The sequence below is a fragment of the Emys orbicularis genome, chromosome 23, assembly GCF_028017835.1.
Source record: "Emys orbicularis isolate rEmyOrb1 chromosome 23, rEmyOrb1.hap1, whole genome shotgun sequence".
Taxonomy (NCBI): Eukaryota; Metazoa; Chordata; order Testudines; family Emydidae; genus Emys; species Emys orbicularis.
Genome location: NC_088705.1, coordinates 9,605,540 through 9,717,513, shown reverse-complemented (window position 1 = coordinate 9,717,513; position 111,974 = coordinate 9,605,540). Strand labels below are relative to the sequence as shown.

Here is a 111,974-nt window from a genome sequence, read left to right as displayed (position 1 = left end):
CGCGTCCGAGCCCGGCTGCAGCGATCACCCCCCCGGGCGGTAGTGCTGGGGGGCTCTGGGGCAGGGTCCCGGGGTGCGGAGGGGCTGGGGGGGCTATAGGAGAAGGGCTGGGGGTTGAGGGGGCTAGAGGCTTTAGGGGAAGGGTTGGGGGGCTAGAGGGGGCTGGGGCCTTTAGGGGAAGGGCTGGGGGCTTTAGGGGAAGGGTTGGGCACTAGGGTGCACAGAGACCAGGCCAAAGGCAAATGGTGAAGGGGCTGGGAGGGCTAGAGGGGGCTTTAGGGGAAGGGCTGGGGGTTGAGGGGGCTGGAGGCTTTAGGGGAAGGGTTGGGGGTTGAGGGGGCTGGGGGCTTCAGGGGAAGGGTTGGGGGGCTAGAGGGGGCTGGGGGCTTCAGGGGAAGGGTTGGGCACTGGGGTGCACAGAGACAAGGCCAAAGGCAACAGCTAAATGGGGAAGGGGAGCGAAGCAAGTCGCTGGAAGATCACCTTGTTTTGGGTACTTGATGCAAACTAGCCAGAGAATAACACAACACAGGGCAGCTATAGCTTCTCCATAGCACCACCCTGTATCCAGGGACCAGCCATGTTCCCTCCAGCCTTCCCCTCTCCCCAGCTAGTCTCCTTGCTGCTGCAACTCTTTGGGCCTTCTTCCCTCTGTGACTGTTTCGCCCCTAGGGTTGCCAGTTTTGGTTGGAGGTATTCTTGGAAGTTTCATCACATGACACAACCCTTAATTAAAGATTAATCTTTAATGCCTGGAGACTCCAGGACAATCCTGGCAACCCTGAGGGGGCTGTCTCTGGGATATGACTATTAACCCCAAGGAAGACAAATCCAAGACACACAGGTTTTGTAAGCAAACATACACACACAAAACAGTGCAAAAAGGGGGAAAGAGATTGGATTTGTAGAACTCTTTCCATTTTAATATGCTGAGGTATTACCTGCACAGCTAAAATAGGAGTTTGGGTTTCTAGAGTTTGTTAAATTTCAATAGCAAATACTTACACAGCAGCAATTTACAAATTTAAACCACCATAGGTGCCTTATTCAAAAGAAATAAAAATTTTAAAAAAGCAGGAGCTATAAACAGTTCTGCCTCTAGGGGTTTCCATGTGGTCAAGATCCTGTCACTGTTGTTTTTTTTAAAAGAATCAACCTTGCCCTTCCCAGTAGAAACAGCCAGGTCCAACTCCTCAAAGGGATTCAGGTGTCTAACTCTCATTGGGAGTTAAGTGCCTAAATAGCTTTGAAGTTCTGGACCTCAGACTTCATCCTGCAAAGACTTCTGCAGATGATTAACATTAAACAGATGATTAGTCCTATTGAGCTAAATGGGACTACTTAAAGTCAGGGCCTGATTCTAATGATCATGACTAGATGACAACTATTAACATAAGAATGGCCATATTGGGTCAGACCAATGGTCCATCTAGCCCAGTATCCTGTCTTTCAACAGTGGCCAGATGCTTCAGAGGGAATGAACAGAACAGGGCAATTATCAAGGGATCCATTCCCTGTGGTCCAGTCCTAGCTTCTGGCAATCAGAGGTTTAGACACAACTGAAGGATGGGGTTGTGTCCCCCTGACCATCTTGGTTAATAGCCACTGCTGGACCTATCCTCCCAGGACCTTATCTAATTCTCTTTTGAACCCACTTTTGGCCTTTACAACATCCCATGGCAACAAGTTCCACAGGCTGACTGTGCGTTGTGTGAAGAAGTAATTCCTTACATTTGTTTTAAACCTGCTGCTTATTAATTTCATTGGGTGATCCTTGGTTCTTGCATTGTGTGAAGTGGTCAATAACACTTCTCTATTCATTGTGTCCATCCTATTCATGATTTTATAGACCTCTATCATATCCCCCCTTAGTCATCTCTTTTCTAAATTCAACAGTCCCACTCTTTCATCAGTCCTCATATAGCAGCTGTTTCATCCCCCTAATCATTGTTGGTGGTCTTCTCTGTACCTTTTCCAATTCTATTATGTTTGTTTTTGAGATGAGATGACCAGAAATGCACTCAGTATTCAAGGTGTGGGTGTACAATGGATTTATATAGTGGCACTATGATATTTTCTGTTTTATTACCTATCCCTTTCCTAATGGTTCCTAACATTGTTAGCTTTTTTGACTGCTGCTGCTCATTGACTGGATGTTTTCAGAGAACTAGCCCTGATAACTCCAAGATATCTCTCTCGAGTGGTAAGAGCTCATTTTGATCCCATTTTGTATGTATAGTTGGGATTATTTTTTCCAATGTGCATTACTTTCCACTTATCAACACTGAATTTCATCTGCCATTTTGGTGCCCAGGGCACCCAGTTTAATGAGATCCTTTTGTAACTCTTCAGTCAGCTGTGGACTTAACTATCTTGAGTAATTTTGTATCATCTGCAAAATTTGCCACCTCATTAGTCACCTCCTTTTCCAGGTCACTTTTGAATATGTTGAACAGCACTGGTCCCAGTACAGATCCCTGGGGGACCCCGCTATTTACCACTTTCGATTGTGAAAACTGACCATTTATTCCGACCCTTTGTTTCCTATTTTTAACCAGTTACTGATGAGAGGACTTTCCCTCTTGTCCCATTTCTGCTTAGTTTGCTTAAGAGACTTTGGTGAGGGATCTCGCCAAAGGCTTTCTGAATGTCTAAGTGCACTATATCGACTGGACCACCCTCATCCTCATGCTTTATTGACCCCATTAAACAATTCCAATAAATGAGTGAGGCATGTTTTCCCCTTACAAAAACCATGTTGACTTTTCCCTAATATATTATCTGTGTTTCTGAGAATTCTGTTCTTTACTATAGTTTCAACCAATTTGCCTGGTTCTGAAGTTAGGCTTACCGACCTGTAATTGCCAGGATCACTCCTGGAGGCTTTTTTCCCCCTTAAATCAGTGTTACATTAGGTATCCTCCAGTCATCTGGTACAGAGGTGATTTAAGCGATAGATTACATACAGCACAGTTAGCAGTTCTGCAATTTCACATCTGAGTTCCTTCAGAATGTTTGGGTGAATCCCATCTGGTCCTGGTGACTTATTGCTGTTTAATTTATCAGTTTGTTCCAAAACCACCTCTACTGACACCTCAAGCTGACACAGATTTGTCACCTACAACAAATGGCTCAGGTTTGGGAATCTCCTCCACCCCATCCTCTGCAGTGAAGACTGATTAAAAGGATTCATTTACCTTCTCCGCAATTGCCTTGTCTTCATTGGCAAATGCATAATGGCCATTACATTTAGCAACAGAATCACTGCAATACCACTTTCTAGCTTATTGTTAATGCTTTGGGACACTTCTAGCATGACAGATGCTATTGTAAAGCTAAATTCTATTCTAATGCAAAGCTAAACGGGTGTGAAAACTGATTAAGAAAGAAGGGATTGATGAGAAAATAAACAGGATTACTAACAACTAGAGGCTCTCCCCCTGTCTTTTTCCACTTTGCATTTTGATGAATATAAAATTTCTGCATCTGTTCATTATAGAAATGAATATTTAAGTTATATTCCCTGGGAGTTAAATATACAGAACCCTGAGCAAAATACAGATCTGAATTAAATGTATTTTCCACCATAAATCACATTTTAACTATTATATATCTAAGCACAATAGGATTATACTGAAGACATCCAGTGTGGCTCAGTGAAAATTTTTGTGTGAATGCATATTTGCACACACAGAGAATCCACTTACTATTAGTCAATTAAATTTGAAACACCTGATTGAAATTCTTAATAGCTAAGGTTTCCCAGCCTCATCATTGGATAATAAATCAAACATCATAATCTTAAGTGTTCTGAATGTCATTTTGGGTCAGTTGGTGAAAAATAATAGTGTACTAATTTCCTTGAAGAATTGATCTCAAGCTTCTCAGTCCCATTTTATTTGCTGATTTAGTCTTTACTGCTGCTGCAAGGGTCTGGATTTAAAACAAAGATAGATGAGAAAATTGCCCCTCTTCCCTTCATTTCCTCTTCACTCTCCAAGAGGAAATAGTTTGAAAACACACCCATTAATGATTACGTTTGTTTGGCCTCAATTTAGAATAATTTAAGACTATCTGATACAGGAATTTTCCAGAGCAAATTCATCACCATCATTTGTAGCTTGAGGATATGCAGTCACAGACTTTTTCTCCTTCATTTTCAACTGAAAAGAACTGTGCATATCAGCCGCTGTGCAGGTATGTGCAACGTGACTGGCTGCTGCCGTGATCCGACTCAGTCTTAAGTCTGGGGTTCATTCAGGAGACAGTGTTGCCTTATGCTGTAGGGTGTGCCTGTCCTGTAGTGCCCCCTGCTGAGTTAGCGTGACACTGCATGTAGTCCCTGACTCAGTTTCCATTCTCACAAAGCCAGTAACTTCATTTCAGGCACTCTTACGTGACTCAATAATACCCTCCTTAGGGCTCATTACAAAACTTCATCCAAAAAGGAGACATAACACTATATCCCAAATAAACAAAAGGGGCTTCTGGCTTTCAGGGTTCCTCTGGTGTTGGCCCACTAAGCTCTGCTCCCAGTCCCCTCAGGATTATCTTTCAATCTCTAGGTCTCTCCTTATAGCAGGAGTCCCTGGCTTCCTTCTGGAGCTTGGGTAGCTTACGCAATTATTGTTGCTGTCCTCACCAGGATCCCCAGCTCTCCTCCTGGAGCTGGGTTGAAATTCATCTCCCTCAGCGGCCCCACTTAGTCCTCAGACGCAGAGAGCTGGCAGCCGTCTCAGGCTGGGTGTCTGCTCTTGGCTAATTCAGGGCCACCCCCAGAACCTTCTTACTCCCTAGTCATCTACCCTGATGGCTGCTGTGAAGGAGATGGCAGCATTTATACTGGCCCCTTCTCCCAGCTCCTTTCTTATTGGCTGAGTGAGAGGGGTCCCTGCCCCATTCTCTCTGCCAGCCTCCAGTCCTGGGCCCTTAAAGGTACAGTAACAGGATTCCTTCTAAATCTGAGGACCCCTTGCCTCATTTCTCATATCGCCTCAGGCTTTGTGTATGAGACCACGCAAACTCATAAAAGGGCCATGCCATGTATCAGGGAGGACTGACCAGAAGGCAGGACTGCCCTTAAATGGCAAGACACCTCCCCTCACATCTTAGCCAGAAAGGATCCATTTTTCCATGACACTGTTTGGATTGCAATCTGTCCCCTGGCTCAGACGTGTCGTACGGGAGGGTATCACATCTGTACCTGGTCTCAGCTTTCCTAAATTCCATTGATGACTGAACGGAGCGCAGGGCTAAGGAGTGTGGATGACTATGAGCCTGATCAATGGTGCAGAGTCAGGCCCTAGAGCACTGCTGTCATAGAGCCAGATTCCAGAAGCTTTACTGAAGCTGGGTGGGATCTTACCCCATCACTAGTCCCAACTTTAGCCAATCACTGAGTGAGGTACTATGCAATGTGAGTCAGGGTGGCAGAATCTGGCCCTGTAATTGCAGAGATATAGGACAAAACTGTGGTAAACAAATGAAATACAGCAGAATTGTTTAACGTTTAGAGTGCGCTGGTGCCCAGAGACCTGAGCTGAGCTCAGAGTCCCATTGTGCTGTACATACACATAGTCAGAGACTCCAAAGAGCTTACAGGGTAAATAGACAGGCAGAGTGGCTGCGGAAACCGAGGCCCAGAGCGGTGAAACAACTTGCCTTGGTCACACAGCAGGTCAATGGTACAGCCAGGAGTAGAACCCAGCTCTTTTCAGCCCCACACCAGTCCCTATCTATTGACTGCTCAGAACATAATTAACTGCCCTCTGGTGTTATTCACTGTATTTACTATTATAGTCTTCACTTCAGTGAAACACTTACGCATGTGCTTAAATCTATCCATAATCTGCAGCGCACCTAAGCCCACCCTGAACTGTAAGCAAGTGCCTAGTAGTAGTATTGTTTGCATTGTGGTAGCACCAAAGACCCCATTGTGCTAGGCGCTGTATACACACAGAACACAGAGATGGTCCCTGCCCTAGAGAGACAACAGGTGAATACAAACAGACCATGCGGGAGCACAAGGAAATGAGGAGACTGCTGGCCAGCATGATAGGCAGTGGTCTTAGCATACTAACTGCTGCCTGTTAATTTTTTTGCAGGCATTATGGCTTCAATGTCATAGAGTTGAAGGCCAGAAGGGCCCACCAGATCATCTAGTCTGATCGCCTGTACGTCACAGGCCACCAACCCCACCCAGCAGCTGCACACTAAACCCACCAAGCGAAATTAGACTGAAGTATTACAGCCCTCAGCAGACTAGACTATCATGCAGGCAATGCCTCCTGTGGGATTTAAGCGCTCTGTTGAATTCGGGGCCATAGTTCACAGACTCTGAAATTAGAGATGGGAACAATTAGTAAATCACCTAGTCCATTCATCTTTCCAGCCAGTACAGTACAGCTCAAGGATTGTACACCATCCCCACAGCACGGGGACCTCCCTTGGGAGATTATCCCAGTCACAGCTGAAATGTTCCTTTGCAGATATTCAGCCTGCCTTTTCCTTTGATTAATTTCATCCCATTACTCCTAACCCCTCCGTACCAGCCTCAGAAATCCTCCTCCCTCCTTGGTCTTTATACCTTCAGGTCCTTACCTGGTTATCACATCCCTCCTTAGCAGTGCTTTGGCCAAGTGCTCCATACTTACCCTCTTTTAATCTTTCTTCATAAATCACTGTCTTCAGACTCTTGCTACGCACAATCCTGCACAGCCTCTGGATTTCCCCAACTGCTCAGGAAGATTTAGTACCATTTTCTTCTGCTTCAGGGCTAATCGCACAGCATGTTTGATCTCTCTAAGGGTGTCAGGAAGCGTTAGAATGGAAAGCTTTGAAGTTTTGCCATTTCCTAAGCCTGCTTAATTGTTTTGTTTTAAGGAGCATTTTTTGTCTGAGACAAGGAGAACATAACCGCTGGCTAATAACTTAACTTCTGTAGCCCAGATCAAGGAAACAGGAGGGAGCTCTGCCTTCTGAGAGCTAGGGCAAAGGATGGCAAAATACAGGGGCCAAACAGCCTGCAGGGTGACGGGGAATTCCCAGCAATTACAGTGCATGTGGGAACAACTGACACCAGAAAAGGAAGATTTTATACCATCCAGAAAATTCAGGGAAATGAAGAAAACTGGAAAGAAGGTAGAGTTCCTTCAAATGCCAAACAGGAGTGGGAGAGGGAGTATGGTCTTGTGGTCAATGGGACTAAAGAGATATGGACTCTATTCCCATCGCTGCCATTGATTTCCTGTGACACCGTGGACATTTTTTCTCTATGCCTCAGTTTCCCCATCTGTAAAATGGGAATAATAATTTGTTCTCTACCTCTAGAGCCCATTCAATTTACGTATACATGGGAGGTACTCAGATACTAGAGTACCTAGCTATATGGAAGAAAGAACTGGTGATCAACAAATGTCTGCCCCGATGGGGAGGGGAGGGGAGGAACTGGATTCAAAAAGCATTGAAATAATGTCTGTGATGAGAGATTACTGGTTGGATTAGATGGTTTCGATAATGTGGTTTAAAACTTCCAGGGCTCATTTTGGCTTGGAAGTGGGACGAGGGGAGCTTTCACTTAACTCAAACAGTGCGGTGAGTACTTGTAGAGTACAGAATAACACAGGATGGAACAGTTCTGAAACGAGTACATGTACTCAAGTGTTTGGGTGACCAGCAAGACTAGAAGTGATATTAAATGATAAAGCCTGCAATCTAGTGCGCATTAACAAGGCCTGATGAGATAGGCCTCAGATCTGGAATGCCACAGATGGTACATATTATACAAGAGGTAGAGAGGCATCATACATTAGAAGCATTAGAAAGGCCATTAACTCCTGTTCAGCAATGAAGAGCATGGCGGTGAATTCTTTGGAGAAGCAGCCAAGGAATGAAAGACAAAAGGAGAAACCGAGGGCATCTGCTAGAGACCAATTCCCCTTAAAAGGAGAGTGGGGAAAAAAATTCCTGGATCTAAAACTCCTAGTTCTTGAAATGACAGATTACACCACTTGGGAGGAATTTTAAATATCCAGACATCTGCTGGGTAACAGAGCCAAAATTGAAGCAAGCTGAGTCTCAAGATAGAGGACATCTAAGATCTTTAAGAAGAAAATTCAATCAGAGGCCACGACCTCCTGGATCTAACATTTATTTACTGGAATATACCCATTGAAAATGTGAGAATAGGGAAGGAATTGGTGCCACTGATGACAAGCTACTAAACTTCACCATGAGTTACTGTCATAAATATAAAGGGAAGGGTAACAACCTTCCTGTATACAGTACTATAAAATCCCTCCTGGCCAGAGGCACAAAATCCTTTTACCTGTAAAGGGTTAAGAAGCTCAGGTAACCTAGCTGGCACCTGACCAAAAAGACCAATAAGGGGACAAGATACTTTCAAATCTGGGCAGGGGGAAAAGGCTTTGTTTTGTCTGTTCTGTCTGTCTGTCTGTTCTGGGTGCTTGCCAGAGACAGATCAAGAAAGCAAGCAATCCAGCACCATTAGAATTAGTAAGTACTAGCAAGGGAATGCGTTAGCTTACTTTTATTTTGGCTTGTGATTTTCTCTGTGCTGAGAGGGAGGTGTATTCCTGGTTTTTCTTTTTGTAACTTGAAAGTTTTGCCCAGAGGGAAATCCTCTGTGTTTTGAATCTGATTGCCCCGTGCGATTATCTTCCATTCTAATTTTACGGAGGTGCTTCTTTTACCTTTTTTCTTTCTAATAAAGTTCTGTTTTGTTAAGAATCTGATTAAGGTTGGTCTGTGCTCATCTTGTTTATTCTCAAGCCTCCCCAGGAAAGGGTGTGTAGGGCTTGGAGGGATATTAGGGGGGAGTACGAACTCCAAGTAGTCCTTTCCCTGAGTTTTGTCTAATCACTTGGTGGTGGCAGCGTTACCTAATCCAAGGTACAAGGGAGAATTTGTGCCTTGGGGAGTTTTTAACCTAATCTGGTAGAAATAAGCTTAGGGGGTCTTTCATGTGGGTCCCCACGTATGTACCCTAGAGTTCAGAGTGGGGAGGGATCCCTGACAGTTACAAAATGCAGGAGAACAAAGGTATTGGATTCCAGAAAAGCACATTTTTGGGAATTAAGACATCTGAGTGGCCACATTTCCCATTGACTTAAATGGGGCAGGATTTCACCCTTAGGGAGCAAAATGTAATGGAAAGTTGTATTAAAATCTCATGTACATACACTAAAGAGTGGAAGTGACTGAAATGTCCCAACTAATGTAGGGAAGTTCTAAATGAGACACAGGGACAACACACTGGTCCTCTGGACAATGTAAAGAACAAGAAATGGTTCACATGGGGAAACCCTCAACACATTGTCCTGGGAATGGAAAAGAAATAGGCGACAAAGAGCCCAGAGTCAGTAAAGATTTGACTGAAAAAAAGGGCAGCTGGACACAGTCCGAGTTAACAGCCAAAGGGACTAACATAAATGAACAGGATGTTGATAAATATATTGGGGGTGGGGGTGAGTATTTATCAGGTAGCAGCATTAATAAATGAAGAGGGAGATGAAATTAAGCACAGCTCAAAAATGACAAGAGTGAATTTAGAAACTAATCGGTCTCAAGAAAAATACAAATAAATGTATAAAGACCTTGGAAAAATGGTACCAATAAAGGCAAGGGCATACTTGGAAGACATGAACATACCAGATTCACAAAGATATTTAGGTGCCCAATTCCCACAGATGTCAATGGGAGTTCGACAACTAAGTACCTTGTATGCAGTGTTGTTGTAGCCGTGACGGTCCCAGTATATGAGAGAGACGAGGTGGGTGAGGTAGTATCTTTTATTGGGCCAACTTCTGTTGGTGAGAGAGACAAGCTTTGGAGCTCCACAGAGCTCTTCCTAAGGTCTGGGAAACTAAGTACCTTTGTGATGCTGTGATTCACAGATTCCAAGGCCAGAAGGGACCATCGTGATCATCTAGTCCAGTGGTTCTCAAACTTTTGTACTGGTGACCCCTTTCACAGAGCAAGCCTCTGAGTGCCCCCCCCCCTTATAAATTAAAAACACTTAAAAATATATTTAACACCATTATAAATGCAGGAGGCAAAGCAGGGTTTGAGGTGGAGGCTGACAGCTCGCGACCCCCCACCCCCCGAGTGATCCCAACCCCCAGTTTGAGAACCCCTGATCTAGTCTGACCTCCTGTATAACACAGGCCATACAGCTTCCCCAAAATAATTCCTAGAGTTTGTCTTTTAGAAAAACATCCAAGATAACTCCACCTGATGGCAAAGACCCTAGACTGTGGTTCCAATCTTCGTAAAAAGATGCTAAACTCTTCAAAGCAGGGACTGTCTACGATTCTGTTTGTACAGCGTCTAACGCAGTGGACCCCTGATCTTGGCTAGGCAGTAGCATAATAAACACGATTAATTAACAACCAAAGAGGGCTCTTGGTTCTGGAATTCTGGGCTCAAGTTCTGAGCATGTCATTACAAGAAAGATCTGAACACATCAAAGGGAGTTCAGAGAAATGCAACTAAAACAATTAAGTGGGTTGGAAGGATTGATTTACAAGAAAGATTAAGGGCCCAATTCAGCAAGGTGTTTAAGCAAGTGCTTAACTATAAGCATGTGAGTAATCCCATTGGCTTCAAAGCACTGTTTATGCACTTTCCTGGATTGAGTCCTAAAGGAATTACTGTATGTAGTTCAGATAATCAAAAGTGAAAGGGCAAACACACTCTCCAAATATTTGAAGACTATTCTCCAGTACGATAAGGAGAAGACAATTAGGGTAGAATGTTGTAGGACATAGAACTAATAGTATTGCATGAAATTCAGAAAGGAATAATTTACAGTGAATATTAGCAAACTCCCCGAAAGTGAGATTGGTTAGGCTGTGTCCCAGGAGAAGTGGTGAATGCCTCATTGCTTGGGACATTGAAAATTAGATCAACCATAAGGCTAGGTATCCTACTGAATTTCAATGGAATTTGGTTGCCTAACTTCCCTAGGTTCCTTTGAAACTCTCAGATACACCTCTACCCCGATATAATGCGACCCGATATAACACAAATTCTGATATAACGCGGTAAAGCAGCGCTCCGGGGGGCCGGGGCTGCGCACTCCGGCGGATCAAAGCAAGTTCGATATAACGCGGTTTCACCTATAACGCAGTAAGATTTTTTGGCTCCCGAGGACAGCATTATATCGAGGTAGAGGTGTATAACATACAGCAGGGAGTAATTCTGCCCTGGCAGTGGGATGGAGTAGGAAACTGTGGGGCCTTTTCCATCTCTACTTCCTAGGATTTAAATAACAAGACATTTTTACAGCCTGTGCGAAGGAAGCATTTTATTTAAAGAAAAAAAATCCCAATTGCAGCGCAGCACATTTTGACCGGAAAAGGGCAAATCTAGTGTCCATCTATAAAAAGGGAAATAAGGACAACCCGGGGAATTACAGACCAGTCAGCTTAACTTCAGTACCTGGAAAGATAATGGAGCAAATAATTAATCAATCAATTTGCAGACACATAGATGATAATAAGGTGATAAGTAACAGACAGCATGGATTTGTCAAGAACAAATCATGTCAAACCAACCTAATAGCTTTCTTTGACTGGGTAACAAGCCTTGTGGATGGGGGGAAGCGGTAGATGTGGTATATTTTGACTTTAGTAAGGCTTTTGATACTGTCTCGAATGACCTTCTCATAAACAAACTAGGGAAATACAACCTACACAGAGCTATTATAAGGTGGGTGCAGAACTGGTTGGAAAATTGTTCTCAGAGAGTAGTTATTAGTGGTTTACAGTCAAGTTGGAAGGGCATATTGAGTGGGGTCCCGCAGGGATCGGTTCTGGGCCCAGTTCTGTTCAATATCTTCATCAATGATTTAGATAATGGCATAGAGAATACACTTATAAAATTTGCAGACAGTACCAAGCTGGGAGGGGTTGCAAGTGCTTTGGAGGATAGGATTAAAATTCAAAATGATCTGGACAAACTGGAGGAATGGTCTGAAGTAAATAGGATGAAATTCAATAAGGACAAATGCAAAGTGCTCCACTTAGGAAGGAACAATCAGTTGCACACATACAAAATAAGAAATGACTGCCTAGGAAGGAGTACTGCAGAACGGGATCTGGGGGTCACAGTGGACCATAAGCTAAATATGAGTCAACAGTGTAACACTGTTGCAAAAAAAGCAAACATAATTCTGGGATGTATTAGCAGGAGTGTTGTAAGCAAGACACAAGAAGTAATTCTTTCGCTCTACTCCATGCTGATTAGGCCTCAACTGGAGTATTGTGTCCAGTTCTGGGTGCTACATTTCAGGAAAGATGTGGACAAATTGGAGAAAGTCCAGAGAAGAGCAACAAAAATGATTAAAGGTCTAGAAAACATGACCTATGAGGGAAAATTGAAAACACTGGGGTTGTTTAGCCTGGAGAAGAGAAGACTGGGTGGGGGTGGGGGGGAATGGGACGACACGATAGTTTTCAAGTACATAAATGGTTGTTACAAGGAGGAGGGAGAAAAATTGTTCTCCTTAATCTCTGAGGATGGAACAAGAAGCAATGGGCTTAAATTTTAGGTTGGACATTAGGAAGAACTTCCTAACTGTTAGGGTGCTTGAGCACTGGAATAAATTGCCTAGGAAGGCTGTGGAATCTCCACCATTGGAGATTTTTAGGAGCGGTTAGACTAACACCTGTCAGGGATGGTCTAGATAATACTTAGTCCTGCCTTAAGTGCAGGGGACTGGACTAGATGACCTCTCAAGGGCCCTTCCAGTCTTATGATTCTATGATTTTTCAGTGTTCTCTGGTGAATTAATACAGCAATCCAATACCCACCATCTGTAACATCTGAAGCTTTAAAACAGTGGAGGCAAAAACTCAATCTATCAAACCTGAAAAAAATCAACAAATAGATTATATAGGAAAAATAAAAGACTGCCAGGATTTGGAATTCAATAACCAATTCTGCTGAAAGCCTTCCAAGGAAATGTAATAACGCTTGAAAAATGAAATGTGGGTTACAAGAAGCTACATTTGTTTTTTGAATAGCTTTTTCTTATCTCTTTCTGTGGTTTATGTAAAAGTCAGGCAACAGTCGACAGCCATTCTGCAAGCACTCATTTCTCAATAGTAAAGTTAATTTATACTGGGGCAGTACAGCTTACAGTTATTGGAGTCTCATTTGTCTGAAACTTCCTACTATATAAAATAGGGTCACATCTTCCAGCGGTGAAAATTAGTGTGATCATCACAAATCTTGATTATGTGAGTTTATTCAGTGGTCCCCACTGCATTCAGAAACCAAGGTTGTACCATATTTCTTAATCAAATATGTACAAAATCAGAAACCCCAAATGGGTGACATTCTGGCCCCACTGAAGTCTATAGCAAAACTCCCATTGACACCAGTCGGTCCAGGATTCAGAGATTACAAGACCAAACAGGATCACTGTGATTGTCTGGTCTAACCTCCTTTATAACAAAAGCCATAGGACTTCCCTGAATTAATTCCTGTTTGAGCTAGAACATCAAACTTTTAGAAAAACATCCAATCTTGGTTTAAAAATTTCCAGCGATAAAGAATTCACTCCCCCCGTTAGTAAGTTGTTCCAATGGTTAATTACCCTCATTGTTAAAAACGTGTGTCTTATTTTATTCCATGCCTGCGAGTGAAGTAGGTGAGCAAGACAAAAGCATAACCTCTTCCCCAACGCGTTTCCTGGCATGTTTAGAACTGACAACAATTCAAATGAATCATTATTGCTTTTTTTGCTTAAAGGTATGTAAACAAAAGGGTTCCTTTTCTACATCAAACACAAACAGGATACAAATCCTACAAACAAAATACATTAAAAATAAATTCTCTTCTCAAAGTGGAAATAGATTTGCTAGGCACAGCATCTGAAACCCAAAGGGGAAAATTCTCCTTCCTCGAGCAAAACGACCGCTGAAGTCAGAGTTCTGCCTGAATAAAGCCTGCCAAATGAGATCCAAAGGGTACTGAGAAAAGTGAACCAAGAGACATCTAAGTCCTCAGTCCTTCAGAGATCACTGTATTGTGGTAGTGTCGAGAAACCCCACTCATGGACCACGACCCCACTGTGCTAGGTGCTGTACAAACAGAACAGAAAGACGGTCTCTGCCCCAAAGAACTTAGGATCTTAATGCACGTTCTTAACATTGTTCATGGGAGTCGTCCCATTGACTTCCAAGAGACCGTTCACTTGCCTAAAGTTAAGCAGAAGCACAAGTGTTTGCAGGACTGTGGGCTAATCATTAGAAGGTTTTAGAGACAGACATTTGCACTGAATACTTTTCTTTGGGACTGGTGTTGAGCAGCAGTCAGAGCACCTTGTTAAGGAAACATCAATAAACTTTACATTTCCAGGCATGTAACAGAAAGATCATTATTTTTGATGCAGCTGTTGAATTTCAGGAGGGAAAAATCTTTTATCCAGAAATCTTTTTGACCTCAGAAGTACCATTTGTTTTTACTGCAACATCTAAACACTTGTGCAGAAAGGAAATGCGGTTTGTGCTTTGGGAAAGAAAAATAACAAGAACAAAAACAAACTAGACAATCTGAATGAAATGCCAGGAATCCGTGTTAACGGGAGTTGGAAGTATGCTTTTTAAGACCTTGCTAGGCAGAGTTTTGGTTACTCATGACATTTCTTAATCCACTGCAAAAATTCTCTTGGGTTAAGCTTACTTCCCAGTATCAAAATCCCTCAGATAAAATGACTCACTCCCAAGACTCTTATTTACAATAATCATCCCTCTGGGCCAAGCTTACCATCCAGTATCTATATCCCTGGGATAAAGGTTAAGTCCTCATATGACAATCTTCTTCCCCTTTGGGACTTCGACAGGCATAGATTTAAAAGCACATTTTTCTTTTCCAACTTGCGTTTCCTTTCCCGAGTTGCTGAAGAAACTAATCAGCATTTCACAATATGAGAGAGGAACGTGTCTAATGCAAAGCACCAGGCAGCTTCTGAATGATCCAGAGCTGCAGGGGAAAGGTTGTCGATGAAACAAATAAATCTGAAGAGGGACAACTGAAGGGGAGGATGCACAGCTAGGACCAGCTACTAGAGAGGAACAAACAATCAAGGATGTGAGTGAGCACAAGGTCCAATTCTGCAAAGTGCTGATCATGCTGAGTTCTCGATCAATGGAATTTGAGGGCACTCAGCCTCTTCCAGGATGAGGCCCATAACAGAGCCCAGAACTGTTCTGAAGCAGAGGATTGTGATTCTCAGAGCCGGATTCTGGTACCCTTAATCATGTTGAAGAACTTTGCATGGCTGTCCTACTGAAAGTCAATGGGACAACCTACAAAGTAAGGTACTTCTCAGTGCCAGAAACAGTATGAGAATCTGGCTCCATTTTCTCCCCTCCTTTTTCTCTCCTGTAACTTCATCCCAGAGATAATTACAATATAATGAAGAAGAAACTTGGATGGGGATTTTTTTTTTATTAGGAAATAAGACATTTAATTGAGTTCTTGCTACCTCACAGTTGAACAATGAATAAGCAATTTAGGAGAGTTGAAGCAGGTTGGAATTATTGACTATATACTTGCTAGATTATTCTTGAAATAAACATTTATTGTAAATTATTCTCAAAATCAACCGTTATTGTCAGCTATTCATTCCAAGGATAATATAGCAAGTCTTTGACAGTTCTGGATGGATAGCTGTTAATGTCGGATCAACCCAATTATGCAAGTTATTTTACAAGACCTTTTATTCTATTTCACAGATCTGACTAATACAGCAGTGCAATTTATTACAAGTGACTCATAACATTTAGTTCCAAATAAAAGTAGAAAAACACAAACATTATAAAGGAAAGTTACATGTGATGCAATGTACTGGAAATGTGTTTTTAAGAGCACAGGAAAAATATATAAAAATACATTTGGGTCAAGAATTTTGCAGACATTTGTTGTTTTAGTTACAATGTTGACACCACGTAGAAAGCACAGTATATTGAAAACTGTAATTAGAAATATGATAAAATCCAACTGTATATAAAAGGCAAAAATCAAAAAGAAAAATGAAAGGAAGAACAAGGGGGGAAAAGTCTATTGTATGGCAAACTTCCAATCCTTTGGCCACTAGAAAACGAAGTCAGTGGATTTCATATAAATTCTCTGTATAAAGGAATGTCCACGATCTGTTTACAATATGGCCCAGAATCAACATCTTGTGACCAGGCTAATAGATCTCCTCATAGAGGAAAACAAGGTGCTTATGTCACAGTTTATTCTCCCCAGTATAATACTGTCCGGAATTGGACTAGCGCCCCAAAATACCATTTTAGGAACATTGCTAATTCCTTTAATGGAAAGGAAATGCAGTAACCCGCTATAGAGTGCCGCCGAAGTAGGGAGCTTGAGTAACAGCATCATTATTGCATGCTTGCTTTAGCTTTAAAGTTTGTGTGGTTCACTGGCAGTGGGTGGGCTTCCGTGTTGAATACCCAGTCTTCCAGAGACAGCACGTCATCATCACAGAACAGAAGATAGAGGTACCTGCAGCCACATGGCAGGAAGAGAGAAAAGAAAAACTGGTAAGTTGGATTACAGAAAGACTCTAATGGGATTCCAAGTGTACATATAAGACCGGATCCTCAGGGCAGTAAGTGGCATAGCTCGATAGCCGTAGAGCTAAGTTGATTTAAACGGATTTAGCTGAGAATTTGGCCGAAACTCCTGTTAAATACAGTGCATAGGCTGAAAATGACAGAGCACTCGGGAACTTGCTGAAATTGATCCCAAAACAGGTTCACCTCGCTTTACGTAATTGTTCTGCAAAAGAGACACAAAAAGCCTGCAGTATCCCATCATCTTCCACAGTTTGCTCTGCAGGGAACCCAACGCTTTCTAAGATGAAGCTATTGTATATTTTGCATGAAGACGACCCACATCATAAAGACTTTTGTGCCCCGAGAGGAGATTTATTCTGAAAGCTTTCTCATGATGCTACACTTACTTTAATGTCTCTGCCAGAAAAAAACTCTGTTGCATGTTGTCATGGTTTGGGGTGGTGGTATAAACATCTCGGATCCCGGAGAAGCCTGCTTCTACTCTACAATATTTTTCCAGTGCCTGAGAAAAGAAAATAAATCTCAGCGACACACCGCTACATGGAGTAATCCGTTAATCAGCATCAGCTGTGTTACAAGTCAGGTTTACAAATCAGATTCAGGTTTTATAGCAGCTTCACTCTCACTGAAGAGTTTGATCATTAGCCAACAGTCCAGGAAAGATGCTAGTTCTAATGAAACAGCTGGAAAAAGGTAAACAATGTAAAGCTTATTGATTGCTTGGCGTTGATGCTCCCCCCATATAAACAGGTGTCAAATAGTAACTCTTTGCTTTTACACAGCACCTTTCCAAGACACTTTATGAATGCCTGAATGCTGCCACTGAAATGCAACCACCTCTGGAGCACAGAGGAGGAGCATCCCTGTGCACATCACACTAGAAAACAGTGTTGGGAGTGAGAAGACATTCTAGCCGGGAAGTCTCTATGGGATCTTTTACGTCCTCATAGCCAGGGCCGGCTCCAGGCACCAGCAAAGGAAGCAGGTGCTTGGGGTGGCCAATGGAAAGGGGCGGCACGTCCGGGTCTTTGGCGATAATTCGGCGGCGGGTCCCTCAGTCCCTCTCGGAGCCAAGGACCCGCCGCCAAAGAATGAAGCGGCGCGCTGGAGCTGCCGCCAAAGTGCCGCTGATCGCAGTTTTATCTTTTTTTTTTTTTTCTTTTTTCCCTCCCGCTTCGCCGCTTGGGGCGGCAAAAAAGCTGGAGCCGGCCCTGCTCAGAGCACAGAGAAGATCTGGTCTTTTACAGTCTCATTCTGAAGATCCAAACATAATATTTGATGCTCATATCTCTACCTTGCTGAGTCAACCCTGCAAAAATATGAAACTATGGCTTCACGGAGTCTAGATAATTCCAAACGTGCGGCTCAATCCACTCCATCTGACATTACTACATTCATAGCCAGTACATTGTCTGAGGTCTGCGGCTCTTTTCCTCCAAACCCTGTAAGGTTTATTATTATTTTTTTAAACAAAGCCCAAACATTTTCAATGATCAGCAAAGAGACAAAAGCAAATTAGGTTTCTCTTTATATTACTGTGCGGTAGCTAACACATGACATTGGCTAATACAATTAAAACTCCCCTTATCCTTTTCCTATCCTAGAAAAAGATGCCTGTAAGAATCCAGGGTTCTGTAATGGTTAATGCTGTGTAATTGACGCTCATACCTTTACAACTTCCCAACCCCACTGTCTGTATTTCGGATCATGGGTCAGCCTCCACATGTACATGTAGCTTTCTACCACTTCAGGGCGCAGTATGTAATAGCGCTCGCTGAGTCTGGTGGCCATGGCTTCCGTTCCAGAATCAAAGCGAAAAGCTTCGGGGCCAAGCTTGGTATCTAAGCAAGAAAGAAAAACCCACACACATAATAATCACCTTTAAAAATTCATAACCGACGCTAACGGGTTTTATAGGGGTTTTTATGCTGCATTAATACAGCCGAGGCTTGCTATGGGGCGCAACAAACAATCCATCATGTCAACGCATCAGTATCAGTTCAGACACGGTGTCAAACAAGTGTAACTCTGCTGACTCAAAGAATGCGCTTACTTAGCCCAGCTCTGAATCTGGCCCAGTAAAATATTTGGAGAAATACGAAAAGTAAATTGAAAGGGCTTCTGAAAATAGCAGCCTGGCCCATGGCAACAAGATCAAAGGGTCACATTCAACCCTGGTGTAAGCGTGTGCACGAAGTCACTGGATTTTTGCCTGGGATGAATTGGGTCCTAAGACTCCTGATGGAAGCTCTCAGAGATATCTCTCTCACCCCGGATTAGGGCCAGGAACCCCCACCTCTTCCACTGCAGTCAACAGGAGTTGCGAGGCTCTGAGCAGCGTTCTCCGGATCAGGCCCTAGTGAGAAACATCAGCTAAAAAGCTCCTACAGCAGAGCCCTGGAAAAGGAAACTATTCAGAGACAATCTAGCCATGCTGTTGATACTCCAGTGCTTCTCATGTTTATATGTTGTCTCAGGTAGGGGTTTCTTGACTTCATGGTCATTGGCCCCTCCAGACGGAACAATCATTAAAGGACAAATGCAAAATACTCCACTCAGGAAGGAACAATCAACTGCATATGTACAAACTGGGAAATGACTGCCTCGGAAGGAGTACTGTGGAAAGGGATCTGGGGGTCATAGTGGATCATAAGCTAAATATGAGTCAACAGTGTAACACTGTCGCAAAAAAAGCAAACATCATTTTGGGATGTATTAGCAGGAGTGTTGTAAGCAAGACACAAGAAGTAATTCTTCCACCCTGCTCTGATAAGGCCTCAACTGAAGTATTGTGTCCAGTTCTGGGTGCCACATTTCAGGAAGGATGTGGACAAACTGGAGAAAGTCCAGAGGAGAGCAACAAAAATGATTAAAGGTCTAGAAAACATGACCTATCAGGGAAGATTGAAAAAATTGGATCTGTTTGGTCTGGAGAAGAGAAGACTGAGAGGGGACATGATAACGGTTTTCAAGTACATAAAAAGTTGTTATAAGAAGGACAAAAAATTGTTCTCATTAACCTCTAAGGATAGGACAAGAAGCAATGGGCTTAAACTGGAGCAAGAGACATGTTTAGTTTGGACATTAGGAAAAACTTCCTGTCAGGGTGGTTAGGCACTGGGAGGTTGTGGAATCTCCATCACTGGAGGTTTTTAAGAACAGGTTAGATGTCAGGGATGGTCTAGTTATTACTTAGTCCTGTCTTGAGTGCAGGGGACTGGACTAGATGACTTCTCAAGGTCTCTCCCAGTCCTACGATTCTATATGATTCTATGATCATTACTGTACAGTCATGAGGGATGTTTTTCAAAAGGACGATCAGAAGTTAGCTGGAACTGTGTCTGCCACCCTTTCCCCTCCTTTAGCTTCTGGTATGTTAACTTTTCTTTTGAAATGGAGATCGCTATGAAATAGGATGGAGTTACTTTCGATTGTATTTTCTGATTACAAAATAATAAACTACTACTGCTTTGTCCTTCTCAAGTGCCTTCCATGTGAGGATCTCAGAATAAACACACACTCTCAGAATCCCTATTAGAAAATTATCACCCCTATTTTACAGATGGGGAAATTGAGGCACAGAGATTGCCCGAGATCAAGCCGAACCAATGACAGAGTTGGAAACAGAATCCAGATATCTTGGCCCCATGGCTGGTGCTGTAGCCAAAAGACTATCTTTCACATACACACTTGGTTTCTTTACACACCTTATTTGCCCTACCTGGGCCATGTTATAAGAGTGAGAGAACGGGGAAATTACAGCACAAACAACTCGCATTGTTTCCTGAGAACCAGGGAAAAGGTTACGTGCACAGCCGCTGTCTGAAACACTGCGAGCTGGCTGATACAACAGCAGGGTAGCTGCTAATGGCAGGCTTAGTGCTGTGTTTTCGATGGTGACGGATACAGTTGAAGGTGAAAAATGGCTCCAGGCAGTTGCAGCCTGCGGGTTGTTAGCTCAGACGGCCTAGCTGCAGTTCTGCAAGTCCTGTGAAAAGAGTTTGAAAATACAATTCCAGCTTGGCTTGAAGTTTGTTAGAGCTGCTTTAGGCAAATGAGCTAGACGCAGCTCATAAATATGTGCTTGTTGATGCAGTTAAGACGTGAAACAATCAAAAGGAACAGTTATCAAAGAGAGGCACATTGCAGGCGAGCCTCCTGGACAGCAGACTGCAACTACATATACTCAGATGTGCTAGACAAATGCTCATAAAGAAAGGAACAAAGTCCAAATAATTACAAGCATGTTGAAGCTGGGTGTGTGTAGAGCTAACCACAGCCCTCGAGTCATCATCAGCATCTTTTTGGTTATATGATCTTGCCAAATTACACACTATAATAATACCAATACCTGGCACTTTTATAAATGCTTTTCATCTGTGGATCTCAAAGTGCTTTATAAAGGAGATGAGTGTCATTATCCACATTTAAGACAAGCACTTCTAGCTTGAACTGTGACTTGCCAAGGGATCGCCACATTTGTCCTGTTGTTAGCATGGTTAGTCTTTATATGCCTGCATTGAATGCCTTACGTGAAAACAAATATTCAACACATGTTGTTTGTGAAGAACACTATGTGAATGAGAAAGATTTTACTGAATGTGGGGAAATATGGAGAGACTTATGCAATCTTCTCTTAGGAAGGCTGCAGTAGGGATTTATGGTTTGGGTTCGTTTTAAGAAGGAATAACAGAACTCAATTCCCTGTTTCTAACACCCTACACAATGCTCAACTGCCCATTTAGCTTGTTTCAGTTGCATATGGTGGGAGGAATTAAAGGCAGATCAGTGCTTTACTCCATTTTTTATGGCAATACCTCAAAGTGCTGATATATAGGAACACAGATTACTCCTTTTATAGGCAGAAAGTGTGGCTTTGTGATTAGAGCACAGGACCGGGGTTCAGTAGGTCTTGGTCAGTTACCAGCTCTGCCGCTGGTTTCTTGTATGACTTTGCGTAAGTCACTCAGCCTCTCTATGCCTCAGTTTCCCTATCTAGAAGGGGGATACCAATATTGACTTTTCTCACAGGGGTGCGGCAAGGACAGATGAATGTTAAAAGCCCTCTTATTTTGATGGAAGATGCTGCAGAAGTGCCAAAGAATTACTGCAATCCTTTCGCATGCGAGATTCATTTTTTTAGCGGCTGTAAATCCTTACCTACCACAGTAATTTATCAGCAGTACTTTAATCCACAATGTTTACCTGAGCGTGCATAAGATTCATGACACGTGTGGGTAATCTCTGCAGCTAGATCCAGATAATGTTGCTTTTTCTCTTCCGCTGCTTGTTCTGCTCCAAGGGCGATCATGCCACCAGAGAAGCAAGCCAAATGGCCCATTTTGTGATCCAAGATGCCACCTCTCCATTCTGCAATGTAGGTCAATCCTCCGGCAGATTTTTTAACCAAATGTTTTTCTATAGCCTAAAATGTATTAAAAATCAATATCTGAACACATCTTGCAGGAAGGAAAAACAAACTGCTTTGACTAACATTCTGTTGGACAAAATATTCCTTATAAGAAATACAGCTGCAGAAGCAATCGAACTTACCTCTAGTGCATCATTATACATCTTTTTAGCGTCAGTGTCTCTCTTGTCTGACATCAGCCAGGATTTGATCAGATATTCATAAAAGCTGTCCCCCAGACCTCCAACGGAGACGTGGTCTGCAATGGTGGAAGCCAACAAGAGATTGCTGCATAACTACTTGTGCACACGATTTACGATGCACGGTCGCTTTACCAGTCAGAACAATTCATAGATTCATAGATTCTAGGACTGGAAGGGACCTCGAGAGGTCATCGAGTCCAGTCCCCTGCCCGCATGGCAGGACCAAATACTGTCTAGACCATCCCTGATAGACATTTATCTAACCTACTCTTAAATATCTCCAGAGATGGAGATTCCACAACCTCCCTAGGCAATTTATTCCAGTGTTTAACCACCCTGACAGTTAGGAACTTTTTCCTAATGTCCAACCTAGACCTCCCTTGCTGCAGTTTAAGCCCATTGCTTCTTGTTCTATCCTTAGAGGCTAAGGTGAACAAGTTTTCTCCCTCCTCCTTATGACACCCTTTTAGATACCTGAAAACTGCTATCATGTCCCCTCTCAGTCTTCTCTTTTCCAAACTAAACAAACCCAATTCTTTCAGCCTTCCTTCATAGGTCATGCTCTCAAGACCTTTAATCATTCTTGTTGCTCTTCTCTGGACCCTCTCCAATTTCTCCACATCCTTCTTGAAATGCGGTGCCCAGAACTGGACACAATACTCCAGCTGAGGCCTAACCAGAGCAGCGTAGAGCGGAAGAATGACTTCTCGTGTCTTGCTCACAACACACCTGTTAATACATCCCAGAATCATGTTTGCTTTTTTTGCAACAGCATCACACTGTTGACCCATATTTAGCTTGTGGTCCACTATAACCCCTAGATCCCTTTCTGCCGTACTCCTTCCTAGACAGTCTCTTCCCATTCTGTATGTGTGAAACTGATTTTTTCTTCCTAAGTGGAGCACTTTGCATTTGTCTTTGTTAAACTTCATCCTGTTTAACTCAGACCATTTCTCCAATTTGTCCAGATCATTTTGAATTATGACCCTGTCCTCCAAAGCAGTTGCAATCCCTCCCAGTTTGGTATCATCCGCAAACTTAATAAGCGTACTTTCTATGCCAATATCTAAGTCGTTAATGAAGATATTGAACAGAGCCGGTCCCAAAACAGACCTCTGCGGAACCCCACTCGTTATGCCTTTCCAGCAGGATTGGGAACCATTAATAACAACTCTCTGAGTACGGTTATCCAGCCAGTTATGCACCCACCTTATAGTAGCCCCATCTAAATTGTATTTGCCTAGTTTATCGATAAGAATATCATGCGAGACCGTATCAAATGCCTTACTAAAGTCTAGGTATACCACATCCACAGCTTCTCCCTTATCCACAAGACTCGTTATCCTATCGAAGAAAGCTATCAGATTGGTTTGACACGATTTGTTCTTTATAAATCCATGCTGGCTGTTCCCTATCACCTTACCACCTTCCAAGTGTTTGCAGATGATTTCCTTAATTACTTGCTCCATTATCTTCCCTGGCACAGAAGTTAAACTAACTGGTCTGTAGTTTCCTGGGTTGTTTTTATTTCCCTTTTTATAGATGGGCACTATATTTGCCCTTTTCCAGTCTTCTGGAATCTCTCCTGTCTCCCATGATTTTCCAAAGATAATAGCTCAGATACCTCCTCTATTAGCTCAGAGGCTCAGATACCTCCTCTATTAGCTCCTTGAGTATTCTAGGATGCATTTCATCAGGCCCTTGTGAGTTGCAGGCATCTAACTTTTCTAAGTGATTTTTAACTTGTTCTTTTTTTATTTTATCTGCTAAACCTACCCCCTTCCCATTACCATTCACTATGTTAGGCATTCCTTCAGACTTCTCGGTGAAGACCGAAACAAAGAAGTCATTAAGCATCTCTGCCATTTCCAAGTTTCCTGTTACTGTTTCTCCCTCTTCACTAAGCAGTGGGCCTACCCTGTCTTTGGTCTTCCTCTTGCTTCTAATGTATTGATAAAAAGTCTTCTTGTTTCCCGTTATTCCTGTAGCTAGTTTGAGTTCATTTTGTGCCTTTGCCTTTCTAATCTTGCCCCTGCATTCCTGTGTTGTTTGCCTATATTCATCATATATTCCGCCCTTATTAAATAGCTTAACTCATTTCTGCCCCCTTTTCGGTTTTCTTTTGGAAGCTAGCATTAAATTGTTTAGAAAATTAAGAAGGAAAGTGTAACCATAAGGAAAACATTTGGTCTTTTACCACGTGCCAGTTAAAATGGTCTTTTACCACGTACCCTTAATAAAACTACTCAAAGCTTTTACTTGCCAGGGTTATTTACATGATAAATTGAAGACGCTTCCTGTTTATGAGATAAAAACCATATCCTGGGCTAACAAACTGAGATCGGACACATACATGGATGAATCTGCAACTATGCATGTCCACTGGACATCACGGGCCACATCCTCAAAATATTTAGGTGCCTAACGCTCATTGAAAATAATGGGAGTTAGACACCTAACTACCTTTGAGGATGTGGCCCTACCTCTCACTCGTCCCCTCCTGGAGAGGGGGTGTAACAAACGGAAGAAGGGGAGAATACGAATTGGATATCGGCATTGCAGCAGAAAAAGGATGATTGGACAGAACTGCCAGCAGAGGGCACCCTGGCTGCTAAAGGGGACTAGCGGTTTCTAGTCCCTACCTGGAGTGTGATACAGCCCGCATGCGGAAGTCCTAGGTTTCAGTTATATTAAAATAAAGCCAGGTGGGGAGATGTGCACTGAATATTTACTTGTGGGGAAATCAGATTTCCAAGGCTGCCTGCTCAGATTATATAGTGGTATGACCTTACTGAAGAGGAGAATGCTAAACAATCACTATGGGAAGCAGGTCTGACAGCGCAGCTGCAGGTTTCTGCCTGGGGAATCAGCATGGGAAACAGCAGGACAGATTTACATCTTTAAAATGCAATAGGGGGAAAACCCAACCCTACTTCTTTGGAGCAGCCAAGTTCACCCTTCAAATGAGCAAGAAAAAATACTTCTCCTAGCCATTTAAATATGGAACGGACTAGACCTATTAGCCAGGGTTACCCACCTACATGTCTGCATGATTTCATTTTAAACATTAAGTAGATACAGTAAGTTTTTCGGATTAGCTATTCTGTTTTTCCACTTTTCTGTGTGTGCATATCAAGTCCTGAGGTTGATTTTGAATTCTAAATCCTATCTAGAAGAGAGATCAACAGCCACGCATTTGACTGACCTGAAGAGCAACATCTCTGATAAAGTATGTGGCCAATGAACCACAGAATAATCCATGGCAAAACAATGAGATTCGAAACGCAGATTCGGGAAAGAGGATAGAATATTTTACAAATACAGGCTTCAGATTGTCTTTAAATGGAAGGTGTATGAGCCTAGGCGTGTCAGAACAATCACCAAAGGAAGAGCACTAGGGCAGAATTGTTTTCCACATGTTAAAAGCAAGGCCAGAATTTGCCTCCCAGGCTGTGTGTGTAAACAAGCCATTAATTTCAGCAGGGGGCTGTGCTTTAACTTTCAAAAGCTAACTACTGCAGCTAGCAGAGCGCCAGCGTTCCTTCTCATTGGGGTGGTCTGATCATTTGCTCTGGTTTTAGGGAAAACATGACAATTCTAAGAAAAAGGGCTTACTGCAAACAGCTTTAACAAAGAGAAAGAAAATGAAAGACTGGCACCTATGACAGTCCCTGTGGCAGGCAACAGCTACAGTCTCTCTCTACCTTGGCATCTGCCACCAGCTGACTCTTAGGTCCATCAGCGAGTTCCTAGGCTGAGCAGTCTCTCGGCTCCCTGGATATCAGATTCAGATCACGAGGCCAGCTTACGTGCTACTGCCAGAAGCAGTTTGAGGTGCCATCAAGCCAGCTCCTGGCTTAGCCAACTGGTGAATTTTTCTCTAGTCCTGTGGCGCCAACTATGCCTCCAGCTCACTCCAAACCATCTAAACAGGGGCAGTTATTAACCAGCGTGGTGCCCCAGCAAACCTCTGGGGATCCCTACAAGCATCACAAAAAATGGGAGCAGGATGCCTAAAATGGATTAAATTAGTGGCTTTAAATGGAACCGAATTGGTGGCCAAAATGGATTAACACTGAATACATGGAAGGTATTCTACACACTTAAATCTAGTCACTTACACTTAGAAGAATATGGACGCAGCTCTTTGGGAAGTGATGCATTAGCAACCAGTTATCAGAATAAAGAACAGGAGTACTTGTGGCACCTTAGAGACTAACAAATTTATTAGAGCATAAGCTTTCGTGGACTACAGCCCACTTCTTCGGATGCATTCGAAGAAGTGGGCTGTAGCCCACGAAAGCTTATGCTCTAATAAATTTGTTAGTCTCTAAGGTGCCACAAGTACTCCTGTTCTTTTTGCGGATACAGACTAACACGGCTGCTACTCTGAAAGTTATCAGAATGAAACACTGACAAATGTGAGTCACATTATTCTCCCCCTCTGTGCTGCAAAGCAGGCAGGACTAGCACTTTTGTCTGGGGAAACGTACCATGCTGATGCAAACGGTAATGACCTAAAGAAAATATCATCACAAGGATGTAGCACTAGGAGGCAAGATTAATTTTTGAAGTGGAAACGTTGCAATAACTCTGCAAACACAAATGTGAAGGGACAGGTGAAGCCACTTACAAGGGGATGTGGATGATTCAGAAAGTCAATTAATGGGACGAACCGGGGAACTGACTTTTTTCTCACTGAAGGTCTGGTTTACTGGGACAATTGTAATTGTTCAAGGTGTTTTGCTGGGACTATTTTCAACACAAGCCTTGTCAATTACTGTGAAGAGGTGTTGCTAGGGCAGTTAAAGGTCAGGGATTGATCACAGCTAGTGCTCTCTCAGCCGTCTCATACAATGGCAACTGTGCAACTGCCCTGTCAATTACAATTAGCGCTACTAATATAGTGCTTAGAAAGGTCACACGTGATCCAGGGGACCGAACAGAGTTGCAGAGACATGAGGCAAAAACTGTTTCACTGAACTTTGCTTAATTGGGACCATTTTGAATCCACTGAGGAGGCCAAATTAAAAGCAGCCTCTACTTTACTTCCTGGTTTATTGTAAATAGCAATGCCTTGAGTAAAATTCTGCTGTCAGACCAGTAATGCAACGGGGTGGGAAGGGCAGAGGAAGGGGTTCTGCACAAATGGGGAGAAGTGGAACAGAGGCGTCAGGATTGACGTACAAACTGGAGAGCAAGATTTTGCCTTTGAACAACAGAACAGACGTTGCCGGCCTTTTCTCTGGGTATTGGAAGGGTGAAGTGGCTTAGGAAGAGGCAGGATCAGAATAAAGACACTGTTCTACTGTGCTCATGATCCCGCATGTTCCTCCCTCTTGCACACCTGTATTTTCCCCCTGGACCAGTCTTGCATTCCTCATAGTGATGTAAGAGACAGACAGACACACACACGCATCCCACTCATTGCATCAATAGGAAAATCCAACAGCAAGTACCATAGTAATGGGTGCGTTAGTGCTTGTATGAGACTGGCTAGAGGGATAGCAGAGCAGGCTTCCTTCAGTCCTTATATTCCCCACGTTGTTTTCTGGGGAGGATCTCAAACTCCACTCTCTTACTGCTTCTCCAGGTGATTTCTTACTTGCTGCATTAAATATAGTAACTAACCAAATCTCTTTGGTCTCATCCTGTAGCTTTCATGTGTAACTCCCAGGGAGGACAATGGGATCACTGAAGAGAGGATGGGGGCCTTAAAGAGACATGCCAACTTTTAATGAATCATGTAGCATAATCCTACCATGTGTAGTACTATGGGTCCTAACCCTCACTTTGGAGGTAAGATACTCAGCTGGGAATAAGATTCCTGTGAAAGATGATTATACTGCATCTTCTCAATAAGGTTACCTTTATCTAATCACCATGGATAATGAGTTCCTTGCCCAGCATTAGTGAGGGCTTTTATCAGGCAGATGAGAAATTTCCTTGGCTCGCTGTTCTTGCAGTTACAAATCACCTTCTAAAGAACAGCGTAAATTCTGAAATGCATCAGTAGCATTTCCTGAGCACAGCTCGGAATGAGAGAGCGATACTTACGCTGTACCCAGTTCCCAGTGACTGGGCTGAGAAAGTTAGGATACAGGCCCTGCGGTTTCTCAATTCTGTTCAGGACTTTGCGGATGTTCATCACCTACAAAGAGGAAACGGACAAGACACTTTCTATTTTTCCATTAAGAAATCCAACATTTCTGCACTATAAGTGAAACTAGCGAAACTTTGCAATTAGAATCATAGGACTGGAAGGGACCTCAAGACGTCATCTAGTCCTGTTCCCTGCACCCAAGGCAGGACTAAGTAATAACTAGACCATTCCTAACCGGCATTTGTCTAACCTGCTCTTAAAAACCTCCAACGATGGAGATTCCACAACCGCCCTAGGCAATTTATTCCAGTGCTTAACCACCCTGACAGTAAGGAAGTTTTTCCTAATCTCCAACCTAAACCTCTCTTGCTGCAATTTAAGCCCATTGCTTCTTGTCTATCCTCAGAGTTTAATGAGAACCATTTTTTCCCTATTGGTTTTAACATCCAGTTGGACAAGCAATGGTCCAAGGACAGTGTCATTTATTGTAAATGCTGCTATTGTTTCAGGATTGGGAAATGAAAACTATCATACCCCTTAGGGAAGGGTCCTCAAGAGAGTGACCTTTCTATAGGAATTCTGAGGCCCAGGGGATAATAGTCGTTATTAAATTCTATAGCTTTTTAGAATAATTTCTAGAGTCTCACCTACGTCCCAATTCCACAAGGTACATAAGCACTTGCTTAACTTTGAATTCAATGGGACTGCTCCCATGCTTAAATGTAGGCATGTGCTTAAATACCTTGCTGAATCAGAGCCTTTAATTCCTAGAACAGCCCCACTTAATTCCTACAGAGCCTCTGTTGGTTTCAACCCTACTAAACACTACAGGACTTTTACGTAACGGATGAAAATAAATTGTATGCAGTATATATATTCCATTGTAACCTACACAGCAGCTTATATACTCTAAACCTTTTAGACGATTAGACAATTTATATGCCAAAAGCTGGCCACACAGATTTAAGTCAGTGTTTCCAAGGAAGTGATCATGCTGCCCGACGTTTACTGAAGTTTAGTAGCATGGCACATTAATGACCTGTTTGAACAAAGACACAGATGGACATTATTCCCATTAAAAATCACACGGGTCCCAAGCTGCATGCTAATGAGTTGATTTGCTCCTCTGAAGTCATTTCCCTCTGGATGGCTGGCTGAGCCCATATCCTCCTGTGCTTCCTCTCTCGCATGGTGTTATCTTTAACCCCATACATTTGCAGTGGAATATAATGAGCATGTTCAGGGTGGGAGAAGCCACTACAGAAAAGGTTCTCACCCTAATTCGTTTGCTGGGTTTGCAGCCAGAAAAGGGGAACTTGATTGACTTCCAGGGAGATGGGGGGGACAGACTATCCCAATACAGCACAATTTAACAACAAGGAATTTGGGATTAATCCTAGATTTAAACACTGCCCGCTCCCCCCTTTGCCCACCCCTTGTGTTTTTGGCACACATCTGCCCTTCAGTCCCTCACTCAGTTCTCCTTCCCACCCCACCCACTTTCCTTTCTTGTATCTCTCTCTTCTTTCATTCCCTCTCTCTTTTTTCTCTCCTTTCTGCAATTTATCGTTATCATTTTCCTCTTGTATTATTAGCCTCCCTTCTTCGTTCCACATTTCCATTTTTTCCTTATCTTTCCCATTCAGTTTCCTCTTTTCCTTCATTTTCTGCTTCTCTCTCCTATTTGACATTGTATCTCTCATTATTTTTTCATGGTCTCTGTTAACTTTTCTCTACCACGCTCCCGCATCCCCTTTCCATTCTGCGTCTCTCTCCCTGACCCCAAAATCACTGAGCAAGCAGGGTGGCAGGCTAGCACTGTGAAACATCCTGCGAACAATCTGTTCTCAAGCTATTTACCTGGAAATACAGGGAGAACAATCTAAGTATTTTCACCACACACTGGTACTCTGGGTGTGATCCATTTTCATCAGACTCACAGGGGAGGTTCTGATTCTAATTGGAGTGATTTGTCTCCCTCAGAGTGAGTTCCTCAGGGAACATGTGGGGAAAGCTAATGATAGCTAGTATCCTACAGTATATTAAGTTGCTCTCACATGCACTATAAGATCATGTGAAAAAAAACCTCAAGGTAACATGTAATATTCATAGATTTTAAATTTAGAAGTTACAAAAGGAATCCTATGTGTCAGCTGTCAGACCTTTCCCACATAGGAGACCTTTGCGAAAATCCTGATGGCTGGAGCATTGCATTTAAAGTCAGTTTAGAGTAGCAATTCTCCACGGCTGCAGTGCGGTAATATTAACATACCAGAGTTATTAACCATTATTGTTGTGGGATGCACCACACAGGTTAATATAGCCTGTGCCTCTGTATTTAGGACTAGCTTTTTGCCTCAACTTACTAAGACCAAGGCACACAAAAACGAAGGCATCTGCCAGTCATCACCACTGCAGGAAGCAGGAATGTGGAAGGGCCAAAAAAAATGTAACTAGAAAAAAAAAAATCTTAGGAGTCTTCCAACCCCAAGTGGAGCACCAGAACCTCCGACAGGTAAGAGTGTGGTCAATGCACAAGACTGGTGCATAGATATGAAACTCAGTCCTTAAAAAATATAACCAGTGCTCCAGACTCCATCACAGAAGGAGTCATTAGGCTCATCGGCGTGGTGCGTACACGAGTTATTCAGTAAATTCTCTCACATGATACACTGACTTGATGTAAAGAAATAAGGACCCTACAGTGGGACAGTCAGCACGGCATCTGGAATTCTGCCACTGGAGGCTGGGATCAGCTGAAGTGCTTGTGCTGACAGGCTGGAGGCCAGGCATTTGCAGGGGAGAGTCCCTGGCTGCCAGATCCCGTTAGTGACCTCCCCAGCCCGCAAGGCACATATTTATGGTCACGTGTCTGTCTCTGGATCGTCACCAGAAAGGTTTCTCTTATGGTGAGCTGGGGTGGTAGAGCAAGGATGGCTAGCTGCACTGTCTGCTCTGGGCGGCTGCATGTAACATGCTACTTTATGTCATAAGCCCAGATGCCAGGGTGACGGGTACATAAGAATCATTTCAGTAAAGAATGAGTAGTTAAGTACTTGCCTTTTCTGTAAACACTGGGTTTCCGGAGAGCTCCGTGAGGTGCAGGAATTCTAAATGCAGGGTGCCAAATTCTGCCAAGATACTGCTTCCTGCAGAGGCCCAGCCCCAACTCCAGCTCATGCCACTGTGAGGACAAAATAGGGAGCCTTCATTACCAAGCAAACACAGCAGGTTTCTCTACAAGCCCAGGGCAAAGCTTGCCCTCCGTATCCCCTGGGCAGATCCTGCATTCGCTCTGCGGTGTGAAACCCCTACTAGATGCCAATGGTGTGGAGAATTTTGCTTTTAACCAATATGGCTCAAGGACATTCGCAAGTTTACAGGGACCTTGTGTATCGAACAATTAGTGACACCAAAGAGTTCTTAGCTTTATAGGGGTGGTTTGGCCCAAAGCAAATAAGCCGGCTGAGCAGGTCCACTGGACAAGGCAATCTCAAATAACCACAATCTCCTACACAGAGATGGGCTTGAACCAGCCCCTTGATGCAAACTCACACAAGTGCTGCATTGGCAGGAAGGCACAGAGGGAGGACGGAATCTGAACCCAGGTTTCCCAGATGGCTCATCCCTACAATGGGCTAATCCAAAGCCCCGGATTCCTGGAAGTTCGGGAGGCTTGAAAGCCTAGTTTTGAGGTGCAGCACTACCTCTAATCTGCACTTATACAGCACCTTGCCCCAAAAGCATCCTCACATGCTTTGTATGCCTCTACATTTAATACCATAGAATCATAGAATCTCAGGGTTGGAAGGGACCTCAGGAGGTATCTAGTCCAACCCCCTGCTCAAAGAAGGACCAATCCCCAACTAAATCATCCTAGCCAGGGCTTTGTCAAGCCTGACCTTAAAAACCTCTAAGGAAGGAGATTCCACCATCTCCCTAGGTAACCCATTCCAGTGCTTCACCACCCTCCTAGTGAAAAAGTTTGTCCTAATATCCAACCTAAGCCTTCCCCACTGCAACTAGAGACCATTGTTTCTTGTTCTGTCATCTGCTACCACTGAGAACAGTCTAGATCCATCCTCTTTGGAAACCCCTTTCAGGTAGCTGAAAGCCGCTTTCAAATCCCACCTCATTCTTCTCTTCTGCAGACTAAACAATCCCAGTTTCCTCAGCCTCTCCTCATAAGTCATGTGCTCCAGCCCCCTAATCATTTTTGTTGCTCTCCGCTGGATTCTTTCCAATTTTTCCACATCCTTCTTGTAGTGTGGGGCCCAAAACTGGACACAGTACTCCAGATGAGGCCTCACCAATGTCGAATAGAGGGGAATGATCGCGTCCCTTGATCTGCTGGCAATGCCCCTACTCATACAGCCCAAAATGCTGTTAGCCCACTGGGTGGGTGCGTGGGTGGGCGGGGCAGCAACCAAATCAGCACACAGCGCTGCACAACGCATGGGAAGGGGAAACGCCCACAGGTACTGGGATAGACGTGACACGTACAAAAAACATCCTGGGTTCTAATATCAAGGCAGCCCAATGTTCTACTCTGAGACACCGTGACTTCCTGGGCCTCATCTTACAGACCTTGCAAAGAACGGAGGGCCAGATACACCCACGGAAAGCTAGCAGACACTGTATAAAGCTGATTGTTACACACTTGTTTGGTTGTTTGTTTGGATCTACTCTCACCAGACCCTTCCCCTCTCCCTCCTCCCACAAGCCACTATTCTTTATGCTAATCTCCAGTTCTGCCAACTCCGGGCAGAAAGGAAAAAATCCCCATCTCTGTTACTGCATCAGCACGGTGTGAGTAAATGGGGAGTGTGTTCTAATGGTAAAACAGCAGTGCATACACATGGGGGTCCTGTGGTGATAAGGCCTCGCACTGGGTGGAAATGGATTGCCAAAGGGGGAGCTTTCTGATCACTAACGTTCTCACTCACTCTTTACTCGACCCTTTCCCTGCCCCAACCCACTGCTATAAATTACAGCTCTCTGCACCGATTATGTCTCTCACAAATCTACACAGACAGGAAAAGTGACCTATATCTTGAGGGACTGATCCCAAAATAGCCTCTGCAGCTGCTGGGCCAGGGAAGCTCAGCGGTTCTCTTTCCAGCAGTGATGCAGGCTTGAGCTCTCAATTACCATGATTCTTGGTAGATATTGACAATATTACGTATTTCCAATCATGGACCTTCCTTTTTTAGGGTAGCCAGAACCATCGCTGAAACTGAGGGAAAACACTAGATGGCGCCTGAACGCTTCTATATCAGAAGATAAGGATTTCTGCTCTCGATCGAAGGCTAAAACTAATGACCTTTCACCAGAAAAATGTTACTCTTGTCTGAGAAATGCAGAAAACATTTTTAGGAGCTGAATTATTCTCTATGCCTCCAGAGAAAAGCAGTAAACCTTTCAGCAGACAGCCTATTCCTCCTGTAATTTAAACTGATAGAGTATTCTTCTCTTTCTGTCCAAAACTGGCTGCAAACTTTGCTGTGTGCAGTTAGAACAGCTGTTCCAAAAGTGATTGTATTTCAGCAGCAGGAATCCCACTGTCCATATTTGGAGGAAGGGTACAGTAAATGCCAGCTCATTTTGAGTGAGGTTAAATGCAGTATTAGTTTAATATCGGTTATATCTACCATACAAGACTATATCCTGGTGTTGGACGGATGCACTACTAAATGATCTCATGGGTGTTCCTTTATCTGTCCACTAGGACCCTAATCATCATATTTTCTTTAACTGCTGCATTGAAAAAATAGGAAAATACGATCTCACAAACAGAAATCACCTAATAAGCCGCTGTGACAGAGAGGGCAACTTCCTGCACAAACCTTACCGAATGAAGTTTAAGTTCCTCATTGTATTCAAAATGCAGATATTTATGTATTATTTTGGGATTGTAGGTAATGTCTCCAGGGGGGAGATAGCTAGTGTAAGCCTGGGATGTGCTGTGAGCTTCAAAGGACTCTTTTAAACAATGTGCACTACAAGAATGAACCTTTGGTTAAATGGGTTTGCTAGGAAATCTCTTGAGGGAGGTGAACGCAAATGTAGCCCCCCCATCTCCAGTTCTGCAAAGCCCCAGCCTTTTGAAGCTACGCCCTGGGGAAAGGTCCATTGTCTGCTGACCAGCGGCTCCCGGAATCTCAAGAGCAAAGACCCCCGCTATATAAAAGACAGGCCAACTTGTTCATGGGGGTTCTTGTTCTGAGCAAAAGGTGTTATGAACTCGTCACCACAAGAAAATCTCTGTGTGTGGCTGAACGACTGACTCCAACCAGAGACCTTGTTGGGGATGGAAATTATCTCTGGTCAGCTTATTAGCACATGTTTAGATTCTTTTATTGTTTTAATATGTTTTCTCTGGAATGCTTTTCACCTTAAGAATAAACGTGCTTGCTTAGGAAAAGCTGCGTGGTACCTTACAACTGTGGGCAATTACACTGTTCATAGACTTGGAGGAGAACGCAAAGTTTGGCCGCTGGCCATTTTGGCTGTCAGGCTTAGTGGAGAAATAACAGTGTAGGCAGGGGGTCGTGCAGCCTAGAAATACCCTGGTTCGGAGGGAGTGAGATGCATGTCTCCACCTAAGACAGGTGACAGCTGAGAAAGGTTGAGAGTGGGTGTCTTTGGTGGACCAGTAAGAGGAACACAGGTGCAGTTGACCTAATAATAATAATTAATGGAGATATCCCATCTCCTAGAACTGAAAGGGACCTTGAAAGGTCATCGAGTCCAGCCCCCTGACTTCACTAGCAGGACCAAGTACTGATTTTGCCCCAGATCCCCAAGTGGCCCCCTCAAGGACTGAACTCACAACCCTAGGTTTAGCAGGCCAATGCTCAAACCACTGAGCTATGGGACAGCTGCTTCAAATTAGATATGTTCTGAATCAACTGGACAAGGCTAAAGACTGTGCTGGTTATGACAGAAGTACTCCTAGCTGACAGGAGTTGAAACAAATAGCCCTGAAAATCTCCATCCCAAATGCTTTGTGTAGACCGTTGGCTGAAAGGCTGCTAAGGGTTGTCCACCAAGGACTCGAAGTAGGACCTAGGGAGAGGTTTGTTGATCAAACAAAGAAGCACCATCATATAGAAACAGACTCCACCTTCGCCAGCCCTCTGGATTGAAGACAAGCAGGAAGTGGCACTCTGCAGAAAGCATGTTCTAGCACTGGAGCTCAAATGGACTTGGTCTTCCTCGTTAGCTTCTCTCCTAACAGCCGAGAAACATTCCTTCCAAAGACTTGATGATGACGCTAGCCTTTAAGGTAAGGGAAGACATGCAGCTCTAATAGTAACCTTATTCCAAAAAACACATACTGGTATTTAATAATGATCAAAAGTCTTTTAGCATCGAGCTGGGCATTTCCACAGAGCTTTGCAAACAGAGACTAAGACACAGCCCTTGCCCCGAAATGCCAAAGTAGGAAAGAAACAAACACACAAGTCAAGATACAGGCTAATCACTTAGAAAGATTATTGCTTAGAGGGAAGGATGGGGTTTTGGAAGCAGTGGGTTTGAGGACAGAGGTGAAGGGGGGATTGGCATCTGGCAGGCAGGAAACAGGAAAAGCCCAGAAGGCAGCAGAAGACAAAGCAGGAAGCCTGGAGTGCAAAAAAAGAGACCAAGGGATCAATAAGGAAAGGGGACTGGAGGGAGTGTGGGGACTCACTTGAGGGGGGAGAAGGGAAGGATGGAGGGCCAGAAAGGAGAATATTCCAGTAATCGAGACGATCAAGGCATGGGCCTGGGTTTCAATGGTGGGAATAGTGATGAAAGGATGGATTTTGGTGCTATTGAAGAGGTAGGAGTTGCAGGATTTAGGAAGGGTCTGATCATGGGGGGGAAAGGAAAGAGAAGAACTGAAGACTGCTCTGAGGTGACAAACCTGGGACATGGGAAAGATGGTGGAAGTTGTTAATAACAGAGAAGGGGGAGCGTAGGAGAGGGATCTGGAAGTTCAGTATCAGAAAGAGTGAGCTTGACATTGTGGAGGAACATCCAGGGGGAGACATTAGAGACAGAAAGGGAGAGGTTGGCGCTAGAGAGCAAGTTATGGGAATGGTCTATGTAGAGAAACCCGTGGAAATGGATGAGATCTCTAAGAGAGAAATGGCGCTAGAAGGAGGGGGGGAGGGATAATGAGCACAGAACCTGAGGGATCTCAACAGACAAAGGAAGAGTGATCAGCACCCAAAGGAGATGCTGAAGGAGCATCCAGCAAGGCAGGAGGAGAATAAGGAGAACAGAGTTATGAAGGCAAAGAAAGGAGAAAAAGCTAAAGAAAGGGTGATCAACTGTGACAAAAGCAGAGCTATCAAGAAGAACCACCACTCCTTGACCTTAGAGAGGAGAAGGCCATTAGTAACTCTGGACAATAATTTCTCTGGAACAGAGTGTGGAGGCAGACTGCATTAGATCAAAGAGGGTGAAGGAGAAGAGGACGTGTAGACCGCTGGAATGAACAGCATGTTCTAGGACCTTGGACAGAGCATTCTTGATGGCACAAGGAATGGGCAGACCCACTGCAGAATTCAAGAGTGCAAGGGCAGGAGGTGGCACTGAAGTGAGTGGAGGAGAAAAGGCAGTAGCGCCCATCGGAACAGAAGCAGCATGATCTCTCTCTTCACTTCATTAGAACCTCTACATAGACCTGGCCTTATGCCAGGTCTTATGTTTGTTGTGCTCAAAACTTCAGTAAAGAACATTCCAAAAAAGAGTTTGTGAAACTTCATCGGGCCTGGACCCTGTTGGGTTTCTGTGAGTTATCAGATCCTGGTTGCAAAAGTAGAAATAAAAGGGTTGAGAGACTGGGCTTTAGTTAGGAAAAACCTTCCGTTGGTTTTGGCATCTGACTGGTAGGAAGTCTGTCCCGATATTCAGACTAAATAGCCCCTCTTTCAAGGTCATCCCACTGCTCCTTCTTACACCTCCATGTACTGTATCCCACTGAACAACTCCTCTCATTCTGGGGAGCTTTCACCCTTCAAGTGCAGGCTGTTCGTTACGTTCCCACCATAGCCATGCTACATACATTTAGCTTTTTTCATCTTTGCTCCTACATCGTTACTGCTGGCCCCCTAACCAGTTTCAATGCTCTTCTCAGAGCTCTAGCCAGTAATGCAGATTCTTGGTTTTAGGAAGCCTACGGCTATTTTGATTTTCTTCAGTATTAGCCAAGGTCATCGGCAAGATATTTCAGGATATCTGGGCAGATGCACTCTGTCATCTTGATTGTCTTTACAAAGGGTAGCGAGAGGTATGGCGTTTCTGCAAAAGGTTATCCTGTGCTTGTGCTTGTATTGAGAAAGAGGCACCACATGAGACTTTATCATCAAGCCACGATGCAGAATGTCATTCCTAGAAGGATACAATGAAGGTGGTGGAGACGTTCAAAGTTTTCATTGCGTGTAGAGTTAAGCAGAGGGTGACAGTGACATTTGAGCAATGGATCACCCCGTGTTCCACGTTCAACGAAATCTCGCACTTTACAGGGAAAGGAACCCAATGGCCGATGTGGGGTAAAACTTCCCAGGCTGCTGCTCTGAGTGTTGTAGAGGGGAGGATGAACGGTTTTTTGTTAACTCATGTTTCCTATTCTCTGTGCTTCAGCCTGGGTGCAGTTTTTAAAATCCCAGGGACTTCAGCTAGTTGGCATCAAAATGAACCAACGAGTCCTGTTGGGCAGGAAGTGCTATACAGTACTGAACTGGGGACGGGGAATCAATACTCTTGGGTTCTACTCTTGTCTCTTCCACTAAGTGACCGGGGGCAAGTTATTTAACCTACCTGCCTCAGCGCCCCGCTTTATGTCACATACCTCACAGGCAGTGTTGTAGCACTAAGGTCGGGTCTACACTGAAAACTTGCATCGGCACAGCTGTGTCTCTCAGGGGTGTGAAAAATCCCTTCCCCTCCACCCCCAAGACATGGGCTATGCCAATCTCCCCCAGTGTAGACAGTGCTAGTGCAATGGAAGAATTCTTCTCTCGACCTAGCTACTGTCCCTTGGGGAGGTGGATTAGCTACAGCCACGGGAGAGCCCCTCCTGTCGTTGTGGTGAGTTTCTACACTGAAGCACTGCAGCTGGGCCACTGAAGCAGTTTAAGTGTAGATGTTGCCTAAGTGAATGACATGCATGTTGTGGAGTCTAGGCAGGCAGAAAACTACATGGACTACGGCTATTTATACACATTTGGATACAAAACTGTCATTTGCCACAGTCTATTTCTCAGCTCCCAGGCCTGGAGCTTGTACAGATCCAAAAAAGTAGCATCATTCATCTAGCCTGGCACACTGCAAAAATGTGCAGAGCAAGCGGAGTTCTAAATGCAAGCCCACCAATAAAATTCAAAGGCAAATGTGAGTGGGAACATCCTATTCCCATGGGGCAGCTCTGCCAGGAAGTGAAGGAAGAAAATGTGGACTGCTTAAAAATTAATAAAACACAGCTGGATTTAATGTGAGTCACCCTTGATGACTGCCAAGATGCCTCCTGAAGTTTGAGTTGCCAAAACGAATATCCTCCAAGAGTCAGGAGGGGAGATGCTACAGAAAGATGCTAAAAGAATAACTGGGTTAAATAAAAATGAATAAGTTCATGGAGAACGGGTCCATCAACGGCATTAGCCAAGATGGTCAGGGGCACAACCCCATGTTCAGGGAAACCCTAAATCTCTAATTACTAGAAGTTGGATGTGGAAGAAAAGGATGGATCACTCCATAATCGCCCTGTTCTGTACAGTTCTCCTGAAGCTCTGGCCACACTGCTGGAGACAGGATCCTGGGCAAAATGGACCATGGTCTGACCCAGTACAGCAGCTCTTATGTTTTTAGAGGCAAAATGCCCCTTAGGAACAGTTGTTACTCCTTTACAAGTATTCAGCACATAAATAAGACCCACTGCTAATGATGGGAAAGTAATGAGGTGTGTCTTGCCTGCCCAGATTTATGACGCCCCGGGGGATACCAGTCGGGGTGTTAAAGGCTGGTAGAAGTTTCTCTCCAAGTTCTAGAGCTTTGTTCTTGAATACCTGTTAGACAAATAAAAAAGGAAAAGAGTTAAAATGTACAATGTATTGCTTGATAGTATCAGTCATGTTGGTTTTCTTACACTTCACTTTTCCATACACACCCAGACAGACACAGTTATAAAGCGCGTAAGAATAATGGGACATTACAGGGCTTTCATTTCCAATTAGTGGGGTAGCCCTACACCTACATATTGGGATGGGCCTGAACCAAACCCCATGAGGAAGTTTTGATCTGGACCAGAATTTATGGATGGCCCCTGGAGATCCACAACAGACCAGTCTAAAATCCTGGATCCCAACAGGCCTCAAACTTTGAATCTGGATGTGAGCTTTGCGGCGTTGGCTCATGTTACAGTAGAGGAGATCTCCCTTTCTAACCAAGTTCAAGGATCAGTTCCGTTAACTTCTGACGCAGAGTCCTGGGTTAATGAGTTTTAAAGTTCCCAGTTGGAATAGAACTGGCATTAGGACATTTGGCAGTTTCAGGGCACTGGGGTTTGCGTGAACCCTTTTCCCTTGGTTCTGGTTCTGATGGACACACTCCTTGTGAGTTTTACTTTGAACCCAGAAATTCAAAGTTAAACAGCCAAAACTGCCAAGTTTTGCCCTTTTACGGGACAAACCCACCATGTTTTCCATGGCTTCCTCATCAAACCAGAGATCATCCCAGGCTCATTAAGTGAGCTCGGCTTGGGCTTGGGGTTTCATTGTCCTAGTTCTGCACAGTTCTAACCACTCTCAAAGCTGTATGCTTCCCATTGCCTAGAGATCTTCGTGTCTGTATATGTACAGCCACCCATTGCTGAATCTCTGAAACCTTCTAAGTACTTTCCCTTGGAACTTGAAGTCAAGTTCTGCATTAGCTAGGGGAATAGTAGATAAACTGGATTATGCATCTGTATCTTTCTGTGCTAAAACGTGAGATCTGCCCACGTGGCACAGATCTCCATTCCCTAAACTCCTGGAACTGCTCCTTTAACCTACTGAGCAAAGACCAGTTTCTTGGGACAAAGGTCTCCACTTCTAATGCTGCTGGCTGCTCTAACACCAATGATGGGCAGCTGGCTGGTAGCTTTGCTCAGAGTATTGTTACAAGAATATGCCTTCCTGGGCTGATTTGAGTTGATCCTGCAAAGCATGCCTTTGGGGAGAAAGGGTCCCCTTTTAAGAACTTGTTATGGGGCAGTGGGGGAAACAGAAATGAAGACATCAAAATTAAAGGAGATTTCTAAGGATGAAGCATGCCATGGTTTACAAAGCAGGTTGTTGATAGCTCACATGACTTCTAATTTCAAGTACACATATTTTATACACACATACATACACACACAGACACTCCTTTACGCACCACTAAATTTCCAGAGAGGATCCGTGGCCTGTCATGGCTAAGTTATCACCCTTTCAATTCCTAATTTCTGAGTTATATTATTCTAATCAAATAATAGTTTATGGGGGCTTGCCGCACAAAGCCACCAGGCACATTTATTTTGGGACAAACTGATACAAGCAATAATCTGCGCTCAAGAGATTAGTCTTGAGCAAGAGAAGCCTGTAAGTGACAAGAGATCAAGCACAAGCCTTTTACCTCTAACCTCCCCATTTCAGTCCAAGCTGTCATAACAGTTTTAAGAAAGCAGGAAATGATTGCTCTGAGAAATACAGCACTGAGGAAACCCGAGCTTGTCATGGGCTCTGAGGCCTTTGTCACAGCAGAGGAAGGTAGAGGGATCTGGTTCAGAAGGGAAAGCCATGAGAAAGTGACTAGATTATCGAGGGGGGAGGCACTGAACCGATACAGGACAGACACTGACCTGTTTGCTAAGATCACTCTCTAGCCTGCTGCCCAGGCTTTATGGTTTTGGGGGCTCACTTCCTTCTCTGTCAAGTTGAAGTCAATGGAAGCTGTGAGCATGAAGGGCTGCAGCATGGGGCACTAGATCTTTGAGAGCTTTCCCAGCTGGGAAATCCCAGGAGGAACAAATTCCTGTATCTCATCCAAAATGCAGCCTTAATTATGGAGCTTCTCCCAGGCCTCCACAAATCGATGGCATCACAATGCAAAGACTAGTCATTTCCTTCTATCATGGGCAGCTCCCTCCAGCAGAAGCCGGCCTGTAGCAATATGGGAGTTTCTTGAAAAGGTTATTTACTCGTTGCTTAAGGCCCAATCCTGCAGCCGTCTGCCAGCAGAACTCCCGTTGAGATCAGTGGGATCAGGCCTTCTGTTTGCCGAAGATATTCAGGGTAGAGGAGTAATCTCTTGATCGCCTCACATCTGGTTTTAAAATTCCAGCACAGCTATATTATGAGACAGATTATGTGTTCAGCTATGGCCTGCATTTGGGAGGGGCAGGGGGGAGAAGGAGGGAGCAGTGTTTTCAGGGGGAACCTTCTGATTTAGCCAGAATTCGTTGCGGGCCTAGTGCTCATTGGAACGTTGCTCCACCCCCCTCTGCTGGCTGAGTGGGGAAACCAGGGGTTGGGGCAGTTCTACCAGCTGTACTTGCTTGGATCAGTCCTTGTGTAACCCTGTGGTGAGCGTGTGTTACAAATCGCCCTCTGTGCTGATCCACATAGGATATGAGTTGTTACCACCCCCCCTACAAAGCCACAGCTCTTCAGCTCAAGCTGTTGCAACTCAGGCAGATCTCTGGCTCGATCCCCAGTGTGCTGGCCATGGGGGTGGTTGTCACATCAGTCACTTCCTCTTCTCAAAGGAAGCGGGTGGCTCAAATCCCGGATGAATCCCCACGTATGGGTTCACAGATGGGGATTGAATCGGGAACCTCCGGAGCTAAAAGCGTGAGTTGTGACAGTCTGAGTTAAAGAGCCATGGCCTGGTAGCTGGGGGTTGTAACAGACTCGTATCCACTGCAGACTGGCACAGAGGGGGGCTTGTAACACACACTCACCAGTGCGTGATATTTGCACACTAAAGAAAGGCTCCTTGCACATGGATGACATTAGCCACAACCTGGCCCCCTGCTTTATCAGTGCAAATTTTTGCTACACAAAAAAATATAACAACAATTTGGGGTTTTCACAAATAGCTGCCACTAATAAGCTAACATTTAGCCTGCAGGGCTACTTGGAGTGACCCCAAAGCTTGCGCTATTGCCTATATTTAGGCTACAAAGTAACAAGAACTGAGGGAAAGGCAAAGATCACTGCAAATGCATTTCAGTGGGGACCAATGTACCAAGCTGAAAAACGATCTTGCTAAAATTGTCCGTTGGAGAAAAGATCTTTATAGATGAGCCAGGCATGGCAAGCATAAGGTAATTGTGTGAGACTTAATTAAAAGACTGTTAGTGGGAGTTCAATATTCATAAAAAACAGGTTTAGCCTCTTCTTACAGGGGGATTATTTGATGTTCAGTGGAGCGCTGCTGGGAGCCACCCTATCCAGAAATACACCTGCACATTCATTATTTGAGACCGCGAGGGATACACAGGATGTGTAGAAACAAACCTCTTCACCGGTTAGATAGTACGTCGTCAACAGCCCTCCGACATAACGAATGTTCACTTCGAACAAGGAAGCTTCTCCATTCTGAAAAGATCATCATCAGATAGTCACTGGAAGGTACAAGTGAAGCCTTATAGCACCCATGCAGATATAGGGACAATGAGAGTGCCTTGGAATAATTCTCGGTACATTCACAAAACTCTGCAATCCTTATTCACAGTTTAATAACACTTTGCCTTTTATAGCATCTTTCATCTAGGATCTCAAAGAGCTTTATACATGAAGCTTCACAACCCTCTAGGAGGTAGGTTAAGTGAGCTACAGGGATCACTTTGCCACCACTGAAATGGTTTCTGGGTAGAACGCAGCACCTGTTCAATAGCAGTGAAACACTACACAACAGGTTACGAAAGAAAGTGTGAGAAATTATACTTTCTCCAGTTGAAAATGCAAAGGCAATGTAGGTAGGCAGAAAATAGATACCTAAGTTGAAAGCTCAACAGGACGCTGGAGTTAACATCTCTATTCTTAAAAGAAGGGCAGAGGGATTTTGAGAGACCACAAGAAGTCAGGACTGTTTTTAATAGCCAAAAGATGGCACCCTCCTGTACTGAGCTTTCTTGCTCCATACGGGAGCATTCCTTCAGCACTGATTCAGTGGGGAGAGTGCCACCTTGTGCATCACCACAACAACTTCTTGGAGTGTCCAGATGTTCTCTGGAGGTCTCCCATTCAAGGACTTACCATGCTCAACCCTACTTAGTTTGTAAGAGCTGACAGGACCACAGCCCAGGGTGGCACAGCTGCTGCCACACTGAGTGGGAGACAAACAAACCAGTGCCCACGTGCCCTACTGGGAGATGGTGAACAGGCAGTGATGTGGTTCACTGAACCTCTCAGGAAGCCACTCACCTGGAACTAGTTAAGATCTATTTTATTCCAACTCCCGATCAGCAAATGTCAAAGCAATTGCCTTCAAACTGTGCTTTTTAAACTGTGCTCCTGGACTGTGAACCTGCCAGGCAAATTATTCCTTCCCCTCAAATAAACACATAAAACTACCAACAGGAGGCTCTCGCAAGAGTGCAGCAATTTCAGCGAATGGGATAGAGAGGCAGGAATTCTTTACCCACTGCATTCACCTGTCCCTTCCAACAATCCCACTGGATTACACATGAAAACAGATGTCTTCTCCCAGGGAAGGCTGGAAGGATTTGAGACACAATTTGCCATCTAGAGAGGGAGGCAAAAGCCAGAGGAAGCAGCTCAAGATCACGTAGGAAGTGACACTATTATAAAGGGGGAGAGAGAGGGAGAACCTGGAAAAGGCTGGACTGGAAGGAGGAGAGAAAGCAAAAGATCCAGGTTGGGAAATAAAATCAGTGGACCTAACATAGCAGCAATTAGCAACTAATGATTTGTATGCTGGGCACTAGTTCTTAAGCTATAAATTAATCAGGATCATGGAGCACTGCTGTACACACAGACAGATGCTGGTTAACACAGTCATCCGTGCTGCATTCCCTTTAGAGTCGGGTGATTAGTTTTGTCCCTCAGCCTCACTGGGTACGTCTACACTTACCTCCGGGTCCGACGGCAGGCAATCGATGTTCTGGGATCGATTTATCGCGTCTTGTCTAGACGCGATAAATCGATCCCGGATCGATCCCGGAAGTGCTCGCCGTCGACGCCGGTACTCCAGCTCGGCGAGAGGAGTATGCGGCATCGACGGGGGAGCCTGCCTGCAGCGTCTGGACCCGCGGTAAGTTCGGACTAAGGTACTTCGAATTCAGCTACGTTATTAACGTAGCTGAATTTGCATACCTTAGTCCGAAGTGGGGGGGGTAGTGTGGACCAGGCCACTGTCTCACACTTCTCTAAGCTAACTTGCACTTCTCACATAGTCAATGGCCTGTCTAGGTATCTACACCACACTTGCCATTAGTCAGTAAATCCAAACAGCTGCTCTGCCACAGACCTGAACTGTCTCTTTTTCCCCATTGCCTGAGTCAGGCCCCACCCCTCCCCTCAATCTAGTTGCTGAGAGTTCCACCATCCCTAAAGACAGCAGCTCTCCTGGGGGGACCTTGGTTGCAGAGGGAGGGGCCGCCTGTCAGAGAGTTTGGGTCCAGCCCGATTTAAAAGGCAAGACCAGTCCCTCCAGCGTTAATGTGTTTAATGGGCAGCCAGTGGAACGAACAGCCCTGGAGTGACATGTTGCTGACAGCTGATAATAGACCTTCCTCTGTTGAGACTGTTTGCTCTGTAGCTCTGAAACTGTTTTTACTCCCCATGCTGGCAAATTATCTCAGCAGCAAATGTGGCTGCTTTTGAAATGACACCCTCTCCTTCCTAATCATTTCTCTCTTCAGCCTCGCACTGGATTCCCATCTCCAGTCAAGGCCACCGTCCCACCCCTGCCTGACTAGGTCAGCTTCTTGTCTCAAAGCCAATTTTTAATTAATTTCAACCCTTCTCTCTCTGCACTGCACGTCTGACACCAGTGATCAATCTATAACATTCATTTTAGTCTTTGCCGATCAATATATTGTGTGGGCCAGGAGTAAAAGCTTTTGTCAAATCCAGATAAATTATCTCCCCATTGATTTTGTCCCTTGTTTATCGATTCAGTAACATACTTAAAAGCATTCAACCTAATTTATCAGATGTGATCTTCCTATTATGAATCCGCGACGGCCATCCATTCCCAAATGATACTTTTCTAAAAAGGCAACTGCATTCATTTTTCACATTGGAAGAACCATTTTTCCCCATGTACTAACTAGGACAGACAGAAGGAAATTAAAATTTTAATGGCATTTTGAGTTTAATGGCCTCCACAGACCACCACGTCAGGCTGTGGTCCCATCTCGCAAGCGAAGAACGACTCTGTATGTAGATGGGAGCCCTTCAAGGAACATACAGGAAGGAGTGCTGGCCATTCTGTAGCCGGAGCTCTTCATTTTTCATACTTATCCAGTGTCCCAGCACTGTGGTTGGAGTCAGGCCCGTCGAGAGAAATTTGGGGCCCCACCCCTTTCCCTTTATTTACACAGATGTTACAGACATTTGGGGGTCCCCCGGAACTTAGGGCCCTGGCACAATTGTCCCTCCCCCCCCCCCTTCTCGTTGGCTTTGGGGTCCTGTTCTGCCTTTGCATAACACACAGATGTACTGATCAATAATGTGTAAGGAGGGGTGTCAAAAATTCCCTCCATACGAGCAGGGTGATCAGTCTATAATATACAGAAAGAAAAACTGATATCATGGGGAAGTTCAATCTGGGGGACATATGCTGGAGGGCTCCTGTTTACACTGATCAAACTTCCTTGGAGTTTCTAAAAATGGTAATTTTCTAACAGAAAGAGCATGACACCCTGTTCAGGCTAATTCTACTGAAGCCCTCAGGAATTAAGGATGAATGCAGGACTCACTGGGTGGAATTCTGTGCTCTGTGCTATGCAGAGGGTTAGTTAGATCACAACGTTCCCTTCTGGCCTTGCAATCTATGAATCTGACTCATTGGCCCTTGCAAACTATATTTTTTCCCCTTCACAGACTGTCCTAGCAGAATACCCCTGGATCCAAATGCTGTTACTATGACACACCAAGGGATGTACCAGGCATTTTTGCAGCACAGACTGACGTTTTCAATTACTGACTCACCACATTCAAGTCAAAGCTCTTCTCCACCCAGCTTTTCGCTTCTTGGAATTCCTCCCCAAGCTCCATGATGTACAGAGTATCTAAGGCATCCACTATGGTAGCCCCTCGAAGGCCCCCTGTATTGGCAAACAAAGAACAACTTGTTTAAATCTTATACACCTTTCGTTTTTGGATATCAACTGATCAGGTTCATTTTCATTTCACCCTTTAACACAAAAGGCGACTGTGCACACTGGGGAAGGTGTCAACTTTTTAAGACGCTCCCTCCGTTTCCATCTTTAACAATGGGGTAAAACAATAGCATGTTAGGATAGGATGAGAGCAATTGCTGAGATTAGGTAAAGAACTGCAACAGTACATGGCTGTATACTAGACACAGCCCAGACCAGAACTTCAGGTGGGGAACTCTGCTGAACTTTGGGAATGTTCCGCTTGGCATCTGGACCTGAATTAAATGGACAGAGGCTGTGAAAGGAGCTTGGCCCAAAGATTTTCAAACAGGACTAGTGAGTTTGGGATCTTTAAAAGGGGCCTGATTTTCAGAGGGCGGATGCTCAGCACTTTCTGAAAAATGGGCCCCAAGTTGGGCACCCAAAATCACTAGTCACGTCTGCAAATCTTGGCCTTATTTTCCAGTTCTGGAACGTGCCTGAAATCAGAACAGCTTGTGATATTTCAGCCCATCAGATGCAAAGCCTTGCCCTGACTTGGCTACATACCCAAACTGCAGTCTCTGTCTAATCTGGTTCCGAAACAGGGTTGCCCAGCTCCCCAGTGAGTTCATCATCAAACATGCACAGTCTACTAGGGACCATTGTGCTAGCCAGAGTGACCACGGTTGATGACGTTGCAACAGATGTCATGTGGTGATGTTCCTAGATCTGGATCAATCCTGCAAATCCACCAGGTAGGGCCAGGGCATGCACCCCTTCTTGTGAGTTTGAGAGCACAGTGTGCAGGGGTGTTTTTGTCCATCCTGGCAACACGGCTGAAGAGCATGCAACGCAATAAAATGAATGACTGAAGGGAGGCCAGGTGGCATCATAGTGTCCCTGTACAATGGCAGAGGATCTTGCACTGTGTGTGGCAACTACAGGCCAATCTCATTGTTTTCGGTCCCTGAAAGGTCTTTGTTCATGTTCTGCTTGGTAGGATTCAGCTGCTCCTTCACAGACATTGTCGTCCGCAGCAGTCAGGTTTCACGGCAGGACGGTCAACAATGGACGCTGGACTTACCCTTTGGATTTTGGCTGACATAGCACGTGCTTAGCACCCACCGGCAGCCAAGCTCCCCTCCCTTTTCCCCCCAGTGCCTCCTTCCCATCGCAGATCAGCTGTTCCGCGGCATGCAGGAGGCACTGGGAGGGAGGGAGGAGGAGAGGGGATGGGGCACACTCGGGGGATGGGGCAGAACTGGGCTGGAAGAGGTGGGTCTGGGGCGGAGCAGGAAGAGGTGGGCTTGGGGGAAGAGGTGAAGTGGTGGCAGGGCCTGGGCTGGAGTGGGGGCGGGAAGAGGTGGGGCGGGGGCTTAGTGGGGGTTGTTGGAAGCCGGCCCCTGTGTTGGCTGAAGTGCACAGAGGATTTAACCAGTCTGCTTCATGAGGCACATGTAATCAACCTCAAAGTGGCTTTTGGCTCAGTCGACCGGTCAGCACTTTGGCTCGCACTAAAAGGAGTTGGTGTTCCAAATGTTCTGCTAAATCTAGTATATGATCTTCACACTGATACTGGTGCGCAAGTGTGCCTTGGTTCGTGACTTTTGCCACATTTCTACATAACCTCTGGTGTGGAGCAGGGATGCATTCTCCCCCCGGCACTATTCTGTCGAGCTACTGACGGGATGTTAGGACTTGCCGTTCCTCTCATCGAAATCAAGGTTGGTCAAGAAGTGTTTACCAACCAAGACTATGCCAATGACACTGCCTTGCTTGTGGAGAAGTCATAAAATTTCAGCCCCGCTCACCGCGGTCTCCAAGACGCCACCCCCACTGTGAGATTGAACATCTCATGACAGAAGACCAAGGTCCAGAACTTTGGAGCTGGGCCACCAGAACCCCTGGTGCAGGTGGGGTTGAGTACCATGGAGAACTGCTTGGTGACGGCCAAGAACAATACTTTAATTTGTGAAAGATGACACTCAAGATAACGTAATATTAATATATTGTTTGCTCTGTGGAACACTGAGCCTACATTTGTGGCATGCGATGACTCGTGGTTTCCCACTACAAATATATGGTATATGGCATTAGGTGGCAGCAGCATGATTAAAAATGAAGCCCTTGGATGCTTAACAGAGACCTGGTGAGCTCAAGGGACAGCTCCACTCACTTAACTAACAGAATGGTCATCCATGAGTGTGCCCATTTTTCTCCAGCAGAGGGCAATTAAGCGTACGTAGACTAAGCGCAGTCCCTCACAAGTACTTGGATCTGCCATGTCAACCATGTAAAAATCCATGTCAGACTTTCCGTATAAAGTAATCGGGACTACACAGGAAGACTTTCAACAAAAGACAGTGACATTGTATCCTGTGCTGAGATGTGGAATGGTAATACATGGAATTGTAGCCTATGTAAGCGGATATCTGTGTGATTTAAATAGTTTAGTACTGTGAACAGCAGCAGAGACATGTTCTCAAAGGATCTCAGTGACACAGTTTCATTTCTGGTGGCTAAGAGTCCCTAAAAGTCCTTCTAGTCATCGGAACGCAATGCAGCAGGGGAGGTAAAAGAGAACACAGGTCACTGCCCTATGTGCCTGGACTTTGAGATTGGAGGCCATCATTTTCCTTCGTAACCCAATATACATAGCTCTTCACTTGGAAGCTACCCATCACCCAGCCCCCAAAAAGGCAAATTAAAGCTTCTCCATCATTTCCTGCATTTTCCTGAACACCCACTGGAGTAGGACTTCTGTGTGAAGTTATTGCTTTGCCCTTACATTAAGATTAGAGACACTCAAGCATTGCTCCATTGCTCACAGCTCTGTCCTCAATCCTGACACCTACTCTCCTAAGAGAATCGGACAGCAGGGGTGGGTGGGCCAGATTCAGCGTTAATTTCTGCAGAAGGTGATGCTGCTGGTGACAACTCTCTTGAATACTGCGTGCAGATGTGGTCACCCCATCTCAAGAAAGATATATTGGAATTGGAAAAGGTTCAGAAAGGGGCAACAAAAATGATGAGGGGTATGGAGCGGCTTCCGTATGGGGAGAGATTAATAAGATTGGGACTTTTCAGATTGGAAAAGAGACAATTAAGGGGGGATATGATAGAGGTCTATAAAATCATGACTGGGGTGGAGAAAGTAGATAAGGAAGTGTTATTTACTGCTTCTCATAACACAAGAACTAGGGGTCACCAAATGAAATTAATAGGCAGTAGGTTTAAAACAAACAAAAGGAAGTATTTCTTCACACAACGCACAGTCAACCTGTGGAACTCTTTGTCAGAGGATGTTGTGAAGGACAAGACTATTCCAGGGTTCAAAAAAAGAACTAGATAAATTCATGGAGGACAGGTCCATCAATGGCTATTAGCCAGGATGGGCAGGGATGGTGTCCCTAGCATCTGTTTGACAGAAGCTGGGAATGGGCGACAGGGGATGGATCACTTGATGATTACCTGTTCTGAAATGGTCTTCCGACAGTGGCCAATACCAGGTGCTCTGAAGCACCTGGTATTGGCCACTGTTGGAAGACAGGATACTGGGCTAGATGGACCTTTGGTCTGACCCAGTATGGCCGTTCTTATGTACCACCATTCCCCTTTCCCTCCCAACCACAAAGCCTCAAATACTCGACTTGTATCCAGGAGCTTTCATGAGGGATGCTGCTGCTTTGGCTCAACTACTTCCTCTCACATTTTAAATCAATTATATTAAACTAAAAATGGGTCTCAGCCACAAACGCCAGGTCCAGGTCAGAACTTTTCTATAAAGCATTCATATTGGGACAGAACATTTTGAGTGCCCTCTAGTGGTGGTTCTAATTATAGTACTACTTAGTACAAGAAACGTCTGTTGGATTACACCCAGAAACCTTCACAGGACGTGGGGTATGTCTGTAAGTTGGAGAGCAGGGGAAAAAGTGAAATACGGGGAATAGTTAGCAACAAACCTTGAGATCTCAGTCTTCCTTTATTTAAAAAATAATCCCCTGGGCAGACAATATACCGTATTTCCCAAAAGGCAGGTGATTGGATCTAGATGTTTAGTTTGGACCGATTCTATTTTAAACATTCTTGTTTCCCTTTAAGAAAGGCACCCTGACTTACTTTGGTGATGTTACGAGATTGTAGTTTTGACACTTTTCAACCAGTCAGCACATGACTGACTTTATGAAACCCAAGCCAAGACTTGATTGCGCATCTACAGATTGCCGGCTTCCGAGTGCCGTCTGCAACAAAAACTGGGGGGAGACGCACTGGAGCCAATCACTGGAAATGCATTCGCTCTGACAGACTTGGAAAATGATCATCTAACTGGCACTATCTATAGAAGAGCTGTAGATGGAGTCAAACAGCCACCAGATCTACAAGATTGGTCTTAAAAAAAAAAAAAGCTAATGGTTATGTAGCTTGTTTACAAAATGCAGTGACCATGAAAAACAACATCGCCTCAGTCAGAGCTGTTTTTATCAACCCTAATGATTCTGCAATATTAATGATTATGCGATTTTTATGCGCTTTCCTATTAGCAGGGAGAAACGTACCAGCGCTGAGCGACATGGACACAGGCAAAACACTTTAAGAAGAAAAACAGTGAAGCATTGCCTGAGGCGCAGCCCATTACTGTGATCTTCTGAGAGTAACACACTAATAGGCTCGATTCAATATGATGATATAATCCACCAAACCTTTCATAATCTGCAAAGAGACAATAATAAAAAGTTGGATTTGCTGAAACTAAATAGGGACAAAGAGACAAAGTCACCGTTTTCTGGGATGATTAATTGAAATGAAAAATAAAATAGTGTTTGCATTTACAGAGCCTTTTATGTTTGCCTTCAACTACATGAAACCCTCTGAGGGTTTAGAAATATGCTCTGCTCTTCGTTCCAGTATGATTCGGAGTTGTTTGGCTTTCTGCCCCTGTATTTTATAAAAGAGGGCGTGCTTCACTGATCATTTGTCCCTTGCCTCGTATTAAACTATTGATTTAAATATTTCTTGAACACAGGGATATTGGAGGAACTGCAGGCTGTGTGTTTTGTACAAGGGTCTTTTAGATGTTTCCTGTCTTCTGTGCCACGTCCAAAGTGATCTGCAGCATCTGTATGTGACTTTTTCCCTAAACCCAACAAACTCTACTGTAATAATAAATGAGAGGCACCATGTAAATGGAAATCCTCTCAGAGCAAAAACAAAATTTGTAACAATTCTATGGCTGTCCAGGACTTCACAGTTGCATCTCGGCTGTACACCAGGGTCTCGTGGCCAGCTCATGGGCAGCCCAGACCCAGTAGTCGGAGCCGGAGCCAGAGTCTGCAGTCACAAGACAGGGGTCAAGAATATGCTGGGTTGGGATCCTGGGAGGTCAGAAGCAGGAGACAAATGGGGTTTGGGAATCCCAACTCAGATGCCAGGAGTCAAGTCGGGTTGGAATGCCAGGAAATCAAGCCAGGGAAGCAGGAGCGGGTAGTGATAGCAGGAGGCACAACGCACACAATCCAGTGCTGGGTGCAGCGCAGTAGTTTGGGGCAGCTTTCTGTTCCTGCTGCTGGCATAGGGCCAGTGGGACAATCAGCTGCTCTGGGACTCCACCATTCGGACCTCAGTAGCAGAGTCTGACACTGGGGTTGGGCTTTGTGAGTCTCAGGTAAGCTATTGCCAGCAGGCTGTCAGGTGGAGGTTTGGAGCATGGCGGGGGGGCCCAGGTTTGAGATCCGTGGGCCATGACACAGGGCCATTCAGAACTTCTGAGAGAGACCAACATCTTCTAGTTCCAAACACACAGGCCACCATCACCTTGCCCTACAAGAGGGAAATTTCAGAATGGGGGGCAGACGTTCTTGGGGGCACAGAATGTATTCTGGGAGGGCGTGAGAAGCTGGGGGAGAGGGGGACTTACTGTGCACATTTTACCCACAGCAATGAGTAACTAGCAAAGCTGATTCCTCCAGACACATCAGGTCCTCAAATGGCGCTGTGTAGAGGCTCCGTCTTTCTAAGTTGCTGGGGGGAGGAGGGGGCGTGGGCTTGACCCTCTCTCCGCCCCTGGCCCCGCCCTCACTCCACCCCTTCCCTGAAGCCCCCTTCCTACCTCTTCCCGTCCCCGCCCCACTCCATTCCGAGCGTGCCCTGCCTTCGCTCCTCCCCCTCCCTCTCAGTGCCTCCTGCATGCTGCTGAACAGCTGATTCACGATGGGCGGGAGGTGCTGGGGAGAGAGGGAGGAGCTGATGGGGGGGGCTGCCGATATAGTGGGTGCTCAGCACCTTTTTTTTTCCATGGGTGCTCCAGCCCCGGAGCACCCAGAGTCGGCACCTATGGCGCTGTGCATTTGACTCTACATGCTGCTGTGAATTTTGACGGATTCCTGTTAAGCTTGCCTAGCATTATACAAAGTCGTTGCCATCTGTACGCTAATCCGTTTGCTATGATGTGGCGTGCACATTTAAGCATCGATCACAATCGTAGTTTTGCTTTTGCTCTTATTACACTGGATCATCGGCTCATTCGTGCAACAGAAAAAAAAAACCCCAACTCAAACGAAAAACAAGCTGAAACTGATTCAAATGAAGCATCCGTATCTGTAATGTGTTTGGGGAGGGGGCGTAAATTACTACAGACACAAAGAAGGGGGGGTACGATCTAATAGATTTGAGAACCACTGCCCTATAGGAGAACATTCATTAGCAGTCAGTTGTATAGAACTTATGACACACAGGCCTTGGCTACACTTGCGAGTTGCAGCGCTGTAAAGCCGCCCCCAGCGCTGTAACTCACTCCCCGTCCACACTGGCAAGGCATTTGCAGCGCTGTATCTCCGTGGTTGCAGCGCTGCATGTACTCCACCTCTCCGAGAGGAATAGCGAGTGCAGCGCTGCCGCTGCAGCGCTGCGGCGCCAGTGTGGCCGCCCAATGCGCTGTGAATGGCCTCCAGAATTATTCGGCAGTATCCCACAATGCCTGTTCTAGCCACTCTGGTCATCAGTTCAAACTCTACTGCCCTGGCCTCAGGTAACCAACCATGTGACCGACCCTTTACATTCCCCGGGAATTTTAAAAATCCCCTTCCTGTTTGCTCAGCCCGGCGTGGCGTGGAGTGCTATCAGCGAATCTTTCCAGGTGACCATGCCTCCACGCGCCAAGCGAGCCCCAGCATGGAGCAATGGCGAGTTGCTGGACCTCATCAGTGTTTGGGGGGAGGAAGCTGTCCAGTCCCAGCTGCGCTCCAGCCGTAGGAATTACGATACCTTCGGGAAGGTATCAAAGGACATGATGGAAAGGGGCCATGACCGGGACCCCCTGCAGTGCAGGATTAAAGTGAAGGAGCTGCGGAGTGCCTACCGCAAAGCCCGCGATGCAAACGGCCGCTCGGGTGCTCCCCCCGCGACCTGCCGATTCTACAAAGAGCTGGATGCGATACTTGGGGTTAACCCCACCTCCACTCCGAGCACCACCATGGACACTTCAGAGCCGGTGGGGGGGGGGGGAGGAGGAAGAGGAGGAGGAGGAGGAAAACGGGAGTGATGGTGGTGGGCCTGATGGAGACACCCCGGAATCCCTGCAGCCATGCAGCCAGGAGCTCTTCTCGAGCCAGGAGGAAGGTAGCCAGTCGCAGCGGCCGGTACTTGGTGGAGGACAAACAGAAGAGCAGGATCCCGGTAAGCAGTTTTTTTTTTCGGGAAGGGATGTTTTCGGTGCGGGCTCTTTGGGAGAGGAGGGTTAGGCATGCATGCCTAGATGCGGAATAGTGCATTGATGTGGTTTATCACATCGCGGTAATCGGCCTCGGTAATCTCCTCGAATGTCTCATCCAGAACGTGTGCAATGCGTTTGCGCAGGTTTATCGGGAGAGCCGCCGTGGTCCTTGTCCCAGCCAGGCTAACGTGTCCGCGCCACTGTGCCGCGAGGGGAGGGGGGACCATTGCTGCACACAGGCAAGCTGCATATGGGTCAGGGCGGAAGCCGCATTGCAGTAGAATACCCTCCCTTGCTTCCCAGGTCACCCTCAGCAGCGAGATATCATCCAGGACGAACTCCTGTGGAAAATGTTGGGACAGTGTTCAGTGTAGGTGCCCCCTGAAGCTGTTGGCTCTCCCCAAGGCACAGAAACCCAGAGGACAGTGCAGCCCTGAAACAATCAGTCCCCCTTACTCACCATTGTGAGGCTCCCGTGGGATATGTGTGCTCTGTTTCGGACGGGAAAATTATGCTATTGTGTAGACCCTGTGTGTTTTCTACTCCTTAAGTGTGGGGGGGATCATTACTCTGTCTGGTATGAACAATGCTGCCTCTGTTAAATGTTGCATTTTGCCTATACAGCTGCATCAACCTTGAGACCTCAGCTGTCCCTCTTATCGCCTGCTCAGAGACTGCAAAGACTCAGGAAGAGACTGCGAAAAAGCAAAGGAGACATGCTGCAAGAAGTGATGCGGCAATCTATTAAAGAGAATGAGAAAGCACAGGACTGGAGGGACAGAGAAAGCAGGATCCGCCAGGAAAACGCAGCGCACCGGAGGCAAAGCACCGCGCACCGGCAGCAAAGCACTGATAGGCTCATAAGCATCCTGGAGCGCCAAGCAGATGCTATCCAGGAGCTGGTAGCCATGCAGAAAGAGGAGCAGTACCGCAAACGCCACCCCCCCCCTACAGCCCTTGTCCCAAAACTCTTTCCGTTGTGCCCCACTGTCACCTCCAATCCACTTTCCCCAACTTCCGTGTTCTTCACGCCACCCGCTGCCTCCAACACCAGTATCTTCACCACCCAGCCCTGAAAACCACGACCCTTACCCTCTGCACTCAACCCCCATCACCATGCAGTATAGCTATCCTGAAGTGCAGCACTCACTGCACAGCACACCAGACAGGACATATGCGAATCTGTGATTGTACCGTTCCCCACTCCACCCCCTTGTTTCTTTTCAATAAATAATTTTTTTTTCTTTTCAATAAATAATTTTTTTTTCTTTTCAATAAATGGATTCTTTGGCTTTGAAAACATTCTTTATTATTGCATAAAGTAAAAGACTCCTTAGCCCAGGAAATAAACAGGCACTGCAAGTCTGCTTGTCTGCTAAGCAGACACTGATTCCTAAAGATTGGAACTACTGCACTTCATTCCTGTGCAGGGCACCAGATATCACTGCTGGTTTTCAGCCTCAAATTGCTCCCTCAAGGCATCCCTAATCCTTGCAGCCCCGCGCTGGCCCCCTGTAATAGCCCTGCTCTCTGGCTGTGCAAATTCAGCCTCCAGGTGTTGAACCTCGGAGGTCCATGCCTGAGTGAAGCTTTCACCCTTCCCTTCACAAATATTATGGAGGGCACAGCACGCAGATATAACCGCGGGAATGCTGTTTTCAGCCAAGTCCAGCTTCCCATACAGAGATCGCCAGCGGCCCTTTAAACGGCCAAAGGCACACTCCACAGTCATTCGGCACCGGCTCAGCCTGTAGTTGAACCGTTCCTTGCTGCTGTCAAGTCTCCCTGTGTAGGGTTTCATGAGCCACGGCATTAACGGGTAAGCGGGATCTCCAAGGATCACAATGGGCATTTCAACTTCCCCTACCATGATCTTCCGCTCTGGGAAAAAAGTCCCGGCCTGCATCTTCCTGAACAGCCAAGTGTTCCGAAAGATGCATGCGTCATGCACCTTTCCGGGCCAGCCTGTGTTAATGTCAATGAAACGCCCACGGTGATCCACAAGCGCCTGGAGAACCATAGAGAAATACCCCTTCCGATTAACGTACTCGGATCCTAGGTGGGGTGGTGCCAGAATAGGAATGTGCGTCCCATCTATCGCCCCTCCACAGTTAGGGAACCCCATTTGTGCAAAGCCATCCACTATTTCCTGCACGTTACCCAGAGTCACGGTTCTTCTGAGTAGGATGTGATTAATGGCCTTGCAAACTTGCATCAACACGATTCCAACGGTCGACTTTCCCACTCCAAACTGGTTTGCGACCGACCGGTAGCTGTCTGGAGTTGCCAGCTTCCAGATTGCAATAGCCACCTGCTTCTCCACTGGCAGGGCAGCTCTCAATCCCGTGTCCTTGCGCCGCAGGGTGGGGGCGAGCTCCTCACACAGTCCCATGAAAGTGGCTTTTCTCATCCGAAAGTTCTGCAGCCACTGCTCGTCATCCCAGACTTCCATGACGATGTGATCCCACCACTCAGTGCTTGTTTCCCGAGCCCAAAAGCGGCGTTCCACGGTGCTGAGCATGTCCGTGAATGCCACAAGCAATTTCGAGTCGTACGCGTTACGCGGCTCGATAGCATCGTCGGACTCCTCACCCTCACTCTCACTGTCACTTTGGATCTTAAGGAATAGTTCGACAGCCAAACGTGACGTGCTGGCGAGACTCGTCAGCATACGCCTCGGACTCCATTTCCCGCAGACAGATCGCGCTGCACTCTGAAACCGTTGAAAGATGGCGCCAAAGGTGGACAGAAACAAAGGGATTTCTGGGATGCGAAGCGATGCATCACGGGGCATTGGGACAGGACCCAGAATGCCCCGCACCCACACCCCCTTCACACACCCACGGCGCCAGAATGGGAAAAGGTGCTCTGTGGGATAGCTGCCCATAATGCACCGCTCCCAACAGCGCTGCAATTGCCGCAAATGTGGCCACGACAGTGCGCTGGGCAGCTGTCAGTGTGGACAGAGTGCAGCGCTTTCCCTACTCAGCTGCACGAAGTCAGGTTTAACTCACAGCGCTGTACATCGGCAAGTGTAGCCAAGGCCACAGTCCAGTGGTTGTGATTCCGTCCAATATACAGAAGACAGTGTTACATAGATGCTAGCCAGTTTGTTATAATACACACAGACACACTTCCAAAGGTGATATCTTGGCTGACTCTGCGAGACATTTTCAAAAAATATTTCACCTTTCCAGAGCTATAGAATCAAAACCCTAAGCACAACTCCTGCTGAAATTGGACAGGCCAGATTCAACTCTGCTGTAAAACCTTTGCAACTCCCATTGATTTCTCTCCTGCACCTCCGGGGCAACTTATCAGACCCCAGCCAGGGCTCTGCTTTGCTCATTCGTGGAAGGTCATCTTTAATCAGTGAGAATACTTCTCAGCTCACTACCCACTCTAGAGAGATAAAGTATCTGATTACTCAAACACCGGCTGGCTCCAGGGTAATCACAGGAAGATTACATTCAGACAAAAGACAGCTCCGGAGATTGGGGTATCCTGCCCCAAAGCTGAAGGCTGAGAGCAATATGAAAGAAAGGGCCTATTCTTACCCTGGGGAGATGTTTTAATGTTACTGCCCTTGGGAGTCAGATGGTGACTAATCCTTTGGGATTCCCCAGCACAGAGGCGTAGCGAGCGCCCTCCGTACCCTCCAACCGGAGGGGGCCCCGCAAGGAAGGGGGCCCCTAAAAGTGGCAAAATAAATACCGCATTCCAGTTTCTGCATTGTAAGGGGCCCCGCCCGGACATATGTTTGGAGGGGGCCACCGTTCGGAGGGGGCCACGTTCTTTGTTGCTACGGCCCTGCCCCAGCACCACCACCACTCTGAGACCCTCCCAATCACCAGACAGAAGCCACCACTTCTTTGGGGAAGGGGGGGAGACACTGAGGCACTCCCTCTCCTGTTAGAGGGAGGAGGGGAAAAGACGTTAGTGGACTCTCTCTCTGCCCTCTGACCCAGAAATCCTCTTGAGAATGGCTAGATCCAGCTCCAAGCAGGACAGTGAAAGGGAAGATGTTTGGGGCCAGCTGGCTTCTCTCTCCAGCAAGAGGAATTTGGCTGTCTCCAGAGATAGGTGTGGACTATAGATTGAACTAGTCGGTAGCCAATGGGCTAAATGTCCAGCATTTTTGTTGTCCTGAGGCAGATTCCTTCTGCTACCTGCAGCAGTCTCTTTCCCCCACAGCCATCATCAGTGTCCAGTCACTGTGCACTACTATTGCTTGTGAAAGTAATGGCCACTTATTAACCAAACAGTTAATATTTAATTTAATATTGAATGAAAATTTAATTATAACTATTTGACATCTCTCTGCCCCCCCCCCCAGACACAGAGAAATGCAGCCACCTGGGGGGTGAAATGTGACAACTACTTAATACTGCTAATAGCATGCAACAGAGTTTAGGTGCAGGACTGGCGTGAAAAAGTACAACACTTCCAACTAAAATGATGGGCAGAATTTTTAGGTAGGTAGAATGCAAGCGAATTCAGCTATAATAATTGAGTTGATGCTTTTCTCACCGAAGAGGCCATGGCCGTTTTCATGACTACAAGAGCCTCTGTTTGAAGCTTTCATCTGAGAGAAGACAAACAGCAATCCAGAAGCAGTACTGTACAGTCGTAATACAAAGCTTCAACTCTCCAGCTCATCACTTCCAGGGAGAGCCTGTACCACCCCGTTCTAAGCCTCAAGTGTGTTTAATCTTTTAAGAGAGAAGAATGGAGACATCCAGGAAGGCAACAAGGCAGCTCTGTTTCTATTTTTACCCACCCAGAGAGCAAATCATTCATCTAAGCTCGCTAATTCAGTTGCAAAAATCACCAAAAAATATTAAGTTAATGCAACGATCGTGACAGGTGCTGAATGGACAGCTCTGGAAACAGGCAGTAATAGTACAAAAGTCACTGCAACATCCAAAGCTAACATGCCTCAGAACTAGCCTGGAGGGAACCAAATCCAGGGACAAGAGGAGGGTGGAATCTCCATGGCTAGTCAATCATGGAAGAGTCTTCATGGGATTTGCTTTAAAAACATTTAAAATTACACTAGACGAGGCACTGGTAAGCAATACCATAAGGAACAGTCCTGCCCCAGCAGGGGTATGAACTGGACGAGTTAATGGGTCTTCTTCACCCTCAGTTTCACTGTTTTTAACTGGTGGCCTCTCTTGAGGCTGTCGAGAAAGGTGTCAGTGCCAGCAGTGGTGATGGTTTGAATACGCTGCCAAGGGCTCATTAGGAGGTTTAGCACGTAACCTTTGGGCCATATGGGGAATGCTGTGGAAGACATATGTCAAACAGCACACTCAAAGACACTAACAAGTTTAAATGTCTGTCATGTAACTACAGCATTAAACTTCTAAGGGATTGTCTACACTTAAAACGCTCCAGCGGCACCACGGCAGCACCTCAGGGTAGACACTACCTACCCTGACGGGAAGGATTCTCCCATTGGCATAGGTAATCCACCTCCCCGAGAGGTGGTAGCTAGGCTGATGGAAGACTTCTTCTTTACCTAGCACTGTGTATACGGGGATTTAAGTTGGCTTAACTACACTGCTTGGGGTGTTGATTTTTTATAAATCAACCTCATTTTCTACTGCAGACCAGGCCTAAGTAACCACTGACCAGGGTGCTCTGGGGTACAGGCAACAGTATCTGAACTCAATCAATATTTTTTCTCTTACTGACATTGCTTAACAGTGAAGCCTAATGTTTACTTTTATGCTAAGACAGAGATTTGCATTGATTATATTCAAGATGAGCCCATGGACTTAGGCCAATACGCAACAGATGAATGATAATAATCAAAGCAGAAAAGAAAAGAACAGGCTCCATTCACCCAAGTGAAATAGAAAGAGAACAGAAATAGCAGCTGGGATTGCCTGGTACAGACACGCCTCAACTGTTGGGACATGGGCTGCTAACATGCTCTTCTTTGGGGTCCCAGCAAATAAATGCTAAGAAGAGAAGTGAACAGTGCAGCTTTATTTGCAATGTACAGTATAAAAACAGGCAGCTGGAATGAGCTTGGGCCTGGGAACCAGGCTAATCCTGGCGCTGCCAGACTCAGACACGCATGTTATCAACTTCATCGCTAGTGTAACTCTACTGGTGTTAAAGCAGCAACACCAGCAATTAAACTGGCCTGCTGAGGTTAAGTGTCTTGCCCAAGGTCACAGCTTCCCCATGTATGCCAGCCACCTGCCAGCAATGTTAGAACTAATTAAGGCTTGAAAAGCACTTTGAACTAAGATAACTATAGCAACAATCACACCCTATACTGCATTGTGAGTCTCCTTTCCGCTACCTATCATGAGCAAACAAAACCAAAAAACCCACCACTTTAACAAACACGGGCAGGCCAAGACCATCAGCTCCAGGCGCATACACCATGCAGCCTCTAGTTTGAATATAATGTCGAGTACTAGGGGTTTACTTCTCAGTCACAGCAGCTTTGATAACCACAAAGTTCAGGGCTGATATTCAACCGTTGCAAACTCAAACTGCTCTGCACCTGCTTAGGTTTATAATCACGACCTCGCTAGGAATTACAAGGTGCTATCACAAGAGCCTATTGTGCTAGAACATCCATTCTCACGGTGTTCCCACGAATTGGTTGATTGCCCCGGTTATAAAGAGCCCCGTGGGCAAAGTGAAACTGTCCTAGTTTTAAAAATGTATCAAAGAAAAGAAGAAAATCTTCCCCCAAAGCATCTCCCTTTTCCCAGACATTTTGCCAATACCTTTGGCTTAGCACTTCTGCCATCTCTCTGGGAGCTGACACGTAGCGAGGCAGACACAACACGAAGACAGCCTCAAGCCTTCAGAACACTGTGGTTTTATCTTCTGGAGCAAGGCTCAGCATCCTTCGGCACAAGTGTCAGAGGTGCCCATGCAAAGCACCTCTGCTTCTTACTTCCAATGCCCCACATGCAGACAGATCAGCAAGATGTAATTTACAGTAACGGGTGGATTTCCCTTTGCTGCTTTACTTGCAGGTATGTGGCTGGGAAGTGAGCAGGAGTGGAAGGAGGGGACAAAACTAGGAAAGAAGGGAAGGAGAGAGAACATGAAGGGAAAAAGGGGACAAACACAGAGAACCTTTTGTGCTCGTGAGATCATTAAGTATATTGTGAACACATTCCCCTGGCCCCACAAGGCGTCCAGAAAATGTATTATGTATTTGTTGCACCCAAAGGGCTGCCGTCTCCTGCTCTGGAGCTGTCTTATCAGATCCAACTGTTAAAAGGCAAAGCCCGTAACTCAGGCAAACCACCTTTGGTTTTTCCTAAGCAGTGCCTTTCAGTGCAGCCAGATGCAGAATTTCCAACCCCTTTGTTGCACTCGAAACAAACAGTAGGAAGAGGTTGGCTTGTGCTCTACAGCAAGTCAATTCCCTGGGCCTTGCTGGCTGTTCTAACACGGTGAGCGCCTTACTGGGAAAAGAAAGAGCACAAGATGTTGGCTAGCCAAGAAGAGAGCCCACAGAGTAGATCGTATGTTCACAACACAGCTTGAATTTCGCTTTCCCCTTTGTCACAGAAGGTTTGAATTAAGTGGGCATGCAAAGTAACAGCCCACCAAGAAAGGACCCCTCATTTTATCAGTTCTGCTTTCAGGGACCCTTTACAGAGGGAAATACCTCATATCCTCCACACAATCTGAACCATTTATCTTTCCTGGAAACCTGCCTCTTTTTCATATGCAATCCTCACAGGTGTTAACCAACTGATCTGTCCTCCACTAGCTCCTTATAGCAAATGACAACAAAGACCAGACTTGAGAGACTCTCAACTATGAGTCTGTCCCTCAAGATTCATTAGGGGAGATCTACAAGTGAGGCTTTCAGCAAACATGTAGCTGAAAAGGAACCGCTTATTAGCCAAAGAAGGAGAAGCTGCCATTTCCAAAGACTCCAGCTGGCTCCCGCACTTGATGCTGATGCCAGGAATTAGATCACCATGATGAACAGGTTTACGACCCCAAGAATTGCCACCATGGTGCAACTCCAAAGGCTGCTACACTTAGTTTCGGCAAGGTGTTCTCTGTCTTATGCTACTTAATGTGAGCTTGTGTCTGGGTACAGAAAAACAGAGCATTTCACATTTAAATAGAGGTCTGCTGTAGTTGCAAATACATGGTCAGATCTGCTCTGGGTCACCACTCCTGCTCCATGGAAGTTTTCAGAACATGGACTACAGAATCATTTGCCTCAAGCATGTTGGCGAGGCACTGAGAGTATCAATTTGATCTAGTGACTAATGAAGGTGCCTTAATACCCTGCTAAATTGGGGCCACTGCAGACAGTTAAAGAGCACAAGGACATTCCAAAAGGAACACCATACTCTGCTTAGCAGGCTGCTGTTCCTTAGGACATGAAGAATGTGCTCATGCACTTGTATATGCAAAATGAGACTCTTCTTCCCCTCCACTAGCTCTCTTCAGCCTTGCATGATTTTGCCATGAGCTTCCTACAATTAATCTTGCATTTTGCCTTCGGCACTAATAGACTTGGGCTGAGCCTGATTTCTTCTGGTCAGATGTTTCACCGTCTAGAACCTTCCTCCAAACATGCCCTCCCTCCAGTTCTCAACAGCCTCACCCTTGTACTTCGTAGTCGCATCATCTCCTTCAACATAGAGAAAGTGATTACATGGTATTACAGTTGTCAGATCTTCATCCGACAGGAGTGGGCATGGACTGTTTCTCCTAGCATTGCTATCTGTGTGGAAGGGGCAGTGCTGAGACTATGTACTGCCTTTGTAATGTGGAGAAGGGGGCACGCTTGCCCTCAGTGCCAGGCACGGGACGGCATCTTAGCCAGCTCTTGGAAGTGCTTCCCTTGATCAATTAGCTCTACCTCTGTCTTGTCTGAGTTTAGCTGCAGCCACGTGTGCTTCATCCATCCGTTTATCTCTTGCAGGCATTGTGACATCTAGCTGCCACATCTAGCAGGTTTTTATAGCACCTTGCCGCATCTGCTAAGAGAGATGCATAACACTGAAATCATCGGCATACTGATGACTTGAATCTGCAGCTTCTTATGATGGGTAAAGCCGTTAATTAAGATTCACAGCACCCCTTGGAGACAGGTAAGTACTGCTTCCTTTCTAAAAGAGAGGAAGCAGAGAGTTTGAGAGACTTGTACCAATTTCATACACAGAATGAGCAGCAGAGCTGGGAATAAAACCCAGAAGTCCTGACTCAGTTGCCTAGTCAACATTCTCTTGTGAAGTTTCTCACTGAATAGAAACTGAATCTTTTGTTTTCAGCAAGGCTCTTTAAAAAAACAACAACCCTCCCCCCCCCCCCCCCACAGTAATCCATTGTGTCAATGCTCAAAGCGAACAGCACAAGTCATTAAAAAGCTATCATACTTAGTCTTGCATATAGCAGGGCTGTTTAAATGCTACAGAGCAAGGAGTTTTCAAATGGCTTCTTGCTAACTTTAATAACCAAGCTTACAACTGAAAGGAACAAGAGAGAGGGAGAGGAATTCAGATCATAGCAATGTAAACCTAGATCAAAAATGAAAGGCCCTGACTCCCACTATTCTTATGTCAAATCATATTTGTCAAAACAAAAATTAGTACCGAAACCTTGTTTGGAATAAAAATTAGGATGCTGTTTCCATGGAACATGATGAGCTTGTTAACTGCTCAGTCACAGAAGAATTCACTCATGATACATTATTTAGCTTTACCTCTTGGGGTGCCTCAGCACCACAAAGGGCAGAAACCAAGGACTGATACACCAACGTCCTTTCTTCTGGTAATTGTAGCTTCTGGAGGCTTCAAAAGATTGAGTTGGTTTTGATTAAAATCAATGCCTTGATAGAATAAAATCTAGAAAAGAAGCCATTACATTGGTTTTGCTTATTAATATTGCTCTGAGACCACACTGAACTTCTGACCTTTTTGCCCAGTGACTCAGGAAAATGCTTTGGTAGCTGCCTGAGATCATGTCATGAGATGGCCTACAGGTGGTAGCAGCACATTACAGAACTCAGAAGAGGAGGGTCTCCACAGATGGTTTTACTCCGTTCAAGATTATTTTGGCAACAAATCAAACTGTGAAGATTGTTAGGCCTTGAGCAATTCTGCAAAAGCTCACTGCACAATAACAGAATCATAGAATCGTAGGACTGGACGGGACCTTGAGAGGTCATCTAGTCCAGTCCCCTGCTCTCGTGGCAGGACTAAGTATTATTGTAATCTAGACCATCCCTGACAGGTGTTTGTCTAACCTGCTCTTATAAATCTCCAATGATGGAGATTCCACAACTTCCCTAGGCAATTTATACCAGTGCTTAATCACCCTGAGAGTTAGGACGTTTTTCCTAATGTCCAACCTAAACCTCCCTTGCTGCAATTTAAGCCCATTGTTTCTTGTCCTATCCTCACAGGTTAAGGAGAATAATTTTTCTCCCTCCTCCTTGTAACAACCTTTTATGTTCTTGAAAACTGTTATGTCCCCTCTCAGTCTTCTCTTCTCCAATCTTCCCTCACAGGTCATGTTTTCTAGATCTTTAATCGTTTTTGTTGCTCTTCTCTGGAATTTCTCCAATTTGTCCACATCTTTCCTGAAATGTGGCACCCAGAACTGGACACAACATTTCAGTTGAGGCCTCATCAGAGCAGAGTACAGCAGAAGAATTACTTCTTGTGTCTTGCTTACAACACTTCTGCTAATACATCCCAGAATGATGTATGTTTTTTGTTTGTTTGTTTTTTGCAACAGTGTGACACTGTTCACTCATATTTAGCTTGTGATTCACTATGACCCCCAGATCCCTTTCTGCAGTACTCCTTCCTAGGCAGTCATTTCCCAGTTTGTATGTGTACAACTGATTGTTCCTTCCTAATGAATTTCATCCTATTTACTTCAGACCATTTCTCCAGATTGTCCAGATCATTTTGAATTTTAATCCGATCCTCCTAAGCATCTGCAACCCCTCCCAGCTTGGTATCATCCGCAAACTTTATAAGTGTACTCTCTATGCTATTCTCTAAATCATTGATGAAGGTATTACTCGGAACCATGGGGACTCTGTCAACTCAGGTCAAAGAGGCCTTGGAAGAGCCTGTAGCTCTCTGATAATTATAATTACGGTACTAAAACTCAGTTTCGGCTACAAAAACACAACAAATAAGGCTCAACAGTACATGGGAGTCACAGAACAATACCAGCCATGACCCTCACTAAACAACTCTTCTTGTATTGGCTTGCTACCAAAATCTGGTCAACTGTAGTAGCAAGTTCCCCATCTTTACTCCTCAGTCATCTGAACCGGCTAATCTTCACTCTGCCCTTCTCAAACTCCTCAAGATTGGCAAATTAGTTACTCATTCCCCTCCCGCCCCATGCTGACATATATTAGCTAAAATAAAACACTCTGTAGCCTTCAGTTTTAACTTTACTTTACAGTCCAAAGGTCCCATTGTTTCAAGTTTAACTTTTCCTCTCTGCTAATTACCCTCTAATATGGAAACTTTTTTCGATAAACCACTGTTGAGTGATCTAATCTGATTCTAGAGCAGATTCCAAAATTGAAAGAGGTGGAGCAAGAGAAAATAAGTTTGTGATCAAATAATCAGAAGGATCAAATCAGTTGCTAATGATTTCTCTCCCATCACCAGCTTTCTGGAATAGAGGCATAATGCTAGTTCAGCTAGTGTAAATTAAACAGAACAGCGAAGGAAATGTAGCAAAAAGGTTTACAGGACTTTAGAAACTGAAATTCTGAATTAAGGCCTTATAAAATTGTCCCTTTACATCCTACTATTTCAGCAGTTTATAAATTGTTTCTACCACATCATCAAGACAATATTATATACCACATAAATTCTGCAATCCCAATGACAATAGATCACAGTTAATGCCTTAACTCAGTTTATTTTCTATTGTGGTTTTGTCCGTGAATTTAAAAGATATAAGACTGTAACTTTGTTCAGTTTACATTACCTTAAACAAGGGGTTCTCAAACTGGGGGTCGGGACCCCTGAGGGGGTCGCGAGGTTATTACATGGGGAGTCGCGAGCTGTCAGCCTCCACCCCAAACCCTGCTTTGCCTCCAGCATTTATAATGGTGTTAAATATATTAAAAAGTGTTTTTTATTTATAAGGGGGGGTCGCACTCAGAGGCTTGGTACGTGAAAGGGGTCACTAGTACAAAAGTTTGAGAACCACTGCCTTAAACAAACTACATCAGAGCAATAAAGTACCATTACAAAGAGATAAAGGAGACAACAATTAGTCTAAGAACTAGAAAAGATCCATTCCATTCTTATCAGCACATTCTCCTGCAAATTAAAAATATATTTGCTTTTGAGTAACTTCATTTGTTTTTGCTTTCCAAATAAACCAATCCAAATACACACCACTGCTGGAGTTACAAGACACCTCATATTCAGAATGTTTCTGTCCCCTCCATATTGATCCTCCTTGCTCTATATTTTGTGCATAAGTCAAAACATACAACCCCAAAATATTTAATATCCTACACACATGCTAAAAATACAGTCAGCTAGATGAACACTTGCAGTGACAGAAGCAGATATTAATTTTCTTGCAACTACTTGATAATTATCTAACAGATTCTTCAGAAATCCACCCACTTCACTCCAGTCAGAGGATGCACTCAAGACATTACAAAAGTGACGGCCCCAAACAGTGCACACCTATATCAAGGTGAGAACTAAGAGATAAGGATACACACTTCTGAAATAATTACGTTATCCTTGCCCAAAGTGAGGAAAAATAAAAGCACTGATCATTTCCTGCAAACAAGCATAGAAAACATGAGGATAGATAATCCTGTTGTACGTGGCTTGGGAATGGGATGTCCTATTGTACAGAGCTACAGAATGTCGGCAGAACTTTGAGAGAGCTGTTTGCCAAATGAGGATACTCCACTTCCCATTGGAATAAGAAGAATTCTAAAGACCACATTAATAAGATCTGCCCAAACATCTGGCTACAAGACATCTCAATCTGTTTTTCTTTGTTAACATGAGTCGATCCTCTGAATTCACAGGAAGTGTTAATGAATCACAATGCCACCTGTACTGTACAATGTGTGTCAGCATATGTGCTGCACAGTTACCAGGTAAACCTGGCACCAAATACAGAAGAGCCCCATGAGATTTAGCTATTTGGTTGCTAAGGTCAAATTCAATACTGTACGTGGATTCCTCCAGCTGGGGAGGAAATCGTTTTTTTGTATTATAAACCATTCATGGTTTTCAAATCTCAATCTCCCCCAAAGAATTAAGTCTGTTGTTCAAAAGAATTTTCTGCTGTCTCTCTCTGAACAAGGGCAGTTGGGTGCCAGGGAGGAATAGAAAGAAAGCTATTCAGTTAATTTAGAAAGTTGAATATGACAAGGTAAACTACAATGGGAAGTCAGGGTGACCAAAGCTATTTGACAAGATTCTTATTGTGCACTGAAAAGGGGAGGCACTCGATATGGAAGTTAAATGCACAGCATAGTAATAGTACCTTTATTACCAGGCCTGGCTCCACAGTGCTAGTGGTGTCTGATCCCAAAGTTTAATCCTCTGTGCCTCAGTTTCTTCATCTGTAAAACTCATCTTCAGGTGTGTGGAGATCTTCTGCTGACAGGCATTGTGTAAAGGATTATCAAATCTTCTTGGAGTTCAAATTGAACTACTTTCTATTCAACTACTTTCTATTCAAGAGCTGCTGAAGGGAGAAACTGGCTGTATTGGACCTTAAGGGCCTACTGCAGCAAGACTGCACATCTGCTATGGAGAGCTCAGTGAGAAATTGAAGGCATTATTGATACAAATACTCCTTTGGGAGAGAGGTTTTTTGTTTCATTTCGGCAACAGCGCTTGGATGTCAGTGAAATTGACATGATTATTTCTTGCAAAGTTAGGATATTTGATAACCAGCGAGGAGTAAGGCTGGATACACTGGTTCAAACAGGCTAAGGGATGGGGGACAACGGACATACAATTGGAGTGAAAAGCTTCTCATTTCTCTTCTGTCTGTTTGAAATTACTTTTAGACTGGTTAAAGGTATTTTTCTTCACATGCCACCCTGAGGGACTGCATCAGTTAATGAGAGGGGCCTCAGCAGGCCTATTAAAGTGAACACACACATGCCATCTAAAACAATTATCCATGGACTTCAAGAGACATAGCTAGCAGTTAATGAGCAGAGGCTGCTAATTCATCTTATAATTCAAGAGAGAGAGACTTTGCTAAAATAATCAAAAAGAAGGTGCCCTTCCAACTTCCAAATACATTTTCCAAAAGGCGGTGGCAGATGTGTTATGACAGGAAAGGAGAGAAGCCACTTGTAACTCTAGACAATATGTCTCCCTCAGTGAATGACACAGAAGATTCATTTGGAGGCGCTTCTTAGAGCAGACAGAGCATTTTAGTTTGGGAGAGGAAAAGTACCTATCTCCTACGTGATGCTCTGTAAGCCAGGGGGCCTGAGAACTCAACCCTTGTGATGGGTTTATAAATGAACAGAGACGATCTGGTGCAGGGATAAAGCTTCCCTCTCCCCTCAAATACAAATAATTCTGTTGTTCCGTGTACAGCTGAATGGGAGGTGCAGTGCCTGGAGATGCTAGACACTTTAAAGATGAGCCTCTTCTTTCTGGCTAAAACTGGCAGTATTCGAAATGGTTCTTTGGGCCCCTCCCTGCAAGGTTCCAAATACCCTCATAACTCAGTGAAGCCAATGGGAATAATGGCATGCCAACAAGCATTTCACAGGATCAGACTCTTAGAGATGGACTAGAGTGGAGGGGAGAGAAGGAACGTCTATTTAAACGGCTTTCTGACTGCTCTGACATACTAACTGCAAAACCAAAAAGCTACATTAACAAGCAGTACGTTAGAATTAGAATTTTGGTTGTGCAGAGGCATCAGGAAATTCAAAATACTGATTCCCCCAGCAACCAGAACTCAGCCCGCCTGGCATAAGAAACACTTTATGCTATTATAAGATGCTAATTTTAATGCCTACAGGCTAAATTTTGTCCTCAGACACATGGATAGAGCTTCAGTGAAAACAATGGAAGCCCTTCTATCCTCAGCCAAAGGGAAAACTCAATTCTTAGTTCCTACATACCTGAATTATTTGCTATCACATGCAGAAAGCACCATGTACATGGCTTTTAGGGATTCAGATGTGCAATATGGCTGAGTTATGGCTTCTGTGAGCGCCATCGCTTGGAATTTAGTGATTTTGAGCACAAAGTTTCAACCAGAATGTTGTAATCACATAATATGTCTCCCGGAAGAAAATACAGCCGCATGTGATCATATGTTCAAATAAAAGCATTGTGGCAAAAAATGAAAATATACTTAGGTGCTCTTAACTGCATGTTTGTAAATCTCAGCAACCATATGCACTGTACATTGCCACTGGTATAGATAATGAATCATGCCCTTATGACATCATTTTCATCTACAGCATCTTGATTTTCCTCAATCAATTTTTAACTTAAGTCCAGCACAATCCGCTTTTCCACTGGGGAATCACATGCAGCATGCATTATGGTGCATTAGGACTTTTGAGAACAAAGTACCACAAAATGTCTAAACAATTTTATTAAGAACAAAAAAAACATGCTGACAACTCAAGAAAAGGCTGAAGGGATTTTCTTCAAACTTCCGCAAAAAATTTTTTTTTTTCCTTTTTATCTTTTGTGGAGAGAACACGCCAGAGAAGTTTAATCTCAAAAGAGAATATTTTTTTAAAAGTCGTGAGGGTCTTAGAATTAAAGTGCCTGCCACGTGAAGCTAATGTTGAAATCATTGACAAATCAGATATGAAAGTTGATGTCCTATGGGATGATGCTAAATAGGTATTAAACAGGACAAGCGATTTTCAGCTCTTTCATGCCAAAAGAAGGCATGTTTCAGAAAGATGAGAGAATACAGGGAATGAAGGAGGATACCTAGAGAAATTACACAGAACACAATGCTGTAAAAGAAGCAGTTCTACATGGGATCACCTGGGGGGTGAATGAAAAACAGGCGAAGTCTCGCACTAATCTAGATGAATATTCTATGAGAAAAATAATTAAAAGTTTAAGGCACTTAGGTAGCACCACAAAAAACATGATAAAGGAGTTAAGCCCTAAAATTAAAAGCTAACATAGCAAGATCAGTTCTGACCCTACCTAGTCTCTTAGAAGTTCATTTTTGAAAAAGACGGATAGCAGTGAATTAAAAATAAAGAGAAGAGATGGGCTTCCTGCTACATAATTTATATCTACCTCTCCTTTCTGAGTAGACAAGGGAAAGTCAAATGCAGAATTAAAAAATAAAAGCTATAATGCCAGAGGCCACAAAATATTTTACACACACACACACACACACACACACACACACACACAATGTTCTAAATTTGTTCCAATTCTCTGCCGAGTTTCTGGCGTTCTTCATCTTTTCGGGGGGGGAGGGTGGTCTGGTTGGGGAGGAGGCAGAAGAGAGCATCACACAATGCCCATATTTCTAAAAATACCATTAGGGACATAATTCATCTTCAGGAACTCAGACGTCACACAAGCTACAGCTCCATTCATCCAGTCAGATCTGCACAGGACGGACCATTCCTTCCATGTAAGCTCCTTGGGACTGTCTTTTTTTGTTCTGTGTTTGTACAGAGCCTAGCACCATATGGTCCTACTCTGTGACGGGGCTCCCAGCCACTACAGTAATAGAAATAATAAATAATGATCTATGTGAGTCCTGGTGACTTCATTGAGAGTCTGCAAAGGCCCATCCATGCAGATTCAATTGCAGATTAGGGTTTATATAATGAAATGTACAAGAGATAATGAAAAATACAGTCCATGCTGAGGAAATGCGCACACTCAGAGGCCACATTCTGGTTCTTGTGCGCAGAAGTGAGAAAAGCAGCAGGCATAAGCGGGCATAAGCAGAGTATAACAGTTATACACTTGTTATGGCTGCTCTAATATCCAAAGAGCTCACACTTCATAGCTCCTCCCCAGGACTAAACCACAGAGGAGAGTTTCAGGGTCAGGACGGGCGCCACGGGTTTTACTGCATTTGGAATCATCACCTGCCTATGTACCTTCCCCCACTGGGATCACTCATATTCCTGCCGTGCATGGTCTGTGTGGACACTCCAGGGCTGGCCCAAATTACAGGTGTGGAATAACACAATATATACTCTTTTCCCCCCACACAAAATATATTAATTCACTGAATTAGGGCAGCCAAAGTGCCTAGCCCACCAATGCAATGTGTAAAAAGCAGACACCCCGATCCACTCCACCCGATCCAGACACCCTGATCCACTCGTCAGTTCTTCTTTTCAACCTCAACTGTCTCCCTACCAACCACCCACAGCCCCCAAGTTGAGCAATTATCGTACAGCCTAAACTCTGATGTTCACTAATTATAGGCCTGTGGTGTTTTATGATTAATATAGGGTTGTTATGACTTGCCTAAGCTACACTGTATGTGTTTGTGTGTGTTTGTGTCTGTGTAAGTTAGGTATGTATGGCATCTGATTGCACATAGTGCCTGGAAGATAAATTTGCCTAAACATTTAAGAAAGAGATCTGGTAATCTATGGATGGGTGATCTATGCTGTCAGTGACTGTTCTACATTTGCCATTCAGTTCTGTAAATCCTGCATTAAAATTAAGTCAGCCTTTGGTGTGCTGTATATATGACTGGCGTTGATGTTGCAAATCTCAATGCTGCCAGAATTGCTACCATCATCTCCATAATACTGAAAAGAATCAGTCCGTAGTCCAACCATCCCCATTATCAGCTGGCCACCTTTTAATCACAGGCTTGAGATCGGTGAAGACTGGACAATTATTTCTGCATAATTAGAGTCCAGAACGAGGCACAAACAACATCCATAAAAGGATAATTTTTCTTTAAATATTTTTTAAAAACAGGTTCACTGCATTTTAAATAAGCCTTTTAGGGCTGAGACAAAGGAAAACAGATCATTACTGCCCAGCATTAGTGAATATCCTTGTTTACAAGAGTGCAGGGCTGCTATAACACTGCTCCTTTCTTGCATACTAGTATACGTTCTTCTGCTTCTAGAAAAGAGACTGGATACTACTCTCTAGTCACAATCTTTGAACCGGAATTTCTTCCTTTATAGGCTTTTATCTGCAAGTTTATATTAAGACAGAAAATTTGATGTCACTATGTAAAACCATGGTACGCTCAGACCTTGAAGACTATGTGCAGTTCTGGTTGCCCCGTCTCAAAAAGATGTATTAGAATTGGAAAAGGTGCAGAGAAGGGAACAAAAATGATTAGGGTGATGGAACAGTTTCCATATGAGGAGAGATTAAAAGACTGGGATTGTTCATCTTAAAAAAAGAGACAACTAAGGGGGGATATGATCAAGGTCTATAAAACCATGAATGGTGTGGAGAAAGTGAATAAGGAAATGTTATCTACCTCTCCACATAACACAAGAATTAGGGGGTCACCCAGTGAAATTAATAGGCAGCAGGTTTAAAACAAATAAAAGGAAGTATTTCTTCACACAGTGTACAAACAGCCTGTGAAACTTGTTGCCAGGGGATGTTGTGAAAGTCAAAAGTATAACTGGGCTAAAAAAAATTAGATACGTTCATGGAAGATAGGTCCATTAATGGCTATTAGCCAAGACGGTTAAGAATGTAACCCCATGCTTTGGGTGTCCCTAAACCTCCAACTGCCAGAAGCTGGGACTGGACGATAGGGGATGATCACTCGATAAATTGCCCTGTTCTGTTCATTCCATCTGAAGCATCTGGCATCAGCCACTGTTGGAAGACAGGAGATTGGGCTGGATGGACCATTGGTCTGACCCAGTATGGCCGTCCTTATGTTCTTACTAGCTGTTTTTCTGAGGGTTTTTTTCTGTGCAGAATGTTTTCAGCAAATTTCAAGATACTTTCCCGGGTTTTGGCTTCATTAAATTGAAAACTCAGCCCAGGGTCATCGGATAGTTCATAAAGCTCTTGAAGAAACATGGGATGATTAATGGTTTTATGCTGATGTTTTTGTTGCCTGGTTTTCTACTATCAAAATCCTGCAGTCAACACTTCTCAGCTGTCCTCTGTATCTAAAGGGCTGAACTAACGCTCTAGAGCAGGGGTAGGCAACCTACGGCACACGTGCCAAAGGCGGCACACGAGCTGATTTTCAGTGGCACTCACACTGTCCGGGTCCTGGCCACCGGTCCGGGGGGCTCTGCATTTTAATCTAATTTTAAATGAAGCTTCTTAAACATTTTAAAAACCTTATTTACTTTACATACAACAATAGTTTAGTTATATATTATAGACGTATCGAAAGATACCTTCTAAAAACGTTAAAACGTATTACTGGCACGCGAAACCTTAAATCAGAGTGAATAAATGAAGACTCGGCACACCACTTCTGAAAGGTTGCCGACCTCTGCTCTAGAGCCAACCCTTTGGAATTTGCATCTGAACTTTCCATCGTGGGCCAAAATCTTAGGAATCTGGGTTTTGGGGGGTTGTCTGAACCTGAAACTCAAAGCTAGATTCAGGGGAGGGAAGGACACATGGTTCAAATCTAATGTTTGCACAACTCCCTGTAATACAGAATCGCACTGGGTCTGATGCAAAGCCCACTGGAGTCAACTGGAGCTTTGACTTACCAGGCTTCGGATCAGGCCCCAAGATTGTATGTGACATTAGCACCATACTGGTACAATTTGTAAGTCTTGCCAGGGTGGGTGGCTTTGGATACTGGTTTATGTTTATAGCAGCATATTTTTGCTTTGAAGTATTTTATGGCCTTTATATGCATAAAAAGTCCCCTAACAAACAAATTAACAATTCAAGTTGATTTATGCACTGTCCTCACATGGATCTTTACTGCTTTAATAATTAAGCAATATAATGAGCCATGGCACATATCGTGCTGGGAAGCCTTCAGAGACTTGAGAGTCTCAAGGCCTTTGACTACCAAAGAAAGACAAGGTCTCATCACAATGCCCACAATACGAACTGGTTTTAAAGGTGGGGGAGTATTTTAGTTACAATGTACCGTAGAACAGCAAAGAAGGCCTGATTTCAACAGATGTCATGATCTTTTACTCCCTGGACCATCAGGGCACAGAAGCGCCACAAAAGCAAGGATTTTAGCCCTTTGTGGGGAGGTGGGATGCTGATCAGCTAATGAGCACGTTCAGGGCTTTTAAAAGGCATTTGTGTGTTTGAGGGCACCACCACCCTCGCCACAATCTGGAGAAGAGAGATGCAGGTATGAGGCTGCTGGAAGGTTAAAGATGTGCCTTGTTTATCTGGAAGGAGCAATCTCTGGCAGGTTGCAAGGGGAGGAGGGGAGACACAGGGATAAATGTCAGTTCCAATATGAATCATTAACAAATACCCACCGACTCTGTTGTTTGGATGGATATCCTGAATCACTGCTTCATACTGACAGGAAATAGGTTTGTTGCTACGGATTTCAGTGGCAGCAAAAATAGTGTACATACAAAATGTCCTTCCTTAAAAAAAACCACATTCAACTGGGTAATATGCTACTTAAAAAAAAAAAAAGAGGCTAACAGTGTTCCAGGAAGAGCGGAAACATCTTCATTAGCACTGCAGAGGGGGGGAAAAAATGTTTCTCTCCTTAAAAAGCACACGAAGCAAACTGCATAATGTGATAGTCAGAGGAAATAATTCTGGATGCAAACTCAGAGAACTATTATTTTTTTAATCACATAAAACGACACTCCAGGGTTTTGCACTTTTGTGATCACAGGGAAAGAGGCACCTACTCGAGCCAAAAACAACGGCACAGAGAGAGCATGCATTTCTCTTCTTGTCGCTAGAATGTCTCTAGTTAATATTTTCATTCAATTACCTTTCCTGCATTAAATACACATACCTGAATCCCTATTGCTTCTGATTGGCTGATTGCGCCCTTCCCAGGGCCGGCTCCAGGGTTTTGGCCGCCCCAAGCAGCCAAACAAACAAACAAAAAAGCCGCGATTGCGATCTGCGGCGGCAATTCGGCGGGAGGTCGTTCACTCCGAGTGGGAGTGAGGGGCCGTCCGCCGAATTGCCGCCGAACAGCTGGACGTGCCGCCCCTCTCCGAAGTGACCGCCCCAAGCATCTGCTTGGTAAGCTGGTGCCTGGAGCCGGCCCTGGCCCTTCCTGTCTCCTTGCAAACATCACTGACAACAAAATATGCTCTGTGTAAGCTCCAAAGCTTGTCTCTTTCGCCAACAGAAGTTGGTCCAATAAAAGATATTCGCTCACCCACCTTGTCTCTCTAATATCCTGGGACCAACACTGCAAAACAACAATATATGCAACTATTAGAAAAATGTGTGGTTCAAGCGGGGGAGACAAGATGGATCAAGTGACAGACAGTGGAATACGGAGCCTTTTATATCTAAGTAACCTGTGTGAATTCAGCAGTTCAAGTTGGTGGTGACCAAAAGTTGCTACGTTCCACGACTATTCAGGAGTCCATGTGGAATGAGTTTGGTGGTCTCAGGCCAGTGGAGAAGGGTCCATATTACCCCCCGCCCTCCATAAAATTGGCATTCATTGATCCTTTAGACGGCAGTCTCAGAGGGACCAAGGATCAAAAGGCGGCTGGATACTGAGCAGCCCTGTCACCTCTCTAGGTGATCAATCTATCCAGGTTAGGGCTGAGGCATGCTAGAAGGCAGGGTTAGAAAGCTTGTCCTGGCACTGATCATGCTGTAATTATGTCAAAATCTAGAGGACTTCAGTCTCCAGAACCTTCAGTTGGGCACCATTCTAAAGCACTAAATTAAATAAAATGTATTTTTTTAAAATCACCCTCTCCCCTCCCCCATGTCATTACAACCCCGCTCAAGCCAGGGATTCGAAACAGCACCATTTCCGAGCAGCTGAGGCTGATAACATCCCATCTGCAAAACAAACCGTCAATACAGTTCAGGAAGCTCTCAAACCTCCAAGCCAAATAAATGAGCTGAGCCTATGCAGCCGCTCATTTTCCAAGAATTGTTGATACAGTATCTGGTATGCTGCTGTACTCCGTCGCCAAACATGGAGCAATCCCAGGGCTGTCTGCAATCCTCAGGGATGAACTCTGAAAGTTTTACATCATTTAGACCTAGCTGCTGTCAGATCCTTGCCTCCTAGTACTGCTGACCTGACCGTGTCCTCAATGTGACAGTTGTCACATATATTCACATCAGATAAACTTGCAAAGATTCACAAAGATGTACAAATTCAGGAGATGCTGAAAGCAGCAGAAGCCTTGACAAGACAATTTTAGGTGCTAAATGCAATATCCAGTTAGAGAAAAAAGATCTAGTTAGAGATGGCTATTTTTGCACCAAAACTAGTATATTAAAATGCTGTTAGATTCTGAAAAGTGGCTGTTTAACAGGATTGTGAGGTTCCACATTTATTTCCTGTCAGTGATTTCAGGGCAAATTCGCTCAGGTTACAAATCAAAAAATGGATTTTTCTAGCTGCCAGCACTGCATACACCATGAAATATCTAAAAATCAAACTTCCTCACTTATCACTGTAATAAAGATTCTGCAATTAAAATTTAACTGACAATTCAAGTTGATGCATGAGCAGAAATGGAATCCAGCTTGTTTTCCATAGTTATATAAACTCTGCAAGACTAACAGGATTTAAGAACATTTTGTCCAAAAAAATAAGCAGGTATGACAGACACAGGAGCAGACAGAATAATAATTCTGTTATTTAATGCTAGTTATTACAGTGACAGGTGCATCAGAAATGCCTTGCTAGATAGTAACTTTGCCCTTCTCCAGCACTTTTACTCCAAGGATCTCACCATGCTTTACAAATAGTGATTAGTTCGGGCTCATAACACCAAAGAGAGGAACACCGGGAAATTGAGAAAAAGAGGGGTTAAATAACTAGATCACACAGGTCTAAGCCACAGTTGGGAACAGAATACATCCCTGTCCCTATCAATTTGTAGCCTTAGCTACATCCTCTTGCCCAGCCATACTTACACAGATATTTTTTTCTAAACAAATATGCTTTGGGTCTGATCCTGAGAGGTGCTAGTAACCCGCAGTTCCCACTTAAGTCAGGGTCTTTAAGAATGGAGAAAACACTACAGAGAATAATGAAAAACCCAAAGTTGTAGAAAAAAATTAGAGTGCAGGAAATTTAGCATGACATGGGATTTATTCCTTCACCACAGAACATTCTCCATGCCCTCAGCTGTGTGATTCAGCAATTCTGATGGCATTCACTGGCAGTGATACTACCAAGTGTATGTCAAATGGCAGTATGTTCTAAAATGAGTTCACCCCCTCCCCACCCCAGGTGAGCATGGAAGGTTGGGAGAGCAAAAAAGAGTCTTTACCAATAGCCCCGGCTAGTGGTCTCTAAAAAGATAATAAGTTATTGCAATGGGAGTATTACAGAGGTGAAAGTAAGCCGATACGGTCCAGTACGGCATACCGGCAAGAGCCAGTACGCCATGCCGGACCACACCAGCTTCCGCGGCAGGGATTTAAATCCCGCCCACAGCTCCGGTAGCCGGGCTGGGGCCGGGATTTAAAGGGCTCAGGGCTTGGGGCTCCCCAGCAGCTGGAGCTGCGGTGGGGATTTAAAAGACCCGGAGCTCTGCGGCGGCCGGAGCCCCGGGCCCTTTCATTTGCCCCTGAGCCCCGGGGGCTCCCAGCCACCTCTGCAGCTGGGAGCCCCGGGTTGATTTAAAGGCCCTGGGGCTCCCAGCCACAGTCGGTGCCCCAGGGCCTTTAAATCTTGAGAGGCCCCGCCTCTTCCAGTTGAGGCCACGCCTCTTCTGGATGAGGCCACGCCCCCCTCAGGACTCCGGCAGTACTGGTAAGTCCTGTAAGTTACTTTCACCCCTGGGGTATTATTTGTACAAATGAGCTGTACATAGAAAATTGGAAAGCCCTGGTACAAGCTGATTATAAGAGAAGGATTTGGTGCATTATCTACCCATGTAAAAGTGTAAGAATAATTAGCCATGTCTGATCAGACCATTGGTTAAATAAGATTGGGACCACTGTCTCCGTGTCTATGACATGCATGCTTCAGAGAAGGTAACCCCACCACCAAACCTGGCCACTGGTGTAATTCTAGAGGTCAGGAAGGAGTCTCTCTCTCCCTGATCCCCATGTATGAAGGGGGATCATATGGAAGACAAAATGGGCAGAGAACCTTTCACTGTCCTGACCTGCCCCCTCCTAAGCAGAGCTGGTTTACAGGGGAAGGAAAGAAAGTAACAGGTTTGGAGACAGCAGAGGAAGAGTTCTGCTCTGCTCATTACTGGCTGTGTGGATGGTCAGGCAGGTGCAAACACATCACTGTTCTATCATAACAGAAACAGAATCATGAGAAGGTGACTGTTCAGTTTGTATTTCTATTTTGACTTGCAAGAACATACTTGATGAAAAACAGTTCCTCCGCTTTTCTCGGGGTGAAGCTGCTGTCATCTGACGGTTCAGCTGTAAGTGAGCATCACGTACAGAACAGGGAAAAATCTATCACCCTTAAAGAACTTGAATATTTTTCAGTCACACAAACATATTCTAAAATAGCCCCAAAAAGGTGTCCTTCCTCCCACACAGAAGCAAGCAGCTGCAGCAAAAATCTCAGCTGAATTTTGACACCTCCGGTCAGGAGAATACCAGGATTGCCTACGGTACATCTGTGGTTTGGAATAAAAAGGCATTGTATGAGAAAAATCAGTATTCCCCTAATTTCTAAATGCATTTTAATACGACAGAGATGCAATGCTCTGGCAAGGGACTGTTTAGTGCTTTATTTCTTTACTAAGCAGCAGTTAGAAAGGGGGGAAAAAAAGCATATTAACAGTATGAAAGGCACCATGTAGCATCTCTTCAATGATTGTCTGCAAACCCTTCTGCTCCAGAGAGTGTTTTCCTTGAGAGCCCTCACAGACACGTTACAAGCAAGCATAAGCACCACCAATTGTTTTAGCATGATAAACACATTTAAAACCTTTCAATATCTTTTGTCTGTTTACAGCTGCATTCCTTAAGGAATTCCGACAAGTTCATCAGAATGGAAAAGTTACAAAATGCCAAACTAAGTGATGCAGCTAATGCAAATTTCTAAACTAAAAACCAAGCTGTGGTAGGATGTTCTTGGTATTGCTGGAGAAACGGGAGGAAGGGGGAGCGGCTGGGTGAAATCAGTGCTTCTGAAAAATGGGATTGGGATAGCAATGACTGTACCAATAAGGCACAATGCAAGCTTCCCCAAGCTGCTCTGACAGTTCATCTCTGGCTTCCACCCAAGAAACTTAAAGAACTTCACTAATATTAATGAAGTAACCCTCCCCGTACTCTCCTGACATAAGTATTATCTCTGTTTTACACAAAGAAGCAGGCACAGAAAAGCAAAGTGCCTTGCCTAAGATGACATAAGGACTTTGTGGCAGCAGGGCAAATAGATCTCCTGACTTCTAGTCCTGCAATGAAGCTACAAGACCATCCTTTCCACTCCTGCCATCTGCTTCTGCAGTACTGGGATCCCCACACAGCTCTATCACTATATTTTAGCACTGAAATTATGCAAGTTACCGCTCCCCCCACCCCTCAAAAATCTAATCTGCTAAAGAGAAAAATTATACAAGTCAGTAAACACACAGTGTAAAGAGTCTTTAATATTGATTCCCTTATTCAATATTTCACGAAGTCTACGTCCCCACTCAACAGTGGAGCAGTAAGAGAGAAAACAGAATTTGGTCAGATCCTGACGTTTACAAGTTGAGACAAACAGTAACGTTTTCAGGCTGAAATTAACTTAATGTTTTAGTGCAGAAATTGGTAGGTTTTGTAATTGCTCTGCATCTCTCCAAGACACACTTTGTGCTGGATATAGTAAAAGTGATCAACGCTGGGATTTTCCAAGGAGCTGAAGGGAGTTAGATGCCCAGCTCAGTGGTGGATTAGCCACTGGGACAATGGGGCCCATGCCCAGGGACCCTGGCCAATTGGGGGGCCCTGGAAAAATGGGCACCCCCATGCCCTGCTCAGCGCTCCTGGGGAGCAGGGGAAGCCCCCCGCAACCCAACCCTGCTCCCCGTCAGGAGCACTGGGCGGGTGGAGTGGGGCAAGCCCCCGCACCCTGACCCCACCCCCCCTGGCAGGAGCACTGGGCAGGCAGGGGAAGCCCCCACGCCATGACCCTGTTCCCCGGCAGGAGCGCCGGGCTGGCAGAACGGGGCAAGCCCCCACGCCCCAACCTCGCTCCCCCTGGCAGGAGCATTGGGTGGGCGGGGGAAACTCCCGTGCCCCAACCCTGCTCCCCAGCAAGAGCGCGGGGGGGGGGGGGAGAAGAGGGTGCAGCAGGGACCACAGGGGGAAGGGGTGGGGAGGGGCCCCCACTTGCTCTGGCCCAGGGCCCAACAAAACCATAATCCACCTCTGGCCCAGCTTCAGTAGAATACCAATGAGAGTTGGGCACCTACCTCCCAGAGGCTCCTTTGAAAATCCCAGATACCCATTTTGTTAAAATGGAAAGGGGAAGGAGGTTGAGGTTACGCAGGCTTCTTCCCTGCAACAAGGGGAAAGGAGAAGAAATGGGAGTTTGCCGCATTATTACTACTTTGCATTTACACGGTGGCAACTTACCGAACATGTTACCAATGTGTCCATTCTTAGTTAGCGGTCGAAGTTCATTTTTTCCGAATGCATATCGTTTGTAGTTATCCCAAGCAAACTTCATCATCTACAAAGAAATAGGTGGGGGAGGGGTAATTAGCAAGACTATTAAAGTGAACTAAATTTCAGATTCAATGCAGGGCTTGATCCCGATCAATGAGGAGTCCTGCATCTTCCAGTGACCCACTAATTATGAAAGTCTACGCTGCTCTGAATACATAAGAATCCTGCTTGAAATTCACTTTCGGTACTTTTATTATCCTATTGTATTTCAAGTTTGACAGGATGGACCCGTCGGTTGTGGGGTACAATTTGGGATTGTGATAACATAGTAGGTGCCTGATTCTAACTTAATATCCAATACTTTGTTGTCAAAGTTTTGTATGAACATCAAATTATTTGAATTATCCCGTTTCAGCCAAGAACTTCTAAGATTTCATAATGCTAATTACAAATGGGTAAAATATAAATGCTAAGCTTGATGGGTCCAAAATTAATTCTCCAAAAGATATTACACATTTTGAGTTTTAACATTTCCTTATGCATCCGAAGAAGTGGGTTGTAGCCCACGAAAGCTTATGCTCTAATAAATTTGTTAGTCTCTAAGGTGCCACAAGTACTCCTGTTAACATTTCCTTATGATATTGATAGTGAACCATTCATCAGGTACAATAGTGTTAAAATCCCACCTGACCATTCACCAAATGCAGATATATAAATATATACAACACTGAAAAGGAAGCAGGATTGGGGTGTATCATGCACATAAGAATACTGAAGTGAGCAAGAGAAGAAGCTGATCTTATCTTAAAATAAACGTTACTCAGATTTAAACTTTCCCTAATGTTCAAGCTGAACCTTCATTTTTATGAATAGCAGATCTCCATGCTTTTGAGGAAGAGGATGGAATCCATGTCATTTTGAAATCTTCCAAACAAGACTCAATAGCATCTTCTCAAGATGGTTTTGTGGGAGCCCAGGAAGACGGATGTCTGAGAGATCCCTTCCAAGGCAAACAATTCTCTGACACAGAGCGGTCTGTGTTGGGAAGAACCTCCTAGAGGCCATTGAATTTGCCTTCCTGGGAGGATTCTAGGGCACTGGATTTGGTATGATTCCAACACGTACATGCAAACATCGTTTCTTCCTTCCACTTGCCCTTTTTGCTCTAGCTGGCAGGGAAAATAAACTGACACGTATCCTCTCTTCAGACAGGAAAGACCAGGACTTTTGTCAGGTTCTAAGCAGCCACTTAAACAATGCCTCCTTTTATAAATCCACACAGTTCCAGTCAGATTGGTCTAAAACCTATGCTTTTCTTTGACTCCAGCCCTGGAATGAAGTCATATGGTGGATCTGAAGGTCGCTTTGGAGGCTCACCAGTAATCTCTATCTCTGCCCAACTAAGATAAGATTGTTCTTGTTAGAGTGAGGGATTTAAAGACTGTAGGTGAACTGTGGAGAAGGAGCAATTAAAACAGTCACGCCTATGTAACAGTGGCCAATGTCTATCTGTCCAGATTAGGGATTCTTGGACTATTTATTGCCCAAATATACAGGCTCCATTAGTCTAATATTCTTCCAGCTGTTTTGATTCCCTTGCTGTCCATCCCTCTCCAGCTGTACATTTCTCAAACCCAACGTAGCAAGCATCTGCCTTAATTAGCACACACGCACAAAAAGCCACATCACCAATGTTTTTTTCTTTTTTAAACATCCAGCTTCCAAAGTAAAGTTTCACAGGGCTGGTCATACGAATGAGGATAAACATTCGCAGAGCTGACTGATAACATTCAGACTCCAGCACCGCCAGAAGGAGGAATTTTGGATGAATAAGTGAAGCCATTTTGGCTTTATAAATTCTGTGTGGGATGAATTAGTCACTAGAGCTCATTGATTCTAGGAAGCTAAGACTTAACGACCAACAGAGCAACAACCTCCTGTAAAAGGCACTTGAGTATGCATCAATCATATGACTCAGGGTTTTCATTTTTTCTAGGTTGATGCTGTTTTCCAGTGACAGTATTATTTTAATAGGGGGGTTTCATTATTTTACTATTTTTGTAGTAACACTTTTGGGGAAAGCTGGGGCATTGGGGAAAGCTGGGGGGGGGATAGCTCAGTGGTTTGAGCATTGGCCTGCGTTCAATCCTTGAGGGGGCCATTTAGGGATCTGGGTCAAAACTCTGTCTGGGGATTGGTCCTGCTTTGAGCAGGAGGTTGGACTAGATGATCTCCTGAGGTCCCTTCCAACCCTGATATTCTATGATTTCCCAGATGATATTAAGCAAAGCACCTTTATCCTCTTCTAATAAGGATATGATCCTGTACTCCATTGGAGAGAGGGATGTTTTTCCAGAACCTTTACCAGGGGCCGGGCACCCACAAAAACAGTTTTCCTGTTGCTAGTGATAAAACCCACACATCAGAGGGGCAGGAGCTTGCAGACAAGGGAGGTGAGAGATTGAGGACCTTTTGTTTCCCCTTTTAAATCATAACCAAAGAGGAAGGGAACACCCTCTTGGCAAACACACGCAAGTTCCACTTTGCTGGAACGTTTATGCTTTGTTGCTGAAAATTAAGCCAACTACATATTGATTGTTATAACGAATATTCTGCAACGTGCATAACTAAGATTGGGATGAAAATCAGAGAGTGGGCAGAGTGGGTATCCTGCCCTGGATTTTTTAAATACCTGCTACTTGGTCTCTCTGATCCATTCCAAGAGGCAAAACATTTGTTTTTCAAAATATGTTGGAGCCCCAAGATCTGTCCTCCCTGGTGCAGATTGATTAACAGTAGCCAGAGAGGGTGAATTCTGCCAGCAGAGAAAAGGAAATTGCCCCAATTATCTCTCCTTCAATTTGGTGGCAGAATTTTAATAGGAGCCCTCCCCGCTCCCCCTTCCACCACTGGACGTTTCATACAAGTAAAGCCAGAGGACTTCAGGAATAATCTCCAAGGTTTGCTCACTTTAACATGCCACCCCAAAATGCTGTTTATGGAGACAGCTCCCCCACTCATTAGGCTAGATTGGTTTTCTTTTCTCCTTCAAAATGGTTGACCAGGCAAATGAAGTTAAATTTGTCATGCAGTTCTGAAGAGCCTCAGTATGAAATGATTTCCTGCTGGCTGCAATGCCTGAAACTTTCTTTTGCTGTTATGTTCTGGGCTGATAATCAGACAGAGGATGGACTAGATTCGGCATGCTGCCTAGAGATATTGAAGGGCTGCTGCCATCTCCTTTGTGAGAAAAATGTCACTTGCAGTTTTTAAACGCTGGTATATTTCTGTGATAAGAGCCACGATGTGGCTCTATCTCAGACTCCAGAATCAGGATTTCCTCCCTCTGATCACTGGTCCAGAAGCAGTGATTGGAAAAGTTTAACCGCGACAAAAGTTTACAGTTCTACCAACTCAGCCATTTTGCAGCAGCCATTCCCAGGCCAAGTTTAGCAGCACATCTCATGAACTCCTAGAGTTAAGAGATTAATTGCGCCTCAGAAGGTGGGGATTCCACATTTTCATATGGTATAGAGGACTGGTATGTAGCTCTAAAAGTTTTTAAGCAGTTAGTGGCCACTAAAGTCTAGCTGGAGTTGAAATAGGAAAGAAAAAATGCAAGATGGAAATCAGACCCATGTGGCAAACACCTATCAGTCATGGTCTAGATCAGTGGTTCTCAAAGCCGGTCTGCCACTTGTTCGGGGAAAGCCCCTGGCGGGCTGGGCCGGGCCGGTTTGTTTTACCTGCCGCGTCCGCAGGTTCGGCCGATCACGGCTCCCACTGGCCGCAGTTCGCCGCTCCAGGCCAATGGGGGCTCCGGGCAGGGCCGGCTCCAGGCACCAGCCTGGCAAGCAGGTGCTTGGGGCGGCCACTCTGGAGAGGGGCAGCACGTCCAGATATTCGGCGGCAATTCGGCGGACGGTCCCTCACTCCCGCTCGGAGCGAAGGACCTCCCACCGAATTGCCGCCGCAGATGGCGATCGCGGCTTTTTTTTTTTGCGGCTGCTTGGGGCGGCCAAAAGCCTGGAGCCGGCCCTGGCTCCGGGAAGCGGCGTGGGTCAAGGGATGTGCTGGCCGCCGCTTCCCTCAGCCCCCACTGGCCTGGAGCGGCGAACCGTGGCCAGTGGGAGCCGCGATCGGCCGAACCTGTGGACGTGGCAGGTAAACAAACCGGCCCGGCCCGCCAGGGGCTTTCCCTGAACAAGCAGTGGACCGGCTTTGAGAACCACTGGTCTAGATAATACTTAGTCCCTCTCAAGGTCCCTTCCAGTCCTATGATTCTACAGTTTTAAAGTTTGATTTCTGATGAAATGCCAAGGTTAAAAGTGAATGTTTTATACCATTCTAGCCATGGAAGATCATGATATATCGAGCTTTAAAACAACGTCTACAAATATAAAGAGTTTTATGCAAACTGGTTCATAGTTTTAGATTTTATATTTTCTGGTGTGCTGCATGCCACCTGACAATTATCAATCTGACCCTGAAGTACAAACCACCCAGTCTTTCAACTGATTTACAGCACAGATTCCAAGTCACAATTAAACTTGTCAGATTGCTCTCTGTCTGACCTGTATAATCCACCTTATTTTCCTCAAAGAAATCCCGCTACACATTTAAATGGCATTGTCAATTTAAATATGTCATAGGCAAATACTTCTTTACCCGTTTTACTAAGACTTTGGATTTTTAAAATTTTCCCTGTTGACATAATTTACTTCCCACAATTTTGCTCTGAATACTTTTTGCGCACCTCTCAGCGTAGATAATGGAAATCAATTATTGCCTCAATCCTGTAAATTGTTCCGCCTCGGCAGAGCCCCATACCCATGCAGAGCCCCACTGACTTCAGTGGGTGGAAAGGTCGATTTGGACAGAACAGCTTGTGGGATCAGAGTCTTAATTTCACTTGCAGGTTCCTAACACTGCAGTATTTGGGTTTCAAACATCGCAGGAGAAGGACTGTCAGACCTGTTTTCGTTGCATTTTTTCTTCAATGTGAGGCAACATTTTTATTAGATGTAGGTTTTATAACAGCTATTTTTAAAATGGTGGGCCAAATTTTTCTGGTCAGTGGTCCTTTAAATACTGCAGCAAGATATATTACAAGTGTTTAATATTTATACTGACACGTCACATGCTTCTAATTCTGCTGAAGCTGAACAAAGAAGATACATGGCTGCACCCACATTGTTACCATATTTCCTCTGATTCACTCCCTTCCTTTAATTTGTTTCCATTTGTTTGGCAAGTCTTGACTCAGTAAGAATTTGCTTATATGACCAACACAGCACTTTGTGCATGTTTATTTAGTGAATCAAATTCAGGGGTAGTGTCAGCCGGTGGGGGGAGGGGGACAAGATTGACCAGACAGAAAATTGGGGGGGCTGTGCCCCCCCTTGCCACAAGGCCCCACCCCTCCATGGCCCCACCCCTCTGTGGCCACGCCCCATTGCCACGTCAGAGGCCGGAAGCTGGAGCCAGGCAGTGTGGGGCTCTGGCTGCTCGCAGCTGGTAAGAGCTACCCAGGTGGGAGGACCCAGCTCTGGGGCTGGCAGAGCCCTTGGGGAGCAGCATGCAACCGCTGGGGGTGGGGCCCAGGAGCCTGGGCTGGAGTGAGTCAGTCCAGGCTGCTGTGGGGAACCCCGGACCCTCCACCTGCCCTGGGTGGCACGCCCCAGTGGGTGGGGACATGGGCCGGGGGCTGTTCTTGGGCACCCCAACCCTCTGCCCAGGCTTACTTCTGCTACGAGGCGGCTACGGGGGGGGGGGGAGGAGTGGTAGGGAGCCTAAGGCAAATTTTGGGGTGGCTATAGCCCTTGCAAGTCCCCTCCCCCAGCACTTCCCCACACCAAATTATCAGTAAAGTTCTATTAAAAATCCTACCACGTCAAGCTTTCATTGCTTCCTTGCTCTAGCAGTGCTTTTATGGCTCCAATCCAGGACTGTATACCACAGAACACACTGGACAAGTGTAATTTGCAATTCCTATCCCTAAGTATTAGGAAGCTTGATTTTCAGAACTGTTGAGAGTGTAGATTCGCTGACTTCAAATGCAGTTGAGGGCAGACAACATATGTGAAAAGTCAGGCTTTGGGTTTCAAATGGTATCATGGCGGGGAAAGAAGAAGGCCAATAACCAGAACTTTATACAATAAAAGCAATCGTCCAGTTGTGTGAGCTAGGCAGTTTGCTAACATGCAGAAGGAGAACCCTCAGGGTATATGATGAAGAAACAGGGTCCAAGAAAAAACTTCACCAAAGGAATGTTTTACCAAAGAAATATTCTACCATGGCAATGGGCATGCACAATACTTCAGATGTGATGTAATATATGCAGTATTTAACTAATTAAAAACCCTGGGTTAAATCTGCTTGTAAAAGCAGAGAGGATCAGCGAGAAATCAAACTCACATTTGCCTCCTCATGTCAGCCCTGTATGATTTTAAAATGCAGAGCATTTCCAAACAGCTATTTGATTAGTTTTATCCATCTAGGCTAGGATAATTAGTAAATGCCTAAGAGATGAAATTTAAATATGCCAACCAATCAGTCCATTTCAAGAGCTTCCTATGAACATTATACAAAGCAATTATCTTTACAAGATAACCACTTTCATGGCTCTTTTGCTTTTAAAAAAATCCTTACCCATCAGCGCCCTGTAAAATATTTAAACGATCACACTACCTAAAAAATTCCAAGCTGGGGTTTTCCAACAGCAATTCTTTTTGTTGTTGCTTGTTTTTTAAATTATTATTAACATAAGTTTCCCACTGTTTTGCTACTCAAAACGGGTAGGTTTTTTCCTCTTTGTCTTTTTGGTGAAGATCAGTGGCAGTATCAGCTAGGACCTGACCTTTTCTGCCTCTAGCCTGGTAGATCATATCAGACAAAACCTGACTTTTTCTGCCGCCAACCTTTTAGGACACTGAAATTAGCTCCCATTCCTATTTCAGATTTCTTACCTGCAGTACATTGCGGTTTATTTTTCCCACCCTGCAAAAAATAATTTTCCTGACAAAACTATGTACTAAAAGCTATAACTTGCTATCAGTGTCTCGCAGTAAAAGATAGGTGTGAGACCTTATCCTAATCTCACTTGTTTACACTGGTGTAAATCAGGAGTAATTTCACCAAAGTCAAGGGAGCTGTACCAGTGTAAACTGGTGCAAGATTAGTATCAGGCCCTCAGTTATATTTTTAAGACAGTTATATATATATATATATATACACACAAACCCCAGTGAAGAATCTAATGATGGACTCAAATTGAAAAGCTTTACCACAGAGCCACTGTCATGCTGGGTCACTTTCAGACCTACTTATTTTGAAAGCGTCTTAGAAGTCATTGTACATAATATTTTTATTGCTAAATGTTTTGGCACTTGGCTAACAGGCTTCATTTAACCAGGCACTAATAACCACAGGCCTTTATTTCATGATTATAAAAGCCTGTAACTAGCAGAACAGACACTGCTACAGCACATGAAGAAGTTACTAGGCAACATGCAGAAATGGACAGCAACACTGATAATCCATTCTAAAGTAATTACATTTTATAATTAAAGATTACTGTAAATCCAATAGATCCCAACAGGAACTTGAGCAATTTAGAGACACCCTGGCTAACCTGTCTGTTTTAAAGCAGTCATGTTAGCTTCTAATCTTGAATAAAACACGAAGAGAATGGATATTTTCATTTAATAGGCCTGACCTGACAATCATAATGTTTGTCATTTCTCTAGTCATTAGTTGGACCTTTTCTTATTTAACTAACTTTAACAAAACCTGCATTCATCTTTATTGGCACCGAGGAGGTGAGTACCAGAGATTAGAACTGGGAATGGAAGTTTGAACTCCTGATGGAAAATCTTGTTGCCATTGACAAATCCATTCCCTACTCTAGCTCCTCTGTGCCTCAGTTTACCTATCTGAAACATAGAGCTAATCATTATTTCACAGGGGTGTTGACGTATAACAAATAAAAATGAACTACTACTATTAAACTGAATTTGAATAGCATTCTGCATGCTCAAATGTAAGTAACACGAAAGGAATTCATTCTCAATATTCAACAAAGTAAAAATCATTATCTCAAAGCTTTTACAGGTGAGGAAAAAGCAGGCAGAGAGGGAAAGTGACTTGTCCAACATTACTCGAGAAGTCAGTGGCAGAGTCAGGATTACAACTCAAAACGTAATTCAGATGCAGCTGGACCCCACTGGGACTCAATGCAGAGACAGGCGCTTAGCATAATGGGGTCCTTGATTGGTAATGTATGGATTATTATGCTATCATATCAAGAGAGTGATACACCCCTAGTCAAATAGTTTATCTACCACAAGTTAACGCATGGGATTATAGCATTTGTTCACATGTTAAGGAAAGAAGGCACCACTGCAATTATCTAGCCAACCTCCTGCATAACATAAGCCATGGAATTTCACCCCGCAAATTCCTACATGAAGCCCAGACTGGTGATTGAATCTGCAACGTATCTTTCAGAAAGACACCCAATGTTTGGGAAAGCCTCAAGTATTTTACAGACACTTCTGCATTGATCCAGCTGTTTCTTCCTCAATCACTGAGCACAAAATTACATAGCCATGTCCAGAATCTTGAGCCATTCCCATGCCCTTGAGTGCTTTGAAATGGGTTTTAAAGCTGAACCTTGAAACTTTGCCAAATCTGCTGCTGACGTGCAAATACACCAGCAGATACTTTAATTTATTGGCAGACATTAAGTAGATACTGTAAATCGTTTGCTAATGTACCTTTATTATCTATAAAGTAAATACAATAATGTCAGTGAAGAGCTTTCTGCCTAGGACTTTTGTTGCAGAGTCTTTAGGGTGCATCGTCAAGCTACTTATATTAGAGATTTTTTCCACCATTTTCATCTCTACTGAATAGGAAACACAAACAAGGCAAAAATTGCAGCTGGACTCTACAGTTGGAAAAATCTACAATTGGAAGCACCAGATGAATTCATTAGAGAGTTAACTTTGCATAAGCAAAAGCAGGGCAGTGAGGGGGTGAGATCATGGGCCGGAAAGGGGTTAATAGCCAGTTAATTACAACACAGGTACAACAGATGTACCTAATTAGTTGCTTCTCAGCCAGAGGGGCAGGACTGGGAGGCATCAGGTGATAACTTAATGGACATCTGGCCCTTATAAAAGGGGAGAGCATTCACTCTGAAGGGAGGAACCAGAGGCACTTCTATGAAGTGGCCTGAGCCAGAAGCTGCAGGAAAACATGCACCCTAGACAGATGCAGTCTGAGGGGCCAGAGCTTGAGGCCGGATCTGCGGAGAAGGTTACAGAGCGGCGAAGAGGAAAACTGAAGATGGAGCCCAGAAGAAGGGCAGACTGGCTGAGAGACTTTTAGACATTAGTGTGAGTTTCTGTTGCCTGACAGATTGGATTTAGATGCTTCTCAACTGGAAGGCTGAGTTGTGCAGAAAGGCAGGTGACCCGCAAGAGACTTAGATCCCTGATGCCAAGGGGCGCTCCAGTGGTGAACATGCATCATGACAAGGGCTGATACCAAGTTCTTGAGTTTGGGTTCACACTTAAGATAAACCAATTCAACAACAATTCCACCATCATGAACTAGCTGAGGTGAATGTTTACCCTGGACTGTATCAAATGATCAACTGTATCCTATGTCCTATACAGTTCTAACTGCTAATTGAGGTTCTCCTTGCATTTAGATGGTAGGGGTTTGCACTTCTGCCGCAGAAAGATCCAAATTCTATCCCTCCTGCTGCTGTCATATTCTGACTGGCTGATATACATGATCTAGTGACAGCTGTGAAGCCCCAGGTAGCTCCAGATTTGCTATGAAACCTTAACTTTACAGCACCTTTCAGCTGAGGACCTCAAAGCACTTTACAAACCATTAAACTGAGCTTCCCCACCACTCCCCTACTTCTACTGAGACAAGCAAATATCTCCATGTACAAAGGAGAAGACTAGGAGCAGAGGGGTAATAATACTCAGCACGTATCTTAAAAGGACTTTGCAGATATTTAAACTAAGCCCTACCACATTCATGAGAGAAAGGCAAGTATTCTTCCCATTTTACAAACAGGGAAACAGAAGCATACACCGTTCAGTTGCCCAATGTCATGTACCGAGTCAGTAACAAAGCCAGAAACAGAACCCAGGAGTCCTCCTGTCTCACCGTCCCCTGCGAGGAAAGCTGAAAAGGAAGAGAACGCATCTCAAAACACAATTAAACTAACTCCTAATTAAATTCCAAACACAACTGGGTTTAACTGTATCAAAAGAAAAAAAAAAACCTTTAGATGGGGCATTAAGTCCCACTGGGTCCTGCTGCTTCTATATTAGGAAACATCTCAGCAACAGTGGTTGATTTTGCAGTTAAAGTTTCTTAATGAAACAGCAGGTTGCAAAAGGATGACAATGGATTTTTGAGAATGAAGCTGAGTCTAGGGCAAACTGTAGAGTGCTTTAATCCTTGAGGAGGGGGAGAGCTACATTAAGGGTCCCCTCACTTACTCCAGCTGAAGCTTACGGAGGATTCTATTAGAAGTAAAAGTATTTGTGTTCTAGGGCTCTCCAGGACAGCAAAAGGAAGCTTGTTTCAAGCTTCTATAAGTGATCAAACATACCAGATTCCAATGCATGACCAACACTGTTTCAGCACAAAAGCAGCAGGGATAAAAGCAATGGTCCTTTGCTTATTACCTCTTGCTACTGTTCAAGTACTTGTACTTGCTGTCATAAGGTTTAGAGAACTTTCACAAGAGGCTTTACATGTTCCCAATTTGCACAGACCTGGAAGAAGTGATCCTATTAAACTGGAGGGCTGATTTCTTTCGCAGACTGGTGCTCAAATGGTAATTCTGCACGCTGCAAAAATTAGGGTCAGCTGCTAAGTTCAGACCTAACTATAGCTTCTGTGATGCAGATGAAGCTGAAGATTTCTTGCCAAACAACATGCAGAATATGAATGACTGGGAGAAGACAAGAGAAACTAAGGACAAGGAGAAATTTCTCTGCCTATTCCTTCATAAGAAAAAAATTAAAAACCACCAGGGTGATAATTAGTTCCTCGGTTATAGTTACTGAAAGGTTGGATAAGTACCCTTTTCAGCAACCACTACGTTATGAAGACATTATAAAAGAATGTTGATTTTGGTTTTTGTTGCTTGCCGAATGCTGCCTTCGCACCACCACACACAACATACTTACTTTAGCACAGAATTTGAACCAAACGTGCTGGATTCTCATGGATTTGGGGTCACTCATATGCATTTAGGAAGTGTATAGAATATTATCCCTTCCCCCCCCCCCCAAAAAAATTACATTTTGCTAAATTGGCCTTAAGGTTGTAAATACATCTCTATAACGTATGGTAAAAATGCTTGAAGAGGCTGTTGTGCGTGTACACACAGAGACGCTGCAAAGTCAACAAAAACCCAGCACATCCAATATTGGAAAGAGCTACTCCCAACAGTGCTCTACTTCACCATCGCAGTGATTTCAATAATCCCTACGTCAGCTGGAGTTTATAAAGAACTTTGAAATGCACAGAAATTATTTCCCCCTATATCTGCAGAACGGTTCAAATCATTAACTGTACAGCCCAAATTTTATAGAGGACTTTCACTTTTTAAAAACTAATTTTGCTGGCATAGTTGCAAATTAGAAGATATTTGCAAAATACTGTGGCTCCATAAAATAACCCTTTTTACAGCTATTGCGACAGGGTGCAGAAGGGGGCTGCACATGCCGGGGATCTGAGACAGACTCAAGAGGCAGAGTGCTAAACTTCAGAGATTGCTTTATTATTTAGATTTGTCAAATGCTTTTAACTATGAATTGTTTAGCTTGGTGCTAGCTCTTAGCTACTAGTCACTGGTATTCCCGCATGCTTTGAATAAAATAAAAAGGGGAAATTACTTACCTTGTAATTGTGCTTTTCTGAAAGCATCCTGCAAGAGTATCACTCCTGGGTCTTGTGCCTGAAGCATAAGTCATTCAGGAAATTCCCATAGCTTTAAGATATTTGGCCCTGTGATGTACCTATAGGCTTCCTTAAAGACCTTGACTTAAGAAGACTTCTTGCTTTGCACTTCTTAAGTCTCTAACTACACACAAAAAATACCAAATGTTCTTTCTCTAACGTGACCAACACCCCAGATGAGCAACAGACAATCCCTTAGGGGGTAAGCCCAGAATACTTCACCTCCTAATCAAACCACATTAAAAATCTAGCAAAGGTAGGTGGATGAGTATCTTGCGGGATGATTTTTTTCAGAAATGCATTATTACAAGGTAAGAAATTTCCCCTTCCCTAAAGACATCTCTGAGGAGTCTCACTTTTGGAGAGGAAGAAGCCCAGGAGATGTCCCGAAAGACAAAGCAGCAGGCTACAAGAAAAGGCAAATGCTGAGGAATTTTTTCTTCCTTTAAAAACAAAAAATGGATAGGGGAAATTATGTCTCCAAAAACGTATCAGGCCTAACTACTTAACACCTGTGTATAAGACACGAAAGAAACAGCCTAAAGAAACAACACAGAGGGAGCAGGAGACTGTGGTCTTCTGCCTCAGCCGCAGAATCACAGCAGGAACACTCCCAAGGTACTGAATATAAGTGGTGAAGAAGAGACAGAGCACGGCCCTTGGAGCCTCCATGCACAAGTCTGTCATTGAGCCATCCTGAGGCAAGTAAGTAATGTCTGTCTGGTCTCAGACCAGATGAGTCCTGACAGGCCTCTCTAGCTTTAACTTAACCAGATCACAGTAATGTAACATGCAACCAGAGAGCTATGGTCCTCTCACTGCAGTATTGCTTAGGGCACTGCTATGAATGAAACAAAAAATTGCTGGCTGGGCTGCTTGGTTCAGGAAATTAACCCCACCGCCTGGAATAACCACAGGAGAGTCCTAGTTTATCACAGGGTTTACAACAGTAAGAGCTGGAGGTACACGGATTAGAACTAGAGCTATAAGTTACAGGGAAGGAGTTCCTTCATGAACTACAGTTAGGACGATACTGGATGGAACAGCCCAGGGCCCCTGAAGTACCTGAGACTGTCCTGAAAAGCCCACTCAACAGACTTTTAACTGGCCTACAGGTCACTCAGAGGGTTAACATTCTGCAAAGCTAGGCATGTTCCCTGCATGAAACCCATGGAAGCAGGAGACAGAGAATCTTCCTTTACACTGAGTGCTTCTGGTACTAAGAACGTGGTCTTAGCCTGTAAACGCAGGACTTATTATTATATTTATTAGCCAACTGCTTGATGATCTATGTTGATCATCCCTTTTGTTTCAGAACTGGGCATCTTAATTTTCCCTTTCCCCATCAGTGGGAAAGAGTTCATTGCTTCTGGCTCTTGGATGGGACCAACAATGGCCTCAAAACACACAGAGGTGCAAGCAGGTGAGATCGTTGAGGGGAAGGAAAGAAGGGAAAATACAGGCAACAAGTTGCCTCCCCTCTGCTCCTGCTCTGTATAAGGAGGAGGAGGGAGGGAACATCTGAGGTGAAGTCACCTGGCCTCCAGCCCAAATGCTGGAGTGTGGGGCAAGAAGAACCCAGAACAGCCCATGACTTCTGATCCAATATGGGCCTGAAACAGTCAGGTGTATCCCGTGTGCTTCAGCCAGATCCTAAATACTTAATATGAGTGATCTGGAGGATGAGCTTTAGTTTGATTATTTCTTGCTGGTTCACCTGCTAGCCCATCTGTTTTTATAGTTTTTGCTTGGAGGCATTGACTGGAGCATTGCTGTCCCCTCCCTTTCAAGAGTTACTTGTGATTTGAACTTCTGAAGAGGGGGGAAGGAGCAATTCTCAAGCATTAACCAGTCAGCAAGGAGTAATCTGACAGTTTATCACAGGTACTAGTCAGTAACAGATACAAGAAAATGATCCCACAAAGGATACAAGAAAGTTATCCTGCAGCTGTCCCAGAGTCCAGTGTTTGAGTTGTCACTCAAGGAAAGTGTTAAGAAATACTTGGAGCACAGTAACACATTTATTAGCCAGAGGCTGATAAACTCCTCCAGGAGTCTCTCGGTCAACAATAAATCAGAGAAATTGGCTTTCAAATACTGGATCTTTAATAAAAAATAAAGCACGTGGAGTGGATGTTAGAACAGTGTTAGAATTCAGCTGCCAGAACTAAGGGGACTTGATTTCATTCAGTCTGACCTCCCATCATGAGAGGTACCAAGGGTTGGCCCTGGCAGAATTCCAACACTGCATTAGATGGTCATCACACTACAATGATTAATGAACTTCTGAAAGAAGAAAGCTATGAAAAGCACATTAGATTACATGGATAATAAACTAAGGCAAACAAACATAAGGATTCATAGAAATCAGAGATAGAAGAGACCTCTTAGGTCAGTGAGTCCATGTCCCTGCCAGTAGAATTGTCTCCTACAATACATTTTCTAATGCTCTTTCTATTCTTGTTTTAAACAACCCAAGCAACAGATTCCCAAAAGAAGTGGTGGAAATCTATTTCAAATCTAACTTTTAGGAATTTCCCCCCTAATATTCAGCTTACATTTTTCCTGTCCTTAAATTTTGGAAAACCAGAGAGTAAAGAATGGGAAGAAGCGAAGGTCTCTAGGACTTTTCCCTGCATCTTATGGAGGATTTATCGGAGATCAATAACCCTTTCAAAAATATATAGTTTGAACCAATCCACCATAGAGAATGGAAGAATATATATATCAGAGGAGCAACATGCTGGTTACATGTAATTCCACTAAGACTCAGCACAGAGGTCTGATGGGTTCCTGGTTTCATTGCTGGAGGAAGGCTTTTGAGATGGTTAAGTAGCATCAGAAAAGTTAGCTGGGGATTTGCCTGGGTATAGCTAGCGCATCTTAAAATAGCTGTGAAGAGTAAATTTCTATTTTCAGAACTCCAGAAGAATCAGGCTTTGTTCCTCAACTCAGGACTGCCAGCACTAAAATTTGAGATGGGGGCCTTCTGATGAGGAACTGGAGAATTGAAAACACTCTAGTACTTAGGATAGCTCAGTGGTTTGAGCATTGGCCTGCTAAACCCAGGGTTGTAAGTTCAATCCTTGAGGGGGCCATTTGGGGATTTAGTTGGGGATTGATCCTGCTTTGAGCAGGGGGTTGGACTAGATGATCTCCTGAGGTCCCTTCCAACCCTAATAATCTATGATTCTTTTGGAGGCTTTTTATCAGCTAGCTGGGCTGACTTATACATTGGGTAGAAATAGTATGAGCAGGCACTACAGCATTATAATTGTCTTTTTGTTACTTTCTAAAGTACACAGCTATGCACTTTCTTCACTGGCCAGGGAAATCATGTTAACACAATTATAGCAAGAACGCGGTTTTAAAACACTGCTCTCTAGAAAGATACTAACATGGTTTCAATTCTCAGTACTGACAAGCATTTAGGACCTCACCTGCCCCCAATGGAGTCAATGGGAGTTTTTCATTGACTTCAACTGAAGCAAGATAAGGTACTTAAAAACCTGACATTTCCTACAGAATACCGAAGATAACGTTGTTATAGCAAGTTAGTGTTTGTACAGCACTTTGAAAATGTAAAGCCCGATCAGTTGTGCTGCTGTAGCATTTTCCACGCCTTCTGCATAAATTATTCTTCACAATGCTCTTATGATTATCCCCATTCTACCATATAACAATCTGAAGAACAGAAAGGTTAAGTGACGCCTCCAAGACCAGAGAGTGGAAATGTCAGAGGCAGGATTAGAACTAATGAATTCCTGGCTCCCAGTCAATCTCACACACAAAAAACAATTAACTCAAATAAGCAACTAAGAATTATTTTTAGTGGGACTTCTGTTTGCTTTTCTTTTTAATCCCCTTTAGTCCTCTCCACTGACTCAAGTACACAGCTTGGTTACATGCAAGGGACTCCTTGTTTCAGCTTTCAAGATAAATGTATGCAGAGGGAAAGCAGTAAAGTAGTTTTTTGGTTTAGAACAGTCTCTAAAAATAATTTGCACTTATAAAGCTCCCCAAGGAACTCAAAGTGCTTTGAAAGCATTAGTTATGCCTCACACTAGCTAAATTAGGTAAGTACAGTAATACCCATTTCATAGACGGACATACTAAGCTAGAGAAGTTAAGAGTAAAATATTATATTTTTAAAGATTTGATTCTTTATGCAGCTAATGCCACAGGTTGTTCAGGTTAACACTGAAATATTTTTTTTTTTTAAAACTACTTTTCACCATTTCTGCTGTTTACTTTTGCCATGTCTTTCAGGGTGGATAATGAAGATGAAGTAGTCCATTTCACTCCTATTTTTAGTAAATTTCACCTTTTGGCTCTGTTATATTAGAACAATATTTGCATTGTTTGGGTTAAAAACTACAAGGGAAATGTTTTGGTAGTGTTTACATTAGACATTTACAAATAGAAATATATATCATAACAGGTTCTGTAAAAGTTTATTAAAAGCTTATTTTTACAAAAAAAAAATCTAAATTTGGGGCCATATTTAATCCAATAATGTCCTTTTATTACTTGCCTAAGCCCACAAAGTGAATCTGTAGCTACAAATGGAACCCAGAGCCCAGTGTTCTGTTGTCCTTAATAGGACATGATGTGTGTCTCTAATAAATATGTGAAGGTCTAATAATTAATATTATCCAATTCTCCTCTGTTCCCACTGTGCCTCCTTCCCTGAGTTTGTGTTAGGTCCATCATGCACAATATACCCATTATGTACAGATCAATGATACAATATTTTGGAAGGGCTCCAAAGGAGTTGTCATGGCGTGTTGTATCATACAATAAACTATAACTATAAACTATATAAGCTAAGGCAACAATTATGGGTGCATGTCAACTCCACACACAAAAAAGTCTTCTACAATTCTAAGGTACTTGTTGGGTCTACATAGTCATTGCTTTTTAAGTTTAAAAAAACAATAAAATTCAAAATACAAGATTTCCCTTCTCCCTACAGTAAAATAGTGAATAGTTCACATTGTTTAGACAACTGCATGTAAACGTTAGGTTTAGAAGCAAAAGCGCAGACCCATCTAAGATTATAAAACGTATTTTCTTCCCATCCTTCATTCCTTTAACTTAAGAACAAGCTAATTTTAAGGATTAGATACATATTTAAAATGTAAAGAGTAAGAAAAGTGTTTCCTGTGAACTCTTGCAAAGAAGCAAAATGAAAGAACAAACGGAAATAATCCTCCCAGTAAGGGAGCAGATTTAATTGTTGATTACAAGATTAATCAAGAACCTATAAATATTTTGCACAGGGAATGAGTCAAGTTGGATAAGATCCCATGTTTTAGCAAATATTTGTGACATGCAATTATTGAGAAGATTTAAGTGATTAAATATATGGTAAAGTGTTACAGATGAGGTGAAGCCATTATCTAACTATACTGCTCCATCCTTCTTGTCTTTGTATTTGAGGCAACCCAATGAGTTTCCATGCGTTTACTGAACTAATTCAGCAATATGTAGGGCCTTGTGCATAACAGACTTGTGTGCCTCCTGGAAACCTGTTTAACCACGTCCAGAGCTTGTGTTCAGTCATTATCTGTAATCTGTCTGGAGAGGTCCACGCTCTAGCAATTTTGATTGTGTACAAACAGGGCACTGTCTTTAAGCAGCAGTTTACAAATCAGCTTTACATCAAATTTAGTTGTTTTGTAAAAAGAGCTCTCGGTGTTTGATTTTGTAGCCAACAGCAGACATTTACTGACCACTAGAATCCCCCGAAATGCTGAAATAACCTTAACTGTAGCAACAGTAGTGGGTACTCCTATACCATTAGGATCTTGAAGTATACTGTACTGTAGCATGGGTTACAGAGGTAAAAATATTTTCTGTATTCATACATCACATCAATAGGACAAATATTGTTAGTCAATTAACCATACACACCAATGGTGCAAATATATGTTTAACCATATACCATTTGCGCTGAATGAGGAATTCACAGTCTCATCATACACAGGTTAGGTCTAAATTTTGTTTGCACGAATCCACCAGAGACTAGTGAAGCACAAAATATATTGTACGCATCATTTGGGAAATTTTTAGTATAGTGCCTTTTCAAAGGTTCAGTAAATAAGGCATGAGAAAAGAGAACGCAATATAAAGGAAAATTTCAGCAGGCCTTGACCCAGCTAGAATTCCAAAATACAGCAGGACCCTCTCATAGCAAAGCTATTTTTCCTCTACAGCTGAATTTATGATTTGATCACAATATACTGAAACAGTTTGGAATCTTCATTCTATTTCACTATAAAGAGTTTTACTATAGCAGTTTTCTCTTTAATCAATTTCCAGTGTACCTCTCTTACAAGGTACTTGACTAATGTTTGACCACCACAAAGGACTAAATTATCTGAGTTCTAGCTAGACAGATGGGTTCAGAAAAGTACATTTCCATCTGGAGTTGCTCTTGGCACTATGAAAGCACTAGAACTGACAGTATGTGGCATTTAGTTTTAGGGCTGCCCTCAGAATTAGGAAGAAGTAATTGCACCACACAGAAGAATATAGAGAGAAAGAGGGGCTGAGACATTCAGGATTGGCAGAGGAATTGTCTCCAGAACTGATCATGGGATATGGAGCATTTCACTGTCAGGCCAGTTGTAAGCTAAAACCAACGACTGTGAGGAGCTCTATGTTACTAAAGTTGGTGGTCTCAGTCCAGTTCTTAGTGGCTCAGTATACATCAAATACCATCACTGGCCTCACTGGTCATGTCTGCAGAGCCACCAAGGACTGAGTGAGCATGTGAACTGAACTCTCCTCTCCCACCAGGGGTCAGGGTTGAGGTCCTTTTTCAGAAGGATGATAAAGGGCACTTACTTAGCAGCTACCTGTAATGTACCCGTTGGATTTTATCCACAAATGGATTACTGGGTAGGATTTTCAAAAGCATCTAAGGGAATTAGGCACCCAACACCACTGACTTTCCATGGAAGTTGAGCACCTAATCTAATGTTTCTAATTCTTGTAAATTAGCTGCTAGAAGTAAACTGCCAAGATAGCTGTTTAAAAATGGATCTACCTTGGTAGTTGTCTGCTGTTCAGCCATATGTTATATCTGAAAATGATTACTACGACAACTGAAAATACAGAATTGTAGTGGTGTGACTTGGTGACAGCCTCATCGTTAGTCACAAAGATTAAAAAAATAATATTTTCAGTGACAGCAAGACTTTGTTTGGAGGAACAGGGGGAAACCATATGGATGGCCTCTTGAAAATAAGAACCTGGATAGCAGAAAACTGTCAAATTAAATACATATTTAGAACTGTGTTAAAAAGGACAAACTGAAGGCCAGGTGAGGTAAATGTGGGCGGGGGGGGGGGGGGGGAGAAGGAGTAACTATGATGAAAAGAGCTATAATATAAAAACAAACTGAATATATATCAGAGAGGTACAGGATTAAGAGCAAGGAACTCCTGGGTTGTGACCCTAGCTCTGACACATTCCCTCTGCACGCCTTGAAAACTCAGGTACAAGGACATTGTCAGGTTAAGAACACATTCTCTTATATTAGGTCAAGACACATTTCCTTACTTAAGTTATTATTAATGCCTTTGTTTATTAAACCTGAAGAAGCTGTAAGTCTCCTTTATTTATGCTGTTTGTTTACTGTTTGGATTTTTCACAGCTTTGAGAGAGAAAGCAGGCTAGTCAGTTTCACTTTTTTTTATGGCCAGTTTGTAGTCAGTTATTGGTACCTATTCTCAAGCACTAGCACATTGCTGCTTTGGTTGGGTTGAAGACACTTCAGGGTAACGTTTTATCTTTTCCATTGTTCTCAGGTCCCACCAAGCTCCCCCTCAATTTAGACCTGCAGAGCCAATGCAGCAACAGGAGAGCAAGCTGTATTCTATTTTGCCTCACGCATCATCAGCAAAACTGTCAACTAAGCTCAAATTGCAAAACATTTATGAGGCAAGAGGCAGAAACCACACAGCTTGATTTTTCCAGATCCCAGGCTGAATTTTCAGTGATGGCAGCTGGGGAGTTAGGGGAGAGGGAGAATCATTCTGACTTGTAATTGAGGCAACTTGATCTGAAAATTGTTGAGAGAGAGAGAGAATAAATATGGAATCCCACAGTGTTGTTTTTACAGTCACTTTCTGACTATAACCACATTTTGACTTTGAACATTAATCAGTATTTGGCACATGTTAAAAATTAACTATTCCCTGAAACCATGCATGATTGATCAGTTATACAACTAATGTTTTTCAGAGCTCAGTTTAGGAGATGAATTATTCCAGGCCCTTTAGATTTCTTAACCTGTAGCACTGGGAATGCTATGATTTGGTTTTATCGCAATTTTCTCCAAAGGTCAGAACTCCTGTTGTACTCAACTGTCAAAAGTAACACACAGCAGTACATCCTAGGCAATTCTCCAGATGACACTGACCTTTTGCAGTAAAAAGCCTGTGCAATACAGGTGCTTTCTTTTTGAAGAAAGAGATGCTCACTGACTTTGGGATTAAAAAAATAAATCAGAACCTTTGTAACACGCCCACTATGCTAAAGTTTACAGCTTGGCGTTAATTGGGAAAATATGCTAGCCAACTAAGTTCATTGTAATACTGCAATTACTTCTAATTAGTAACACCAACAGCAGTCTACCTTGTATTCCAATTTGAGAGTCAAAACATTGGCAAATAAGGGTATGTCTACACCCAGCCGCTAGTTCGGCGGCTGGCAATCGAAGTTCTGGGTTTGACTTATCAAGTCTTGTCTGGACGCGATAAGTCGAACCAGGAAGTGCTCGCCGTCGACTGCGGTACTCCAGCTAGACGAGAGGAGTACCGCGGAGTCGACGGGGGAGCCTGCCTGCCGCGTGTGGACCGAGGTAAGTTCGAACTAAGGTACTTCGAACTTCAGCTACGTTATTCACGTAGCTGAAGTTGCGTACCTTAGTTCGATTTGGGGGTTTAGTGTAGACCAAGCCTAAGATACCCTGTGCACATGATTCAAATACTGCAAGACAGTGAACTAGATTCACTGCTGGTGTGACTCCTGAATCTGCAAACAGCTTCAGTGCCCCTGCTGCTGCTCAGAGTTTTCCCAAACAGCAGCACAGTTAAAATGACACCAATCTGGGCAGTTTTACCCTGTGGACAGCAATAAATTTACAGTGGGAAGAGGCTGGAAAGACAAGAGTAGAACACACACACACGCACAATCACCCTCGCAACAGCCAAGAAGCTGGGGACACATCCAACTGTCAAGAGGCTCTGAAGTGGGGTGAGGAAGGAGACAACTCTAACTGCTAGCAGCCAAAGTGGCCTGAAAGATGTGCAGATTTCAATGTAGCAGATCATGATACAAAAAGCTGACACAGACGATGGAGTCCCTGAGCAGAGTTCCACAAACAGAACCTGATAGGCCTTTCACCCCTTCCTTCAGTGCTAGGAAAGGGAAGGTCCTGGATTTGACTGAGACATCATCTCTGGTCCTTGATGATGTCCCAATTCTCTGTCTCATCTGCCACGTGGCCTCCGGCTCACGTGTCCAACATTTTTTTCAAGCCCTGTTCATACCCATCCTCTCTGTGTTCTGGAGAATGCACCTAGTGCACTGTAAGAAGAACCTAGGAAAAAAAGACTTGAACAACTAGAACAAACTGGAGCAGATTTTAGCAAATTGCGTAGCTTGAAATACTGGAAGAAAGAGAGGGGACTGGGACATCATCAAGGACCAGAGATGATGTCAGTCAAATCCAAGGCCCTGTAGCTAACATATACATCTGAATGTGCAGTAATTTGATTGTTCATCCCTGCAGAATGCCACCGCTATCACCACTCACCCATACCTCACATTTCCACGAAATGTACAAATGAAATGCATTTTGACAATCTAAATGCTGTGTCATGACTTTGCTGGTTTCCTCTTTACCACTTATTACCCTTTCTACTCTCCTTTTTATATATAATTTTTTATCTTCTCCCCTCTTCATTTCCTTCCTTGTGTCTGTTCTATTGAAAATAAAAAAAAACCCTTTTCTTAACAAGTCAGTGCAATATCCCCTTCCTGTTTTGTATAGTCACTTTTGTCTTCTAGCTCCATTTTTGGACAGAGGGGAAACCTAACTTTGCCATCGCGCACTAATTATGAATACATTCTAAGCTCTCAGGCCTGAATATGTTCAGGCTGCTAAATATTAATCCTGTATTAAAAATTAAACACAGATAAATGGTCTAGTGCCACATTTAATTATTTTAAAAACAACTGATGTTAGCTTTGCATGTGTGCATCATGTTGTGCTAGTGTACTTTGGCACTGGGAGCCCACAAGGTATCAAAATATACAAGAATCCTTACCTCAAAGTGTATGAGAGAGCAAGATGCTGGTATATTTTGATACCCTGCTGGCTAACAACAGTGCAGCAGACAGGCAGAGTGAAAGGATGGTTCAATCATGCCTGGGATCATAAAGAAACCTAGCACCCCTGGGTGTGTTGTGTCTGGCTGCCTGGCAGAGAAGTTGGAATTTTACCAGTACTGCAGCTTTTGTTTTGAGGACAGCACTCTCAGAACCAAAAGGAGAGCTTAAAAAAAAAAAGAATATTTTTAAAATGTAGGTTGCATCAAGGGCTTGTCAACCTTGATATTATCCCATTATCCTTTCATTTCCCTCTCTGTTCAACTTGGGGCTGTTTAAGTACATGATAAATGCCTACAGCTTTACTAAGGAACAAAACCAGGAAATTAATACTCTGCATCATTAAATATGTGTGTTTTATTTATTGGCATTTTTGATCTACTAAGATTTGCTTCAAGTTTATCAGTCACGGCAAAAGACAGGATATATACAATCTAATATTACATTGATTCTATAGTCCTTGGTTAACTAGGTCACAGATTACACTGCAGTGTTTGCAAGGCAGCCAGGCTTTATGCACAAACTGTAGGCATTAAGCCAAATTCTACCCTCAGTTACACCCGTGTAACCCCGCTGATATCACCAAGACTGTATGGGGCTAACTCAAGGCCAGAATTTGGTCCTTTGTTTCCAGGTAAAAAGTCCTGAATCCCTGCTTCCCTAAGCTAGATGCCAGAGTGATTTACAGATGCAGAGGACCTAGAAATCGGCGGGATAGAAAGACCTAGTAGGTCACATCCAGTCCATCCCGTAGGCTAGTGTAAGTCTGATAATTATTTTCTAATGCTGTATCCACTCCACGCTTTAAATATCTTAAGTGACCAGGTTTCCACTATTTCCCGGGGGGGAGACTATTCCACAATGTTATAATACACCCCACGGTTAGGAAGTTTTTCCAAATAGCCAACCTGAAATTTCCCTTTGTATTATTTCTTCTCATAGCTCCTAGTCACACCTATTCCGCTACCCAAACACATTTCCTCTGTTGAGTGTGTAGAAATGCAGGGACATGTGCCTTGTGTCACATTATAGGTAACACATGCCTTTGGGGGCACGGTAAAAAGACACCCCATTGAAAGGGGCATCATGAGTCTGCACTAATCTTAGAGCTTGAGAGAGAAATACAGAGGTGGCAAGGATAGGGGTGGAAAAGCCAGGAGCCCTGGGTGATAAAGGGAGCATGCAGAGAGGCTAGGGACTAGAGTGCCGGATAACACAAACAATAACTGAGAAGAGACAGGGACGCTGGTAAAGGGCTGGTGGAATAATCGAGGAGAGACATGGAAGGGGTCAATGAGGGGACACGGGGGTGGAAGAGGACTACCTAGGGGAAACGCAGCGTACCAGGGTAGGCGAAATGGGGGCTCACGGGAGGGATGAAGGAGAGCTGAGGAAGCCTGGAGGGATGAGGGAGTGACTGACTAGTGATGGAGAATGGCAGGAGGGGAAGGAGGAGAGGAGAGCCGAACAAGCATGAAGAGATGAGGAGCAGACGCGGAGCCTTTACCTCTTTGATCTTCAGCCTGCGGGCGCGGGTCTCGAGCTCCTCGCCGCCGCGTCTCCCCAGCACCGGGTGGCGAAGGCTGCTGTGGAATTTCTCGTAGTCGAAGCGGAACGGGGCTCGGGTCTGGCGGGGAGCGGCGGGGGCGGCAGGCGCCGAGTCCGTCCCCGCCTCGGCGCCCCCTTCCCCGGGCTGCACCTGCTGCTTGCTGCCCCCGGCGGAGGTGTGGGCCGGGGGGGCGCCCAGCCGGGCCGCGGCGCGGAGCTTGTCCCGGAGGCGGCGGGGGGCGGCGGGACTGGCATGGCGGGGCTCGGCGGCGGCGGCGGCCGGGGGGCTGCGGGGCAGGTCGGAGTCCCCGGCGGCGGCGCGGCGGGGCAGGAAGAGGCGCTTGAAGCGAGAGGAGTCGGGCAGCAGGAAGAGGGCCCCGAAGCAGAGGGTGAGCAGGCCCGAGAGGAAGAGCAGAAAGAGGAACTTCTGCGGCAGCCGCAGCCCCAGCGCCGCCGGCCAGCCCGGCATGCCCGGCAGCTTCCGCAGCAGCAGCATGGGCACGGCCGGGGGGCGCCCCGGGCACCCGCTCGGGCGGGAGGCTGCTGTGGAGCCGGGAGGCGCTGCAGGCACCGGGGGTGCCCGGCAAAGACAGGAGAGGAGCCGGGGGGGGGGGTCCAGCAGAGTCAGTGTAGAGGGCTGGGCACTTGCCCCTGCGCTGCCCGGGGGCTCCCCACTCTCCCGGGCCGGCAGCGAGAGGGGCTGACACGTGGATCGCTCAGGGCAGAGGCAGAGGGGAGCTGCTCAGGGGCAACAGGAGCTTCACACGCCCACCGCTTGGGCGGTGTCGCCGCCGCCAGGCTCCAGGGGCTGGCAACGGTGCCTGGAGGGGAGCGGAGTTGCGGAGTTGGCAGGCTGGGATGCTCGGCCGCGGCCGCCCCCTTCCCTTCGCCGCGCACAGGCGTCTGCAGGGCTCTGGGCAGCGAGTCAGAGTCCCCCGTTCTGGCATGAAGGTGCCGGCAAATCCATCCCTCTGGACCGCTGCGGGGACGGGGTGAGCTCCCCAGCCGCGCTCTGTGCCTATCCCAGTCCGGGGGCTGGTTGCAGGCTGGCTCCGGGACTAGACAGGAGTCCGGAGAGGTGCGATCCCTGCTCGGCAGAAGAAGCGGGATTCACGCTGCAGCATTTCCGCAGGAGGGGACCCGCGGCTCGTTCAACACGAGGAAATGCTGTTGCATGCAGGACGCTCCTTGCCTTTGTCCCAGAGCGCGTCTGCAGCCCCCCTGGCAGCCGCCTCACGTCTCCCGGCTCCCATTTAGCTCCTTTCCCCTCTTTGCGGACTTGCCCTCAAGTCTCCCTTTTGTGAGCAGCTCCCTGGCTCTGCACCACCTCCCTGGATCCTCGACCTTTCACATCCTCTCGGGCTCTTCTGGTAGCTGGAAAGCCCCCTTCAAGGAGGGGGTGAAAGGCTCCACAGCCTGAGGAGCAACTGAGACAAAACACAGGAAGAACAGTCCCCAAGAGCAAGCAAACAAGGAGGGGCTGCTCCCTTCCTCCCCTCCTAAGCAGGAATCGCCTTTTGCTCGCTTAGCTCTGGCGATGGGCTCCAGGCTGCAGACAGTCCAGCCCACACCAGTCTTTCCTCACAATAAGTTTCCTCGCGAAACTAGAGCTCTTGCTCCTTCTAAAAGCATCCTAGTTAATTTCCACTTGCTGGTAAATTTCATCCTCAGTCGGGGTTCCCCCCCGCCCCTTCCAGTCGTTTTTCTTGTCTGCCCTAGAGAGAAGAGAGATGCACAACTTTCAGATCGGTGCAAGCCACGCGACTGTTAAAAGAGCAGCCCGGTATCTGTCTCTACAGCTATGAAATGCAACGCCTCAAATACAATTCGCTTGGTGCAATTCAGTTCAGCGCTCCCGACCCCATTGACTCAACGATCCCGGACACTGGGGGGGTCCTCAAACGTCTCAGAAATCGCAGTCTCCTCTCAGATCTCACTATTCCCTGGGCTAGGGTGACCAGATGTCCCGATTTTATAGGGACAGTCCCATCATTTGGGGCTTTTTTTTATATGGGCTCCTATTACCCCCCCCCCCACACACACACACACACTCCTGTCCCGATTTTTCACACTTGCTGTCTGGTCACCCGCCTATAGAAGCTCAGGGTGTTTATACCCTTTGCTGCTCCCAATGCACTTAAGTGCCCGTTACATTAAGAGGAGAAAGGGTTGCTGGCAGCTAAATTCTCCAGGGGTGGCAGCCCTCTTCACCCCCGCTTCTCTGTCCATCAAACAACCAGAGGTTCAATGCAATTGCATTTTATTAGCCTAATGCATCGACCCCCCCTCATCCCCTTCCTCCAACCCCCGCCCCCCCCCCCCCCGCTGCCAGGCTGCATCCGATCCCCCAACACACACACACCGACTGCAGCTGCTGTTGCCTCCACCACGGCTCCGCTCTCACTGCGACAGCTCTCCATTTGGCCCCGCCCCCTAAACAGACCACGCCCCGCACACCCTCCTCCCTCGGGCCGCGCCCCCTTGCCTCAACGGTCGCCGCGGCAGCCCAACCGTCACTATAGGAGTGGGAGGAGGTGTCATAAGCCAATCGCAGCCAACCGTTATACTCACGGCAATGACTCACTTGTCATTGGTTCTTTGGTTGAGTCTGCCCTGTCTATTGGCTACTCTATGCATCAGGCAGGCGGGTAGCACCTCCCACTTGTTTACCACAGAGCCCGGCTTGAGCTGGGGGAGAGGCTGTTGCCCCAGCAAGCATTCCATTGGCTGTTAAAGTGCCTCAGCTCCATTGTGATTGGCGGAGAAGCCTCAGCTACTTTAAATGGAGTGAGCTGAGGGAACTTAAAGGGTGAGGACCCAAGCCAGGGTGTACCTTTGCCCCAGCGCCCATGCAATGTTCTAGCCTGCCCCCACCACCTCAGGGCATGGCAATACCCAGCATGCAACACACCATTCCCCTTGAGTCCCTCAAACCATGCAACACCTGACTCATGCCAATGGGATACACAGCTCCCAGCATGCAATGCTCCATCCTACCCATTGCACCCCAAGGTACAGCACCTCCCAGCATTCAACATTCCACCCCATCCTAGGTACCCTGAGGGGACAGTATCTTCCAGCATGTAATACTCCATCCCCCCACAAGCACAGTAGCTCCCAGCATGCAGTGTTCTATCCATCCCGCTCCCAAGCACCAAATGGGGGTGGCATCTCCCATCATGCAACATTCCACCCTATGACATGGGGCTGGCCCTTGCCCACATGCACTGCTCCAGGCTGCCCTGACTGTGCCTTAAGGGAAAGGCATGTTTCAAACTGTAACACTTCCTCTTTGCCTGGTCTTTATCTTACCTTGAGCTCCCAGCATGCATCACGTCATTTGGCTCTGAATGCCTTACGGGATGGACCTTCCAAGCATTCAATGCTTCATCCTACTCAGAGTGCCCCCAGGGGATGGCAGCTCCTACCATGCAACATTCTGGTCTGAGCAGCTTCTATGGGAATAAGAAGTCTCTGCATTGCTCTGTTCTAAGTGGCTCCCATGTCACTCTGTCCCAATCTAAGTGGTGATGGAAAGATGTGAAGGTCCATGCATGGATCATTCATTCGGACCCCCCCCCCCCCCCCATGACAACAGCTGGTTCCCTAACACCATACTTTATTATGAGCTGAGCTGCCTCAATGGAGCCTAGGAATGACGCAACATGCAATGCTTTTAATCATGATCCAAAGCTGCCTGCAGAGATGGAATGGAGAGGGAGCTTTCCAGCTTTGGACTCCTCATCTTCATCTTTCAAAGATAGCAAAAAAATACACAAATTTGAGCTCTTATATATTTCTATATCCTGCAATATACTTTGGAACAAGGGAATTCCCGAACTGGATCACAGCAATGGTCTATCTAATCCAATGTCTTGTCTATGACAATAGTACTTCCAAAAATATGCAAGAAACTCTGTCATGGAAAGTTATGGAAAGTTTCTTCCTAATCTCCATCAGATGGTGTTGGCTTATACCTTAAAGCACAGGGGCTCATATCCCTTCTAAATGCTTGGTTTTTTTTTTTTTTAATTATTAAGCCCTTTTTGTCATCAAAGGACCATGCAAATATTAATGCATTCTCTCTACACCTTGCTGAGATAGGTAAATATTACGGTTATGCTGGGGATTGGGTTAAACCTTGTAAAAGCTGGTTGGTGTAACCATCACTTTTCATTTGGGACAAACGTAAGAAATAATCAAGCTCCTTCATAGATTATATCCCTGAAACAATAGAAGTCACTATCCAAAACACAGGCCATGCACAGATAGGCAGCAACCGATCTATTTGGGGCACTGGGTATTGTTTATTTTGGAGCTCTATGTGAGTGAGCAAGAAATAGAGAAACACCCTGGGAGGGGACAGAGAAGACATCAATGAAGCACCAAACGCAGCCACAGAAGGACTGGTAGTGTGGCTCTGAGAAAAAAAACTAAGAGCGAAAGAGCTTTTGGGCTAAGTGCTGGCTGGAAGGGGCTTGGAACTGTGGACAAAGAAACTTGACTCCTACTGTGTTCAAAATCCTGTTTACCTGTATACATTCCTGGTAAATAAACAAGCCTGCATCGAAGAAATACCTGACTCTGATCAATTTCTTTCCCCTAACAGAAACAACCTGCAAGACCCTGAATTTTGGCTAACCAGTTGGGTCAAAAAGGGTAATGAGACAGAGAGGTTAAGTAGGGCATCCCTGAGATTAGGGCTCAGGAGAATCCAGCTACCAGTCACATGCTCAAGACACTTGGCCATTCTGCTTTATCCCTCACAATACCTACCTGGTGGCTGCAATCCTGCTCCTAACCAGCATTTCACCTAGTTCAAAAACAGAAGCCATGTTTTAGACCAGTGGTCTCCACTCTATGGCCCTCAGTGGTGACCATGTTAAGAAGAAAATTTGCATTTTATTATTAATTAAAAATGTGTTCGCTGAGCTGTACCCCCAGGAACATCTGATTCAGGCCTGTCACTACACAGAAGAGATAGGGGCACCATTTCCCCAACTGCCTCCCACTGCTTCCCCTGAAGCCTCAGGGGCAGCTCTGGTGTGAGCCAAGAGCATTCTGAGCAGCTGCTCTCCCTTCCCTGCTGCAGCTGGCTTCTGGCTGCATGGCAGGGGAGAGAGAGTATTTTGGGCAGCTCAATTGCCTGCTTTTCCACCAGGTTGTGGGAGCCCCAGAGAGAGCAGGCTCTGCCCATGGAGTTCAACAGGCTCTGCCCATGGAGGGTAGCCCAGGAGAGGGAAAAAGAAGAAGTTGAGAACCAGCAACTATTTACAGCTCCTTCATTTTGTGCTCCAGCCCAGCTGGGCACTGCTCTAACTTCTGCTAGTTGGCAACAGTCCCCTGTGGACCATGCACCAGCAGGAGGATAGCCAGAGCCCTGTGTACTCCAGCCACACCTCCTCCTCCATGCACTAAACATCCCCCTGGGTTGGGAGGTGTCTAGCTATGCCAGTTTTAAACCCACTGTTGTCTCCCCCAAGATCATTCCCAGCAAGGGCCTTGTGGATGGTTTCCCATCCTTTTGTTGCAGCCTGAAAGCTGCAAAGGGAATGAAACAGCAGAAAGTGCCCCAATGTAGCAATTGTGGCCCGTTGGCTTTTTTATGTCTGCCCCTTCAGCTGAAAAGGTTGGACACCCTTGCTTGATGGTTTGGGAACAGCAGAAAGGGCAATAAAACACTCATCTGCAACACAAAACAGATGTGACATGCTTAGTTCTCCATTTTATACAACAATAACACCAGAGAAGTTGAAAAGTTCTTCTTTTTTAAAATTAGGTTAAATTAAGATATGCTGCTTTTTGTTTTTGTTTTTCAAGACAGAGCACTGCCTTCAAGGTAAGTGCTTAATTACATTTCTAAAACAATTTAGCACATGTAGCAACACAGAGAACCCAGCCTCTGTACACAGCCATAATTCAATCAAAGCATAGTCAGCCTAAACTTGAGAAATTGGCATTGAAGGAGTTATAAGGCAGAAGTGTAATTATTGTAAAGATGGGGTCCCGTTGGATTATAATTCTTATTTTTAGCAGGACTGGAAGTAATAATTTAAAGAAAATTACTCTTTTATGGCCATAAGAAAAATAGAATTTAATATCTACAGTTATAGAAGGAAAACTAGAGTGTGATGGATAGTACTCACGGCAAAATAGTTTGGCAAGATAATTAAGTTTATTTGTAGAGCCTCCAGCCTATCTTTTAAAGAAGACTGAATTTTTCTCTCACTCTAGAAAGCACTTCCATCTTAGCTGCAGGAGTAGTTAAGACTACGTCTCTTGTGTTTGGACTATCATTCTGGTTTGTAGACAATAAGCCCTCTCTCTGTCTTAGAACTCCTAAAAACCTATGATTTCTAGACACAACAGCAAGAACAGGCTATAGAAGGCAGATGGAATAGAGGAGTTGTAGAGCTGTCAGACAATTTTAGTTGTGTTGTTGTTGGTATTGTCAAAACAATCCTGTTTCATCTGGAAGGAAGGGATATTAGATTTAAGCATATACTTAATACTCTCTGGTTTCAGAGTGGTAGCCGTGTTAGTCTGTATCAGCAAAAGCAACGAGGAAGGGCTCCTTGTTAAAACTCCCTGTAAACCAGACACCTAGTGTGCAGATATTAATTGCAATGTAGAGGTAACGACAACAAAGAACAGGCAGAAATGCCACTTTAAAAAAAAATCCTTTACCTCTAAAAGGACACTCACCATGGCTGACAGAAAGAGGTGCCATTTTTCAGGGCAACGTTAAAAGATGTCTCTCTCTTTGTGTTGGCGTTTAGCCTACTTCGTTGTGGTTCAGCTTTTGGGGCCTGATCTTCTGAGATGCTGAGTGCCTGCTGGGAATTAAGGGCTCATATTGCTCCCCAGCTTCTATCCTCTTCCCAGTTCATGTTCCCTTTCCCCTGTAGCCCTGCCACTGCAGAGGGGACCATACCCACTTAGCTGTCTTAAAGAA

General features: G+C 44.7%; 1 protein-coding gene across 1 annotated transcript; it reads right to left on the bottom strand.

Annotated features, from left to right (window-relative positions):
• Positions 1-15,733: 15,733 nt before the first annotated feature.
• MAN1C1 (mannosidase alpha class 1C member 1) lies at positions 15,734-105,515 on the bottom strand. The gene is made up of 12 exons (XM_065421682.1): positions 104,979-105,515; positions 81,035-81,131; positions 46,518-46,633; positions 42,855-42,935; positions 39,289-39,383; positions 31,390-31,513; positions 28,284-28,377; positions 22,167-22,282; positions 21,819-22,038; positions 18,282-18,454; positions 17,000-17,115; positions 15,734-16,539 (listed from the first exon to the last, which is right to left on the bottom strand). The coding sequence occupies exons 1-12, from the start codon at positions 105,513-105,515 to the stop codon at positions 16,416-16,418; spliced, it is 1,893 nt and encodes a 630-aa protein (XP_065277754.1). The 3' UTR covers positions 15,734-16,415.
• Between the last annotated feature and the right edge of the window lie 6,459 nt (positions 105,516-111,974).

Bases quoted from the DNA above. Each gene is read 5' to 3' on its own strand.
- MAN1C1 (XM_065421682.1), bottom strand. From the start codon at position 105,515: ATGCTGCTGCTGCGGAAGCTGCCGGGCATGCCGGGCTGGCCGGCGGCG. The intron at 39,384-42,854 runs GTTTGTTTCTAC...TTTGTCTAACAG, and splicing joins ACTATCTAACCGGTGAAGAG to GTATTCAAGAACAAAGCTCT. The intron at 22,283-28,283 runs GTAAGTATCGCT...CCACCATTGCAG, and splicing joins CACTGGGAACTGGGTACAGC to ACCACGTCTCCGTTGGAGGT.